At 37.4% G+C, this 144,179-nt stretch overlaps 3 protein-coding genes across 4 annotated transcripts; 1 reads left to right on the top strand and 2 right to left on the bottom strand.

Annotated features, from left to right (window-relative positions):
* Positions 1 to 29,149: 29,149 nt before the first annotated feature.
* Positions 29,150 to 71,643, top strand: ITGA4 (integrin subunit alpha 4). Of its 2 annotated transcripts, XM_067298978.1 has the most exons (28): positions 29,150 to 29,383; positions 29,720 to 29,841; positions 36,672 to 36,778; positions 36,876 to 37,005; positions 38,358 to 38,425; positions 39,088 to 39,217; positions 42,796 to 42,881; positions 43,219 to 43,278; positions 43,371 to 43,508; positions 44,632 to 44,743; positions 49,928 to 50,022; positions 50,389 to 50,479; positions 51,853 to 51,898; positions 52,276 to 52,430; positions 52,897 to 53,051; positions 56,249 to 56,398; positions 57,805 to 57,881; positions 60,813 to 60,963; positions 61,754 to 61,852; positions 62,268 to 62,347; positions 62,721 to 62,807; positions 64,055 to 64,145; positions 64,852 to 64,959; positions 65,736 to 65,855; positions 67,296 to 67,415; positions 68,567 to 68,665; positions 68,860 to 68,979; positions 69,886 to 71,643. In XM_067298978.1, the coding sequence occupies exons 1-28, from the start codon at positions 29,190 to 29,192 to the stop codon at positions 69,976 to 69,978; spliced, it is 3,084 nt and encodes a 1,027-aa protein (XP_067155079.1). In that variant the 5' UTR covers positions 29,150 to 29,189; the 3' UTR covers positions 69,979 to 71,643. The 2 variants fall into 2 exon arrangements, with proteins under 2 accessions (XP_067155079.1, XP_067155080.1); XM_067298979.1 differs by lacking the exons at positions 39,088 to 39,217; positions 42,796 to 42,881.
* A 361-nt stretch (positions 71,644 to 72,004) lies between these two features.
* Positions 72,005 to 132,834, bottom strand: CERKL (ceramide kinase like; the record flags this gene model as incomplete). Its single annotated transcript, XM_067298980.1, has 13 exons — positions 72,005 to 73,467; positions 74,256 to 74,431; positions 75,598 to 75,694; positions 78,585 to 78,693; positions 78,774 to 78,802; positions 79,142 to 79,210; positions 79,470 to 79,647; positions 81,151 to 81,225; positions 87,139 to 87,281; positions 89,563 to 89,626; positions 96,551 to 96,682; positions 106,450 to 106,689; positions 132,669 to 132,834. Coding segments are annotated over 13 exons (1,560 nt in total), but the record flags the coding sequence as incomplete, so codon positions are not given.
* Positions 132,835 to 142,766: 9,932 nt separating this feature from the next.
* Positions 142,767 to 143,852, bottom strand: NEUROD1 (neuronal differentiation 1). Its single transcript, XM_067298515.1, has one exon. It carries the CDS (start codon positions 143,850 to 143,852, stop codon positions 142,767 to 142,769), a length of 1,086 nt encoding a protein of 361 aa, XP_067154616.1.
* Positions 143,853 to 144,179: the final 327 nt, after the last annotated feature.

Raw genomic sequence — 144,179 nt, 5'->3', positions numbered from 1 at the left:
TAGACCTTTCAGCTGAGACAAGAATCAATTCGCCCGTCCTTTCTGTTGTGCACCTACTCAGGCGAGCCAGCCCCAGATGCCAACCTCGGGAAGGCTCTAGCAGCAACATCTGGCTGTGTGGCGAGTTCTGAAGGCAGTTGTGCTAACAAATCTGGAATAGCCTCTGGGTCTAGGCTTGCACTCTCTCTCTCCTAGGACGTATTTTGCTTCTGCTCACCTTTGTTTTGTCAAGTGTGTAGATTTTTCATTTATTACACACTATAGTAATATGAAAAGTCTTTGTACGTGGTCAGCAAGGATGCTTCCTATACGTACTGTACACTCTTATACTTCCCGTCAAATCCTTGTCTAATTAACTACAACCTATGCAAGTTAATGCCACTTGATTTTTGCCTGTTTCATTTTTACCAAAAACTCTTTTTGTAAGATCTGATTGCTGACTGGAAACATGTGACAAGAAATTTTCATTGTATTTTTATTCAAAAAAATGTGTCTTCCTTTCTAAAATCAGTTCACTAAAGCTGAAAAATAACAAGGAAACTAATATCTTCTGATCACACTTTTATTTATGGACATGTTAGAAGTAGAATTAAGCAAGACTGATCTAGAATTTGCTCTAATTGTTGCTGGTAGTAGAAAAATACAAAAAATATGGACATTAAAGCTATGAAAGTCACTACCAGATTTAAGAAATAAACCACTTCATACTATTCTTATGTCTTTAAGCTTTTTCTGTGCATTGCAGGTGCAACGTAAAACATATGCCAAGACAGATCCTTGCATCATTAAAACTGATGAAAAAGGTAAGGGCTTTTGAATTCATTGCAAACTTTGTTCCTGTAATTGCTTGAAACTTACACATATGATCGCTTTGAAAAACTGTTTGAGACCATGAATTCTGTTGCATCATGAACATTTGCATGCTTCCAAAAAATAAGATGTTTCTTTCTGTTCATTATTTTAAAACCAAAAAAAATAGGCAAAACATTTTAAAATAGTATCAGTTTAGTTTAAATCGATCACAACCTAGCAACTCACTGGGTAAGCTGAATACCATGTTGCAAACAGGACTCTAGCCTTTGGCCTTGAGCTAGCTGGAAACAAGTCATCACACATCTAACATTCACTAAGATTTAAGTAAAAAAATCTATGTACTGTATGCAATTTTTTTCCATAGGGAGAGCATGAAAAGAAAAATAACAGCATGGCATATGCTAGTCATAACATTTTGTGCACTGCTAAAAGGTGTTCAAAAAACTTCAATACCAGCTGATATTTCTTTTTATAATTCTCTGCAAAGCAAATTTTAAAAAGTATGGTAGAATAATAATACTTTAAGCATTCCAGGGGTTTACTGGCAAAAATTTATGTTTTCCTTTGGCTTTGTGGGGATGAAGTAACTTTGAACAGTCATAATTTTGCGGAACTAAGAAGAATCCAGTTCTTCAGGGAGTAAAGAAATCATTCAGGAAAGGGTAAATCCAGAAAATATAATCCAAGGGAATCAAAAAGCACATGCAGATTAATATGGAGAAAAATTAATTGGAGCATTAAATGTTAAAGAAAGCATGAAGTGAATAAAAAAAAAGAGATCTCTAATTTCATATCGCTTGGGGATTTATGTGTGGCTCCACTTAACTACAGGCCAATAGATGGGTCTACGATAGGTTTCTCTTGAGTTTAGGGTTAACGTTATGGCACATTTAAGAACCCATGCTAGGGTTACAGCAAATGTGATGTGTTAGAGAGACAACTGTAACAGTAGATTTCGACTGTGGATTTGGGAAGAGAGATGGTATAGTGATAACATTGCCATGAAATTAAACTGTATTTGAAACTGCCTTATGGAAACTGTGTTGACCATACCAAGTTCACTTACTCAGATTTGTGTTTGAGATAATTAAGAAACATGAGATTGGGTTATCACTAAAGCTAAATCCGGAAAGAGTGAAAAAGAGTTGGTGATATTCTGCAAACCGTATTTACACATGCAAATTAGGAAGATGCTTATTAATATCCAAGTTACTATGGACCCCCAACTATTGTTCCCTTGCATCACATGAAGGAATGTAGCCTGCTGTTCACAATCTCCTAGTACATCATATACTAAGCTTTTTTATTTTTTGCATGAATCTGTGTGTGGGTAGATGGCTGAGAGAACTCATTCCTCCTAAATTAATTCAAAATGACTGAAGTTAACTTCACAGTGAAATGAGCAGTGGAAAAGAATTTTGGCACCCAAAAAATGGTAAAATATGTCTGACAGATTTTTCTTTAATGTCCAAGCACAGCTGAACTATAATAGGGTGAGCAATTAACTATGATTAAGAAGTGATGTCATTAATTTTTTTAGCATATAGGAAAAAACACATTTACTCAAAGCAAAGGAATTTATGACTGACTGTTAGAGCCCTGCCTGTCCTCTTCTACAGAAAAAGCATTGAAATAACTCCAAAAGTGGAAGAATAATGATGAACGCTCTTCCCTGAAGGAGATTTCACACCATTGTCCCTTGATGAGAGAAGGCTTGCCCTCAAAATGTAGCTTGCTTCTCTTCCAGGAAAAACAATGAAAAGCACTGCCCTAATGCCTCTTCTGTGACAGTATTAAAAGAAGCCCTGCACAGGGCCCTCTCCCCAGAGGGCATGGGAGGCCAGTCCCAGGCAGACAAACAGAAGAGGCAGCCACTGCTCTCTGGGGACCAGCCAGGGCGTGGTTACAACCTGCCTCTTCTCATCTGCAACGGCTCATCTAGGAGCTGATAGGCAAGAACTTTATGAAATAGTACCTCCTCACTCTGCTCTCCATATTTCTGATCTTCATTTTGCTTTTTTAAGCAATATGCTCCAATGACAGGAATTTGTCCAAATCTCTTTGCAGAGCACTGCCTAGCTGATGGCTTTGCCACTAGTCCTGACAAAGCAAGCCGTAACGTTTTCTTTATAGCAAGCCAAAGCTCAAACTGATTGACATTAGCTTATCCATAGTTGCTCTCCTCCTTCCTCAGAGATGATGTACCTAACTCAGCTTGCACTCTGTGAGCGGAAAGAGTCTCATGCTCTTGAGAGATAAGTGCCACTGAACTTAATGGTGGAGGCACAGAACAAAGCTCTGTTTCAACTTTCAGTATTTCTGGATTGTTTAATTTCACCTTGGGAAAGCAAGAGACATAATAATGGATTTCCTAATCCTTGTTTAATATTATTCATACTCGTTCTGCTTTTCTCACTCCACTGCTATTATTCCAAACAGCAGAATGCAGCCTGATTTTTTTTTTTTTACAAGATGAATGAAGACACAAATAAGGCCTGTCCAGCTTTGCAAGCATGGATCCAGTATTTATAGCTTAGACAAGTTTCAGATCTATGTGGCTGGGGACCATAGGACCCCCTATGTGGGGGTCTCTGACAGGACTCCGATATGACTGCTCAGGTAGGTCACCTGAGAGCAGAATCCAGGCTACTTAGGAGAGACTTTCCCAGAAACTTTTTTCTTTCCTGGCCACGCATTTTCCTGAAAGATACAGGGATTTCAGATTTCTATCCTTCTGTCAGATTTAATAGATAAGTTTCTCCTAAAAAAGCTTCTCCTAAAAATTATTTACAGTAGCACACTTTTTTTTTTAATTAATGCATATTATGAATTAGTATAGTCCACTGACCGGCATGTACCTTTTGATAACATATCCCTATTTACAGTGTTGCCTCTGCTAACAAGAATGGCCTCATTGATGCAGCTGGCCCTTTATTATTGTTTTGTTACATGAGTATATTCAAACTGCAAATTACTATGGAATGTTACATCACGTTCTTCTTTTCTAAATTAACATCCTTCAGTATGGCTCTTTGGTTAATGCAAGGAAGGCATGGATTACAGTGTTTCCCATTGGGTATAACAAGGGGAATATGCTGTAATAAAACACCAGTCTGGAATGTATTTGGCAGATTTATGGCAATGACTTTGGAAAATGTTGTAGGTTTAGAAAATTCATTTCCAGCATTCTCTTCAATTCAAGGTACGTGGCTGCCCTTGGGAATTTCCTCTGGTTGGTACCAATCTTGACTACATGTACCATAGGGAACTTGGAGCAAATTCTTGGATGTGTAAAAATAAGCTTTCAAAAAGGCCATATAAAAGAAGCCGTCACTTTATGATTGTGAGTAATAGTATTAGATTTGCTATTTATTATGTTATATCCAGGGAAGCTTCACATAAAACATCTCGTGGAGGGATAAGAGCTGTAAGATGGCTTTGCTTTCTCATGACCCTGAGGCTGATTTACACAGGCCCTGTCCATGGCACAATTTATTCTAACTTGATAGCCAAGAACATCACTACTGTGGCAGCAACAACATGGATATCATTGCCAAATCCCTTTTTTCCTCAGGCATTCCAGCTTCGGTGGTTGAGGAAATTTAACAGAAATTTTGACTTGTTGACTTTGCAGCTTCTTGGGTCCAGGTCAGGAAGGGAAATGGTGTAGGAACAATTGAAATAATACTGCATCAGACAGTGACTCTCTTAAGCAGCAGCGGCCAGTTAAGCCTACCTTAGAGCTGTGTTGCAGAACCAAGAGAAGCAGAATATGCTGGAATATTTAAGAGGCTTCAAGCCTACCTGTTTATGATATATGATTGATACCTGAAATTGTTGTTGAATCATGCAAACCAAAACCATTCCACGGCTTGACTAAAACTGCTGGAAACTCAACCTTGTCCTTATCTGGAATTATTTAAATTAACCAAGTTGTTTCCTTAAAAAATATATATATTGTTTATAGAGGCTTTACTGGCACATCAGGTTATTCTTAAGTTTGAGAACATGCAGAGACTTACCACTGCAGTTCCATCTAGGGTTAATAGGAGCCTGCATGGTTAAATCTCACTCCTTGCTTTGACAATATATAATGCCCTTAATTCTTCACGCACAGATCAGATGTTGGTAGTGGAAAACATCTGTTTCTGCTCGTATATTACAGAAAAAAATGAAGATTAGAGATTGGTAGAAGAGTTGCAAAATTCTGTCTCAGAATTTAAACAACTGTAATGTAAGGGGGGCCCTCCTTCCCTGTGTTGCTTGTGCTTTGTATTTTTTTAATATTTTAATACTAATCTATTGTTTAACTCTCTTTTTAAAATAAGCAACAACTGTTATTCTTGCTAGTACTGAATAAAGTATATTTTGTAGTGAAACCATTTGAAGCTTTGAACAGGAAAGTAAGATATTTGATGGTCTATTCAGTTCGACTTAGGAGTATCAGTTTATTTCAGTCTGTCACAAGGGAGTTTAGGGTGGAGCAGTAGCAAGAACAGAACCATATCACTCAGTGACATAAAATCTCAAATTTATCTACTAAGCAAAGTGGGTATAGCAGGTAGACAGTCATTTCTATTGTAAGATTTCTATTCTATGGCGCACACACACACACACACACACACACACGCTCTGTGCAGAAATGCACAACAGCCAAGACTCCTGCCCCTCCAGGGTCCCCAGCACCACAGACTTGGGGAGTACAGTACTCACTTCGGTGAGTGAGTACTCTCACTCACTGAGTACTACACTCCAGTACTCAAAGCAGCCAGGTCCTTACTTCCATCAGCAGCAGTTCCACCTCTGGCTCAACTTACTGCACAATGTTGGACCTCTGTGGATGTGTTCCCCCAATGAGCTATTTTTTCTTTATTTGTTGCTTTCTAACTTAGATGGTCAGCATAAGCCACCAATGGCCTTGTTGGTCACATAGTCCCAGAACAATATTTTTGACTCTCTCCAAATCAAAAGCCAACTGGTGGCCGTCACCTGGATTACTATCACCCTCTGGGCTCCCACCCAAATGGTTTACAAGGATGTGAAGTTGTTAACAGTTCATCTCTGCTTCTTTGTTTCTTTTCCCTGCATACCTAAATGATTAGACCAATGCAAATGCAGTCCAGGCCCCATTTGGCAGTCACTGCTTTCAGGTAGGCCTCTCCCACAACAATCATCCGTGCTTCTTAGTTTTTCCAGCACATACCGGAATCACCTAATGAGTTAGAGCTGGGCAGATAGAGTCCAGGCCTCATTTCTTCTGAGTGGTGCTTTCAGGCAGGCACAGCCTCGTGGAACAGCCACTAAAAAGAACACACTGAAATAAGCAGAGCAGGGACCTGAGGACGAGGTAGGTCCCAGCGAGGTCTCTGGACTTAGCCTCTCCTTAGCACAAGTCACTGACCAGCTCTCTTTCTCCGCAGGCCATCCAGTGCTGCAGGGCCACCAGCTCTCAACTCAGAAAGGCAGCAGCTCTGACATGGCCAAAGCCCAAGGGCACATTTGCGCAGCTCTCTGGGAACCATGGAAGACACAGGATGAGCTCCCCAAGGGCTGAGCATCCTTGGCAGAGTGGGAGCCTTGGCCCCACAGACACTCAGCAGGTAGACCGACCCAAGGATTTGCAAGTCCAAGGAGCAAAATCTCTCATTTTGATTACCCCAGTGAAAATAATCATAAACACTAGATTTTTCAACCAGTTTGACTGAAACAAAACTGCTTGTTCCAGCAGAAAAGGATTCTGATGGAAAATTTCTGACCAGATCCAGTAAATTCTGCTTGCAACTGGGACAATTTTTCTTTTTAGCTTTTTCATGTGACTTCTGATTTCCTTTTCGTATTAGGTTCTTCCTTATATCACAGTAAAATTGTGCTCACAACAGCAGTAGTTTCATGTTACATTCCTTTCCACATGCATGTCATGGATACTGATATATTAAATTAAGATTTTTCAGCAATAGCCTAGTGTCTTTTGAAGTCAATGGGAAAACTCCAGGGTCTCACGTTCAACATTTACCTGGATTATGTAAACAATTTAAAACCATGTTATTACATAATACATGTTCTATTTATCATAAATGGTGGTAACAATTTAATACAGAAGCTATCCATTTTATTATTTATTATATGTTTCTATAAATATTTAACAAAATAACTTTCCAAAAATATTCATGCTGTTTGTTCTCATGAACGTTTCATTGTTATGAAATTATTTAACTTAATAAGACAATTGTTGCAGCAAGCAAGAAATTAAACATATTTAATTACAAATATCTTCTGAGTAAAGTATGTATTACCTTCTAGCTAATAATTTATTTGCAGATGAAAAACCTTCCTGTGTGTCCTTTATTCCTTTTTCCACCTAATGCTACTGTATTGTACTTATGGGAAGAGAAAATTGTTACAAATAATTGAGAAAATATAGGATCAGCCTCAATGTTTTCTGTTCTTTCTTTTCTTTGGCCAACTACTGTTCAGTGCTAGAGTCATATTTACAGCAGATGTCATCTGGACTTCTTTCATATAAGGCAGAAGTATGTAGATAACCCCAGCTAGATTTAATAATGCATATACCTCAAATTATTGCTTAAATAATGGCTCGTCTTCAGAGCGGAAATGGACTAGTATAGCCACCTGGGAATAGCTCTCAGATAAATAAGCTGCTTTCTTTTATCCTAGTTCAAAAACAAATGGCTCACATAGTTTTAAATTTATTCAGTATACCCATACATTTTGATTACATGCATTTTGGGGTCTGCTAGTACTAATAGCTTTACCTCAAAATACTTCCACCTAGGTGGAAGGTTCTGTTTCTAACACAGGAGTACATGAAATGTACAGACTTTTGTGTTAGAAAACACTTCCTGTCTTTTCAGACTATACCACTTCTGTTCTCTCTACACCCTTGTTCATCCTAATTTCTGTTGATAGCACCCATAATCATGTCTAATACCAACTTTGATGCAACTTGGTATCCTCTGAACAAAACAGAAGAAACATTTTATACCAGAGATCCAGAACGTCTCCCACACATTTTGTTTTGTCCTTCAGAAATCAGCCAGCTTTACCATTTACCTACAATAGTCTCTTTGTTCTTCACTGACTTCATTTAAAACTATTTTCTCTGTTTGGTATTATCTAAAGGATTTTAAATCTTCTTTTCCCCATAGTCAACAAGAATTAAATTTGGAACTGATTAAGAATTATTCTCAGTATCTTTATTTTCTTATCTAATACCAGCAAACAGAGTATTGATTACACTTTCTCTCTCTGAGATAAGAGAATAATCCTTCAGAAATGCTTGGTAGAACTTCCAAAAATATATGTTTTCACACTGTAAAAAGTTTTGCTAGCAAGTAAATCATACTAGAGACACAGCAAAGAGAGTATATTAAATTAAACACAGGATTTTCAGAAGTACTCAAGGGATATAAGGTTGTATCTCTAAAAAGATCACAGGAGTACAAATGTGGTTCAAAATGAGTTAGAAAGTTTCACCCTATTTAACTAGAAAGGATTTGTTCTGATGAGTTGGTAGATGATAGAAGACAGCAGAATTCTTCTAGTCATACAAAATAAAACAAATATTAATAATAAACCATCATTGTTCTGCTAAAATCCCCTAATCCTTTCAAAGAGCTTCCTTTGACTGTCACGACCAACCATGCCTTTAAAATGGAGCCTCTCACAAAGCTCTTCCCCATTTAGCCTTTGTTTACTTCAAGCTTCCGGTTACCAGAATTTCTGCAGAGAGGTCTTGTTGTGCAAAGCATTGCTGTCGGAATGTGAAAGAGAATTCTGCTACTGTGTTAAACTGATACCGAAAACAAATATAAGTGGAAAAAAGTAAAGGGGAAAGAAGTATATCTTGGATTTACCTACTAACACGGACTAGATCTTATAATGAAAATATTCTTGCGAATCCAATAAAAGAATTCAACTAAAATAAGGTATGCTAGTAGATTTTTTACACTTCTCAGCTCCTAGGCTCATTTGGAGTTTATGTTCCTGAGAATATCAAACTAAAATTAAAATTTAGTGAATTTATTTACTCCTTAACAAACCATCCACATTTATTCCTGTTTCATATAACCAAAGCCTCTAGAGCTCTCAGTCACCTTCAGGTTCCTTCAGAAAATTTTATCTCATTCCCAAGGCGTACAGGAATGAAAATGCTAGCAGTCTCATTCCTCCAAATCTCTCAGGACTTGTGGAAGAGAGGAATGATATCTTTTTCCCTGGATCTTTTTAAGAAGTACTCAACTACACATACTATAGGGCAGCATGGTTTAGATTCTCCCAGGTCATAGTTTGAGCCAGAAGACAGTAGGTAGAACCAACAACTAATAAGCAAGGAGATGCACTGGTAAAACTAATCTGAAAAAGTATATTCCATCTCTTCTATCCCTTTCCCCTAGAAAATGTCAATAAAAATGGAAAAAAATTCTCTTAACTTCCTTTTAATTAAAACCGTGTAAAGGAGATGGAAAACTATGTTGTATTGCTTGAAAACAGCAATATTCCTGTTGCAGAAATATTGCTATGCTCCGTAGAGGAGTTTAAGTTCAGATGCTTCACAAATCCCCTGAACTGTACAGGCTGAACTGTGATTTGACTGCATCTTCCTTAGCAGAAAGAAGAATATCTGAATAGAAATAGTTCATTTCAACTGCTGAGAATTCATTTGTCCTCTCATTTCCTTCTGAGATGGCTTAAGCATTGGCAAATCCACTTTACAAAAAGGTGAATTAACAAGGAATTAGCCCCAGAATATAAAATCCTAACAGTGAACAAGTTTTATTTTTTCACAAGTCACACAGAAAAATCACTCTTGCTCTTAAAAATTTTCAGTAAGACCATAAGAAGCATGAATATTTGGGGATTGTCCTGCAGATTGATCAGGTTTTCTTAAAGTTTACGAATCAAACTTAATTCCATAAGTGCATAACCTTGGATCTGTGCTTTTAAATATATTCTGCACAATAACAGAGGAGCAAATTAGTGTAAGGAACTAAACAGAAGGTACAAGTTCTTCCTTCCTTCTTCTGAGTCATCAAACTGTAGAAGCCTGAGCTAAGATAGTAAGTCGTTCCATATCTTCCACATGCGTAAAAGTTATTTATCATTGTAGTTAATAAAAATATCCAAAATGCCTTACCTTCCTGGTGTTATATTATGTAGTATGAGCCTGAGTGTAATTACAATGTATTTCATTTAGTAGGGAAAAAACATAAATCTGCAGTGAAATGAAAAATGTGCATCATGAAATACAATACAGAGGAAACCTACTTTGTCTTCTGTTTCACTCTGTACTTTCAGATCAAGTATTTCCTGCTATAGATTGAAAGAAGATGACAAAGCTGAGGACTGCTTTAATACAGATGAATAACTTAAAAAAACACTTACTAGAAGAAGTGGTGCTTTTGCTTTCAGAGGATTTTTCCCAAATCCATTAGGCTTAAAACTCGTATCAGGTGCACCAGGGTATAAAAATCGGTATTAAAAAATGTGTTCTGATAACTCTGCACTGATACACAACAATGTGGAGTACACCTCCTCCACTGGAGAACAGGGGAAATACCATTTCTATGGGCTTGCAGTTGATAGTTTTTAGAGTTGGAAGCTGTGCCTATGGGAAAAAAAACTGATTGCATAGATACTGGAGCATGCTTAACCTTGGCAGGTCATTCAGGAACGGGATCCTCAGAATGGAGCAGATAAAGATGCCTACTGTCTCATGCCTACTGTCTCCTATTTCTCTAAAGCAAGATGATGATAAAGGATTTAGCAAAGTTTTGTCATGCTACCAACCTTCAAGTCAAGGATGGCTGAAGAAGAGCTGTGTTCTACTCAAAAGATGAAGGGACAGACTTGTGAAATATGGAGGATACTGCGGTTTCTTCCATACTTTTTCCCACTGTATAGCTGATCATTCTGCTTGCTTGAACAAAATTACCAGCTATTGGCTGAAAGTTGCATTCAGGTACCCGTAATAATTAAACAGTGTTTTCGAAACAGTTCATGCTGCAGTACACCTCACAGATGCTAAGATTTTCATTCTAAATTCCCAAAATCTCAGAAGGATGCTGCTTAAAGAATGTCAGGTATTTTGGAGTACTCTCCAGTCTACCTTGCTTGTGAAAAGAAAAACTTTTGGGAAAAGAAAACTGAAGCCATTTGAAAATGACGAGAAAAGCCAGCAGGAAAATATTATGCTTTTTGTTTGGTTTGTTTTGTTTTGGGGGGGGGGATTAATGCTGTCACCAGAGAGTGTTTCAGTGTACACAAAGCTAGAGCTGCTCATGTTGTAAGAGAATGCACTTCTGACTTGCTATTCATGAGTTATTTGCAATACATAAAGGAGCTGCTAAAAATGAGAATAAAAACCTTGCCATCTTTTCCCCAAGAAGCTTTTTAATAAAATTGGATAAACCATTCAAAATTAACACTCTGTTTACTACATGTTATCCTCCCTGTTACAACTGAACCACAAACCAATAATGATCTTGCAGAGTTTGCTTGTTATTCATCACTGTTCAGTGACACTTGTCCAAACAAATTACTACCTCTGGATTATCTGAAATGTAAGGCTAATATTTGCACATAATTATATGCGATAGATCACTCGAGTCACATGTTATTTAGACATTAATTTAGGCATTACAATTTCTGAGCATACCTGAAAATTATTTACATTTAGAATCTCTAAGTGAGTAGACAGAGATCAAATTCCAGGATTTTTTTTTTTTTTCTTCTGTGACAGAGGAAATCTGGCCAACTAGAGGCATCTTCCTTGGCATTATATGTAGACCTCAGATTTCAAAGCTCATTCTATTTTGAGTGAGCTGCAGAACAAAATTTTCATTTCCTTTTCCTTGACATACTGATCTCAAGTAATAGGTGAGACATGAATTTGTTGATGCTGTTCATGTACGCTGTCCACAGAGCCAGATCTCACTTTGATTGCTCACATGTCTATGGAGGAATTACTATATCCTTCCTCAATAGCATGCTATTTTAGACACCTGTTTCATGCCTGGCCTGAAGCCACTTGCCTTTGTATTAACTTGAAGAGTTATACCTAATGCTGTTGACACATTCTTAATTTTGCTCATTTCCCATCTCACTGCACATGTCCTGCCATAAAAGGCCCATACACAGGGGTTACTAGTACAGGATCTTCAAATGGCTGGAGCCGAGAGCCCTGCTGGAGCCCTGGGAATCACAGGCAAGAGCTGCCTCTCATCTTACCAGTCAAAACTTCAGGACAGAGAAAGGGGGAAACCTAGATAACTGTTAGTCTTAAGATTCTCTCTGAAACAAAATATCCCAAAACATTGTTTTACTAATGAATGGCTAAAGTCTTTTCAGTGCCTAATCATTTCTTCTTTCTGGCAGTCACCTTAGAGATGGGATTTAAATTGGCATATTGAAACTCAGCAGTGCTGCATGGATCTGAAAGGGTTACACATGATTTGCACTTGGGTTCCTTACAGTTATGGGATGTTAAATTTATTTTAAAGTTAATGTAAGTGGTCTGTTTCATCAGGCATTTCATCCTGCGCTCTCTGACTTTGATCTACTCATGCAAAACATTCACTACAGTCAATGGCACTTTTGTGGAAGAACTAGAAGTATGAGCCCAACATGTGGCTTGAAGAAGTTAGATTTCCTTCCAATATGTTACAGTGGTGTAGCTATACTGCAGACATAGAGGAAACACAGTTGTCTTTCTTCTTGATATGAAGAAAATAGAAGCAACTTTAAGTTCCTTAACATAAAACAATGAGGGCCAAATCCTGGTACTCATTTAAGTGAATGTCATTTACATCTTTTATGCAGAGGGTTGATGCAATATTCAAAATCTTTCCAACATGATTAAATTTAAAACTATCCTGCCACTAATGATTTCAATATATTTCTTTAAGTATTCTCCATCTCTAAATAACATTCCTTCTTTGCTAAATAAAAGATTCAACGGCTGCATGCTGTGGGCATTTACTCTGATTTTTCAGTGTCATTTCTAATGCTATATGATTATTATATTTATATGGGATAGTGATTGTAGCAGGAGAGTTTATTGAAAGACAATTATTTTTAGACTTTAGGGAGTTGTACATTGTTCCTGACTGCATCTGTTAAGATCCTGTAAAAACTGAGCCAGATGCTGTATGGTATGCAAACACTCTAAATTGTAGAGATCATATGTGCAAAGACTGCAGAAATACTCTCTATAAAATAACTGTGATTATGATCAACATGATAGGCAGCTAAGATCGAATTCTGTCCATTTAAATTGCATAATCCACACAAGTTTATGGGAAAACGTCAGCTGTCACTGAAATTGGCCATCTCTCTGACACAATTGCTCTCAAATATTTAATGTCAGCAACTACTGCCAAACAGAAGAAAGTGCAGAGGAAAATATGTTAGAAAGATAAAAATACATATCTTCTGCACAATGAGCGCTCATAAATAATTCACCATACCAGGTTCTCAGCTAGTGTAAAAATCAGCCTAACTCAACTGACCTCTTCTCCCCCACCATCCCACAGGCATATACTATTTAGCTTTGAAACATGGAATAAAAGTCTACAGTCTGCCTAACTGTATTTCTACATCTTAAAGTTTTTCATATATGATCTGCATGACTTACTATGGTATATTTCTCTGCAAGTCACAGCTCATTATAAGCTTTGTTAGCCATTACAGCCGAAGGCGGCAACCAGTTAGTTACTCCTTCATACACATAGATCTGTTGAAGTCAGACCCTGTGCTCACCAGAAGTTCAGAACTGATTAGATCCAGAGCTGCAATTTTGATCCTAATGCCAGACACTTCCTTTGCACTCATGAATCTGCCCTTCTGATATCATTACAGACATAAACTGGAGTTTCCCCACTCTTAAATAGCGCTGCACTTCTTGCATTCTCTCTTTTCAGTGGCTATAGCTCTTCTTGAAATATGCATATATGTTGTGGAATTTAAAAAGATACATAGGCACTGCTTTAAATCCTTTTAAGACCTCACTGAACTCGAGAGACAGTGTTCGCTGTCTCGTGCATGTATGTGCATATAGACATTAAAGCATTCATTACAGTAAGCAATCCCAACTATAATGATTGTAAGCGACATGTTTTTGCTTCTAGATGACATCAGTTTGATTGCTCTAAAATTTTAATGCTAATACTTCTCTTTGCCTTATCTTTTGCATAAATGAATGATAAAATGAGGGAAAAGCCACATCCTTTGCAAATAATTACCAGTTGCTTATACTAAATGGTTAGCAGGCATAAATTAAGATTAATAGAAAAAAATGAAAAGTTCATCCCAGAAAACACTTTCTAGAAGAAAAAAAACTCCAACAAAATGAGTTTCAGAGAACACTAACATTTGCACTGATGTTTCCATCAGTCAGTTTGATCCTTTAAACACAGAGATAGGTATTTGAAAAGATGCATTTTTTTTTCTCTGTTCCCATTAACTTTGGGGATTGTTCTGTTCTTCTCTATTCATCTACCCTCAGTCTGAAGTCCAACAGTTGCTGTAGTCTCCTAATGATTTCAGAAGCACTGGATGATCCCTTTTGTGGAAAAGTCTCACTGAGATTTCTCCAAAAATATATTTGGCATTTTAGGATATATCAACTTGAACAACCATGAACACTGGTCCCATGTATCCTTTTTTGGAGTAGAACTGTACTACTAGTCTCACACATCTGGCTTCCTTCCAGACTCTTTCACCAAAAAATACACACAGGCCTCCCAGCAATACATAAAACTAAAGCCATTTGATTTCAGAGTCTTCATAAACTGCATTTAATGACATTTGCAAGACCTAAACTGTGAACAGTAACCCAGCAGCCAACAAAATGTGAATGTTCAAGAAGTTTCTGAGAAGGAAATGCCACAGGTTTAGGTTTGGGATTTTTGATTTCAAGAATGTAGCTATTACTGGCCTTGAAAACTAAAAGTAAATATAAGGCTGGATCTAGTCAAGAAGAAGAAAGATGGAAAAGCAATGCAATGTTCTTTGCACAACAACCCTATCTGGGTTCAGAAGATTGTAACTGCATTCATGCAGAGATATACCCAACTCACAAGCTTTCCAATGTTTAAAAATCTGGTCAATCGTCAGGTTTGCCTATGTAAGCCTTACTTACAATTTCAGGTAAGCTATAACTTTGAAAATGATTAACTCACAAAATGGCCGAAATGATCTGGAATAGATAAAATTACTGCAAGCAAATTCCTCTTTTAGTTTCATTTTTTAAACTGATGTCTGCCAATTTAACTTTTCATACTTTTTATGTTTTTAAAAATCTTTACTTTAGACTTTGAAAGTTTTGCTGTCAGCACATGGTTACTAATCACTGGGAGAGGAGGAGGGCTGTTCACTGACTCACTCCTTATAGTAACTGCTATATGTTTATAGCAGAAACAAAGTGTGTCCACGAAAAGATGTACAATATTAAACTTATTTCCACTTAAAGAGAAGAACAAAATGTAACTTTTGTTCATAAAACAGAAGGTTGATAACACCAATACAATACAGTAAAGACATTACAACACAGTTTCAGAATAGAAAAATCCTGGGAAAGTCATTTAAATAGATCATCTATTTTTTCATTCAGTGTGCCAAGGATTTATGCAATCATATTTTAAGTTAATATGCCAGAATTTCTGTGTGTATTTTAATTAGATTATCAATTTTCATTAGACAGAAAACCTATAAAAAATTACAGTGAAGTATATTAATCTGATTCTATCTAATGATTATGCTTCAGTCTTCACACAGTCCCAGACAAATACACAGATATCCAAAACGGTGGTCCAATTGAAATCAGTACAAAAACTCAACTAGCTATTAACTGAGCTAGAACTTCATACTGAGTCTAATCTTAAATCATGAATAGTAGGGGCAATTCTCTCTGCATTACAAACTGAAATGCCAAACAGTTTTTATGGTTACTGAGTGTTACAGAGATGTGGCCCATTGCTGATGATCAGTATTTGGTAACTTTGGATCTAAATGTGGTTTTCTGAGAAACATACAATTTTGTCTTAACTACACAAAACACATATTCAACATCTTATTCTTACCCGTCTGTGATGACTCTTCAATTCTGTTTTACTTTTCCCTTAACTACCTTTTGTAATCTCAGTAAGCAGAAAAAAATTTTTTTAGATAAGCAACAGCATCATTTTTCAAAACAGAAATTATGTCTTATTACCCCACAGGCATGTCTATAATGCATACAGCATGCTCATTTATAGCTAGTTTGTGTACACGAAATAGTCTTGACTGTGAGAATGAAAAGGTGGTTCAGCTATGTCATAAGAAAGAAGATGGCTCAGTTGTTTTTATTTCCTTCTTATGCAGTAGTTTAGCACCCCTATCGCTTTTTATGTATAATTTTAAGTGCTATTGCATAAGGCTTGTATTGATGTTTAAATATAAGTGGGGTTTTTTTATTAGTACATATTTTCACTTATTCTAATATCATGACAGACCACAAAAAGAAAACTGTTCTCTGCCCAAAATAAGAAAATCCATTTGTTCTTAAAATTATGATGCATTTTCATATCCCTATTCATTTTGTAATAAATACATGCTGTGGTTCTGGTATTCAGTAGACTCTTCACTCACACTATCTAAAATTGATGCAAATTCACACATTTAGGACAAGACCCTTGGACCCTTTTTTGAACTCTTCTGCACCATATAAAAGCTCTCTGTCCAGTCCAGGGAAGATTCGTATAGGGTCGACATGGTAGGGACACTTGAGTAGTGTTCTGGGGTGAAGTGTTATCTGAGGTGAGATCACAAGATACAATGCTGAGCTTGTAACAGCTGTAAAACCCAGCTTGGAAAATACCTCTGTCACGAAGGTCAGAAAATACCTCTGTCAAGAAGGTCAGAAAACCTCTTTCAATTTTGACAGGGTGCCAAAGCAGGAATGGCAGGGAGAGATGGAAAGGAAGGCAGGGAATATTTAAGAAAAGAAAAAAGATACTCTCAACAAGCAGCAAGTTCTGCGCTCCTGGATACATACAATACAAACATGAAAGCTAGGAATTTCCATCCATAGTAAGCTACTGAATGAACAAATCTCAAATTTTCAAAGCACTTGGGATTCCTGTTGAATTAATTTAGATTTGTCGAAGATCATCACCAGTTGATTAATAAGAACATGATCTTAGTCAACCACTTCTAAAGACTGGGCAGAACTTTCAAGACAAAAAAGAGACAATCATTCTATGCATACCTTTATGAAACCAGAGTTAAATTTGTGTGAAATATGCTCAACATGAACATGATTCTCAACTTCTCCATTAACGTTCTATGCTGTTTCAAAAGTGAGTGCAAGTAATTTAAACAAACTTTAAGTTATCTTAAAATATCAGGGCATAGGGAGATATTTGTGTAAACAAGAACTGGGACCTTTATTTACATACAGTATGAGAAATACCACTTCCTTTTAAATTCTGGTAGAAGCAAATAATGTGTACTTTCTTACCTCTCAGCATTCAAGAATGGTCTTGACTGTTCTGCAGGTGCTAGACCTTGGTGAAGCCTCCTTTCACCACGACTCTCACAGTAAGCTGCACCCAAAAAGTCAAAAAAAAAAAAAAAAGCCAAATCAAATGTTAGGAAAGAAAAAGGGTAAAGTAGAAATATTTTCATGCTATTGTATAAATCCATGGTTCACTTATATCTTGAATATTGCATATAGCACTAGTTCCCTTATATCAAAAGTGGTATTGCAGAATTGCCAAAGGTTCAGAGAAGATCAGCAAGCATTCATTAAAGGTATTGAATGGCTTCCATAAAATGAATTACTAAATAGTGTAGCCCTCTTCAGTCTGGGAAGGAGACCAGGGAGCAGAGCATGGAGAACACGGATAGGAATTGGTTATTCCTTGATTCTTCTGGTACAAGAACTTGGGGAGAAAAAATAAAGCTAGTGGGAGACAGTTTCAAAAGAAATATTAGAACATAGCTTTTCATGCCAATCAGGAAAATCCCTGACTGGGAAATAGTTGGAGACTGGGAGAATATTAGTGGGGGGACCATATAAGCTTTTTCTGTCCTGGCTCCAATTAAGCATCTGCTCTGGTAACCCTTGGAGACATAGTACTGGGTTAGATAGACCCCTGGTCTTAACAAGTACAGCCATTCTTAAGTTCTTAAATCACTATTTTATGCATTAAACATAACAATGTTCCTACATATACCTAAAGCCAATGAAGTTAGGATTCCCCCCAAATCTGAATAACCTAGTTCATATTTTAATTATTTATTAAACTGTTTTTCTCCATTTAATACAAGGCAAGAAAAATACAGAAATTATTTAGTTTTCATGCATGCTAAGCTGATTTGAATGAACTAGATTACAAGTTTCATTGCACCTCTTTAGAACTTAAAATCTCTGCAATATTTTTTAGGAATTAAAAAGGAATACATTTCAGTTCATAAATTAGTCAATATTCTCAGTATTTCCTGTGAAATTCTCTATACAAAAGGAATTCAGTCAATGAGTTTCTATCCAGGAAGTTCAATAAATATGAGCTGAAATTTAAGTTCACTGAAATTCAAGACTGTGCTGTAGCTGAACACGTGCTTGCACGGTCTTCCAGGACACGAATGATCTTCTGAATCTTCAGTGTTGCTTGAGTTATTAAATAATCATTTTCACTGTTTATTCTACTCCTATATAAACCTTCATGCATTTGGCATAAGATAACTGATATGTATGTCTTCACAGTCCTCTCCCACAAAGAGAAAGATTAGAATGTTTAGATGGAGGCAAACCACAAGCATGTGAGAGACAGACATATGGCCTTTCCTTGGCTTTTGGAAGCACTGTCTCATTGAAAGGGGAAAAAAAAACATGGTAGATGTTATTTCTTCTAAGAAAATCACTGATGTTTTAGAACTGTAATATAATACAATAAAATATTGTATTCATAAGAAGGCCCTTTGTCAAAGCTTTTCTTTGTTTAAGCATCTTGCTTATTGTGTTGCTTTAATGCACAAGTATTTTGGAAATTATGTGTTTTAGCAACAAAGAGTGTTGGACAGCAAGGAGTTATGAATGTTACAGGTCCCCTTTGCAACAGAAGACATATCGTTGGGAATATGAGATTGAAATAAGTACATACATAGCTCATAGACGTATATTGGGTGTTGAGTCTGTAAAATTTTCAGGTGCACAAAAGGTTACATATATTTTAAATAAATCAAGCTTTGATTACAACCTTTCAGAAAGAAATTCAGAATTCGGACATATCTAAATCAAAGCCTAAAACAGAAACATTCAAACATGTAGTAATCCAAAGATAACTCAAAGAAATATCTTTAAGTATAACAGCAGCTGACTGTTTCATTTCATTATGCTTTTTATAGTAACAATTTGTAATCGATTGATTATGGTGCCTGCTAAGCGGATCACTATAGAAAAAGACAGGTAAATGGTCATAGTCCACTTTAGCAGGAACTGGGACAAGTTTACCTGTTAGTGGATGAAGTCTTAGCAGTATACTCTCTGTATACTCTGTTTTCTGCCTAGTCTGAATATTTCCATGTTTTCCTTAAACATGTATCTGCAACTTTACAAAAACCTCTCTTGAGGACTACATGAAGACGATGCTCAGATTTGTCTTGTCCTGCAAGCCCTCTGTGTACTTAAATCAAAAGAAATTCTGAAAATTTTAAAAGTGAGGGTCTGAACTTTTATCAGACCTGATTACTAGGAAATCATAGATACAAAACTAGCAAATAATTAATTATGAAGGTTATGCTAGTACTAAAGACATTTTATGTCAACATTTTAATAACTAGAGCTATGAGAGCTTGCCAAAAAGTTGTGTTTCCCAAATTTGTTATGCAACCTAGTAAATCCATGAAGCTGTATTACATGGAATGAACATTTTTTTACTCATGCTAAGATCATCCATGGAAGGAGTGCTAGAACAATTTTAACAGGTACCTAGAAAGCCAGAAAGTCTTATTTTTTACCCTTTGAAAAAGTCCAAAGTGTCACTGCACATGGCTATACAAAATCACTGAATTTTCACTGCCTTCTACCTTAATTCCTTCTTATCATAATACTGCCCTGGTCTTTGTTGTGGCTTGTCTTTGGCTTGTCTCTGAAACTCTGTTGAAATCACAGGGTTGGCTCCTGGTTGGAGATGTCTGCCTTCATCCTCAGGTAGACTCAGAGTTTGTGAAGTAATCATTTTTGCACATATCTAGGATTCCATGATAGCGTCAAAGACATTATCCAATTTCTCATGAAAAGATGAGAAATATTTCTAATATAGTCTCTCAGGAAGCAGAATCAGATATAACTATTGTAGTTCTTTATAAAGATGACCTGGAATCCATATTCAGGGTATGATTTCATTGTGATGTTGTCTGATGAAGCACACTATAACATCCTGGAAGATGTAAGTTATGGTATCCTGAAGACAAGATTGAAATTGAAGTAGCATTTCCTCCAGGTGTTTCCTTTCAACAGTTGTCTTCCAACAACTGATTTTTTTTAGAAAGAAGGGGGTCTTAGGAGTTTGTTTCCTACCTGAAACATAGCTGCGGCCACTGCTGAAAGAACACTCTCAGATTGATGATAGGCACACCATGAGAACCTTCATAATTTCTGGCTTGTTTTCACAGCATTCACATTTCCTATGGAGCCAAAGGCTTTCAGCTTTTATGGTATCTTTTGACCCACAGTCTCGTAGCTATTAATTTGCCAACTGTTCCCAATCATTTACCATGCCTATTTCTTGTCACAAAACAAAAGAAAAGAAAGACCAAAAAACTCCTTCACTCCCCTCAAAATCTTCAGTCATTTGAGTATCACTGAATGGACATCACTGGAAAATACCAACTGTTAAAGCAGTCCTGTATAACAACATTGTTTCATTGTATTGACATATGCACATATTCAAAGGCTGATACAAACGGAAAATACGATATGTGGTAGAGATGATAAATGCTGTATAAATTAATATCTGAGCATCTGTAATGGGATTCCAAAAGACAGAGCTACTGTGTAAGCATAGTGTCAGTAAGGCTCATAAAACCAAGAAATAAATGTAGTGGTGTTTGCAGTACAATTGATACTTGTTGCAGGCAAAACTAGTATCTACTTTGGCTAAAGAACCAAAGCTTGTGCCTTTAGTATTCTCTGATTTGTCTTGCCTAGCAGAAGTAACAGACCAGTGTTTAATTTAAAGTTGCTTTGTCTCTAAGAAACAAATCTTGACAAAGTTCCTATTGATACTATTCTGTTCCCATTGCATCTGATCTCTTCATCAGACACATGGAAGCTACAGAAGAATAGAAATATGAAAAACGGGGAAATCGCAATATCAAATGATGGTGAGGAATTTTTCTTCAGAGAGATCAATATGTTGAAATGGAATTATTTGCAGAAAAGGGTTGAACAAAGAAATTACTCATTTTTGAAAAAACAAGAACTAAATAATATTCTATTTTCAAATTCTCTGAACATAAATATTTGCTTTTCATTTCAAAATAGCTGTTTGTGTCAAACATAAAACATTTGTTTTAAAAAGTGCAAAAAATACTATAACTGCACTAATCTAGACTTTTGCAATGGAAGATGTAGAGACAGCACAGGAAAATACTCTTTGTGTGTATTTGAGATGGGAAAGTTGCAAAAGCTCAGCAATTCCTTTGGGATGGGAAAAGAGTTTTCCGCCCAGCCCTATTCAAAAATAATTATTTATGGTTGGGCCTGATCTTGCAGCTCAAAAATCCTACACAAAATTCTAAAGAAGAAAGAGGATATCTATGCAGTTACCTCATATACACATGTAATGATTAATTTCCAGTCCTCCTCTCGCGTATCTTATCATCATAAATCAGAATGCAGTCACTAGTTAGACCTGTTCTTAACTATAATGATCTATTATTTGCTTCTGCTGGTCAGCATGCTATAGCCATTATCTGTATGACATCATCATAAATTTAAATATCAGAAAGTTATGTTGGAAAACCTTTCCTTCACTTCACCAATGCAAGCATTCAAGGGAATGAAAAACTTCCGGAAAACATCCCCTAAAAAGACATCATGTAAGTATAAAAATGTTACTTGTTTTAAAGAAAACATTATTTGTCAATTAATAGAAAAAGCTTCTTCCTCTTCAGCTGATTCTAACCAAAAATCAGATCTCTAAAGAGAACAAAAGCATAACAATAAAAAAATACTCTTGTTAATATTAGCTTCTTTTTAGTGCCTTGGACATCTGTGCCTAATTATACTTGTCAGTGGACAATATATTCTGTTCTTGCAAGCTCACACATATATTACTGCAGAGAGAAGATGATGTTCCTTGAAGAGAATCTTAGGGATAAATGTAACAGTATATTTTCCTTCTATAATTTCTCAGATGACAGCATATGAGTAAAAGACTGCCATTACTGGGGAAAAAAACTTACAGAAAAACAAGAAACACTTCTGGTCAGACCAAACCCCTAAATTTCCCACATTTCAGTGGATCACAAAGGCTTAGAAAATTTCAGTTTGAAATACCAATATTTAGGTATTTAGACAGTTTCAAAATGAAACTTTTCAACCTTTTCTAATTGGAACTGGAAATCACCTGGTGATCATTTTGATTTCGAATTGAGAATAGGTCTGTAGACACTCTTTTGTAAACAGACACAGACTTTCATTACACCAAGGAGAACAAGGACCGACACAGCTGGAAGCAAGCACATTCATGAAGATTTTTAGGAATGCATGCCTTCCCTTATATTTGCAACAGGGTGAAAACATTAATGTGATCTGTTACTAAGTTACACAGGACCTTGATTTAAGGAACAGGCCTTCCAAATCAGGCAATTGAAAAGGGAGTAGTACAGGTTATGTAAAAAAAAAAGCAAATGCAAGACATTCACAACTATGTTCTTCCTACAGTGACTTCCCTTCCCTTCCCCTGAAGGCTCCCCCAGAACCATTGCTTTCCCCAGATTAAACAGCCCAGGGGAAGGCAAAGTTTGTTTTCTCAGTGACCTCCTTTCCTACCCCCTCCAAACTCAATGACATCTAACAAATGAAAATCTCAGCAGTTGTCCTAATCTTGATACTCCTCTCCTGTCTTAGTTCCAAAGTCAGGAGAAGCACTTGTGTCCTCTTAGAACAAAGGAAATGAGAATATATTCATCTGGAAAAATGAAAGCCTCTCCATATTTTCTGATGAGACATAAATGCACATCAACAGAAATCTCCTATTGGAGGTTTATTAATTCTCTCTCCAGCACACACAGCCCCCCAAATGTGCCTGATCTCTGGCTGATCAGGTGCTGATCGTGCCCCAGACTCTGCTTCAGAAGGGTTGCCTGCCTCAGGTGAGGCCTCATGTGCTGATTCCTAGGGTTCATGCTTCAAAACTTCCACAGCAGCTACTCTGTGGAATAACAACTTCCAAGTTGCCAAATGGTTCTGCAAAAACCATTACAGATTTAAAAACATTTCATTTTAAGGAATCTGTATTTGCATTAACATATATATTAATTAAAAAAAAAAATCAAACAACTGTACTTCAGGTATTTCTTAAATCAGAAGAACTTTAATACCTAAACACACTGTAAGACTACTGGAAATGGAAGTTATTGACTTATGCATAGAACACCACAGATCACAGTGTATCTCTCCTCCCCAACTGAGTCAAAAAGGCTGTTCTATCTATCCATTTGAAACTGGATTCAGATCAGTATCTCTTCAATCAAGCCACAAAACCTATCAACTACCGCAATTTTCAGGCAGTAATAGTCTTGTCTCAGATGTATTAGCTACTGGCATGCAAAACGCTCCACATACTATTAGCAACTTAACATATCTTCTAGCCATCTCCTATAATATAACTTTATTATGATGGATATTTGTTTTTCATGGACAGTACAAATGTAACTGTGTGGTTCAGAAATAGCAACATAAAGTGGCCATTTCCTGGCAGCTAAAAGCATACTGGAGACAGAAGCAAAGCACAATATTCACATGAACCTAACTCCTACTTTTGTTTGATGCTGAGGCTGTCCAGCTAGTTAAATTATGAAAAACCCTCAACTTTTTAACTGATTTCTCTCTACATAACTTAATTTGCCATTAATGTGTCATCAGGAATTGCCTGTGTTACTACCAAAGAAATTACAATGTGACTTCATATTTAAATAGGAGAGACAACTATACCTCAGCTATAAATAAATAAAGGTATCTAAGCTAGAGAAACCACTCTATCAAAAACTCCACATTTTTAATACTTGATGCAACAGGGTACTAAGTCAGAAACAAAGAGTAAACATGCAAGAAAGGAAAAGGTAAAAGATAGGCAAAACAGCATCAGAATAACTGTAAAAACAGAATCACGGGACTTGTAGCCTTATCTGTAATTGATTATATGAATTGACATGAGGGTCCTGAACTATGTTAGGGAAGCAGAACTCTTGGTAATCCAGTTTTAATGACTTCTTTTGCAAAGCCAAGCCAAAACACTGCATTCATAGTCTGATGAAGGAAAGAGAAGAATACTACTAGTAGCTAATGCTGTGCTGAACAATACCTTCTGGAGAAAGGCAAGCAGCTGAGACAGGTTGGTGATTAGATAGTTATCATTAAGGGGGCTTCTCACAACTAACACCTTTAGTGTACGATTTCTTATATTCTGTTTTACTTGCTGTAATGCATTCATATTCCTATCAAAAAGACTTTCTTTTCACAGACTTAGGCATTAAAGCCTTAATGACCTCGAGTTACTCTATCTTTAACACTATTCTGAGTCTGTGATTCTGTGATTATTATAGTAATAGTGTATCCTGATAGTCAAAGGACTTTGGGAAGACAAGGTTTACAGGTCAAGAAATTGCAAAGTTGAAAAAATGCAAAGTTTAATAAATATCAGATCTAGGAGAAAGATAGCTGGCACCTGTGGATTAGAAGAGATCTTAGTATACAGGAGAGATAAAATGGGTTACCTGTTGAAAGCTGGACTGTTATTTACAGCCTGTGGAACCTGGGAGATTGGCCAATCAGATTTTGAATGTATTTTTCAAGTTTGTCTTCCAAAAGTGTTCTATAGGTCTCCCTTGAGATTCAGGGTTAAGAGCCCAGAGTACCTGTTGCATGAAAAGGGTTCCCAAACAGTAACCTTGCTTTTGTCCTCTAGTGTCTGAGCAAATTCATTCTGTTGTGTAGTAGTTGTTTAGTTTCACCCAGGTAATTTTACAGGGGCATTTGATGTACTTGTTCAGTTATCTTACCTTTGTGAAGTGCATGTATACAATCCATGGATTTTGACAGTTCTGTTCATGGCAATTTGTTCTGGTTTGCATCAGCAAACTTTAAATACTTTTTTTATATTTATATTTTTCTAAATCTAACTGATATATATAATTCAGTTGTCACAGTATGACAGAGATTGTATTTGCCCATTCTGGTTATGCCTACATCCTTTGGGCTTTGCATAAACCTCTCTAGAAAATATCCAGTATTCATAATTGGATTTGGAATATTAAATCTTGAAGGATCATATATGATTCGATATATAATCTTATGGTCACCTTGTTCACACTGTGTTGTATGTTGGTATTTATGGCATCAGTAAATCCGGTCTACTCTAATATAGCTCTCCCGGCTGGGACCCTCAGGGACACTGGCTAAAGAGCATTTGGCCTAAGATCCCTGAGCTTCAGCAGGAAATCAATGCTGGGGAAATGGATTTCTGCTTCCATTTTGAGGTTAATGTGTAGGCTTTACCTCTTCAGACTCCTGTCACTTCCTTTTTGCAGGAAGTTAAGACTGTAGTCTGTGAAACCTCTTAAAGCAGTAGTGCTGACTTAAACCACACCACTAACACAACCAATACAACTGTCTAGCCACACAACATACACATTGCAAAACTGATCCAGGTTTGGGGCTTTTGCTGAGTTATTTTTAACCCAGCTCACTTCTGTGATCTGGTTCACTGCTCAGACACATAACAGTACCAGCATAACAAAGACAGCAGTGTGATTCAGAATGAGCAGCAAGAGATGAGGACAGTCAGATTAAGTGTGCATATCCGCTATAAAAAATGCTTGTCCGACTGCAGCCCAATACACTTTCTCACTTAACAAGCCGTCCCAATAGTTTCTTTGAAATAGACTTGGATGGTGAACACATACCAATACCAAGTGGAAGAGCAAGAGCAAGTCACCGTAACAGTTTTCTTCTAGACTTATTAACTCAAAGTTGCCATTCTGCAGTCACAGAGGACAAGGGGAGATACTCTGTCTAGATCACATTGTAGCATGATACTTTGGGAAGGATTTCTCTTTATCATTTCAGAAGAACTTTAGTACTCATAGTTATATGGAAAATATATATTCTTTATATTTATAAATAAAGTATAAATATATATAATGTATATATTATATACATTTATATTTTCTTTATAAATACTGCTACCTAGCTTTCTGCATTGGTTCCACCTTTTCTAAAAGTTCTCTTAATCTCCAGTAAAACTCAAACTCTCTATTACATTATTTTGTCAATTCTGCATTGAGATTTTGCTCTCTGCCTGGCCTTGCCCCTGACCACTACCCAAAACCTCAACTATTTCTCAAAATACTGGTTTCTCACATTTCAGTACTGATTTCTCTTCCATCCAGTTCACATCTGCATCATGTAAGCAGCTATTTATGCGCCAGCTTTACAATCTTTCCTGTCAGCTAAGATCCCTGATGGCAGCTCGATGCCTTCTTTCTCTTTAGCAGTCCAGGGGCCATTAAACTGGAGGCAAGACTTTCTACAAAGTCCCTAAAAAGTTTCAGCTATGTGTGTCTCTTTCCCCAAGTTCTCCCAGCTATACTGGTCTCAAGAGACTGCAATTTGTCTCTCAGTACCATAAGCAGCTTGCACACTTGCACCCTTGCCTATATGACACTCATTGATAAAACGCAGAGTGAGGAACAAGTCATCTAATCAAGAACTAGGGTGGGGGTCCTCCAAAAATGGCTACCAATACAGCCCAAAATGTTTGCTTGTTTGCAGTCATATATGGCTGCTGCATCAGATATTTGCAAAATGATAAACAAGAATGGTCTTGAGAGAGAGTAGAAAGAACAGCAATGTTTAGGATATAAGACTGCTGGGGAAAAGCAGGCTTGGAAACTGTCAGTAGGGAAATACTCTTTGCTCCCCCTGCATTCAAGGGAACAGAACTTTGTGAATAAGAAGTGAACCCAAGAACAGCGTCAACCTCCCAGAGAAAAGCCTAACAGTCCCCCAAAACTGGCCAAGTGTTTAGGACAGGGGCAAAACAGTGTTATGACTTCCCACCAATTAAACCATAATTTAGAATTTCAGTTTTGAATCATGCTTGTTTTGCTGCTTTCAGAATGACAGAGACAACTCTGACTGGTAGAAAAGGCAGATTCTCAGCTGCTGTTGATTGTCATAACTCCTTTGATGTCAGTAGTTCAAGGAAGATGAACAGCACCTGAGGAGCTGTTTAACTTGTTTTCCTTTATGCAGTACAGTCACTGCTCCAGATCAGTGTTATCTGGGGGAGCACTCTGATGGCTCTAGAGGTGAGTACTTTAAAAAGATATACTGCTGACAAACTGTGTGATCTTGCAATGTGCTGATCTCATTCCAGGAGCTGCACATCTGAATGCACTTAGGACAAAACAAGATGTATTGCTTCTGCATTGCCTTAGTATCCCATTCTGGTAGTTGCTCAGCATTTTGCATAAGTGTTAAATTTTCCACTGACATCAACTGAATGGATATGAAAGGGCATTTTGTCTGAGAAGCTTGAAATGCTATGTTATAAATTTCCATAAGGGGAAGGTACTCTACCATCTCACACTTATTTCTAATGCATATAATTTTTAGCACTTGAAGTGATACCCATTTTGTCTCCCAGATTCAGTAATTTTTTGTAACAAAATTTCATTTTGAGGAAGTTCTTGGGTTCTTGTTCCTTAGACTCAAAATATCATTATACATAGCTATGTTAATGGATCATTATTATAGCAGTAGGGAAACCCTGAAAGTCAATGGACCTTGATGAGGCAAGGTTTGTGGGCAGAAGTAGCAGTCTCGATTTCAATATGCACATAATTAAGTAGGAGCTAAATCAAGACTCGATGACTGACTTCAGAAAATGCACACAGCAAAGCTCCTTAATATGATCGGGGAGACTTTATAAGGCCTGCTAACCATCAGATCTCTTGCATGATACTGAAGTTTTTCTTTACTCCCATGCTGTCTGATCCAGCGGATAATAATTTTGTCTGCAACTCAGGAAACTGGACAGGAATGTGAAAAGGTTATTGTAAAATGTAGGAAAAAATGATGGGGGGGGGTTATGACTTCTTCCTGTGTAGAAGGAAGAAGTCAGCGGCAGTTAGCAGTTTTGGGCAATATGGGTAGGCCTGGGACTCAGAAGGACCATTCATCACTCTCACCATCCAACAGTCCACAGCCCCATATCTGCCCCAGGTTTTATCCTGCCCAACACCTACCTAAACCCAGGCATGAACTATCTTAACAAATACTTCCTGTCCTCTGCTGTTAAGAAACAGGTTTTAGGACTCAAATACAACCTCACCACCAAAAGGAAAAGGCAAGAAAGATCCCCCCAATACAATGGCAATGCAGGAAGGCTTGCAACAGGGGGACGCTGGGATCTTTTTAAATTTTTAAGGAGAATGCAAACCTGACCATGCAGTTCCCCTCAGAGAAGATGAGCCTCAGCTTTGGCTAGTGTTTCCATGCTGGTACTCAGGGGAGATGGCTTTCAGGGAACAGGAAATTAAAGTAAATGGGCTCGGTTATTTCAAGGGCAGCTGGGGTGGGAAAGTCAGGTATAGCATTTTAGGGAAAGCCTGCTCTACCTCCCCTGTCCCCGCAACCACCACCACCACAACACTCACTCATCTCCTCAAGGCCTGCGTGGCCTCCAGGTCCGGCCCGGGGAACCGCACAGGGGCGGATCTGCCCAGCGGTCCCCGGGGCTGGCGGGGAAGGGGCCGCGCCCCGCCACAGGGGAGGTCCGGGACGGCCCCGCGCTCCCCGGGACACGAGGGACCTCTGTGCGCCGGCGGGGCGAGGGGAAAGCCGGCCCCGGGCGCCTGGGGAAGCGGGAGAAGGGGCGGCGCGGGCCAGTCCCTCCCGGCCCGACAGGGGCGCCCCCGCCCCCAGCCCTGCCCCGCGCCCGCCTCGCCGCCAGCGGTCGCGGCGCAGGGCGCGGGCTGCCGCCGTCCCGGGGCGGGGGCTGGGCGCTGCCCTCTCGCCGAGCGCGGAGAGGAGGCAGCGGCGGGAAGGCAGCGCCGGGCGCCCGTCTCCCGGCCGGCCGGCAGCCATGCGGAGCGGGAGCGGGGGCGCGGCGCGGGGGGCTGCCCGCTGGGCCGCCCCGCTGCTGCTGCTGCTCTGGCACTGCCTGCCCGCGGCGCGACCCTACAACCTGGACACGCAGCACCCGCTGCTCTTCCAGGGCGGCAACGGGACCCTCTTCGGGTACTCGGTCCTCCTGCACCGCCACGGCGAGGACAGCTGGTGAGTCCCGCGCCCCCCGCCAGGCTGCCCCGGCGGCGAGGGGTGGCCGGGCCGGCGACGGGCGCGGAGCCGGCTGAAGGCGCGGGGCCGCGGCGGACGCCCCCCGCTCGGCCGCGCAGGGGCATTTGACGCTTCTCTCGCTGCGGGTCCCTAGAGCCAGGCGGCCTCGTGGTGGGAAACCGGGCGGCTCCGGCCGGGGGAGCGTTGGGGGCGTTTTTTCGTTGTGTCGCGTTTCCCCCCCCACACACACACTCTGGGACGCGCAGAAGTTTGCGCGGCCGCGACGGCCCGGTGCTCCGGGCCGCGCCCCCTCACGCCGCCGTTTTTGACCTCCAGGCTCGTCGCGGGCGCCCCCCGAGCGAACTGGCCCGCCAACAGCTCCGTGGCCAACCCCGGTGCCATTTTCCGCTGCCGGATCGGGAGGAACCCCCGCGGGCGGTGCGAGCAGCTCCAGCTGGGTGAGTGGCCGCGCGCGCGGAGCGGCGGGGTCGCCCCTCCCCGCGCGCCCGTTTCTAACGGCCGTTTCTAACGGCCGCGCGGGCGCGAGCCGAGCCGGGCGGCCCGACCTGGTCCCGCCGCGCGCCCGCGGTCTTCACCGTCTTGGGATGTTTCTCGTGTGTCATTTTGAGATTAAAGCAGCGTTTGCCTTTCGCTGAGGGCAAGACCAGTGCTTTTATCAAGTGATAGTGAAGGTGGCATCTTTTTCCACAGAGAGAAACGCAACAAAACTTGATTTAGGGAAACGAGCCTAATGTGACAGCTCCCATTCCCGTACTGTTTTCTTTTGCATGTTTCAGCACCTGATTCAAAGCCCTCGTAAGAGTTTCAGTTCTCTCTCTCTCTCTCTCTCATGCTTTTCTTCAGAAAGCTAATTCAGCTTTCTGAAAAGAGTGCAAATGTAGCTAACTCAGGGAGGGGAGTGGAAATCATCATTTCTCTTCAAAGCATTCCTTTGCAGAAGCCACCCTAAAGCAACAGCGAAACACAACTGCCTTGCTGGTAGGTTCTTACCACCTGTGAATGTGCTGATAAATTGAATTTCGGGGGACCAAAACTATTCATGACTGAGTCAAATTTGCTGGCTCCTGCATTTGACCTAATCTCTCTACCTCCCCTGTCCTTGTGCTTGGGAAGTACAGCCATCTTCCAAGTGTTTGATACTTGCTCAAAATAAGACTGCTCTGCAACTGGTTGCTCTGAATACATTGCTTTGGGCTCTGTTCTTGTCCTCCTCGAATACAGTGCCATTCAAACTCTATCCCTATGTTATGCACAAAAAGTTTCCTGAACTTTCTCTCCTGCTTTAACCGAAACAGTCACTGGATCCGTTAAAACTATGAACTTGCCGCCCAGTAAGGATAAGAAGCGCGGGAAAAGGTTTTCAAAACAGTTGAAACCAACAAAAGTGATAAAACACCATGGGCTGATGTATTTTCAGGCCAGAATACGAGACTTTACGACAAAAACATTAAGTCAAAATAGTAATTTCGTTATGCAGCTGGACATAGCATTTAGAATTGACAGGTTCCATTCAGTTTTTACTGCAGCTGGAAATAAGAGTTATTTTTCATACCTAAGCTACAAAAAGCTAGGATACTTCAGTGGTGCTTTCTTTGTAAATGATAGCAGTTGCTTGTAGAAAGAACTACAATTAAACACATTCCAGACCAAGTGGTTCTCTTTTTGAGTAACTAGCATATGCTAAAGGGCATTAAATTCCTGCCTCTGGATCCGGGTAAAAATAGTCTTTGACTACGTGGAGGAAGAAAAGGAGGGGAAAAAGGTGCTAAGGTTTTGGCTTCTTTGAAAACTACTGTAGCGCTGCAGTATTTCTTGATTTATTAAATTAGCCAGTGGAGAAACAAAAGCTCTAACAAAGTAACTTGATGGCTTTTTCTCAACAGTTTTCAGTTGAAAAAGCTTTTGTGGTACTAAAGGCTTGGTTTAGTGAGTCTTCCATCCCCATATTTAGAGGCTGCAGGTACACAGTGATGTTTACTGTCTTGTTCTGCCCGCTTAAAAATGGTGACACCACAAAGAGAAACAGAAATTTTATGAAGTGTTTATTCCCTTAGGGCTAGGTGACTTCTTCATAACACCAAGGTAGTTCTGTGGTATTTCTGAAGTTAAATAGATACTTTAAAGAAGTGTTATACTATAGAGCAAGAAGTGAGATCAATAAAAAAAACAAACCATGCTGCGGTGCATGGGATGTAAATTAAGGAGAGTAGTGTCAGGGTTTGGTTAAGCCTCTGTCAGCCTGCTGAGCAGTCACAGAAATACACACAGGAACTTTGAATTGCAAAGTTAAACTTAATTATCTCTTATCCAACTCATTCAGATTGTCAGCAACTTTTGGACATAATGGTTTTATCTACACTGTCTTTCAGTCGGTGACCTCCTTCTTCTTCTGCTTGGATTTTTGCCATTGACAAGCTTGGGTTCTGATCTCTTAGAAGAAAGCAATTTCCTCTGAAAAATGGGCAGGGATATATTATGTTGCTAGGACAGGGGAATTCAGAGATAGCCAATTTTATCTTTCTCTTCAATACCTGAATTCACATCTTTTTTTTTAATGTAAGAATCTCTGAGGTAATAAGTTTCTAGTTATGAGTCACAGAAATGTAAAGGTGATAGCAGGCAATAGAAGTAATTTTTTCCTAATGTCAGACCTCTGTAATAAACAGAGGCATAGAAATATTAAATTATCTTGCTGCCATTTTTCACTAAAGTAGCCTTAAAACTGACTTAACTAATTAACAAAGGTTTCATGCCCAATTGTGCAAGAAGTCTCTGATCAAACAAAACTGCTATTATTTGGGGGGGGAGGGGGGAGGTGGCAGTTGTTGTTGGGTGTGGTTTTGCGGTTGTTTTTTTTTTGATCACACAGTCCTATCCAGCTCCTCAATAGAGAAAGATTTGCTGGAAACAGTCCTATGTTGCAGTCGTCCCAGCTGTAACTCATACAGGTGTAATTTAGAGAATTTTAATGTTGTTCAAGGTGTTAGGGACCTGGGCTGATTTAAGAACCAAGAGAAGTCGTGAGAGGCACTAGCAAATTTTTGTTTTCCCAGCCCGTCACTTGCACTGTAAATCTCTCTGATTGCTGAAGAGGCATAAAGTGTTGAGAGTCTCTTTTCTAGTTCTAGTACTTTGTTTTGTCAGTGGTGTCAAATATTCTAAACTATTGATTTATTTGTAGTTGGACTCTCTGATTTGAAACTGAGTGTGATTTATTTGCTAATAACATAGAATACGATTTGTAAAATTTGCCATCCGGGCTAACAAGAAAAAAAAGTTTCAACTACAAATTTTACAGTAAATTCTCTTGCGCGTTCTTTAAAATGAGGTCAAAAAGTGTTGCCCCACAGTATCGCTCTTAAGTCCTTCATAAATTTAACCTGTGAACAAATTGCCCTCTAGCTCCCCCAGCTGAATCGTTACTGTGGAAAAGAAGTGAACAGTTAACAGCTTTCCCCCAAAGGCTAACTTGCATTTGTTTGGCTTTGATTACAGTATGCTTTTTGCCTTTGGAAGTTTGGCTTTTTGATCTCACCTGTCTTGTTCATATCCTGCCAGTGATTTAGTTTGAAATAGCCTTACTATTCCAAGGAAAGACAGGACCTCCTTGACCTAGATCTGTTATAGAGTTATGGAAACAGCTCTCACCTAAATAAGATATGTTTTGGGTGAAGATGGTTGAGCAATAAGACCTATCAAATCCCTGAAGAGAGAAAAGATATGGCCCTGGGTGAATGAAAGAATCTTGTGAGGCTCTGACATCTAAGAGTAGGATCTCAGGAGGGTTGTCATCTGTGCAGTAGGCTTCACAGTTTTAATCAGCTAGCAATAGGATCGGAGGAGTTCTGGGAGGATAAAAAGGATCATGAGAGGCTGTTGAGTATAGCGAGCACTGGAGCAAGTTATATAAAACTGGCTTCTCAGATGATATGGCAAACATCTGTATAGAGTCCTTGAGGCCAAAGCTAGAAGTGGCTTTTTAAGTTGTGATCTTATTTATATGCAGCTGTGTTGTTTCCGTGGATGGGTACAGCAGGAATAATAACAGAAGTGTTTCTTCCAGATGTGTAATGTACACAGACTGGGCAATTACTTATCTTTGGGTGACTTTGTGGCAACGCATGCTCCTTTTCCCTGAGGCAATCAAGCTGCCATGTCCTCTCAAGCTTGTGCAGTGCTATTCTGTTGCTTGTGCAGACAACAGCATTTTCTCTTCTCTTTGGATAAAACCTTGATAATGTCTTACCCCTGCTTATCATTGTGCCCATTGTGTTTCTCTTGCCCACAAAGATCTATCATTTTAAAGGTGCTTGAATACTTGCCAGTCAGAGAAGAGAAGGTCAGTAGGTCAGCAGAGGGCCAAAGAGAATGTGAATCAAGAATGTATGCTAGAGCCAAGGAAAAAGGGAATACAGTCCAATGAAGACGAATGAATGGAAGTCTTTTTTCTCATTATGGACCTCTGAAATAGACACAAGAAAAAAGTGCTAAAACGAGCAAAATTTCCTCTGGTCTCTAACAACACCATTACCTGGTCTTGCTTGACTTACTAACAGAAAATCTCAGAAAACCTCTTTAAGATCTAAATTTATGACACTGGTCTCCTCCACTTTTATTTCTTACAAATCCACATACAGTATAAAGCATGTCCAACATAAGTCATTGTCATAAGAGGACAAAAAATATTACTGGAATGGAGTTACTAGAAGCAGCTTTTGTGACTTTATTAAGTATTAGTTCCTAAGCATGGGAATGAATAGAATGTTGTTTCTGAGAGGACTTGAATCAGATCAACATGCTTTGTAATTCATGCAAACCATGGAAATATCTTCTTGAGGTAGTGAGGTGTTCTACATGACATAACTAAATTCCAAACTTGTGTCTGAAAATTGTTGCAGGGTGGGAGGGCAGAGGTATGTTCAATATATGGAGAATCATGTCACTGGCATTAGCCAATTCAGAAGCTTCTCACTTAGACTGTAGTAGCTGACAGCCTACAGAAAATTCAGCTTTTTAGTAGATGTTTAAAGTAACACGTTTTATTTCATGCTTGTCATGGAGTAAAAGCATACACAGAGTTAGTTACCGTACCTCAGGTGACCTACAGAGGTTTATTAAATTGCAATGACATTATAGGTTCTCTTGGACCAAAGAGAACTGAAGGTGATGTTACTGTGAGTTCTAAGGTCAGTTCCTATTTACTTGGATTTGCTCATACTTATTTCCGTGATGTCATGGGGAAAGGTGCATGGGGGAAGAAGGAGTAAAGAAGAGAGATGAAGGAGATGCCTCTTGACTCTATGAAGGATGTTACTTTTAGGAAGAAATAAACCACATTTGCAGTAGGCAGGGAGCATTGTCCTCTCTGCAGTTCTATGAAGAAGTTCTACCTGCACTACCCTAGTCTTTTCATCAGAGGAGGTAGAAAATGCTATGTTTGGAAAAAGCAGTGGAGAGATAGTAAGGAAGTAAAAGAATTCGAGGTCACAACGGTTTCTTCAGACAATTGTCAAATGCTAGGCCTGTAACAGAACAGTAGGGAATGAGCTCTGGAATAAGGATGACTTGGATTTTTCCTACAGGTGCTTTCCCTGAAGTTTTTTACCATGCAAAAAATAATTATCTTGATTCTATTAATCTAATATTTTCCCTCAAAAAGACTCTGATGTCCTAGGTAAAAAATCATTTTAAACACTGTTAGTTATGAGAAGGTATGTAATAAAGCCCACAGCAATTCATCATTCTCCTGGTTACTGAATAGACTAGATACATCCCCTTACTTTGTGTTCATACTTAATCGGGTGCTTGTCTGTCCTCTGAAGGGAATTCAACAAACCTATTAGGGTTGAATTAGGACTGTATTTCTTTAAACTCTCAGATTCATTGATTAGTAATAAATTTCAGCTCTCATGCAAGCACAGTTTGGATGTGGGGTTGGTTTTTCTTCTTGGACGTCACCTTTATCATTGTAGTCTATGATCCATATTGGCGCCCTCTTCTGGGTAGCTAAAAACACTTAAACTTCAAAAGTTGTGGGTTCATCAGTGACTGTGCTGAATCTGGGAAAGTATTAAAATTATCCAAAAGAACTTGTTTATTTTGCAAGCAGTTTTTTCCTCAAACTGTGTCATGTGGATACTGTACTTTAAAAAAATACTGGCTCAATATTTTGGTTAATGTTTGTTCACACAAACGTACAACAGATACTTTCATAAATTAAAAGCTTGCTTCATATAACTTAAAATCTCTTTGAATGTGTAGCTTCTCCTTGCCACAGATACTACCACTACTTTCTATGAGGAAGCAAATATTTGCTAACTGGACAGTACTGTAGCCATTTGGGGAGTTTGAAGAAACTTCACTATATTCTCTAAGGTTTTAAAATTAACTCTTCTTAAGAAAAAAAGGAAAAAAAAAAACACTTCTAAATAAATAGTGGTGCAGGAAGTACACAGGACATGCATCCATCATGATTTCACATCCCCAGCAGAAATTGCTGTTATGCACCCTTTATTTGATATGAGTTTGCAGTAGAGGCCATTTTAAGACCTGCTACCAGTAGGGATATAGCTAAGAAAAAAGTAGAAGAGATATTTGCTTTAGGCTAGAGTTTGGGTACTGGAGACCCTACTTGTTTTCAGCCTAAAAATTCATAAGAAACACTTGCAAAACCCAACCCTATGATAGCTTGGGGCTCCTGAAGGTCAAATTCCAGGAAAGAGAATTCAGGCTGGCAATATAAGCCCACTACTATATAAATCTTTATATTCTTGCTTAATTTGGTTTCAGATATTGGCTTCAGATTTCTTAGAGTATCAGTCAAGAATCTTTGAATTTGGTCCGTTTAGCAATATAAACTTATTAGCATTACTGAAGGAAAATCTCTCATAGTGATATGATATATCATAGTGATATGGCATAAGCCATGAAATAGATGCTACTTAAAAAATATATATACATGCTATATTAAATTGAGTGTAAAGTCACTTTCTATCTTAGTTTTCATAGTGACAGAGAAACCAACACTCACTGCCAAATCAGTCATGTTCAGAAACAGCATGTTCTCGTTGACTACATGCAGTCTTACCTTTGTTCAAGAGGAATGTGAAACATTTACATGGAAAAGCCTACATAAAACATACAGGCATAAGGTCCATCAAACTTGCATTACTGAAGTCTTTCAATAGAATTCTCTAGTGTTTCAGTCATGTGCCACAAGTCACTTTGATCTGTCCATCTGTTCAAAGTATTGGTCTTTGTGTCCTAGGCAACCCAACTGGAGAGCGCTGTGGAAAGACTTGTTTGGAAGAGCGTGATAATCAGTGGTTGGGTGTCAGCTTATCAAGGCAGCCAAAAGAAAATGGATCTATCGTTGTATGTATTATCTTTGGAACTGTGTGTCCATTTGTTAGACTGCCTTCACCATTCTTTTGCTTCTGTGTCAGACATGATGTTTGTTTTTTATTCATAGGCTTGTGGACATAGATGGAAAAATATCTTTTACATAAAAAATGAACACAAACTCCCTTATGGTATTTGTTTTGCCATCTCTTCTGATTTTCGAACTGATCTGAGTAGAAGAATATGCCCGTGCTATATAGGTAAGCAGAATGCTTGCGTCATTTCTAGGAAAGAATAAGATGTAAAATCAAATGATTCAGAGAGTGTGAAGAACCTGTGTTGTTCTAGACAGGCTTTCTGCAGCCAAAGGCTCAAAGACTAAGTGCTGATATAAGCCCAACCTGTAATATAAATCTGTGAGCAAGACATTTGTCACTTTGAAGTTGCTTTCAACAGGCAAAAAATAGTTTAAATAAGGCATCAAAGCACTTGCTCATTGGACTGGACCCCTGAAGGATGTATGCTCCTCAAAAATAGGCCAGTACAGGAGCTCCTTCATTCCTTTGCTCTGTCATTTGCTCACTCTGCTCAGCATAGTGCTCACAGTGGAATACAAGTAACATCTTCAAGAGGTTGTTGCTGCTTAGCGTTCTCTATAAAACTGGCTTGGCTCCTCAAAGCAGCCCCTGCAGCCTCATGTTCTGCTGGTGTGTCCCTGCTCTGAACTTGGTTCCTGCCAAGCCTGTGCCTGCAGTGTGAGATCTTCTGCAGGTCTTCTCCTCAGAAGACTGCAGGTGACAGAATAAGAATCAAGATCTGAAACTATCAAACAGATTGAATCCCTGGCTTTTCCTCTGATACCTTCCTGTCACGTAGGAGAACTGCCTAGTGACCCTGCCCCTTGTAAAAGCAAGGAAGAGCTGACAATCTGGCTTTTCCACACGGACCGATAAGAGTAACACCTTCACACATCCTTCTGCTGGCTTCAGAGGCTGTTACAAGCATTGGTGAAATAATCCTTTTATCTTCCATGATTATTAAGTGAATAACTCTAGGGATGAAATGAAGGGAAGCCTGATGGGAGGCAGTTAGCAAGGAAAAGCAGGAAAATAGAGCTGGGAGAGTTGAATATAAAGACAATTGCTAAGGGTGGTAGATACCATATTTTTAAGATATCCGCAACATAAACCCTTCAAAGCCTGAATGGAGCATCAGGGCAACTCCTATGAAGATAAGTGTGCTTGTCAATCAAATTATGCCTGAACTGTACACAGAGTATGAAGAAAAGAGTTAAGCATATCCATCTGTGCTGTTCAAACTATTTATACTGTTTCATTTGGCATATTTCTTTCATGGAATAATTTAAAGAGAAAAGTAACTTTTACAGGCACAAGACTTCAAAGGCAGCTGTGATCAAGTGGTACATATTGCTTTGAATTTGTTACACTACTATTTTTGAAGCTAAAGGCTATACAGTGGAAACTGTTTTTAGTTTTATTACAGAACTGAAAATCAAATTTTTTTTTGTCTCAACTTGTGTTGGAAACCTGCTAAAAAAAAATCTGAAATTACATGTTTCTCATTTTTTTTAATATTTCTTGCCAATATCCAGATCACGTGCGAAAGTTTGGAGAAAACCATGGGTCATGCCAGGCTGGAATGTCTAGTTTTTACATTGAGGTATGTATTAAAGATACGAAACTGACCTCCCCCTCTGTACACATATATAAAAGTACATACATGAATGAACACAGACACACACAGGTGCGTGCGCACACACACACGCTCCATCTTTTTCATTGGAAGGAAAAATCAGACTTGTTTCCTTTCTTTTTAATTCAATCTTAATAAGACTTGCATGATAATTCACAATTAACTAGGAATACTTTTACACCTTACTCCAAATCCAAAATTACTTTTCATGCAGAAAAAGAGCATGAATATAACAGAATATGAAGTTTTATTATTCTCTTTAATCTATTCAATGCAACATTAATATGAATAAGGCTTTTCTTCTTGCTTTAGAGGGTAATGTTCCATATTGTTTAATCTACATTCACCATAAGACTATGATTTCTAAAACATTCTTTTGAGAAGACACTATCTTGTTTGTTGGTTTCTTTTAAGTGATTGGCAGTTCAAAGTTTTAATAACCATATTCTTATAAAGTCTGAAAAATGTTGTCTGTGATCTTGTGGTAATCCCCAAATACTGAGCCAGATGCATCTCCATTAGTGTTTTGTTGAGTTCACAGGAGACCTAAAGAAAAGCAGTTGACTTGCTTGCTATCTTCATGAATATTTAAACATATATAACATAGCTTTGTTTTATTTTTCTTTTAGGACTTAATTATAATGGGAGCCCCGGGATCGTTTTATTGGACTGGTTCTGTTTTTGTATACAATACAACTGCAAATACAATCCATGCTTATACAGATTCAAATAACCAAGTGAAATTTGGCAGTTATCTAGGTATTTTAAAAAATTTAATACTTTATATAAATCAAAGAATTAGCTAAATAATTGGTCTTGAAGTGCACGGTGTTTATCAGTGCTTTCTTTTATTCCAGGAGCAACAATTCTAAAGATGTGTTCTGATTTTGTTAAATATTACTCAAATATGAGGTTTCTTCTCTGTTCTTTTCACTTGAAAGCTTCTCAAACATTATCTTTCTGTTTTTATCATCACTCCACTGAGTTTGTATCATTTCTTGATTCCGAAGGGAGAGATATGCTTCAGATTACCACTAGTTTGCACTTCACTGTTAAATCTGAAATGCTGGCAAGGGTTTTCATAGCAAAGGACATGCTGACTTTGCATACAACAGAAATATGAAAAGTTCATAAAAGTGAAAGTTGCAAGAAAATAAGTCTCAATTGTAGTGTCCATAAGGGAAGGTATGCTATGATCTTAAGACACAGACTTGCCTCCAGTCATGTTTTTGTGTTTCTTTTTTTTTTATATTCCAATCATATCTTGTTTCTGGATGCATGGGAATGCAAACTTTATCTACAAATGTCTGCACTGAAAGCCACGCAACTCTTACCCCTGTACCAACATCCAAGTAGTTATCTGCATTTAGCACTAGAATTTATAGGGTTTTGTGCCAGAACAACTTCAGTTTTCTCAGTACACACTAAGAAAAGCTCGTCTGTCCTTCCTGAATTGGTGTGCAAGAATGCTTTTGTCTGTGACCTTTGGTTTTGGCATTTTCCCACCCATAGATTCAGTACACGTGGATAAACAGTTCCTGTTTGTGATTTCCCTCTTTTGACAATAGGAAGGAGACATAAGTTATGAAATAACTATTATGCAATGTGAAATGGATAACACTTCAGAATTCACTACTAAGCCTTTGAAAGGTTGCAGTCCAGATCTGAGGGGAAATTATGCAAGAGATGGCTTATGGTAAAAGATGATCAGCTACCAGATCAATATGCTTAATCAGTAATGTAACCTTAGAGAGCACTGTAAAACCTTGCTGCAGCTTTCCAACAACAATCAAGCAGCAAAACATTGTACCTGTCCAGAAAAGGCACATCCTGTATTTCTATTCTTATGCTCTATAGGGTGTAAGAGTGGGAATTTCTGTAATGAATGAGTCAAGTCATTGATAGCTGAAAGTCAGGTATAGGCAAATGGGTAAAAGCCCCCATAAGAACTATGATAGGAGAGGGGCAGTGAAAGAATTTCTTCACGCATAGAGTCTCTCTTTGCTCTCTTGCCCTTCCAGGAACTGAGATATACTGGATTTTCCTTCATGAGCACTTCTCCAGTGTCCAGGTGCGACCATACCAGCCAGCATACTGGCAAGGCAGAACTGCCTGTCCCTCTCAATTCTGCCCTTTCTAGAGGAAAGTGAAGAAGAAAGGGATAACTAGCTCATCTGTGTCTCCGTGCAGTACTACCTGAGATGAACCTTAAATTTCCCTTTTGTTACGTGCTACTTAAACCTCTGTTTGGTCTCTTCATAGCAATACTGTAGTTGAAAGAAAGTGAAGGTACCTTCCCTTGCCCTCCCTCAGCTTCTGTTCTGTCCCATCTCTTGCATTGTCTTAGGCTGAAATCTATTCGTGGCTAATTCTGTTATCAAAGAATTTTTACAGATGAGTGTGTTTATACCTTAAATGATGAACAAAAATATCTTTACCAAATGGTCAAAATATATTGTGACTGGACTGTAATTCAAGGCACATGACTACACATAATTATATACTTTTACTATTCCTTTCTTCTGGCAGAGACGATCAGTTGGCTGCTTTATTTACATTTTTTTTAAAAACAGTCAGAGTAATACGTAACAAATTAGAGTTTTGCAGGAAGAGAGTACAAAAAATATCATAACATTTTCTGTAAGTTGGAAGAAATGAAGATGTTTAGGTATGAGACAAAAGCAAAAAGCAAGTTTAGAAAGAGAAGCTGGGAATGCATAATATTTGGTAGATTTTCTCGACTTCTTCAGAATACAAATGCCTTTGAGATGAATAGCAGTCATCTTTAAAGGGGTTAGATAAGTAAGTCAGTCTTTCAAATCAGCTGGGCCTGATGAAAGAGTAACCTTAGGTACTTAAAGATCTGTCTTAAAGAAATCACAAAGTAATAGTTTATTTTAGGAACCTGAGAAGGGCAAATGATGTTTCAGAAAGCTGGAAAGTCATTATAACACCTGTCATTAAAACAGGAGAATATGAAAAGCCAGTGTATTTTAAGGCAGTCAGCCAATGTTCAGTAAAGAGGAGATAATTCTGGGGTTGGAAATACAATTGGATTTGGTTATGTAGGGCCTTTAATGTAAAGGGTTAATTACGTGATTCGTCCCCACCCCTACCCCCAACCTTCTTTTACCACAATGAAAGTCTGGACTCTCTGGTTACTATAGTTTCTTTCGGTGATTTTTTTAAAACAAGTTCAATAGGAACATTAATGTTTACACTTCAGCAAAACCAAAATTACTAGAAAATAAAGGTCAGAGGAGGTAAATTAAGGCTTATCCACTTAAGCTTAATTTTTTGCTGAATAAGTAAAAACTGGGTGTTGACCTTTAAATGATAAATTGTCTTGTTCACCTCTGTTAGCTTAAAACATGAAAAGAAAATGCTGGCATAATGAGAACTTGAATGCCAGACAGTTTTCTTCACAGATGAAGGATATAAGGCTTATTCTCATCTGATACAAGCTGATTTTTCCATTTTCTCTACATGCTGTGAAAATTGTCAGAAATTCTGTAAATGCAAGAGTAGCAAAATACGTTTACTGTCGTCCCTGTTTCAACTTAGCCATAATGAACTTCAGAAAAAGTGAGGATGACTCGTAGCTAGATTTAGGCCTCAGCCTTCCATTTGCAATTCTGTGGTTGGACTTTGCACCAAAATATGGTCCTATTTGTCAAGAGCTGTTTCCACTTATAGTACTTTGTTGTGTAGATTCATTTACAAAAACTCATGAAGTATTTTCTTATTACCCAATCAAACTTCAGCTCCAAAGTGTTCCTGAGTTCTTCATATGTGTGTGTATAAAATACAATGTTTGTATATGAATGTATATCTAAAACAATATAAACAATATATATGTACACACACATATAAGTAGTGCTACATTTCATTTTTCTGCAGTCCAGTTAAAACAATAGTTAAATTACAGAGTGGTGACAATTGAATAAAATGCTTCCACATTGCACTAAATGAACGGTTGATACTTTTTATTTGTATTACGATACAGACCCACTGAACACTTACAGAACATGCATTAACAGAAAATGTTTGCAATTTTTTAAACTGACTTTTAAAATATGACAGATAATTGAGACCTTGGGAAGAAATTAGTGTTTCTGACCCACAATAGCTCTGAGGTTGCTGGAACTTGCTGTTTTTATTGACCTTTTACTTATTTCAAAATTTTTTCTTTCTATAGTGTTTACATTGGTAGCTTGCTTGATGTCTGTATGTCAAACTCACAGTAATTTGTGGTATTGACAGCTTTTATACATCATGCTCCCTTTTCTTCTTTATGTGATATTAGAAATGTTGAGTAGTGCATTTCTAATTTACAGGATACTCTGTTGGAGCTGGGCATTTTTTGACGTCAGCTAGTACAGAAGTAATTGGAGGGGCTCCCCAACAGGAGCAGACTGGTAAAGTAAGAGATTGTTCATACTATTGGTTTGAAGAGGATTTCCTCCTGCCCCTCTACCTGTGATTTTCCAGTTTAGGTTAATGTAATAAAGACAAGTGTTAGATAATACAATTTCTCATGGGGAAAAAGGGCCAAGAAGGAATGAGGGAAAATAATCTAGATAACAGTGCTGTGAACGATGGTATTAATGAAAGGTGTGGATAAGAAATAGAGAATAGTTGTACCCTGTGATGTTGTGCGTTGCCTTGCTGATTCTCTAGCCCACACTGTAGAAAAAGCACAAAACAGTATTTCAGATTACTGCTCGCTGAACAGCACTTTTATTTTCTCTTCATTTTAGGCATACATTTTTAGCATTGAGAAGCAACTAAATATTCTATTTGAACTAAAGGGTAAAAAGGTAAGTCTTTCATGCAGCTATTCTGCGCCTTAGAACTTCCAGCATGTCTTCATAAAAATTTGAAGATAATGGGATTTCTTGTTTGCACACAGCTTGGTTCTTACTTTGGAGCTGCAGTTTGTGCTGTGGACCTGACTTCAGATGGCCTCTCAGACTTGCTAGTTGGTGCTCCAATGCAAAGTACCATTAGAGAAGAAGGAAGAGTTTTCGTTTACATCAATTCAGGTTCTGTAAGTATTTTCTCTTTGAAAACATGTAGTAATCATTCCAGTATAACAACCTAAAGAGATTTTCTATTTCTTATTGTAAGGTAGTTAAAGGTGTAGGCAAAACAACTTTAGTACCAGTATGACAATCCTATATCAACTGGTAGTGCCAAGTATTATCTGTAAAACAAACTGACTTTCTAGCAAGAGCAGAATGTGTGGAAAAACAGCAGCAGGACTCTGTAGCATATGTACACGTCAAATGCTAGCTGTATAAGCTTTAACACATTATTTACACTAGTGTTGAAACTGAAGACAGTCTGGTTGTGTTTCATAGTAACTTGTGATAGTTACAGCCTGCTACTGCTTGCTACAGCAAGCTATCTTCCATTGCCATGCTTACTGCTAAACTGGCATGTTAAGAGCAACTTATTTAGCACTTCCAAAGCAAACAGGGAATGAAAAATTTGTGTGCAATTAGTAGTAGAAGTAAGGAAGAGCACTGGTAGATCTGTTAATATTTCCCAGTTTGGCAAATAAATAAGCTGGACAGACCATGTATTAGAATCAGCTTCCTTTTATTCTTTGTAGGTATCAGAAGTGAAAGTATAATCACTCTATTTTTTGTCTGCTTTTGAATTTATTTGGCGTTGTTAATTTTATCTTCATATCTATTTTCCATCCCTCCTCCCCACACTGATACACATTCATTATTTTATAGTTGTAGTTAACATTTTCTTACCAGGAATGTGTTCCTCACAGAGAATTAAGTCACTCTAGGACACCTTCAAATTACCAAAGCAAACACTGTAGCTCTGAAGCAGCTACTAGTTACTACCTTTTTAGCGCACACATGTGCATACACACACGCGTGCACACACTGTTTTCTCAGTGCTATAAGTACCTGCACTCTGATATAAGCTTGCTGTTGCTTAGAGGCGTTTACTATGGCAACACATTGCTGTTCTCTTTCTTAAAGAACAACTAAATATTGGTGAATATCTTTGATAATTCTGGCTTGTGCACCAAGGAGATCAGTATGATTTTCTCTTACCATCCAAAAGCAGTTTAACATTTTGAGTAATCATCCAAGTCATCTGGAACACCCTTTGTTAATGTACTGTTCAATGATTATGTTTTCCTTCAGGAGGCAAAGATGGTAGAACTAGACATAGAGCTCAGTGGGAGTGACTCATATGCAGCCAGGTTTGGAGAGTCCATAGCCAATCTAGGAGACATTGATAATGATGGTTTTGAAGGTAAGTATCAAAAAAAAAAACTGGTTTTAATTCTCACTGAGCAGTGGGCTGCCAGAATAAACAGGAGGATTATGAAAGGGTGAGAAGACTTTAAAGCCTTTCATTTCTAGGTCATTGATTTGAAATGCAGCTGATTCATAGTCATTAATGTGTAATACCAACAGGTTAGTTTCTGTTGGTTTAGTAAAGGACATAAGCATAAGGTGATACCATAGCCTATAACTTTGAGTGCTGGACGTCTAGAGTGGAATCCCTAATCCTGTTTTAAGCATCTGAAACAATGGTTGGGGAAGAATTTGGCAATGTTATAACATTGTAAAAAAAAATTATTCATTGAGTCAAGAGCTGCTTCTGTGTTGCCAGTAGGAAATACTGAGTACGTGAGGATAACTACAATAACCTGCAAGATGGGAGACTATCATGAGGCTGGCTACCCATTTAAGTCCCTCAGGTCACTAGTACAGGATCCCAGTGGGGCTAAGCTGGAGAACACAGGCAAGAACATCAATGGCCATGCACAGATACTGAATTCAAAATGTAATGGAGCTCTGAGGGAGCTCGCTCTTCCCATTTTTCCTATACAGGGGGATCTGTTTTAGGCACATAGAAGCTGAGTGTACACCCTTTCCCCCAGGCTGAAACACCCTGTCTAAATGTGGTAAGGTGTGGTCTGAAATTTCTATTGATATTGTTTAGGTGGAACTCGCTCAGAGGGCGGAGAGAGTCAGTTACCAGACTTCTGCATCTAACTTCTGTAATGAGTACAGGGAAAAGTATAAAAAGGATAGACACTAAAAAGGAAGCACAATTTGAAAGTTATAGATTAAAGTTATTTTATTTATAGAAAACAGATGAAAAAATAGAAGATCTGTATTAATATCTAGAATGACGGCCATGGCCTTTTACTTCCTTTCTGCTTACATTCAGGCTTTCTAAAATGTAACTGCTACAGAAATCTCCATGATCTACTGCTCCCAGCTTCTTCCCTTCTTGAGACCATGGCTGTATAGGTAGCTTGCAAAAATGCAGTTGACTAGGGGGCCTTCAGCTAGACTGAAGGCAAGCAGCAGGGAACTGGCCCAGTGCTTGCATTCATCTTGTCATGTTTTCAAACAGATAGGAATGGTCAGTGTTCCTGTTTGAAAAATTTGTATGTACTTCCCTTCAGCAGAGAGGCCGTCACAATAGGCTGTTTAGAGAGAGGATAAAAATACAGCAGGAGCTTTCTACTCTTCCAAAATTCAGGCACGGCTTAGATTTCTGTCAAAAATTGGTCTCTGTGCAGGGAGTTAACATCCTTTGTGCAAAAACTGCCAGACTTTACTGGGCTGTATCTTTATAAAGTCTCTGTTTGTCTTCATGCTTTTGAATTTCTCTTATTTGCATTTATCAACCAGTGTTCTCTTGTCACTGTTCCCTTTATCTCATGTTCTTGGTCCTGTTCTGTAACCCGCAATGCTTGGAACAGTCATTTGCTTCTTTTACAGTCTCCTCTTCCTTAAAATAGTCTTTTTTCTTCTTTGGTACCAGTTCCTTTAACTCTTCCTAGATTTCATTTGTCCTGCTTTGTATTACCTGTGCTGCTGTGCAAATTCTCCAAACGAGAGAACATTTCTTACTCGTTTACAAAGTCTTACCCGTTATTACCTACTCATTATTAAGTCAAAACGTACTATGCATTTTGCACACAACCTTCTGGTTTTGCCCCAAAGCATTTGTAAACTGCAAAGGAAAACAATATCCAAATATAGGGCTGAGGAACAGAGAAGTAAAATCAAATTAATAGCAGCGTAGCAAAATAGGTATATGACACAATATAACATACAATGGGCATCACAAAACTGCAGGGGAAGGCGTAGTAAACTTTTGAAGGGAGCTGAAAAAGATGGAGGAGATATTTAGTGACAGTAGGAAAAGAGATTTTTCTTGTAAGAAAAACAGCTGGAAGCAAAATATGAAGAGAAATTGGGTGATAGGGACCATTTGTCTGTAGTAAGTAATAAAAAAGCACAGCAGAGCCAACTTTTTCAATGATATAAACCTTTAGTATCAGCCCTGTGAAGATAATGGCACGCGTGTTGGTGTAGAACCTAACCCCACCCCCCCCAAACATATGTTTTGCTTTAATTAGACAGCATAACTTGGCTGTCCTATTTTCATCTCACCAGTAGAGAGACATAACATGTTTTGCGTATCTTAGTCACTGAAGTATGGATTCAGTCAGTATGGATTCAATCAGAGAACCATTCAGCTAAGCCAAGTCATCAGAACTTTGCTTTTCTTGTGTTTTTGGTGTGGTGCAACATACCATCTTTCAAATTTGCAGATAGTTCAGTTATGTTTCATTTGTGAATGAAATTTCACAATTACTAATTTATACTGGTGAATTTTAAGATACTGTAATTCATTCTCCTTTTCCCCCCTCTTTTTTGGTAAATGTCCTCTGGCTATTTGAACCAGGGGGTTTTTTGGTAATGTTTTGGTAAGGGCTGTTAAGGGTTTGTTTGTTTGTGTTAGCACACCCATCTGGGATTAAATCATCTAGGCATAAAACATATTCCTTTGTTTAAACCAGCTACCTTCATTTCCATGCTGAATGCCCATTCAAGCCTATCAGCTGTTAAGAACATTTCAGAGGAAAATAAATCGTTCATTTTAGTCAATGTAAAGAGTACTTGTGCTTCAGTGATTTAACCCATGTGGGAATAGCAGAGTGCGGGAAAAATCATCATAGTTTCAGAAATGCAAGGCAATTTTTTTTTTAAAGGCCATGATCATTTTGGCTACTCTGCATGAAAGCCTCTTAGGGGCCAAATTCAGTATTGTTAGAAAACAGATTTTGGACTGAAAAAAATTAATGCCTGTGGTTGGCCCTTGTTTTCCAGAACCATAGTGCTTCAGGCATAATGATGTTAGTGTCCTGGTCTGTATTATTCTATTTGCCTTAATTTTTAGCACTTGCTTCTGAATTCAGTCATATCAATTTGGTCAGGCATAACATGCATCATGATTTGGCTTTCTTTAACTTTTCTTTGTACATGAGCTGAATAAAAGTAATATTCAGCCCATTAAAGACTAAAAAGTGATGCTATACTTACAGTTTCCTAAGAATGTAGTGCATTGCTTTTTCCTCTTAACTCAATTTTAATGATTTTTTTGCTTTATTCTGTGATTACATCTGTGTGCAAATCAAAATTTGATTGCATGAAGTAATAATGCTGCATTTTGGGAGCACCTTCTTTCTTTTCATCTCTATCAAGTGACATTAATTTTATTTTCTAATTTAAAGTGAATGTATCTTGCTATTGTTGAAACGGTCTGCTTTTCTGTATTTTTATTTTATAAGCACTTTACATTGCTATATGTTCTTTGAGGCTCTGCTGTGTTGTGTAATGTTTGTAAAATGCCTTGTATGAAGAGGTTTTGGTGTCAGTTCAGGAGTTAAGATGTAGCTGAAATATACAATTTAAAAAAAAAATCAGTTTTGACTGTTTTCACAGCAGTGTTGAATTCTGTGGTAACAAAGTTTCATGCCTAAGTTGACATATGTATTTTATTCTGTGTCATGTTTCCATCTTGGGTAGGTGGAGTGGTGGTAGCAAGTCTTAGTAGACATGTATTTCAGACCTGGAGGGAAATGAGAAGTAAAAACAGAAATGTAGAGGATTGTCTAAGTAAAAATATTTTACAAAACAACTGTGAAAGGTATCTTACTGAAGTGGCAGAAAAATTGTCATTTCCATTACGTACCTTTGGGTATTTTAAAATGTCCTTTTGTCAGAAGGTATTATGAAGGTATTATATAGAATAACATGATTCAGGCTTTTTCTGTAGAGTCATGGATGCCCCACCAAAGTGTTTGGAATAGAAAGTTGTTGGGTTTTTTTTCCATAATACCTATGTTTGTATGTAAGAGAACATTTTTGTCGGTACGTCTAATTTTGCTTTTTACTACAGTATGGACAACCCATATACGTGTTTCTAACTCTTTAGGTTTTAATTTTTAAAATTTCAGAAAACCCATATTTTTTTTCCACCTACCTGTTTGTGGAAATAAGTATGAGTTAAAGGTATTGTTCTTTCATCCCATGCTTAGTATATTTATGCTGCATGAGGGATCCTGGATTTGGGTCATCTTGGTCAGGCTAGTTTGTTTTTTACACTTACTGAATACAGAAACAGTATTGAGAGCAAGTACCAGGACCAAGACTCCCTGCTCACAGCTAAGTTAATCTATGCAGCAGTTACATAGGCAAGGTCTTTCTTCTGCAACACGTGTCATGTTTGCTCAGTGCCACACATTTCACAAGATAGCAAATGCTTTGTCTTGATGCGGGAGAGATGGGTTTGAATTTCCATAGGCTGAGGACTGCATGTAGTCCAAGTCTCATTTCTGGGATAAGTTTTCTAATCGCTAGACTATTAAATACAGAGTGCTACTCAATGGTCCCTTATAAAAGAAAGCAGAATTTTGAGAGTGAGAGCTCTAGTGTCTGTATCTGTTAGATCTATTCAAAGCATATATACCAAACTGGGGCCTGGGGATGATCCAGACTATATTTTGCAGCCCGGTTATTTTTGTGTAGAAGATTAGACACCTGCCTACTCAAGGTCGGATACTTTCAGAAGCAGAGCTGATGGTGCCTGGGAAACTCTCAGGTGAAGGCAAGATGCAAGTTGTGAATTTAGCCACTGCCAGGATCATGAAGGTGCTGGGCAAGACTTTTGTGAACTGTCCTTGGGATGTCTGAGCGCCACCTGAGCTCCATCTGCAGCATGAGTATGAAAGAGGACAGAAACTATACAGCCATTTTCTTCATATCATGAGTCCCTTTTCCAAACTGGGTAGTTCCAGGAGCCCTTCCGCTTCCTCCAAGAGGCAAAATGAGCTGTCACTCTGAAGCTGTTATGAAAACAACTGTGGTCAAAATCAGATGTATACAAATTGCACAGCTGTACAGCATCCACTTCTCAGATTACCAGATCAGATCTCTGCTTTCAAGTGGTGTACACCTATATTTGTTATAAATGCATCTACATTTGTCATAGGGATGGTACAGTCTGCCGATTTCTCTTGCTGAAAAGGTTATAAAAATCTGCAGACATTCTACAAATAATATAATATGCATGTAACATAAAGACTTAAAAATTATTACTATCTCTCATTAAACTGTTTTTCTACAGATGTAGCAATTGGGGCTCCACAGGAAGATAATCTAAAAGGAGTTATTTATATATACAATGGCAGGGAAGATGGAATAACTCCATCCTTTTCACAGGTATGCTTTTTCTATTATAAAAAAAAAAAAAATCAATCCAGAAAAGCCTTGAGTTCAAATTTGAGCCTGTTTTCTGTAATTTAACCTTCAGAACAGCTGAATTACTTTAAAACAAATGAATTTCAGAATATTTTTACATAGCCTGTGATTTCTAGTCATAATATATAACCCGTAACAAAAAAAAGTTTTAGAGGCTTCAGACAGGATTTCTGGGGGTATAATATTTGCAGCAATGGAGGAATATTACTTTCAAAGGTATACGTTCACAGGCAAGTAGCTGCCTTCAGAGGCAGGACGATTGTGCTAACATACTCAAAGATTAGCTTTCCAAGAATAATCTTCTTTTATTTTTCCCCTCTCCTTCAGAGAATACAAGGACATCATGTCAGTAATGCTTTAAGCATGTTTGGACAATCCATATCAAGCGGCATTGATGCAGATAACAATGGTTATCAAGGTGAATTAAACAATTTTGTTTATTTTTGTTTATGTGACAGTAGAAATGAATAGGGAACAACCCAACCATGCTCCTTGTTACTCCTTCCAAGAGCAAAATCTGTTATTAAGATGACATGTCATATCTTGCATTTGGGAAAGAAAAAAAAATGATGGGGTAAAACTGAGGGCAAGCAGTCAGTTTTTTACGGTCATCTAACTATTATCGAAGGGCTCAGAAAGATGTGATAGTGCATAGTACAGAGGAGGAAGAAAAACATGATTTTTGGTTTTATGGCAACCACTTCCTCTGCAAATGTCACAGTGAGCTAGGTTGGTCACCAAAAGTATGTCTACTCTTCAGGTTAGTGTGCTAACCTGAAAATCTTATATGTCTTTACGTAGTCTGGATCTTGTCATGACTTGTTTAGCTCAGTGACTCTCAGGCTGTTCATCAGCAATTAATTTCCATGGCCTCGGGGTTCAGAGCACTGGATTAAGAATGTTGTGGAATTCTTGTGGGTGTGACACAGAAGCGCTAATTTGGTATAAAACAATTTGGCTGGTTTCAAATATATACTCATTGTTTCAAACATATTGCCAAAATATTTTGACATTGTACAGATAGGTGTTATGTCAGATCAGGTACTGTCTGTCCTGCCCCTATGGGTATAAAAGCATAAAGTTATCATAAACTTAATTTTGTGTGCTCTGACTATTTCCACAGAAATGTGAATTTGTAATACTGGGTTAACAGGAAGTGAACAGGTAGTCTGTGCTTTCAGGCCATCTGCTGTTGCTTTTTAGGGAGCTGTGCTCTCATCATCTGAAAAGTTTACTCTTGTTTTCTCACTTGAGAAATTGTACTGTGTATATTTCTTCCCTTATCACATGAATAGTTTTCTGTTAATTTGGAATAAAATAACAAATCTATACTTTTTTATATCTGTCTATTTATAGTTTTTATATATAAATATATATAAACACACTTCATACATATATAAAAATTCAATTTTACTATATCTATGTATGTGTATATATACAGCAAAACTAAATATTTGAGTTACAAAGGAGGCAAGGACCTCCTGTTCAGCTGAATTGTGCTTCATTGTCAGCCCCTTAAACTTGGCATGGAAATCAAATCATCACATTACCAATATCTGCAAGTCCAGACAAATTAGTATGCAGCTTTAAGGGACAGGGAGCAAGTGTTTGAGGAATCATTTTCTGTACAGATAAGTACATCTTTGAATATTAACATAACCCTTATAATAAATAATGGGCAAAGAGTGTTTTAATGCTATCCAAAAACGAGTGTACTACAAAATGCTTGTACCTGAGAAGTAATTCTTGTTGAGTAAAGATGCTTATTATTTTTTTTGTTTATTTCTACAGATGTAGCAGTTGGTGCATTTCTCTCCAATTCTGCTGTGCTGCTGAGGTGAGGTTGTTGCGTTTCAATTCTTAAAGATCATGCAATTTAATTGTAAATTTTTAGATGTAATTAAAAAAAAATAGTAGGATGTTTTGGCTTCATGCTGCTCTTTGTGGTGTTTTGAATTTCAGTCATTAAGCTCTAGAATGCTCTATAACTGGTATGTTTAACTAAACATCTTGGAGAAAAAGAAAATATTATTCTTAAACTCCTTGAGGCAATAAAAATTTCACATACAGACAGCTATTTGGATTCTTAAGAATGCATAATTTAAGAAGATACCTTAAAAATGATAATTTTAAAATATAAAAAATAGATTCTGAAGAGATTCTGTAAGTTGATTCTGAAGCATTTTCTGAACGTTAACTCTTTTGTATTCTTAGAACAAAACCAGTGATAATTGTTGAAGCTTCTTTAAAACACCCTGATTCAATAAATCGAACTAATTTAAACTGCATGGAAAATGACCAGCCTGCCATCTGTATGAATTTAAAGATATGCTTTACGTATACAGGACGAGAGGTACCTGGCTATATTGGTAAGCTGCTTGGAAAAAAAAAATCCAGTTAATGTATTCATTTGAATAAGAAATGAACCTATTTAGAAAATAATAATATTGGTATTTAATAATCCACTAATCTGAGCTCAGTATAAAATGAAAAATTAAAAGCTTGGGGCAAAGTCAGCCCCGTAAGTAACTGAAGCAAGTTTTCTTTAAACAGATTCTGGTGGAAAAATATAAATAGAACTTGCTAAAACGAGTTTCATTTAAAGCATGCATCTGGGATCAATCACTATGCAATCAATTCTCAGAGGGCTAGAAGCTTTCATTAGCGGTGGATTTGTCTCAGGGAATTTGTAAAGGGAGCATTTTGAGGTTGATATTATGGAACATTCTCAAGAGAATATGAGTCAGAAGATATAATTTTTATCATAAATTCATGAAAATTATTATGCCTAAAAAGTTTTTGTAACTTTTATTTTCCCTGATTTTAATTTTGTAGTTTTGTTTTATAATCTGAGTGTGGACGTGAACAGAAAAGCAGATACACAAGCGAGATTTTATTTTTCTTCCAATGGAACATCTGATACAACCTCTGGAAATATAAAGATTTATAGCAAGAACATTGCCTGCAAAGATCATCCAGCATTTATGAGGGTAATGTAATCTTCGATGTGTATTGTACTGTAAATCCTTTGCTGTCCTTTAAAAGGACATCTGCTGCAAAATAACTTGTATTTTATTTACAGCTCCATTACATAATTAGAAAAGTACAATATTTCTGTTGATAACTTCCACAATTAAGACCTTTTAGTTCTGGTGCTTTTTCAGTGTTTATGGGAAAGTCAATGGGCCTGTCATCTCTTATGTCAGCAAGAATGTGCATAATAATTATCACAGTGATGAAGGATATAAGCATTTCTTGCCTTTTTTTCCACCCTATTTTATAGAAAGCAGATCACAGATTGATGCCAATTTTGTATCAACTAAGAAACATGATATAGCATACGTTTTCTACTGAATGATTCTGACAGAACTTTAATATCTACCTTGTTTGTTAATGCAAACCCTTTAAACTGATAATTACACAGAGAATGTTTATTATGTAATTTTTAACCATTTCAAAGAACATATCTAAGGTCTTGCACTCCTTCTTACTGTGAGTGGAAGAGGTAGACTCACCTGATAAGAAAGGAACCCATTCCTGATCCATAGGAGGTGAAATGAATCGATTGCTAGAAGTGAGTCTGCAGCTGGAGGTTTATAGTGTAGTCCGTTTTGTGAATTTGTTGCAAGGAGCCAAAGGCCTGCTTGCAGGGCATGAACAAGAAGACCTGTTTGGAATTCTTCAGTTTCTCCCTGCAAGGGAGGCAGCACTCATCTAGGGAAATACTTGGTTAGAGAATCAGATGTGGAAAAGGGGAGGAAGAGCAGCCCATGGGAGTTTCATGAATGAATTTAGGGCTGAACAATTCTGATAAAGAACATGCACTGTGCCAACAACTGACCTCTATTCTACTCTTATAAGCAAAGGCTGCACAGATACATATCCTTCTCCTGGACATCTCAGCCTGAATCCTGGACTGCATTCGTAGTGAACGTGGTTACAGTTCTCTATTTGTGAAGGTGAAGATGTAGAAAAGACCTTTGTCACAGAAGAAACCTGCTAGTAGAATTGCTTAGGAAGAGAAGCTGCAGAGGTAGAAGCTCTGCAAGAGGAATGCGTATTCAGCAGGATGCTGTTGGAAACATGCAAGATAAGATGCCAGCCAGATAGGAAGGCCTGTACCAACACCATTAATAGACATGATATTAGCTACTCTGCAGGAGGAAGTTGGCCATTTGGTATCCTCGAAAGCTGATGATCCATCCAGCAGCAGCTATCCTTTGAGATTAAGGATGGTATCGACTTGGAAACAAATTAATAAGAATCTAGTCAGTGAGATTCTAACCCCCAATAGTCTCAAGGTCACTGCTGCCCTAGAGGAAATGATATTCATGTTTGATTAATGCCTCTGAAGCGTGAATGGGGGATCTATCTTGAAAGGACAAACAATCACAATCTGAACAAGGCTTAGAACATTCATAAGGCCATTGGTTGGACAAGAAAAAAATAAAATGAATCCATCTGCCAAACATTTTAGAAGCTTGTCTACTCCAACAAAAAAAATTGGAAAATAAATGGGAAGAACTTGAAGTCCTAGTACACAGTGAAACAATCAGAACAGTGGACACAGAGGAACTGTGTTGTATTAAACTCAGAAGTAATAGACTTATCTCCTGTAAGATGTTATCAAAGCGAAAAAGAATTCTTTAAAGAAATATTAAGGACAGGGAATATTTAGATGGAGGTGGGGGAAAGCATAATAAAATAATGAACTAGCTTGTCTAGCCTTTTCTTTAAAATCTTTAAGGTAGTAGTTCCATGACCTTTTGAAACCAGCATCTATCAGGGTGACTGGTGCGGTTTTCCAGCCTCTGTGCAGGATCAACAGACTTAATATTCTACAATTACATAAAACCTGCACAGAAAAAGACTCCCATGTATTTTTCTTCTTCCTTCCTTTTATTTATGTTTTGTTTATGACATCATTAAAAGCCAATTCTTCAAGATAAAGCTTCAGGGTGGAAAGGAAGCCTCTGTTATCTACTGGAAAATTGCCCAGATGCATCTCAACTGGTAGCTGCACCTAAGTGAATGTTACTTAAAGGAGCAGTGGCAAATTGCCCACTTACAAGAGTTTTGTATGCTAAGAGGGATCTGACTGACAGCTGACCTTGTATAGATTGCTTTACCAGCATCAGCAAGTATTTGTGTAGGAGGAAGAACATGATGTGGCTTGTCATTCCTATAGTCTACCATTAGAATTTTCCCTCCGTATAAATCAATTTTCTTAAAAATTCCTAATTGCAGCATTATGTAACTCACCTTCCCCTCACTGAGGTTTCTGCACTTGTATGAAGCTACTAAAGTTAAGTAAGTGTGAATGTCTGTCAAGTACAATCCTTGCAAGAGACCATGTACATTTTACATTTTTGGGTAAAGAGTAATTAATAGCTAATTAGTATAATGAAAGTAATATAAAGTAGATGCAGAGAAGACCTTGTGGAAAATTATTATGAATTAGATAACATGCGATTTGGTTAAAGCAAGCTTGTAGATAAGAATTAAAGTAGTGGCCATGTGGAGGGACAATCAGTGGCTGTCTATCTCATACACTTAGGGAATAATTTAATCAGGTTTGCTATTGTAGTACTCAGTGCTTCAAGCTGTTCAGTTTTCACAAGTAGATAATTTGGGCTCTGATTTGCAACATTCCTACACAGTCAAGGTTTCATGTCAAAATGGTCATTTACTGAGGAGTTTAATCTTCTTAGTGTGAAGTAGGAAATATAAAGGAAGAAAAATAAAATGCAGTTGTGAACTGATTTAGTAGTAATGTGGGAGAACTCCTTTTGACTTCATACAGAAATATCCATTCTGTTTGTCTGGAATTTTTGCCTATTTTTGTAATTGGGCAGTACAGCATTCCATAGGTATGTAAAGAAGTATTGTTGACTGAAGTAAGGTAGGTTGCTATTCAGTCAAACATCTTTTATTAAAAGAATCTTCAGTTCTGAAATGCCTGATGCTGTCATTGAATGTATTATGCTTTTCTGTATTTCTGATTACTTTTTTAAGTGACAAAGATGTCTGGAAAAATACATGAGCAGTATGGCTTAAGAAATTATTTTACATGTAAAAAATAAGTGTTCCTCTTTAGGTTAGTTCTAGGGATTTTTATAATCTTTAAAACATATGCATACATGTTTTGTCTTATATGATTAACTCATTAGGTTTCCAATTTTCATAGAAAGATGTAAGGGATATCTTGACTCCTATACATGTTGAAGCAAGTTATCATCTGGGGCATCACATTCTACAAAAAAGAAGCAATGAAGAATTTTCACCACTTCAACCAGTTCTTCAAAGGAGAAAAGAAAAAGATGTTATAAAAAGCAAGGTTAGTATATGATTTTTTTTCAAATGCAATAAATAAATATTCATGTTTTAGTCTTTAGATAAAAGAAACTTCACATAGTAATAGCATGTGAAGGAATGTATTTTCCAGACCAGCACCTAGTGCCTGGATCTTATTTAATAAACTGGTATGATTTAAAAAAAAAAAAAAAAAAAAAAGCTTAATTTTGGTTAAATGATTTTGTTTGCAGAACCTGTATCTAATTTATATTATGATTAAAAAAAAAGTGTGCAGAGAACTTTTAAGAATATATAATATTATATATATATAAAATATACATGTATGTGTAAATATATACATGTATGTGTGTATATATATATAATATACAATTTATATATACACGCACATATACGTACACACACATCTTGGAGCACACGGGTATGTAATTCATCCTTTAAAATATATTTCTGGAATTTTTTTTTATAACTTCTTCAGCTACACAGGATGAGTCACTTTCCAGTATAAAATTGTCCTTTAAAATGAATTCTGTGTTAAATATCTAATATCGTGTTTGTTTTAAACTGTTTCAACAATGTTGCTGAAATATTAATTCTGTGACAGTATTCCAGGTTTTCAAAAGCAGTTGGGGGGGAACAGCATATTCTGTATCCTTAAATGAATATGAAATTGACTTTTTTTTTCCCCCAGACCTAAGAGACTTTTACTCTGACTTAAGCAAAAGACAGGATGCTCTGAATTTTTAATGACCAGATGGTCATAGAAATATTATGACTTCTCACAAACAGTAAGCTTCACATAATTCAGATATAGTTGACAATCAGAACTTCAAGATGTCTGAAAGCTCCTTTTAAATGGCATTTTTTTCCCTTTGGTCTTCATCCAGTATTTTGTTTTAGGAACTACACAGTCTGAGAGAGAGACAGGCTCTTGTTGAATATAGGGACATAATTGTGCTCTGTAGAATACTGACAACCAAGGCACTGACACAACCAGCCCATGGTATCTCTAGGCTCATCAAATCTACAATACGATAAGTAAAGTTTGTGTAATAAAACTCTCTTGCAAGACTTACTGTTCCATATCATTAGGAGAGATTGCAGAGGCCTCTGTTCTGGATCCATTAAAACACTCTGCCCTTTTTATGTACTGCTTTTAAAGTTGGCTGACACCAAGCCACTGGTTTAACTGTGAGAGACTGAGAACTGGTATAGAATGTTGTTATTCTAGATACACAGAATGTGTTTGGAAAATGGCAAATCATAGCCTGAAAGAGTTGTTTTTATGAGCAAGGACTATTAGCGAATTCCGGATACTAGGTAACAAGGTGATAGATTTCTTTTTTTTTTTTTTTTGAAAATACTTTTACTCAGTATAATCTACATAGTATACTAAAATGCTTTTTTTTTTTTTTTTTTGGTCTTTTATAGTTTGTTTTTGCAAGGCTTTGCTCCCAAGAAAATTGTTCTGCTGACCTGAGAGTTTCTGGAAAAGTTGCTTTTCCGAAGTAAGTATAATGTAGCTTTCATTTGCAGAAAGTGACTCAATAAGATTTTATCTAAATTGTTTCTTAATCTTTTGTACATAAAGAAAACTAATTTGCAAAAGTAGACTATGGAATCCCTAGAAAAAATACAAGGAATAATGTTGAAGAATATTTCTAAATTATAAATCTTCCAGGAAATGTAACAGAAATGTATATAATTGAACTATTCTTGCCTAATCAGAAGATTTTACAGCCTATAAAGCATAACTGCTTGACAAAAAGATAAATTTGTAGTTCTACATTTCACACATAAATTTGCTAAGGTAGAGAGCTCAATGTACATTCAATAGGTAGACCCCATAACTACTGTTAAATTGACAAACTATCAACTACTTCTGCTACTCTTATGGAGATATTAAGATACTATACTTGCACTGTACAAAAGAAGATACTTCAGTTTTGTACTAAAAGATTGTTATATTTAGTATTTCAATTATAAAATAATTAAGTGATTCTTTTTCCTTATTCACTTAAGAATATTATATCTTCAGTTTTATGCTGCTGATTGAGACACCAGTTGGTTGGGTATTTTGTGAGGTTTAGAGTCTTTTTCCTTAGGTGAACTAGCTTGCATTTTCCAAAACTAATTTTGTTTTGCATTTTTTTTCATTTACATCCCTATTTTTTTAGATCCCTTTCAGTATGTTTCAGTTTTTCTTATTCCTTCCAATTATGTATCTTGTTTAAATTCTATTATCATGCAAGATCATTAATACACTGTCGAAGTATTTAAATATAATTCAAATTAGAGTTGCAGAATCTGTACTATACTAAAAAATCCTCTGTGAGATATTCATCATCATCTTTCCAAAGTTTTAAACCATGTACCATTATTTCTACTCAAGATAATTTTTAATTATTTGATTTTAATATCTTATCATCCCAACCTTTTTTCTTTATTCAATATTATGCTTAGAAGCAGGAATGAGGGGCTATTGGTGTGCAAAAACAGGGAAGCTGTACTTGTGAATCTCAGCTAGTTAGGTATTTTGCGTGTGACCTGGGCTTTCCTGTGTAATTTGTCACTTTTAAAGTTGATTCTATTTTAATCGAAATACTAAGTTTATCTTGTAGAACAACCTAGAATGACACACAAAGGTGATGACAGTCAACGTAATACTGATTAATCACACCTGTGTGATTCTGAGCACAAACAATTTCATCTTCATAGCTCCCAGAATAAGGCCTATACCGTAAGTCCTCAGCCCTTCCTTTTCCTGAGGCTTTAAGATTTATTTCGTTCGAATAATTTTGAGCTTTTCAGGGAAAAAATGTGCAGCATTTTCATCTGTGATATTAGCAATGCAGTTTTTTAAGTACTTCAAAGCTCTAAGAAAGGAAAACAGATCACAACATATCTGTTTGGCATTAGGTACTGGAGAACAATAGCAGCTTTTCAGTGTAAATAAATAGGCTAAATATCTTAATAAAGTGTGAAGTATCACCCTATATTACATTGTGCCTCCAGTATCTCGATTAAAAACTAGTTAGTTGTGAAGGATTCATTTATTTTGTCTAGACAGAATGCATTCATTATCCATGAACAGCAAAGCAAACAGTTTTAGTTTGAAAAGAATGACATCAAGTAGGGGTGTCACTGTAATGCCTTAGTTACTGAGTTATGAGTCTTCATGTATACACTTTCATGTTCTCTTTAAATTGCTTAGATTCTGGCCTGCTCTGTGGTTTTCTAGTCTGCATCATGCATTTTTTAATGATCTATGATTACCAGGGAAATGCTGTAGTTAAGCTTTGTTGTAGTCCCAGATGCGTACCTGGTGCTTCTGTGTACTTGTGTATTAAACTGGTGGGCATCTTTGTGACGGTGTTAACAAATTCAGTGGTAATGTATAAAAGAAAGTTGAATGGTAAATAGATAACTAATAAAATAGCTTTAAAATTTAAACTAAACTAAAGTCAAGCTACTCAAATATTAACATTGTATTTTGCTTTAATTTGCTTTTGTCTTGGAACCTATCTGCTTATGCAGTGCTTTTACCTTCTGTTACTTGTCTAAGTGCCAACTCCTTTCCCAAAGGTGTTCAGTGACTAATGTTTTGGTTTCAAGCCAGAATATCTGATAAATGTCTATTTCTAGGCAGCCCTTCTACAAGTCTTAATTAAACTTTAATGTCAAGCTGAAGTTTACTTTTAGACCCTCATAGGGTATCTCTACTTGTAACATGATTACTGAACATTACATAGAACCTAAGACAGACATGTTCATTTACCCTCCTTGTGACCTGTTCCATATTAACTCAATCCTATACCTTGACTAAAGAGAGCTGAGGACTGTGACCAGAGAGATCAAATAATAATACTGTAATATGAAAGAACTTAAATTACTATCTCTCTTTTTTTTTTTTAATAAATTACATATTTATGTTCATGTAATATATTGGATCAGAACTGTAACATCTGAGACATAGCTTATACATATTTTTAGTATTCTTTAATGCACTAAGTACTCACATCAGGAGCCAGAGACTTCATGGTACCTCTCTGCAAAGGACTGAATTTTGAAATAATATCTGAAAATACTGTAGCAGTAGCACATTGCTATCCTTTTCTGTAAAGGAAGGGACCTGTAAAAGGCAGAACCTGATTGGTTTGATAACACCCTTCTTGCTCTCACATTAATAACCTTAGGGCTTAAAAGGTACAATATTGGAGTAGACCATCATCTAACTGTTGTGGTACCTTCAGTTAAAGGAATGAGTAAATACCTTCCTCATAATCTCCAGCTGAGTTTTTTTCAGATACTAGAGCAAAATGAAGTTAACTAAAGGAGCAGTGGAGGTTATTTTTCTGCATATAAGCTCTATATTGTTTTTCACATTGTGTTGTTCTTCACATTGTTTTTCACTTATATTCTGATCATTATTTTTATAGGCCTAATGATAAGAAAATGTATCTTGCTGTTGGAAGTACGAAGACATTGTTGTTGAATATTTCTCTGCTCAATATTGGAGATGATGCATATGAAACTGTCCTCCACATTCAAATCCCTAAAGGTCTTTATTTCATCAGAGTTTTAGAACTGGTAAGAACAAAAAAATCTCTGAAATAATAATCCTTTGATATTTGTATTTCTCAGCCAGACCTTTGCAAAATTATGGATTATGTATTGTTCAGTTTCTTTAAATATTGACAATTAAAACATCAAAAAAAAAAAAGCTGAAAAAACTCAAGTTTTGAAGTTCTTAGACTTCTAGCTGCCTAAACCACAGAATAGATGCAATTTGAACAATTTAGGTTGCTTTTAAATAATTTTAATAATAAGATATGGTGGTAACAACTGAATGAAAACAGGTGGTTTCTAAACGTACTTCAGGATGTTACTGCTACTTTTTGTCTGACATGATCACATGGGCCCGTTCTCAGTAATCACAATGATCTTGTTGAAGCTGATCTTTCACAGATTCTGAAGGCTATGTATAGTCTTATGAAGAAGTCGCAAATCAAATTATTCTCTCTTTCCCCCTTTTTAAGATAACTGATCTCACAGGTGTTTGTGTAGAATTCCCTCCCCCCCACTTCAGCAGTCGGTTTTAAACTTGAGTGGGCCTGATGCATACATCTTAGCTTCATTATTAGCAAAAAGAATGTAAAGTAATAGTATAAATTAGTCAATATAAGGATATGTTAGAGTAGTCATGAATAGGAGTAGAATATATTTGCATCAGTGAAATAACAAACACCTAGTTCAGTGAAATAAAAAACACCTAGTTTTATTGTGTGCATATTTGAAAAGTCTTAAAATGTCTTAAATCAAAATCTTAAAATGTCTGAAAAATAATTTTGAATCATTAATAATTTGTCCTTTATTTTAGGAAGAAAAACAGATACATTGTGATGTATTAGATAAAGAAATTCATGCAGTGAAACTTGAGTGCAGCGTTGGCTATTTATACGTAGATCAAAAATCAAAGGTAAACTATGTATGAGGTTCCCAGCTTTCAAAACGTTCTAAATATTTTAATAGGATTTGGAGGTGGGCACTTGTTTTTCAAAATCTCTCCCTCTTTCCCAACTAATGTCATCTTTTATCATCCTACTATCTGAATCTCTCTGCTCCTTTTAAAGTTAGTTGCTTAAACATTCTCTGGAATAGTTCATTAAGGGACTACATTGCAGTGGTTGATTGCACATGGCTTCCTAGACAATTAAGTTGACTAAAATTATGAACAAATGTGGTAGGTCAAATAGAAAGACAGTAGAAGTCTTTTCTTTCTAAAAGACTTTGGAACTAAGGAAATTATAAATGATCTTAATAAAACATTTTCATTAAAACTGTGTTAAGATACACTATCATTTGATATAAAGAAAATTTCATTTGTTCTACAGCTGGATTTTAGTTTCCTCTTGGATGCAAGCTCATTTACCAGAGCAGAAGATGACCTCAACATCATCATTAATGCTACCTGGTAAAGTCTGATTAAAAATTGCTCTGTTCAATGAAAAATATTCCTAGCTTTGGAAAACAGAATAGGGAACACTGGAAAGACTTAGTAAAGCACAATTGCAAGAAAGGACATCTATTGCAAAATCTATAGAGAAATTGAAATTACAAAAAAAAAAACCAGATAATAGCTATTTAAACAATCAGCAGATTTCTGCCAGTATAAAATGTTCTTTTTTAACGCCTAACATGTAGTTACTAATGAAATGCTTTTGTTTTAATAATCTGGAAGATACGTGTTTAATATTTGTTCATAGAAATGTATATGTAATATATGTAAATGTGTATAGCATATGACACTGCATTCTAAACTCATTTTTCTTTTTGTTTTTTTATAGTAAAAATGAAGATGTGAACACGTTGCTAGATAACACTCTAACTTTAGTTGTACCTCTAAAATATGAGATTGAATTAAATGCTCATGGGTAAGTCAGCTATTGCTATATATGCACATCCATAGAACTGTTGTCCTGTTAATCTTAGAAATTCCCAAAGTTTTTAAGAAGAAGCACAAGGTAGCTGAAAATCCTGAGAATGAGATGGCACAGCTATTTTAGGCTCTGCTATATACTTTTTTTTTTCTATTACTGTGAGGTGAGACCAATAATATGGTACTTTGAACCTGTCTCTTAACTGATTAGTCTTTCAAAAGACTGCAGGTTTTTTTGATAGAAGGAGGTATTGAGTAAGAGCACAAAAGCAGTACTTCATTTTGTTTTCCTTCAAGTTTATTTCAAACCTAAAAAAGGACTATGAGGGATATTTACATCAGGGTTTTTACAAAAAAAAATCTGAAATATATTATGAATGAAGCATTGATACCAGAATCCTGACTCTTTAAAAAAAAAAAAAAAATGCTGTATTTACTTATGTGAAAAAACACACTGAAGGACTTAATCACACACACAAAATTACGACTGAATTTTGAAAACCTGCACAATCGAGGTCTTACACACTGAATGTGATAAATGAATGCTAATCTAAGAACCAAAATAGATAGTCTATCAGTTATTCCAGTAACAGATGGCATCAGTTATTACTAGCACAGTGAGTTTTGCAGCTGTATTTTATTTGGCTGTCCAATTAAATGTTTCAAGAACAAAACGTAAAGGTATATCAGACTTCTATAGCAACTTTCTGTTGATGGCTTGCTTTCTTGAAATTGTCTTGAACAAACAGTCTAAGTTCTTGAAAAAGCAAATGAATCTTGAAAACTTAAGTTGGAGATGAAGACAGAGAGGACTGAAATCCCACTACTAAGGAACCAAAAGATACCTCAGCTGGAGGTAGAAGAGATGAACAACCATTTCTCATCACAGGGCTCACTTTGCTCCATAGAAGCCTTTTCAATGTAAAATTAGACCATGATTTTGTGTCCCCTTGATACTCAGATTCCTTGCTTAACATTGACCATATTCTGGGCTTGCTGTGGGGCATTCATGGAGCATAGTTTTTTGGTGGGAGGGGTTCTGACTTTTCTGATTCTTCTGCCTTTTTAAGAGGAAACAGTACAAAGGTAGAGAACTTCTACTCAATGTTCCTGCATTTACTTAAACGCAAATTCAGGCATATCTTCTCTTAGGATCAGTATTACTGGAGATGATATGGACCAGAATGCTATACTAATGGTATATACTATTTCTATTAATTAACAATTTCTAAACTGTTGTAGATTTGTTACACCAGCTTCATTTGTTTATGGAACAAATGAGAAAGATTCACCAGTTACTTGCATGAAGGAGAGCATCAACTTCACTTTCCATGTAAGAATTTTACTTTGTAAAACCTGTTATGCATGTTTTGAATGTGAAGGCTTAGATTTTCAGTGTCTCTAAAGACTGTCTGTATGCTCAGTAAGGGAAACTTCTAAAAGTACAGGGTTGCCAACTCCCACTTCTTAGTTATAGGAAGTGGGTGTTAATCCCTCTTTGAACACTTCTTTTGTCCTGAACAATCTTCCACTGAATGGTCAGAGAAAAAAATACTTATGCAAGCAGGATTGAAAGTGGTCTGACTTGCCCCTTTTTCCAGTCAAGAAACACTTTCAAAGGAATTATCATATGGATATCATATAGAACTGGGAATTACTCATAAGTGTATCTACAGTTATCAGTTCAGATTTGTCTCAGCTGGATTAAAAGCAGGAGTTGGACGTGAAGCTCTCCTAGTTCCTTTTGCACGTTCTACTGGAAGGCAGTCTGTATGACTTCAGGGCAGTCATAGCAGACAAGCACCACTTACTCATTGGGTTCAGAGAAGTGAAGGGTTCAATAAGCCTCCAGAATGAATTCGACAACTCATCTCTTGAAATATTACAGTTCCTAGTAGAATCGTTTCATGACAACATAACAGTGCATGCACTACCTGAACCTGTGAAATTTTTGTATTTATACTTTCTATACATGTATTTGTTAACTGAACAGCTACCATGAATTAAAGCTTCAAACATGTAACACTCTTCCCTACAAGGTTATCAGTGCAGGACCAAGCATGGCTCCAAATATAAACTTGGAGATAATGGTACCTAATGCCTTTCCACCCAACAATTTCAAATTATTCAACTTGCTGGATATCAAGGTAAGCACAGGTTACTTCATATAGTTTTAACTATATGAATTATATGAAGAAGAGAAGCAGAGCATAGCAGGAGTAGGTACTACATATGTATTCAGTTTTTATCCCTTTTTTCCAAATGTGTAATACTTCAAATTCTTACTAGAGTCCCACTGAATGCAATAAATCCATCTGTGCAAAGCTTGATCCTAGACATGCATCTGTGTATTGTGTTTGTCAGTTCTTTCCTGCTGTGGCACTGAACACTTTGTAAATAGTAGGCTACAGTGTATTTAAAAAAGAATCAGAAAACTTCTACATTGAATAATCTTTTACAATATTTTAAAGACTCTAATCCATTAAGCCTAATTATGTCACATGAAACAGAACATTTGTGGTTATGCAGAACATGTAATACACACCCTTCCTTTTTAGAGTCTTAATATTCTTTAAGAATTAGCTAAAATAGGGTGCAACAGATGCCCTATGTCTACTGTATGTCTGTATACATGCCTACAGTCAATGAATCAAACACAAATTACCTCAAGCCCCTCTCTAGCTTATTATATCCCCTTCCCAAATTGTTCTGTGTAATTAAGTGCAACAGGGAAGCATAAAAGTTAAATTTGGTGATGATGAGGCAGAATGGGCAGGAAGGGTCATCATCAGCCCCATGTATTTTAGAATTTTTGAAAGTACAAGTTACGTTCCTTTTGAGCTTCTTGCTTTTCAGAAATCTGCCTGTAATCACTATCTGATGTTTAAAAACTAAGCACTGATTTTGTTATTTTTATTTCCAGACAACTATTGGACAATGTTCCTATAATAAATATCCTAGAAATTGTAACGCAGCAGAGAAAAATGAAAACATATTAAAGGATCTTGTCACTTTCTTTTCAAAGCCTGATAAGAGACAAATGGTAAGGTCTATCTTTTGGCAGCAGTGGGAAATCAATGATTACTCAGTGTGAATGAGCCTTAAGCCAATGGTGTATTTTATATAATGAGGTCACTAGAGCAGTCTTCCACAGATTTGTGCTGGGACCTGTGATGTTCCACATAGTCATAAGTGACTAAGTAAAAGAGGTGAGAACTGAGATGAAAAAGTTGATTAATGACACTGAAGTCAATGACAATCACCTACGAAGACTGTAGAAGAATTATTTAACTAAATGAGTGGGCAATAGAATGGCAGATAAAATTCAATAACAAATTGAAAATGATGTATGTGGGAAGAAACAATCTTAATGTCAATTTTAGGAAGTATACAGTTCAAATATTTATTGCCTTTTCCATATCAACAAAATGCCATCAAATGTAACTAATAGGAACCAGATTCAAAAAAAGCAAAAGTATTCCTCCCTTTTACTGACAGATGTTGTGAATGCTAAAAATAAGGAGATTGCAAGGGAGATTAGACAAGTTAACAGGAGTAAAAGTCAAGAAGAATTACTAAACGTACTGAAATTATTCTTGGCTCAGGAAGTTCCTAATGAAAATACGTGGCAGGCTAGGAGAATATCATACATACCTGGCCTGTTCTTATTCATCCTTCAGTATCTGCTTATGGACCCTGCTGGAGACCAGATACTGGACTAGGTAGTCCAAATCAGAATTGCTATTCTAGTGTTATATTCTCCAGGATTTATTCTAGTAAAAATCCCTATGGACTAGAATGCATTTAATAAACTACAATTTTAATACTTTCATTGTAAAAAAAAATAATAATAATAATAATAATTTTTGGCTCTTAAGCAAGCAAGTTACAGAAACATCCACCACTGCTAGAGAGAGAGACTATGCACTAGAATATCAGCCGTATTTTTTTCAAGTCAGAACTTGGGCATTGCAGTCTTGCAATACAAACTTACTTATTTTTTCTTCCTCAAAGCTCTGTGAAATGGCACTGTCAACCTATGAGTGCCCTCTCACACTGTAGTAGTTAAGGACCCATCAATTATACTGGGTATACTGTTTATACTGGGTATCACATAATCACTCCTGATAAATATCATTCCTGATAAATAAATTAATTTGAATTAACAGTTAAAAACTAACATACTTATAACCAAGTTATCACAATTGTTATTTTTCTTAGTCTGAAAACACTTTAAATTTTTTTAGAATTATGACCTGTTGTCTTGTATCACTGTTAGATGGTTTCTTTGTACTGTTTCTTTAGCACCTATGATGAACAGTTCATGGATTGACAGTGATGGATGATGTTATGCCTACCCTTACATCCTGACCTGTCAAGCCCAAACACAGAGCTTTTTGTTTTACTCAGTTCCTGAATGTCTCTAGTTATTAACAAGAAATAGTTGATGAAGTTGAGTTTTATTCTTTCCCCCCCTCTACAGTACTGCATGAAAAATGACAGTCTTTGTTTACAAATATACTGCAAGCTTGGAAACATGGAAAGTGGAAAAGAAGCAACTGTTCAGTTGCATCTGGAGGCCACTCCTTCACTTTTAGAAATGGTAACGCATTTTTAATATTCAAGTGGACAATTTCAAGGCATATTTGTAATATTCTTTGCAGACTTCTTGTTAAACTATGATTAAATCCAAATAATGTTAATATCTAGAAATGATATGCAAAGTGTTACACATTTTGTTACGTTTTAAATGCTAAGTTTCAAAGCAATTTGTGAAAATGCCAGCCACCAGAATAAATGTATTTCAGATTACCGTTTTACTTTATAGCATGTATTGCTTTGCCTATTCTGGCTGGATTATGTAGTACAGCACAGTAATTGGAAATGAGGTCATGATCTGCATATAAGAAACTGAGCAACTATTGAAAAATAGTTAGTCGAGAGTATATATTAGAGTTTATTTAGTTTTCATCTGAGGAAGAGGAAGGATTCTTGACTAGAGGAAACAGTGGTCTATCCCTTCATGACACTTATTATAAAGGCAGTATTTCCTGGCCTTGCATACTGTAAATTGTTTGAAGTGTTAAGTTTATTCTAGTTTATTCTGAATAATCTAATGCTGCTCTGCCAACTGCTGTTCTATTATTTCAAGCATATTATAAAGTAGCATCCTTTTGTTAAGGTCAAAATAAATTTAAGCTTTTCAAAATGTTAAGAAGTGCCATTTAAAGACAATAAAATTAAAATGTATTTCCATAGAAAATCAGAACAGCCAGATCTAAGTTCTGAACACAGTTCTACTTTAATATTGAAGAAAACTTTTGCAGTGCACCAACTTAAGTGCCAGGGTCTTACCTTCTCTCTTGGATGAGGAGATCAATCAGTGCAGGGGGATTGTTCTGCTGTTTTGAGCTGCTTTAAGTATCATTAACAGAGAAGCTCCCAGATAAAGGAACACAGAGGAAAAAAACATCTCAAAATAGAAACTAGAATTCTGTTAACCATGTCTGTCCCCCAGACAGTGCATCTGTCATTAACTCAATTAGGATTTAATTCTAGCTCATAACTGGACTTCTCTGAAAAAAGCAGTATGGATCTGGAGTTAGGTAAAACCCCAACTGAGCTTTGTTATTGCTTTTGGTACTACTTTGTTTAGTGATTGGAAAAAGGCATAAAAGTCATTGTATGTTTGTGTGAGTGTGTGTTTCAATGTGTTGAAGTTGTTTTAAAAAGGTATGATTTTCTTTTAATCAGGATGATGCATCAGCATTGAAGTTTGAAGTAAGAGCAACAGTATCAGCAGAAAAAAATGGAAAAGTTATTGAACTACACAAGGACAAGCAAGCTGCATATGTAAGAAGTCCTTAAGTAGTGAATTTGTGATAGACTAGTTAAAATAGAAAAACCAGCAGCAATTCATATGGTGGGATTCTATACATATTTATATGCAGCCAATGAATATATTATTAATTAGTCAAGTATGTAGTTCATTTTCTTAGTTTGTTTTAGAATCAGCTAACACTAAACTTATTTTCCTCTCTCTATAGGTATACTTAGAAGGAGTGCACCACCAAAAGCCAAAATACCGTGTTACTGTCCTGATTATTGGGACAGGCTTAATAGTTGGCGTTATCTTGTTTTTGCTTCTTTCATTTATATTATGGAAGGTAGGTTTTCAGTAGTTCTCACATATTCTCAAGTCAGGAATTTACATTGTTGATGGATCTTTGAATCCATTTAGATTCATTACTGAAGTTTAAGGGATAAATAATATTTTATTATGATCTATCCTTTCTAAAGAAAAATAACTCCATGTGTAAGTTGCTTTTTCCAAAAATATTTGTTTTCCTTATTGTATCTTCTGCATATTCTACATCTTATGTTATTCAACAACACAAACCTCTTCCCATATTTTATATTGTATCTAAAGTTTATAAAATTAGATCAAAAGGAACATTTTTGTGGGCTGCTGCTCCACATTTAATGTCCTTTTTTAACACCTGATCAGTAATTGTTTACAACATAGCTGGTCAGAATAAAATGTTTTAGATTTTAAGCTGCTATATAAATGCTAACAAATCCTACGCATAAGTAGCAAAAGGAAAGGTTGAATGAAGCAGCTACTCTGACAAGTGATTAAGCAATTGTAAGCTTTACTGACACACAGACTTTCTCCATTTGTCATTTTTCCAGGAAAGTGTAGAAATGAAAGATTTAAATCGTGTTTTAATACCATTGCACATTTTAAAAATACTGGAGTCTGTGGACTATCACAGTTCACAGCCCACTTGTTCTTACTCCTTGCAGGAGGAGAGTATTGGCCTCCCAATTTTCAGAGAGGTTTTCCTCCTTCTGTATTAAGTACAAATTAGAAAAAGTAAAAGAAAAACCAAACCTACTTTTTTGATTAATGAGTAACACTGATTACTTAGTATGACAAAGTAATGGCAAATACCATCCATTCACAAGCACCATAGACACACATTTCATTTTAGTTCATGTTATATTGTTTAGCTCTGATAACAAAAGGTTTACTGACATATGCCAACAGATTCCAAAATTATGTATTTCAGATTGGCTTCTTCAAAAGGCAATACAAACCAATCCCTCAGGACCAGAACAGAAGAGACAGCTGGAGTTTTACAAGTGGGAATAAAGATGACTAAGATGGCAAATAAAAGCTCTTTTCAAATGAAGAATTTAAGGTTCAGGTTAATTCACATGAGGAACATCAATGTCAAGAAAACTGGTCATGAGCATACTTGCTCTTAGAAAATACATTCTATTTCCCTGACCTGTGTGGAAGACTACACTTAATGTACAGTTATTTTTCTAACATGAAAATCGTAAAACAGTTTTTGCATTGAAGTCTTACAGTAGTATTTGAAATGCCATGTGTCATCTCTGGTTTCAGACAGACAGAAGAACACTAAAGATAAAGAGAAGAATAATTACTTACCAGAAAGAAGAATTCTTGCAAAGCAGTAAAGCTTGGCCAATCCTGGACGATGAGATCTCAACCATATTAGCACAAGTAATTCTATTAGTTTTCAAGTTGCAATAATGTTTTTATTAGACATTCAAGAAGAAATCCTCCCTCATCTTGCTTTGGCCATTTAACAAGAGTAAAAATGGCTTAAACTGAGAGGGAGACCGTATGTAGAGTGCGCACATTTAGAAGACTGCTATCAGAAGCTCTCTTGGGCTCATCATATCACAAGCTTTGGTTTCACAGGCACAACCATGACAATGCAGAGATTTAGACACCCAGGCAATCCAAAGCCAGTAAGGTCAAAGGTGGATTTAAAGCAGGGAATTCTGTGTTGTAGCTCGGAGATGCAGCACAGAATCCTACCTCAAATGTAGAAAAAGTAACTTATTGGAGAGCATAATTTTTAGTCATCTTTAGCATAGTATGTGCAAAAGTGACAGAATTAGTTGTTTCTTCCTTTCCTCAAATATCAGTGCCATGATGTTTTGGACTTCTGTAGTGAAAGACTTCCCTGTGAGTTTTTTTTAAAGCAAATATTTATTTTTATTTATTTGAAGATTTTTTTATAATGTTTAGGGTGGTAGTATTTAGTACTGTTATTCTTCCAGAACCTGAATTACTGGGCCAAATTTTATCTTTAGATGTGCCACATGCTACCTGAAAGTATTTAAGTCATTTGGAGAGCTATCTTGGGTTCTTTGTGAGTAAGTGTTTTCAAATAAATACCATCCAAACTGGCAGCCACAGCAGCCACTCAGTGGAAAGGCAAAGGATTGAATAGAAACATGGTCCAAACCACTGCTCTGCTATTACAGGAAGTTTCTTCAGCTAGATAAGTTTGCACTGCCACCTAGCTTTGGTGAAACAATACAAGTAACAGGAAAAAAATGGATTTGTTCCCCAGTACAACTGGAGAATGTACAGCTTCATCAATAACAGAATTCATTGCAACAGCAGTGTGACATATGGCCTTTCTTGCCTTACCTTTGATGTCTTTCTGAATTCTGCAGAGAAATGAATGTAATATGTGCGTGCATTTTGAAGCTGCATCATCATATGGGAATTAGCCTGTGACTCAAAAGCAATACAGAGTGCCTTCAACAAGCAATTCTGCTAATAGAGTATATCTGGTGCCATAAAAGCCACATTGTCCAAAGATTCTAGGTATTGGGGACCATTTTTCTATGTAAGCTGAGCACTTACAATTTTTTTCACCTCATTTGACACCAAAGATGTGGCTCACTAAAATAGCTTTTTCTTCTTCTGCAATGTAAGGACAAATGAATGTGCATATATTAAAAAAAAAAAAATCAGAATAAAGTGTGTGAAGAATAAAACATTTTCTTGCAATTCTATGAGATATATACAGAAAAGTTTATTTTCCAAATGGCTTTAGTGAATTATTGCACTTTAACCAAAATATCTTTGGTAAGAAATTAGTTTGATATGATAGCATATTGTGAAAAATATACCTCAGATACTGGAAAAAGCATTATAATTCCTTTAAATACAAACAATGCAAAGAAATGAAACTAAAACATTTTATTTGTCTTTGAAACAGTTTTACCTAAGTCAATAAATACAATAATGTTGACTTGGAAATTGTATATTTTCTATTCAGATTTTATTATTAACATATAAATGTTGGTTGACTATTCTTAGGGCATGAAACAAAATTCAGTTTTTATAAGTAAGGTTGACATGAAAATAAATGTATAGCCCTGATGATAGCAAGGTTAAAGTATCACTCAGTTTCACTTTACTAAAAAAGACCCCACAAATTAAGCACATGAATGCTGTCTCTTCTGCAAGTTCTTATTATCCTGTTAATTTTCAATTTTGTAATAAAAACAGTTTAGTCCATTACACATAGCTGGAATAGTCTTAGCCTTAGGAAGTTTAGTTTGAGTTGCCTTAAATATGTCAAAATATTTGATGTGATACAGAATCATAGTATCAGTTATAACAGTTTAACTGAAGACTGCTCAATACTATTTAGATAACAGGTGTAAGTTAACCAAGAGGTTCCAGCTGGACGTAAAGAGCTTTTTCCGCAGAAGGACACTGACATTGGAATGGATTTTAATATTATACTCAACTGTTTACTGAACTAAGGCTTTAAAGCAACTTGTGTTAGTCATGAGACAACGCAGCTTTCATAATATTACTTGTTAGCCTTCTTTTGAGCAATAATTCAAAGACAAGTAAATAAAAGAACTACATTCATTGACAAGACTGTCAGTCTACAGGACCAGAGGGATAATTTACTACATTTCCATCTCAGAGAAAGCCTGTTTCCAGAAAAACTAGAGTGTTAAGCTGTACAGGTATCTCAAATAATTAAGAAATTACCCAAAAATCACTTATAAAAATGAAGTTTATGTCCTGTAAGACAGTTACAAAAACTGAGTTGATCATACTTAGCACAACTTTATTCTTAGCAACAACAGAAACTATGCTGAATATCACTTGAGTTCTAGGATACATTAAATACTTTGAAACACATTCGAAAGACTACTGTTTGTACAAAATATTTTAAAGAAAAACAGTAGAAGACATCAGCATATATATTTATTACTGTTTGACTAGAAGTGGGCTGAAAGTAAATATATTAACACAGCGTAAAAAATGATACTTGGAAATCGAAGTACCTGATCAAAAATATAAGTATTTTGCCACTAGTTGCCTTTTTAGTTTCCGTTAACTAGTTCTGTTTATTTAAACTGAGTTACCTGATAACATGGATAGCAACAGCAGACTAAGTATCTTGTATTTATTGCAGTAGGTAAAATAATTTTTAATAAAAAAATATTTTATTCTGAGGCACACTTTTAGAACCCCAAATTCATAAAATAGAGACCAATATATTTTTTCTTGTTATACCTAGACAGCTTCTTTACAGTTAAATATAACCTGATAAAAATATTTAAAACCAGAAGTATTACAAACATCCCAATTAAGTTTCTGCTACAACCACTGAATTTGGTGAGTGAAGGACCGGGACCTTGAAAAGATGTGCCTATAGATGAAAAAAGGTTTGTTTAATGCAGAACCTGCAGCATAAAAAGCTGTGTATTCCTTCTATATACAATTACATGTTGCTTTGGAACCCTCCAGTTCATCAGTGTTCACTCCATAGAGATCGATAAGCTGAGGATGTACCCTGTGAGGGAGGAAGTCAAATTTCATTAACTCTTGCAGTGTGTGTCACTTTTTTTTTTTTTTTTTGGAGAACAAATCTATATGAACTGCTACATGGAATAAAATCAGCTGAATACATTCGTGACAACTCCTGTAAGGTCATCTTTAAAAGTATGTACTAATTTCTCACCCATGCCATAGCATGATCCCCCTTTCATTTTACAAACCAGACCATGTTTCAGCGAGCTCTGTGCCGCCCGCTGATGCTCTGTGCGCTGCAGCAGAACGAGCCACCTCCCTATTCTGTTCTACTGATCATCTTCCTTCCGTGTGCACTGATCTCATTCTGTGATTCTAGATATGCAGACTGTTCTCAAGCAGCGCTGAATTTCCCACTGTTGAACAACTGCATTTTTGTTGGAGCTACAGTCAGGGCTTTTCTGAGCAGGAATCCTTATCCCAAAGCAAGCTCCTCCCAGGACTCAGACCCTTGCATACCAGCTGTTCTCCAAGGAACAGAAGGGTGAAGTTACAGGCAGAAAGAAGAGAAGTGGAGCTGGAATTTGATGATGTGCCAGAAAGGAAAGGCCATACAGGTCATAAACCTTTTCAAAGATGGGCATAAGGGAACTGGGTAGAGGCCCACACAACTGCGACAGGACCAGACTGCAGTGCACAACAGGACACATAAGTACTATTATTATGGCATTTACAACCCTCAGTTAGGTGTCATTTGTATTATATACACTTAAGATTGCAATACCGATATACTGTTGGTATACTCTCTGTAAGTATAATACTTAGCCTTACCGAACATGAACTTCAGATGCTTCTTCCATTAAGTCTCCATCTATATTCCAAGGGTAAGTTCCTTCTGCAGAAGTGGTATTCAGATATATATCTTCTTTGGTATCAAACACATTTTTAAGTCTTGGTTGTACTTTTACTTCTTCAACGGTGTAGGTCTCAACAAAGGGAAAATTGAACTAAACCAAGCACAGATGTATATTAAAGATATAGATGATAGCTTAGTAACAGACTGAACTTCTTAGAAAGAGCAAGCTTTTTAATTTAAGTAAATGAGAACACTTAACTCTAGCTTTGACCACATGAAATATATTCTGGTTAGTATTTATAGATTAACGTGCTATTTTTATCCTAGATAGTGCCTCAGAAGAAACGGTGTTATTCAATTTGTGTTTCTATATCAGGCTTGCTCAATTTACAGGTGAGATGGTATATTTTCACACTCCAAACTGCACATGCTTTCAGAATACATGAAAGTCAAAACATTTTTCCTATAGTCTGTTCATCACTACCAGTAATCCCATCCTAAATGAGGCTATTATATATCCAGTAAGTGGTCATTTTAGGTTTAAAGGAGGGTCCACATCCCCTTCTCTAATTTCTAATGATAAAGAGGGAGAGGAAAAAAAATATCAGAGCCTTCCTCCAAAAACATAGCAATGACAAAATTAGCATAAACTATTTCCTAAACTCAAGTGTTAGTGCTATTATATGCAACCAGCACCCACCTCTTCCCAAAATTCTCTAAATGTTGAATGTTTATCTAATCCAAATCTAAACCTTCCTGTAAAAATTATTTCATATAACACAAACTGGTGTGAAAGACTACAAGGATGTGTTTAGGCTATGCACTGGGTAGTTAGGACAAACGTAAGCCACTGTGTTTAGATGCTTCATTTTCATTCATAACTAGATGGAACATATACTATCTGCTAAAATCAGTGGTAACAATCCGCTGCTACCAGTGTAGCATGCAATAATTGCCAAAATTATGGACTTTTCCTACTCCTTACAGAGCTGTATGATGCCCCCCCAGGCTGTGTTCTCTGTACTGTACAAAATTTAAACACAGTACATATTTCCTCTTTTTTGGTGCAAGGGCTTTACACTCATAAAACTATGGTACAACACAACTACAACTTAAATCACAACAGATGGGCTGAAATAGGCTAATCGGTATTAGTCTGGTGATTTAAAAAGAAAAAAAAAGTCAGATAAAGGAGGCTAATGTATTCTGACAGGAAGCTAAGTCTCCTTATGAGGTTGCTAACATTAACTCTTACAGTATGTCTATCTTCATGATTAACTGTTCTTTTTATAATTACCAGAAAGAAGTTAACAGTACCTGATTTTTCACACCGGCATATCTTTTCAGGTGTTTAATAAACTCTGAACGAGAAGTATTTTGTACAACAATAAGAGCCATGCTTCCATTATTCAACCTGAAAAGCAGACAGACTTAGTCCCTAAAAGTAAATTTATAATTTGAAAGTTTAAGAGGCTCTTCAAGCCTAGGAGCAAAAGTAAATTAATAGGAAAAAAAGTCTCATTTTTTTTAATCCGTTTGCCAAAAGAAATTTTCTATAAATGAATATAAATTATGCAACTGAGGTTATTTGGCATCTACATAATAAACATTGTAATAATTAATGTGTATTCCCTCATCATTATCTATAAACCACTGAACATAATATATGTTAATAAAAAAAATTCTGCATTTTTACTTAACAGATGATTTTTAAACATCAGTGATCACAAACTTATTTTTACACTTTTCTTTCCAACAAAGCGTTATGATTACCATAGATGCCAAGAGTCAGAGATTTCCCAGGAAGCCATTCCCATGACGCATGCAAGTGCAGCCCCATCACGTGACCCAGTGCAGATGGGTTCATTCACCTCCTCCACTCACACTCAGGCTGCTCTAACAAAGATCCTGATTTTTTATTTTTTTAAAGAAATTCTCAGTAGAACTGTAGTTACACTTCGCACATAGAACATAAGAGTTAAGAACTGAAGGAATTTTATACTTTGTATATATATCAAAAGGTCATAGGTGAGAGATTAATCAAGACGACACTGCAGTTCAGATACTCGGTGCTACTAGGAATCCAGTTGCAATTGATATTTTAGCATCTTCAAGAATTTGGGTCATGACTCTCAGCTAGTATTAATTCACAGATTTCTTAACGCAACTAGACCTTGTCACAAAAGCTAACAACCTAAGGCTTAACACAATCATCCCTAAGGCCCATTTCAGTTATGGAGACAAACCAGTCTTCAAAAAAAAGTATCTGATGAACATCACAGTGACTGCAGAGATTGTATTTTATATATAGATTACATATTTTATATATTCTGAATATACATGTATATATTTATTCAAAATGTATGCTTTGAAAGTTACATTTTAAGATTTTTTTTAATATATATTTCTAGCCTAACACCACAAATCTTTCCATACTCATAGTTCCCTGGCTACTTAACTGTTGCATCTGTAATATTCTCAGACCACGACAGAGTACCATCGAGAAAGATATAGTTTTTAAATAACTACTGAACAAGTCACCTAGCGTAGCATTTCCAAGCTAGAAAACCGTGATGGTGAAATTGAAACAGTTGCATCTTTACCACATTTCCTACCATAAAAGGGCTTAACACATTACTAGGCAATGCGTTCTGCATTATGTCCTTATATTTTCAGCGATGACAAAGAATTCTCATTCATTCCTTTGAAAGTCCAATAAAGTGTGATACCTACACTGTGAGACACAACAAACTTGCATGTCTCACAGTGTAGACAGTTAAACAAATCTTTACCTGTCTTTGCAAATTTAGGCTAGTATAAAACTAGAGTTACATGCAATGGTCAAAACATTCATTCTTACATTGCAAAAAGCTTTTGGGGAAAACAGGATGAAGTGAAAACACATTCGAGTTTAGCCGATGCTTCCATAGCGGGTCCTGTATCTGCAACAATTAGCGCAACATTTATATTTCCTACTTTGAACAGGCTTGCAGCCAAGATGTGCTTCACTCTCAGAAATGAAGCACGTTTCTGAAGTGCCTACTCTTCCTACCAGAGGACTGCACTCCCAAGATTATACAAATAACTAGTATTTCCTTATATGAAGAGATAGCGGGGTCTACTGAGCAACTGAGTTGTAGGAGAAACACGCTCCATTTTATACAAACCTGCAATAATTGCATGGAGTTGTCATAAAATTCCCTATCATGAAAAACAGGTGCCAGAACAGGTGGAAAGAGAAAGCAAAGCTAAAAAAGACATTTCTTCAATTCTTGCCAGAGTTTTTCTGCTGACTGGAATACAACAGAGTAAAAATATTGAACAAAGCAAGTTTCTAGGAGGGGGACAGCATTGGGGCACTATCTGGAAGTATGAGGCTTACCAGGACTCCTGTAACATAGAAATCTTCTCAGCAAGAGCTTCATCAAAAACATCTGTTTCTACATTCTGTTTCTGACAAGTCAAATTCTACCAGAGCAGCAAGTACAACATTAAAATTCCTGATCAATTCTAAGGTACATATATTTGCACATAATGATAACTAAATGAAAGAACAGATTCATTCCATAATCTTTTATAAGAGTAGTTTAATTTAAAAGAGTTTTGAGGTCTTATTTGCAGGACTGGTGTTGTATTTCATGTACAGACTCTGGAGTCTGTACTTGCTGTTCTACTTAACCTTCGACTGCATACAGCAAGCACAAATATTTATCATCTGACAGCTATTTTGATCACTACAAAGCATGCTCTCAACAATAACCTAAAGACAAAATGAGTCAGCATCCACAAACAGATTACATATATGGTTTCAGGACACATCTGAGTCTACGTAGAAGTTGTATTTTTTAAGTTTGGCAAAAAAGACAAAATAGAGTGTGAATTTCAGTTCTTCATGATAGCAGAAAAAGATTCATACTTCCCTTTTCCTGTCTGTAAAGAGAAAGACGAAGGGCACCTTTATAGTTAAAAAAAAAAAAAAAAAAATCCAACAATGAAGTTTCTACATAGATCTGAAGCCTATGACAGGCTGCTTGATGACTACTAGTTAAGTCAGACTTGCCAACTAATTTAGTCACAGCAATTATCCATTCATTATTCCAGTTAGACTGCTTGACCTTATTTGCCTGATCTAAAAACTGATTACAATTCCTAGGATTATCGAGTCTGCTGCAGTCCATTCTCCCTCCCCCTTGTCAGAGGGTCTAGACTGCCTAAACACAGGCTAGTACTCTCAGAAAAGCCAAGGTCTTAAGGTAAGATGTCAGAATTTATAGACATGACTAATTCCCTAAACCCCTACTGACCTCGTATTAGGTGCCAAGCCTCTTGGTGCCATTGAGCACAGACAAGGAATTGCCATAATGCTCACACTCAGGAAGTGACCCTGGATCTTGTGCCATTGATCCTTGCTGCCTAAATATAACAGAGTAATTCTATATTACTTCAGTTTAAGCAGCCACAGTTCACTTTTAAATAATTAAGTTGAAACTCACCAATTTTTTTAATTGTCCCTTTCTTCCTTCTAGAAGGGTGAAAATATGTAGGTAAAATAATTGAAAGTAATTTTAGCACATTTAAACAACATCTACTTAAGAAAAAGGTAATATTTCAATGGAAAAAGGATTAATGAAACTGAACAAAACAGTAATACTAAGTGAAAGACTGCTTGGTAACAAATCCTCTATAATCTTGTAAGTAGAAAGGGGACATTTTACAAAGCGTGCATGTTAGCAATTGTCAAAATAAATCTTTAAGATCTTTTTGCCTGATGATCAAATTGGAACAAAATTAAGATTTAGTACAATTGCATCTTCAAAGATACAGGTTTTTGTAGGTTTGGGATTAACTCAGTTTTACTTACCTGTCATTCTCATGAGAATCTTCTTGTGAAATCTGTAGAGGTAGAAATGATAGTTCGCATTCCTCTGGCCTAGAAAAGCATTGATATTTATTATCACAAACTAATACTCTGACTGTTAGACAGGCTTTTATCAAAGTTAAAATGATTCTAAGAAGATGCTGAATACAGAAAAATTATCTCCTCTTTAAATTGTAAGAAGGACATACATCACATGGATCTGGCTGCAATTAAGTCGTCAAGTTATGTCTATATTTTGCCACATCTCAATTATTGCACTTTCCTCAAGCAAATGAAAAATATTGGAAAAAATACAGCAGTCATTGCATACCTGAGATTTGCCAGTGTTTTGATAAAAGCAAAATCCTTCCGCTGATTAGGGGGCATCCAACGGTGCTTTTCAGCCAAAGCTAGAGTCCTTGCACCAAAGCCAAACATAGCTGAGAACCCAAAACGTAAAAGCTTGCTTGGAGTACTAAAAGTGCAGACATCAACTGGTTGAACATGGCCTAAAATTTCAGAGATAAACATCAGAAATTATAAACATCTGTTTTTCAAACTGAATATAACTTACAATCTCCTTTCTATCTAATTTAACTGATAAAGGCCCAGACTCTTTAGGAAGTCAAGTTTCACCAAAGAAAACTGGAAAGAATTTAGATACAATTTAGACTCTAAAAAATAATAATTCTGAAGAACAATGTTCAGATGCTTCAAAATGTTAAAGTTAAAATTTCTAAGACCAAAATTCAGCTACTGTGTCACACCAGATGTGGTCTGACTTTTAATTACTGCTCAGATTTTCAAAAAACAGTATCAGAGAAAATGTATTATTGCTACATAAATATTTGCAAAATTTCCACCAAATATGTGTAAGGGCTAAACTTTGTACTGATTGTACTTTCAGCAACAGCACACTTTACATATTTTACTGGAGGAGTTGCAGGGACTCTTAAATATAAGCTTCAAATGTATTTATTTTTACAATTACAGAATTAACATCTAATTCTGTTCAAGATGGCATATATAAAATTGAATAAAAATTCTATTTAATAGAACCTCTGGTTTCCATTAGATTGAGTGTCTCCAATTAAAAAAGACACAGTTTTAGATTTTGCATGTAAAAGCATCTGTATTCCTATCTAAGAAACAGAGCAATGACTCTTCCATTGCTGACTGTCAAGTCTAGAAAGTAGATACTCAAGATGAAACTACCTTCCCCATTATCCTCTTTTCATTAAGAATACATATCCCAAACAAAAATTGCTTTAAGAGGAATATTAACATTGCTAAGCTAAGTATTTGCTATTTCCTAAGTACTGAAGGAAAGGTTTGCACCGGCAACCTAGTTTTTCTGCTTTTAGCATAATTACGTTTTCCCATTCAAAAACCTATTTGTTGCGCAGACTGAATGGCAAGTGATACAATTTTTCTGCTAATAAAGATTCCCAATGGAATTTGTTGGTATTTGAAAGAAATGTGCATGGAGATAAAGAAGTAAGCAATACCTGCTCAGAAATATGTCAATATTTCCCTGAAGAGTCCAAACCTAAACACTTTCTCAAGCAGATAGTATTGCATATTTTCCTGTTGCTACCTGCAGGCGCATTCAATTTAAACAGTCAGATGATTATGCAACAACCACTGCATAATAAAAGCGTAACACTGTTCACACCACCAAGTCTGGAAAAGGTTACTTTTTGTATTAAAGGAACATCAAATCAAAGGGCTTTAATGCAAAAACCAGACACCATTCCATGGCAGATTTTTGGTATCAGAAGATGAAGTTCACAATCTTTGTTTCTAAACTATGCTTGAAGAATCATAATCTTTCAGATACACTATAACTCAGGATTAGAATCATTTGGATTTCAACATCCTACAATATACAATTTACCATGATAAAGCATAATGTTATGTGTTTATTAAACAACTGGTTATCTATTTTTAGGGCAAACTTTTAAATGCTGCTTCATTGTTTAAAACTTGATAGTGCACGTAAAAATACTTACCCATTACAATGTGCAATGCTGCAGTCACTGGGTGCTTAATACCATAGAGCGTGTGGGCCAAAATATTAGTAGTACCTGTAAAAGTCAACACAAACTACTGTAAAAATAAGAATGGCACAGAATAGCAACAAGAATGAAAATAGAAAAAATATATTTCAAAGCTTTGGATGAAGGATCTGAGACATTTACCGCATTTTCAAAAGAAAAAAAGCAGCACGAATTATTTAGTCTTGGTAACAGAAGAAATGCTGAATAGTACAAATTAAAACCATTAAAACATCCATACGTATACCAAATCCCCTCTGCAAATTCATTAAAAACAAATGCCATAAACCAATAAAATTCTACTTGATCCAGTCAAAGGTAGCTGTTTCGCCTCAAGCGGACTACATTTTGTTTTCTTAGAAACTAATTCTTAGAACTAATTCTTAGAAACTAAAGTGAATAAAATCAGTTGATTGTTATACATCAGTTTTACATACAAGAACTAGCTAATGATTGAGGGGGAAAAAAAAGATAACGTGGAATTTGATTGGCCCACAAATTACTGGCTTCCATTCAACACATACCCACTGGATAGAGATTAATTTTAAAACAAGGGTAGGAAGGGAGCTGGAAGAGAGAATGGAAAATTAACCGTCCGTAGGCTAAGAAAAAAGAGCATGGTTCTGAAGACCCACGTTTGGTGGCGCTTGACTGATATGCAAGTCACTTTTCCTGTGCAAGAAACATGGGTATATGTGTAAGTTTTGCCCACCTACTCTAATTTATAGGCCATAAAATACTGTGTATCATCAGCTGAATTTTAGATATTGCCTTATTTTAAAAATCCTGGCCTGCAGATCAATGGACAAGGGATGGTTTTCTCTTTCCTAAATGGGTATAGTTTTTAAACAGAATTTCAAGTTGAATTCTGTCATTGGTAAGAAAAGCCAGAGATGTGATCAAAGTAGCAGGGCCACAGAATTGATTCACTTTCGTAGAAGTAAAGAGCCGGGGTCTGTCACCAAGAAAGCAGAACATTCGGAGCTGCTTTGTATCACTGAGTAAGGCATGACACATTCGCTAACAGATTAATTAAAAAGATAACAATTGCCAATGAGAAAGTTTGAACTCACTCCTTTATGGGACGTTAGGGTCTCTTACTCAGATTTTCAAAGCATTTTCTTAATGCTTGAATTACTTAATGTTACAGCAGCAACAGACAACTCTGTACACCAAATTTGCCTTGAATTTTATAGAAGCATTTAACTTGGCTATCAAAAGGTGAGGGGGGAGGGTCCATCACATTTCAAACAAGAAGCACTCAATATTTAAATAAGCAGTTTAAAAGCATCATATACTATAATAAAAAGTTACATTCATCACAAAACTCTGCTACATTTGATGTCATATTAGTGGTAGAAAAATACTAAAGACAACGACTAGTGTCCACAGTTCTAAAGGCATCTTGTCATTCTTATTCAGCCATGTGTGCTTTGATTTTTGCAATAACTTCTCTGAGCAAGATTTTGGAAAATAACTGGGAGTTGTATCTTGGTATCTTGCAGAGTGCCTGCTACCTCCTTAGATCACCTTAGCCTTTGAAAGTAGTTCAAAATACTGGCACCTCACGGAAGGCCTCCAAAACGTCAAAGAGAGGAGCTAGGAGTAAGGACCTCAGGCTTCCTACCATGTGGAGGAAATAAGAGAGGTACATGCACTAGGATAACAGACATAAAACCCACTTTCAAGTTTTTGTCTTCACTGGTACATGTAAGGAATCAGGTTATGCACATACAGAAGTTAAATACAGATTATCATCAACTCACAGAGTCCATTTTTATTTTTTTGAACAATTCAAGAAGAAATGTAATCTAATTAATGTAATCTATTTCTCAAAATTTTATAGATGACTTTACTATTAATATCTTTCTCTCTTTTTTTCTTTTTTTTTTTTTTAAGAAAAAATGCTTGAGTAAACCCAGCAAATTGGGATTATGAAGTACTTTGAGAGAAACAGAAGTGGTAGGTTCAAAGGCAAAACACAAGTCTTTTCTTTTTTCCCCAGAAGTCTCTCTAAATGGAGAATGCTAACAGGAAGAGCAGTTTATTAAGAATACTATAGTTTCAATAATTTATATCCAACAACTCTGCTAAAAATATTTTTTCCATATTCTTTGAATTTTCCTTTCTGTACAATAAGCATAAAAATGCAAGTCATAATTCTAATTCCAGATGTTATTTAATATGCAAACAGGTAAGCTTTTCAATTCAGTGACTATAAAATACAGTTCTATACAGAAAATGCTGGGACAAAAGAACCTGAACAATTTAGCTTTGATCTAAAAAGCAGTTCTTTACAAACTAATTGAAATACATGCCCAACACCCCTTTCATGGTTAAAAGACTTATGACATTTAACCTCTAGATTCAACTAATTTTGCTTAGCCAGAGAAATAGTTTGGATCATATTTTTGCAACTCTAATTGATTTTTATAGGAATTTCAATTTTTAAAAAACAAAGTGAGAATGTTTTGGAGTTGGAATAAAAAAAACCTCTCTTCAAAAACATAGCAAAAGGAAAACACACAGTCACAAACAACTCAGATCACTGGAAGTCAGGCAAATTGCGTTTACTTCCTGCAAATGGACAGTAGGGAAGCTGCTATTCTGAAGGGAAAAAAAAAAATCTATGTCACTAAAGATCAAGCTAATAAAAGAGCACAGGGTGAAAAATACTTCTGAAGATCAGGCTCAGGATGTCTTAAAACTGGGATTCCTCATTTAAGCAACAGCAGTTTATCAATACAGATGGCAAAGAGGAAACAAATGACCAGGCTGAAGTCAATACCAGTCTTCATACTGACTTTAATGAGAATTAAATCCTATGCCTGCTAAATGGAATAGGCACAAGTAATTGCAGCCTTAAGTCTGTAGAGCTCATTAACACGTGCAGAAGTAAACAAGACAAAGACCCATCCTTTCCCGACTCCTGAGAAAACAAAACGAGTTCCCCTCTGTGTTTGAAAACCTAAGTACTGCATTCAGAAAGAGCCTTTCCCAGGCTGCGAATCTCGAAGGAGCGCAGCTGTGCTGCAGCAGCACCCTCACCTTCTCTCAGAAAGCCCTCACATGCGTACGATAAGGCCGAAGCAGCACTCTCGCCCCAAGAATGACCCGGTAACGTGTTAGAGTCTCGTTACCTAGGTCCTGTACACATAGGAAGCCACAAAAAAGCTTACAAACAGACTCAAAACAGTGAAAGTTAACATACAGAAGATAATGCTGGAATGCAAAACTTTGCAGATTTGTTTTTTTTTTTTTAAACATTGTGCATTTTCCCAAGTCACCTAAACTTTTTTTCTCCTCTACGTAAACCTGGGATATTGTTTACCAGCAACAAGACGGTTCCCCTGAACACTATCATATTATTATGGCGACTAATAGGCATTTTTTGAAGCTCATGCATGTGCTCGCACCGTAAAATAGTATAAAACCGTTTCAACCATACAACTCCAACATCTCTGTCACCAGTAAATATTTTAACAGAAAAAAAGACTTTATTATTCCAATAATATAATTCCGCTTGAAAAATTAACCCATTAACCTATTTTCCTGACACTGCAAACAACTTCCTGCAATCTCCTTCCTATGGAACGTGCAAAAGCATCACAGTAAGGACCAAGTCCCAGCAGGCCAGCAACAGCAGGACTGAGGAAGGCACCCAGCAGAAACTGGGGGGGAGGCAGGGAAGGGAAGGGAAGGGATGTCCTTGGAAGTGCAAGCACTTCTGCGGTACAATTAACTTAATTAACCAGACAACATGAATATTCATTAGACTGTTAATGTCTCCCCCATCCAAACAGATAAATGTGATGTAATGACTTCCTAGTCAAGCATATCTAAAATTCTGATGAAAACTGCACCAACATTTTGGTTCTTTGCCTGAAATATCACAGAAATTAACAGTCCCTCAGTAATACTTTGTTTTGGAATTAATTGGAAATCATGAATTTATTTAAATGAACCATTTAGGACAAAAAGGTTCACAGCCATCAGATATAGATTGTCTCTTGTTCTGTAAGGACTGGATAGCTTTTTTAATGTCCTGCCAGGTCCCCCCTCCCCTTTATCCGATTCCCCCTCCGTACAGTGCCTTAGCAGTAGTTCCCATAGCAACAACCACTACTGCTAATGGCCAGCAGTACAACTGCAGGCTTCCCCACATCTGATCCATTTGATTTTGACCGTAATAAGGCAGCTTGGTCTGCTAGCTCAATAGAGTACTCCAGTAAAAACACGCTCCCCTCCGGACCTTTCTCTTCAGGAGGCAAACTGCTTCCAAAGCAACTCCTTCTGATCAAGCAGGCTGAAACTTCAAAATGCTGTTTTAACTACTTAGAGAGGCCAAAACCCAGATTTTAATCCATTCAAATAATGCAATCCTATAATGTAGCTTCTATTCTTACTCAACTAGAAAATCTTAGTATTTGGTATAATGGATTTCTGAAGAAAAAAAGATTAATTGACATTTAAGTTACATCTTTTTCATATACACAAATATCATACTTACCTACTTCTACATGACCACTTTTGGTTAATTAGTGTGTAACATAATATTGAATTAAAATAAGCTTAAAGTTTGCTGCATCTGTTAAGAAGTTTCTCACACTATTATATAAATTGGTCTCGTCATCTTGTAATGAAGACTGCTTCCAAATGCATGATATATGGCATTATTTTTGGTGTACATATCTTTTTTGATCATGACATATTTTAGCATTAACCTTAAGGGTATAAGTAGTAATGAAGAGGAGCAGTGACCTAAGCACACCCAAAGAGCACGGAGACAGGGCTGGAGAGATTCCAGGTCACACCACCACCGAGACATTCACAGCAACTGAACTGACAAGTTAAAGCCAAACCGCTGGCCTAAAATTCATTTGCTTCATGTTTTTGAGATTACTACACTGAATCATTTTCCATGCTTAACTTGAAAAAGGTAGTGTAATTTCACATTTTACAATTACTGCTCGTTTTAACACTGCTTTTAGAAGTGCTTCATTGTCGTGCGCAATCTGTAAAGCAAAGCAAGTCAGGGCACCTAGAAAACTGCAACTGCTTGCCAAATTCAGAGTGACTTGCTTAATTTTTTTGCAGGAAACTGAAAAGAATGATTTGCTGTTCACCTGGCTGCAGGGATTTTTTCCTTACTAGTTGAAAACATCTTAAAAAATACAAAATAATCACATCAATATCTACACCAGAGGGGACTGTCCATGCAGAAATACCCCTCCTCTTTTAGGAAAGCAATTGAGGCATCAGTGCAGAATTATCCCTGCCTGTATCTATTCTAGATAAGCTTCTCTGTCCAGCCCAAATCATACTCGGAGAAGGGCAAGAAAAAAAAAAGAGGAAAACAAAACAGAAAACAAGATACAAGTTAATGAAATCAGGCAATATAATGAGAAAGGAGGGAAAAGATTTTTCAAAAAAAGAGATGCTTTTTCAGACCTGTGGAATGCAGCTTTGTGTGCACAATACTTTTTCCTATATAATCCACAAAAGACATTCCCGGGACACCATTTATAAATAGACCCTAAACATGAATCCAGCTGAGAACCTGCCAAGAAAACCGGAGGGAGAAGAGAAAACAAGGGCTTATATGAAGGAAATTCTACAAAATATGAAATTTGCATTTAGTATGATTTCTGCCAGCACAAAAGGGCAAAACTTGCTGCTCTCCACATAGATCAGCTGAAGAGAATTCTAGTTTTCTTCTTCCAAAGCTTCTTTCTTTAGGTAAAGAACTCATCTGTGCCATTAATATAATTTATTCTAATGATTTAAAATCTAGTCATTTGTAATCAATCTAAATCACTGATTTAGGGGATTTATTCAATAGCTCCCCTGAGTAACTGAATCTTCAGTAGCCAAAACTACAAAACATGCCAGAGGGATTTAAAACAGATGATTAACAAACTGTAATGGTATTTTTTGCCTCACCTGCTGGTATTACTCCAAGAGGAAGCGGCGCTCTGACAGGCCTGAGTACGTAGTCTGTGTCTTTTCCAGCATCTATCTGGGCTTTAAGTAGCAGACCATGAGCAATTTCGCTGACAGATCCATCTCCACCAACACAAACTATCCTATTACAAAACAAAGATGCTAAGCAGTGCAAGATAAATTGTTTCACAGCTCATCAAACAAATGAAAGGTAGCTGTCACATATCATCTACATAATGATATTTCAAATAGCTAAAAACCATTCTGCTCTTTAAAAATGTTAGGGCTTCACTATCAGATCAGTAAACATTAATGAACAAAACAAGCATCCTTATTTCTCCTTTCTTCTGAGTAGAAATAAGTATATTTAACAACTTACCTGTATCACATGTTATATAAAACATATGCAAGAGCACTGAACACTGGAGCCAAAGAACTAATCAGATGGTAGAGTTAAGCATCTACTCAAGTGCTTAAGTGGAAAAGTTCTTTAAATCTTACAATACTGACCCATAAAGGCTTTCCATGGTTTTTAACTGCCATTCTAATAACAACTCAAATATTACAACAAAACTAAATACGCTTTAAATACAGCTAATCCCACACGCTACGCAGGCAGTTGAGGGATTTAGCAAGGTATAAAAGCCTAGTACCAGCCATCCTGTGCATGAAGGTACTTAATCATTGCTTCTGGAGCGTGTAATTAAACTCCCACCTGCTATGGCTATACAGAGGAATGCATTTGTCTGTAAAAGCTCTGTTACAACCAGTGTCTTTTTTTCTGTTGTTATCTATTTGTTTTAAGCAACTATTAAGTGATTCTCTAGATCACTATGTATGAAAGTTAATGGTTTTTCTACGGTTAAAGGTTTTTCTAAATAAGTCAGGTTTACTTTAGACGACACTTACTTAAAATCTCATAAATCTGAATGTGGTTGTGAAACTATGTCCAATAATTCAGACAGATAAAACTGGTAAGCTCTTTGTAAGAAAATATTCATGATGTTATTACATTGGATTATCTCAGCTTCTGTAATATTTTTCTTCAGTTCCTATTATTATATCCTAATTACTTCTTCATTTCTAAATTTTCAGGAGTATTGCCTCTTCTTTCTAGCTAAACACAGTCCATGTCAAAAAGGGTAAGACTATACAACAAAGGTTTGGAGCACATCCTCTTCCTGCTTGTTAACAGTAATCTGCTGTTGTTTCTCTCATTTTTGTTTAGTTATAGTTTGACACCTAAGTTTAAAAGTCCGTGGCACTGCAGCAAACCCAGGAATCTTTGTAAGTTGATAAACTGTCCACCTAAAGGGACATTTTTGAAAACGGATATGTTTTATTCTGATTTGGGGAGGTTGTGCTTGTTGTTGTTGAAAACAGATGCAGAGTCAGAGGAATAACAACAACAACAACAATGATGCTCACTTTAATTTTTAATAATTTAACATTAACCTTGCCTTTTGGCCAGAATCAGAGATGTGCAAGGGATTGGGGACTCCACAGCTTATCAGCACCAACCTGTTGTACATAAACAGTTGAAAGTCTTGAGCAGACAGACTTGACCAAGACCTTCAAGACAGTTCCTTAGGGGAACAAACACCTGCCTAACCATCAGATGACAAATTTTTTAATCAACTGTGCACTAGAGTCTGTCTAACCTGAGATAATCCTTTAAAGAAATCCAGAATAGCTCAGGTTCCTGATTAGGGAGGAAATGCATTCATGTATTTTGCATATTTCTGTCACAGTGCAAACTAGCAAATGTAGCTACAACAGCAGCATCGCAAACACACTCTCCTTATTCGCCACCAAGGTGTGGCACTGCAGTGGCCTATGATCTTGCAAAACTTAGTGGGAGCTGGAGAAATTGGAGAAATCAAATAGAAACCAGCCAGCAATAGCACTGACAATATTTACAATAAATTAAAAAATTAAAACATAGCAGTATGACTTACACTGAGCATGCAGTTCCATTCTTGATTTCAAGTAAGTTTGAATGTTTCTTTTGATTTTTTTTTAGTTTTTTGTGGGTTTTTTTTTTTTACGACATTCAAGTTACTTTTAGATAAAACATTCTCTTTAAGAGCCATTTGCATGGATGGAGTGAAATACAGAGCGTTTCTGTCATTCTTGAGGTATGCAGGCTGCAGCCTTCATGAAATGTATTGAAGAAAGTTTTATATTTATTAATGTAAATGTAATGTAATGTTTTTCAAGAATCAGACATACATACCTATTTGTCAGTAAGTGAAAATTATAAAAAACAAACCCACAATGTCTAATGGGAACTACTTTTCTCAGGCTTAATATACATCTGAAACAGTAACTCATGAAACATCTACTGGCATAGTTTTGGATGGAATACAAACAAAAACTGATGCTATGGGATCTATTACCATTCATTACCACAAGCCAACTTACCCGTCAAATGCCCAGAGTTCACATTCTTTAAGTACTGAAAGAGCATGTCCTTCATATTCAGTTACTGTGGAAAGTAACATTATTTAAATATCAGAAAAATAGGTAACTTAAGAGCTTTTATTTTTGTCCTTCTAACATAAGGAACATGCATTACATCAGTTCAGAATTTATTTTCAATCATTAAATATGTTGAAAGTATAAGAAGGTGTGCATATCTTATTCTTACATTAAGAAAAGACATGATATTAATACTTAGCTGACACAAAACATATGGCTATTTGGTGCATTTAAATTCAGAGAATTAAAGAAAATGTTTGTTGCTTCAAAATAGAAGTTTTAGCATTGACAGTTCTTAAACTTCAGAAAAATGTATGCCTATCCTCAGTTAAGACTGAAATATTTCAGTATCAATCAAATTTAATTGCCTTTGTGTTAGGATATGCAAATTGCTAAATCAAAAAATATAAGGAGTTAAACACAGAAATATGAAATCAAGCCAAATACCAGTGACAACAGAATATAACACACAGAGGAAGGTGGCACAAGCGTACACCAGAGTTCATAGCCTCTGGAGGAAATGAATCTGTCACTCCACATTGATGTCTCTGTGTTTGTTGATACCCTATGTAGTACTGTAAATGCCAGTGAAGACAGGATAAACTGGCATACTACAGATGGCACAAAGCATCATAACTACATTTAGCATTTTCTAGGCCAGCTTTGCCAGAAGAGACAGCCCAGCTGCATCCACCCATCAAAGATTTTTGCTGACTGACATGACACTTGCAGATGGATTTTTTGTGTAAGAATGTGCATCATTATATGCAAAATTACATTAATCTTTCATGCTTGTCTGTCCCTGGTGCTAGCATATTTGAAGCCTTTTCTCCAGTGTTTCTAAATATTGTTAAAATTATTAGCCTTGGTGTCTAAAACAATCATGCCGTATCTGTACCTGTACCCATTAAAATGCAGTATTTCTACCAACTACTCAAATGCTGCTTACAAGAATGGAAAAAATTTAACACTTATTCATTTCCTGTGTGCGCGCGCACGTATGTGTGTGTGTTAAGTGTATATATAGAACATTCTTCAACATCAATGATTTTCTTTAAAATATACATTATAAATAAAAGTGATATAATTTGCTACACTTTTCCAGAGTATACAACTGTGCATCAGCAGACAACTTTAAAATCTCCCAAACTCCATTAACAAAGTTGTAGTGTTTGGTATTCTGGAAACTCTTAAGTAAAAATTAGAGTTATTTTGATATCAAAGTTAGAGAATTTCATTTTGCAAAAGAAACACCTATCAGTAAAACAGCTTTCAGGAATTATTTACAGAATTATTTTCATGCAGGACCTCTTCTGAAAGATAGGACAGTATTTAAGGTATCACAGCATTCTGCTTTGCTTTTAAAGATGGGAACTAACCCTTTAGCTGTATCTGTAGCATGTGAAAAAAAGTGACTGATAAAACTTTATAGTGTGCGTTTGTAGTCTGTTAATTCAGAAAGGTTCAAACATCTTACCATTACATTACTGTGAAAGAAAATCCTCCCATGAAAACATATAGTTGGTAACCACATTACACTGTGCTCATAACTAAATGTCATTATGTTCATTTAAAAAGAAACAATTAAAATGATATAGTAAATTTTTTATTTTGTAAAAGAAAACATGCTCAGAGGCAAGTTATGCCACAAAAATATTTCTTAAGGCTTTCTTCCAGCCATTTATAATGCCAAATTTAATTGAAAAGCACATATGAAGTCTCAAATAATAACAAACTGAAAGAAGGGCACTGACGGTGCCCGAACAAAGCATCACGTAATCCAAAACGTTATAACACCTTATTTCATGCAGCCAGTAAAAAGCTAAAAATTTAGTCCCTACATAAAGATAGAGAAAAGCAACATGTAATTAGTTCGACCCTTCAAAATATGGGACAGTTCCATATGACATGTATGAATACTGGCACTCTGCTCATAGACTAATGTCAATAGGATTAAAACCACTAATAAGAACAACAGCTTAACTGGTGTTAACACTTGCAGGAAAAAAAAAAGTGTATAGCAAGTTTAAACTGATGTTGTTGGCCCAAATTCTGAATTATTCTCTTTTCTTTAGTGACTCTGTCTTAAAAATAGGGGAGGAAGAGGGAGGAAGGTGGCTATTGCTTTTGCCTAGACCTCCAGCTTGTTGTTGTACATAAATGGTAGCAGAAGACTCAAAATGAGGAAGAGAAGTGAGACAGCTTCTTTTGACAGCTAGGAGACGGTTGAAGTTACCTTATTTATTTCTCTTAAGTTCATGTTGAGATTTAGCAAGACTATCATATATAAAATATATATAAATATAAAATACATAAAAATAATATATATAAAATACTGGCCCCAATTATCAGTATTTGTCTATACTTTTAGGCACCTCAAATTTAGAGCAAGTTTTTGTTGAACTTGATTTTCAGAATAGTTCACTATTCTTCTCCTAAAAGCTATACCCCAGCTGCAGTGCTCAAAATTGCCAAATTCTTAAAAGACTGTATAAATATCAGTTTTTAAAAGTTGCTTAGTCCCTTAACCACTGTTAACGTACTGTAATTATTTCACAGACTTAAATTTGTTAATTCCCATTTTCTATTGCATTGAGTACTTCAGGGATATGGTTTTTTTCCAAGTAACTTAAAACCTGTGGTTAATTTAACTACTATGACTAAAAGTCAATACATCTGGAGTGTGCAAAATAATTTGGCAAAAAAAAAAAGATAATTAGGGAAGGTAAATACTATTTCAAAACTCACTTATTAACTTATATGCTTATTTTGACTGCTGTATATTCTTGTGTAAGAAGGAACATCACTACACCAAATCTGTAAAAACATTTTATTTCAACAAAAGTTGAAATGAAAAATAAGCTCTGGCAAGCTTTATCATGTAGGAACTAAAAATATTAAATAGTAATATCAACAGTCAGATACCAAAATACAAGACTGGATGAAGAGAGTTCTGTATTTCAGCACTCCATTGTCTAAGAGGGTTTTTTTAGTAGCCTTTAAGTCTTGCCTTGTGTATGTGCTTGAAGTCACTTCAGAGATTCAAATTTGCATTATGATTTTTGCATACAGAGAGGTTGAAGCTTTAAAGATGTACATGTGTAAAGTCTAAAAGTAAAAAGAATCTTTAGCGTAAACACTGTAGAGTGAAAGCCTTCAATTTTTAATACCTCATACACCTTTGTACAGCACTCTGTATGTAAATACTGGCAATCTTTCAGAAAGTTAGTAATAATGACACTCCACAAACAAAATCCCAAACAATTGAGGAAAAAAAAACACTTTCAATTTACTTAATAAAAAACCAAAGTGACCCATTTCAAGTAGTTCATAATTAGGTATTTCTCTATGAGCACTTAAAACTAATGTAGTTTTCTCATTTTGCCTGTAGGAGGAGTGTTAGGCAGCTAATAATGCTTTTAAAGCTTTAAACTGTTTTTATTCAGTTACAAAAAGCAGTTTTAAAATGAATGATATTCTTAGTTTATATTAAATTGTATAAATCAATCTATATAACTATTACTACAAATTTGGCTTATTATTCCAGCTTTAAGATTCCAGTTGAAATTACACAGCTGAAATGCTAACTTCATATATGTTGATAAGAATGCTGCCTTTAAAAAAGTTTAACAAACCAGGTTATGTCCACAGTAAAAACAATAAAAAACCACTAACCAGTAGGGGGGAAATAAAAGATGGATAATTTTAAAATAGTTACTTCAAATAAAATAGCTAATTTAAAAATATGACATATTCTGAGTTAGTCATCTCTTACTCAGGTTTGCACCACTAAAAAACTGTGATCAGACAAGGCTACATTCAATTTCTAAGAAGGCAGAATTATTATTAATCTGCTTACACCATCCTCTGCGTCTTGCAGGAGAAATATATGTCTATGCGACATTTAAAACTTAAAGCTGCTGACATTGCCTTGTCTCCTCTCTCTCTCTCTCTCTCAAAAAAAAAAAAAAGAGAGAGAGAGAGAGATTAAGAAATCTGCAGTTAAGAAATTATCACGGTAATTGTAACAGAGATTGAATTCTTTTTCATGCTCGTTCTTGTGTGTTAATCTTTAATCTTCAATTGATTTTACATTAAATTATGGGCTGAATAATTCTAAAATACACATATACAGATACTAAAATTAGCAAGGTAAGTTTCATATACAAACACTTACGGCTTTATCACCTTTTCATACCTAAATCAAATTTGCCCACAACAATTTTTGGCCTGTTAACTCAGCAAGTCATGATTTCACAAGAAGTTTAAGGGACAACTATAGGATTACCCACCTGATTTATACTTTGTCTAAGCTGGAACTAATGATTTTTCAAACCAATTACAACAGACATAGGAAAAAGCCTTTTTGGTTAAAACATCTTACACCAAAGAGTTTACACTTCACATAGATATGAAATACATAACCTAAGAATAGCAGCAGTGTATTAAAGGGAACTACAATATTATGAATGTAAAATTATTTGTAGAATACTATATACCACTTCCCTGTAGACTTGGTGGGTTTTGTGACCAAATTTGATGCAGCACAAGTTTCAGTCTCTTCACAGAAGGGGACAGAAGTAATAATCAGATCATTAACATTTTACTGCTTTAAGAAAAAAAAAAATTGTTTCCCTGTTATATTTCTTACAAGAAGTTAATCAAACAAGACAGCCAAGGGGCAAATTCAATGAAAGACGAAGCAGACCTTAGGCAGAAATTGGGGCCTTAAATCCAAAACTGCTATCTGGAAACCATTGCTGATCAGAGGGTAACATCACTAGAGCACTGAACCTATACGGTAGTGTTCTCCCGACACCAAGCTGTGCCACTGTGCCTCAGGAGAACTGTCCTTGTCATCACAGGGCTTAATCAGCCGGGCTTCTAGGCTATCCCTGAAACTCAGCCAGAATCTGGAAATAACATATTCTTCAGATAAGCCCCTCTTATGCTGTTAGACCAATAGATACTCTCAGAAGAGAAGTAATATACACTTAGAGACCATGGTTGATTACAAAATACAGCTGCATCATGACTTCTCTTAAAAAGGGTCTGCCCAAGTAAGAACAAGTAGAACTGTCCCCTTTACACAACAGCCTCCTGGCCATTTCAGTCGCCAGCAGAGTCAATGATACCAGCTAAACCCCCTTTTCTGCCACATTGCTTACCCCTCAGAAAAGAGCCACAGCCATGAAGCTATGGCTACATGCCTTCTCCTTCCTCCATCCACTTTCCAACTTGCAATTCAGATTATTAGGTCCAGAGAAAAGAAAATGTTCATAAACATGAAAGCGTTCTACAGCCTGAAAGAGCACGCTAAGTGGGATATGCAGATCCATATCTTCCAGGAGTTAAAAGACTGGTCTCCAGCCCTTTACCCACTTCTGCAGACAGAGCCCTAAATACTAAGAAAGGCCCTGAACACATAAAGAAAGGACCTAGCCATAACTCCTCCTCTCTTCCCTTGCCATAGTTTTCAAAGAAGCAGGTCTTCTTTTCTCCATAATTAGCACTACTTGTTCACTATGGTTACTCATCTTATATAAGAAACCAAGGTACTTTTTCAAAGTTGTATCATTTTGGGCTAAGTTAGTACAAGATGTCAGTCACTAACTTGTAAGGAAAGCAAGACAGACTTTCAGAAGGAGCTGAGCAACAGATCCCAGTTGTACACAGGACTAAAAAGACATACTTCCACACTTGTCCCACTGAAGAGACAAGGGTGGGCTAAAGGCCCACCCTTGGCTACTTCTAGGCGCAGCATACCAACACGAGGCAATTTGAGTCAGGGCTGTGGAGCTCTCCCATGTACAATATAGAGATAAAAGTGCCTAATACAGGAGTTTGTATTTCATTCTATTGGCAAAATACTTTAAAGTTATCAGACTTGGCCCTATGCTGTTCTTAAATGGAAGTCTTTGTATTATCTGATTATTTGTAAAAGCATTGTCTAGACCAAACAGGATTAAGGTTTGCCTTTTCCTGCCAAGGCCTGCAATAGCTCTTTTTAGAGCTGTATTCTAGGATACTGCTGTAAAGAAAGGAGGAGCAGAAGAGATGAATGACTTCTTGTTGTCCCTTCTCCTTTTCTTCAGAGTCGTAAGAATGAGTCTAGGTACTCCCAAGTAAACTGAGTTTAAAGAATTGTTCAGAATAAGAGATGGATATGGTAAAGAAGAAACCAGAAAGCTAACCAAGATGCCCTGAAGCTCAACGTTGAAGGGCCCAAGGACCTAAACAAATCTATAAAGTTTTTGAGAATCTAAATGTTGGCAAAGAATCACCACAAAAGGACCTAGAGACAGTCTGGATCCCTTAATTATTATTTGAATAGAAGCAATAAATATTCCACTGTTCCCAATTGATCTTCAATACATTAAAAAAAATTATGCTTACATGATTTGGGAAAAACATCTAGTCAAAGTGTGAGTGTTTTGAGGAAAATGATTAAATTTAAAAAAAAAATCCCCAAAATGTTGCTGGAAAACAAATCAACACTTTTATTACACTGAAGCAACTGGCTTGTATAATGCTTGGAGAGAAGTCCAGAGGAATCTGTCCTAATATACAACTAGCCTTCTGAAAAGGCACACTTCGTAATTTGTCAGAACTCTGGAACAACTCATAAGCAAATATACACAAGACCGTCGGAGATTAGATGTCCCTCCTCTTTTTATATGATGCTTGCTTTAAAAGCACAAATGATATTATATTACTTGTACTGATATCCATAGAGGGAAGTTATTTAATGAATAACGGAATTACTAAAACCTTTTTACTGAAACAAAAATATACTGCATTGTATTAACCACAGTTACAAATACACTACTTGCAGACAAAGCCAATAAGGATTAGCAGTAAATTCAAATTGTCTTGCATGCTTAAGTACTAGTTTCAAGAAGGATTAAATTGTGCTTTTGAAGCAACTTACCTGTGACATCCGTTTTGATGTCTGCAAGCTTAAAAAGAGGTGCAACTTGTTCATAATAAACATGAGTGGCTTCTCTTTTGTGGCTGCTTGGATTAACAAACACTTTTAAGGATTTTGGTCTATTTTGAAAACCTAAAAAGAAAACACAAAACATTTAAGAATATACACAACCCAGCCATTTCTACAGCTTAATTGAATTTTTAATATTAGGAGCATTATTAGGACTTTAGGAAGATATAAATTAGTCTAAAAAAGTCTCAACCTCTTATTGGAAGTGTGCTATTTATCTTAAAGTTACAGTATGGTGCCCAAAGTTCTGATTACTTGCATTACTTGCTAACAAACAGTAAAAATGAATCATATTAACCAAGACATTATGAGAATAAGAAAAAAAACAAAACGTATGTCATACCCTAGCTTAACGCTCATACAGTAACAGAATGAATGTGGAGAAGTCACAAGATAGAGTAACAAAAAAAAGAGTCACGTTTTTGGAATTAAATGCAAAATATTTTCCAGCAGGCAAATGTCAATAACACCCAACAGAACTGATTCTACAAATCCAATACTTTTATTTTTCTTAGATTACAAATTATACAATGCAAAGGAAATTTCCTCATCTTAAAAGAGGTCAGAAGAAATACATAGAAATAAGAAACTTGGCAATATAATTCAAAAGTCTAGCAATTATTATTCATTTTATTAAAAAAAAAAAGTTGCATTTAATTCTTGCAAGTAATGTGAATTCTGGACAAGCAACATTAAGAAATATTGCCATACAAGCAGTACTATGTCTTGCATGTTGATCCAATGATATTTCTTCTGTGAAAGTAATTTTAGTATTTGGAACATGCTTTTTTTGTTGAACAGTAAGTAATTCATACAAAACAGTAATAACAGTACTTTTCAAGTGCTCTTTCCTAGAATTCTTGCAATTGTCATGATTCAGCAAGATTGACTTTGACCTATAAAAGGCAAGTGTTTGCATGCAATGCTACTGTTTCTTTGACAGTTATTTAAAAATATGATTTGAACAATTTTGTATTCAATGAATTCATGTATAAATTCTAATTTTGCCTTTAGTATCAGATTATACTATCAGTTTTAGTCAAATGAAAACCGTATCTGTTGAGTATGATGCTTTCAACATTCAAAAAAAGTTAGTCATAGCCCACAACTCCAAAAGGAACCAAAAGTGAAAACACAGTTTCCTGTCCTGTATAAAATATTACTTCAATTTTTACAGCCACATCACCTTCCAAGTGTTGCCTGGAACTTTATAAACCTATTTCTCACTCTACCTCAACACCTGGAAAGCAACAATTCCTTGGGGAAATTATAGCAAAATACTATTGCAGCATCAAAGGGAACATATTCCTTAAGATCAAAATAAAATGAATATAAAAGCCGCATAGATTATTTTTTCAGTCATTTAAACATATCAAAGAAGCTGGAAAGGAAAATTAGCACTTCTGTCCAGCTGGTGTTGGTAAATCCTGGAAGATTTCTTAAAGATACTGAAGGAAGTTTTCTGGACCAGTTTGCCACTACTATAACCTGAAAGCACATATAAAACCAAGATTTCTAATCATTTTGATGGCAATATTTTATACACAGTGCCATGTCACTGCATGGCAAATTAATCCTAATAAATTTGGAGTATCTTTAGTAATAGTCCTTAGTACCTACATAAAAATGTATATCCTCAGGAAGTAAGCCACACAAGCACACGAAAAAAGCACTTAAGTAGAAACATATTCCCTATTTATGCCAAGCTAAAGAATTTGTCAAACAGTTTCAACATTAAGAGCTTGTTGATGTTAGTCCCTGATTTTCAGTTTGAAGTCACTGTCCTGCTTTATCTTTGAGAATGATTAAAAAAAACCACGATAAAGAAAATGATAAAGCTAAAGTTCTCAAGCTCACTAGTCATATGAACTATGCCCCCCCCCCCCCCAAAATTTAGATACCAGAAGTAAAAAACACAGACAGTTTAGGAGCAAGGCAAACACTTTTCTTTAATAATGTTATGCTGAGGAGCTCTCTGTGATGTACCACCTTCTGTACTTTCCAGTGCTAACTCGGAAAAAAACTAAGAGGAAAAAGTTTAATCTTTGAACTACTGTTTATAAGTGTTTTATAGATACCACTTCATATCCTGGACGTGATTCTTAAAGTTATTGTACCACCAAGGCAACAAAGAAGCACTAGACAAAAAACAGAGCACAACCACGAAATGACATTAGTAACCAAGATGCATTCCAAAGAATCTTGATGGAAGAACTGATTCTGTGCTTTTTTCTTCCCCCCTCCCCTCTGGAAAGCAGATCTAAGCTCTTGATACTCATTTTAGGAAAAAAAAAAATAGTGATACATGCCAAGCAAGAAGAATGCTTACCTAGTAATTCTACTCAAGAACAGCCGTTTTTCATGAGTCAGAAAACAGTAAGTCATTTTCTGGTAACTAATATATAGAGAATTGCTACAATTCAAGAATACTTTATCATCTTTAGTGATTCTATTCAGTGTAAAATATAACAGATATTAGCCACTGATGCTAGCCCGCTTTGAAACAACAGCAAAATATTCTTCGGAGACTCAGACAACGGGCAGAATGCACCACCACCAAGGCCCCAGAGACAGGGAATTGTGAGAGCGCACTGGAGGACAGCGCTGCCATTCACAAGGACCTCACTTAGCTGGGGTTTGACAAAAGCCTCATGAAATCCAACTAAGACAAATGCAAAGTCCAGCAACTGGCCTGGACTAACCCCAACAGGGATTGACCGGCTACGTAGCACCTCTTCAGAGAGCACCCTGAAGGTCCTGATGGACAAGAGTAAGCAATGTGCTATTGACACCATGAAGGCCAACTGCATATTGGGCTGCATTAACAAGAGCATAGCCAGCAGATCAAGGGAACTGATTACACCCTAGTATTCAGCATTTTTTGAGACCAAATCTCAAATACTGTCCACTTTTGGGTCCCCCAGCACAAGACTGATAAAGTGGAGTAAGTCCAATGGAGCACTTCAAGGATGGTTGGAGGGCTGGAGCAAACAACTTACATGGAGAGGCTGAGGTAGCTGGTAGTTGTATAGCCTCAAAAAGAAGATCTAATTGCTGTCCTTAAATATCTAAAGTGGGGATAACAGAGAAGACCAAGTCAGGCTTCTTGCAGGCACACAGCAAAAGGACAAAAAGGCAACAGACAAGTTGCAGCAAGCAAAATTCCAATCTGAAATAAGAGAAAATAAAAATCTTTACAACAAGGGTGGTTAAGCCATGGATCACACCGCCCAGAAAAGCTGTGGAATGTCCATCCTTCGAGATTTGCAAAACTTATCTGGACAAGGCATTAGCAATCTGATCTTATTTTGAAGCTCACCTGCTCTGAGCAGGAGGCTGGAAAAGATCATCTACGGAGACACTTTTCAACCCAAATTATCCCAGGATTCTATGAAAACAGAAAAGTAAGTACTGCAGGTATGTAATACAGTGTTCTTCCTAATCATAGTGGCTACAACACAAGTAAGGAAGGCTACCTAGAACACAAAAAGTCCTAAAGACTATTAAAATATACAATCATCTTCATTAAGACTGTAAATTCAAGACATTTACTAGAAGTCTGCCAAAGTAATACTACAGTCTTTCAGAAGATGTAAAACTACACTTATATTAAGAAAAAATAATTTCTGTGAATTGATATTTTGCCTAAACTGCTAGGAGAAATTGAATGCAAAACTACAAGGATAAGGGCTCCTGATTTAATGAAGGAGTGATTTAGCCACATTCATACGTGTGCTCTGATGTTTCTCACCTTCTCTACAAGAATGCGTGCTCAACTGGCCCTAAACTTTCAACTCCCTCCAACACCATTTGCCATAAAACTAGTTTTATGTAAAAACTGATTAGACAGTCTAAGATTTGCAAGTAAAACATACTTTTAAACATAAATATACACAAATATATCTTACAATACACAAAGCAGAGGGGAAAGAATAGGAGAGTATAGAGTTTGTATAAGCAGGCAATGCTGTGAAACTAATGAATCCTGTTACTAGATTGCACGAGTTACAATTAGCTTTCCGTTACTACAAAACAACCATTAGGTGAAAGCTGACGAGAAAAAAGTAAAATTTAAGTGAGGTACTGATGTTTAACACGTGAAATTTAGAACTATTTTTGAGGCCCAAGTGGCAAAACAAAGTTTTAAAAGAACATGAGCAGGCAAAGAAACAGGATTTTTTTCTCCTAATTGAAAAGTCTGTAGATTTTTGAGGAAACTTAATTGGATTTTTCTGTTTCACTCTTTTACCAGACATTCATTCAATAAAATTCAAGAACAGCAAATGATTATATATATTAAGCTATTACTGAAAAATAGATTAGAGTTAATATATAAATTCCAGTGAGATTTTTCAAGAACCAAATGAATTCACAGGCTAAAAGTGTTATAATAGTCTCTTTATGACTTGAATTACTCTTTAAATAATGCTTTTCAATTTTTTAAGAAGGAACCATTATTTATAGAAACAGGTATCACAAACAAGGCATTCAACTAATATCTTTGAGAGCAGAAATATGGTACGCTACTGATGTAGTTTTGTTTGTGCCAATAGACACGAATGATCATGACAAAAATTATCTACCATTCCCAGTGTGTACTGGATGTGTTACAACACACCAAACAGCCAGATTTAATGAAAGAATCTACAAGATTAGTCAAAGATGAATTTTTTGCACAATCATATTGAAATATCTTTAAAGTTTTTTAAATTAATGTTTTATCTATTTTTTTTTTTTTAAAAAAAAAACACTTATCTATATGAATGAAGCAATCTTCTTTACTACAGCCTGTAACTGATGTCAGTCTGCCAGCCTTTTGGTGCTCTCCTATCTCGCATTCTGTTATTGTTTTCTGTAGCTGCTCCGCTTGAAACGAAGCAGCAATCTAAAGCAGGAAGGCCAACTGTTCCTCTAGTACTAACAAATGTGCTAATATGCACTAGTTTAAACTTGATCTATCAAGTGAATCAGTGAACCATGAAGGGTGGTGGGTCAATCAGGGTGTTCTGAAAACAAAGGCTCATAGGGCAGCAGAGACGCTATGCTCAGACATACATCTGTGCTGTTTTCAGCTCTTAGTTCTATGGAAATGGGTTTATGTTACAAAAGTTAAGAGCCTGGAATCATGTCATTATTACATACATTTATAAATAGTTTATACAACAATAAGAATATTATACCCGAGGAAAACTAATAACACGAAACAGATTTTGTTAGCGTAACTATGGAGACACTGCTGTTAATATTAACTAACAAAAGTTAATGTTTAACATTAATGGTTTTAATTAAAACTTCATGCGTGAAGTTTGAGACATTCATATCAAATCCCACTGTGAGACAAGGTACTACAGAACAGTACATAAAAATAAAATGGACTTATTTTGTACCTACTTTATCATTTATTCTCAACTGTATTTATTGTCCTTGTTAATTTACACACACAGTTTTTAAAGTAAAATACTTTCAAATCAAATGTTAACAAGTATAAGTCCTACCATAGCTAATTTTTTTTCAAACAAGAAAATGGGCAAGCATTGCTGGTTATCTATTTTCCCTTATTTCCAGGTCTGTGTTAACCCTATAAGCAACCGCGGGCACTTGCATGCACAGAGGATTCCAAATCAAACAGCAAGTCTCACTTGTGCAGTATGTTCACTGCAAATGCCCATAAGTGCAATACATAAGAGGTAACATACCCATGGAAATCATGGATTCAGGTGCACCACAGGTCTGACATGAGCTCAACAGCATACTAGAAACTGTTAAAGCTGCTGTTTAGGGACTCCAAGCCACCAGTCCAGAACCTCGGCTCCACAGGTGCATGCTTTAAGATGGCAATGGTTATTTTAAATCAGTTTAATATGCGCTGTACAAAAGACAGTAATTCTTCTGAATGCCACATCATTGAGCAAGTTCTTCATACCTTGCAGGCATGCATTTTAACAAAAGCAAAGTTATGCAGAAGAGAGGATTTTATTTAAAACTGGGAGGATGGCAGCATGTGTCACGGTGACATAAAAAAGCATAAGGACAGCCACTGTAACATAATTCTAACTATGTCTAGGTGCTCACTTATATGATGACATGCTCCATAAAAGATCACAACCTAGACAGACTTTAAACTGAAGTTCTCAGAACATGAATTCAAGGCAACAGAGGATACCCCTTATAAAAAGGGTAAGAATGAACAGGAAAAAGCATATAAGAAACATTCCTGTCAGACACACAAAACACAGTAAAAGGGAAATTTTGTATACAGCATTTCAGGAGAAAGTTGAAGTCCTCACTAGAACAAATCTCCAAATGCAACTCTAGATCATATCATCCCTGATAAACTTGCTATTGTTGTTCATTAATGTATAAGCATAAAAAAACTCAAATTCAGTTAAAGAGAGAGATAAACAAATAGATATTACATTTACTTTCGGTTACTAGAGACACACCTTTTAGTAATATTTAGCCATTATGGCAAATAGAAGTCCATGTTTATTGACAGCCGTAGCCAAACATGCATACACACTACTTTGGTAAATCACCTGCTTTTAATTTGTTCCACCCTAGGAGTACTAAGAACCTCCAGCTAAAATGCAGCAGTTAATCAGAAAACTCACCTACTTAGCAGATTCAATACAAAAAAAGGTACACACAAAATTTGAGCATCTTAGAAAGATCAAATTTTAACTTTATATTGCAGATCATAAGCAAACAGAAAAAGGAGTCAGTTTGTGAATTCATCGATGAAGATGTGACCAGCACTATTCTGAAAACAAGCTGTGGGAAAAGCTATGAGAATTCATCACTGTTTCAAGAAGAGACATATCAAGGTACCTACTATGACTTTAATTACTGAAGAATCAACAGAACTTATTTGCATTTTAAACTTTTAGTCCACACTTGTATCCCACTGGGAACTTCCTGCCAAAGTTTCAAACATTTTTAAATCAGAAGAATATTTTTTGTGAATTATAATGTCACTATACTATGGCTGTTTGAATTGCTGATGTGTGTCCACCATATTGAATGTGAAAATAATGCTGAGGATTTGCTGTTTTTCTGGATAGAAAGGCAGTTTAAATACCTATTCAGGCTTGAACATTTAACAGTGCAGAAAACTACTTTCTATTGTAGTTACAGAACTTTAAAAAAATGCATTTTACTAAATTATATGGGAGGAAGGGGTTGCTGTTCTGATCCCTGATGACTCCTGAAGTAAAAAGGAAAGGAGGAAAAAAATGCACTGTTTAGAGATCAAGAAAAATCTGCACAAGGTTTGACTCTTTGAGAAGGATAAAGCTGAAGGAAGAGCTAGAAACAGCAACACCGCACAGAATGTTTTTTTCAGGTTCAGGTGGATTTCAATTAGAAAGCAATGAAAGAGAGCCTGCACCTTGACGTCAAGGCAACCTGAGCAGGAGATACTGCAGCTTTTTTTCTGTGAACATATGGTATCACTGCTCCTGATGGATGGAGGGTAATCTGGGAACAAAACAGACATTTGCTCCTTATGCAAATGTCCTTGCCTTTATGGGTAGCTGGAGATCTGCAAGAATCTTGGCACTTCTGCAGATTTAGATATTTAGAGATAAAGCCTTTCAAGAGGGGTGAGGGAAGGCACTTTTTTTAAATACACATTTTAGTTGGAAAATCCAAAATAAATCGTAAGCAAACAATATAATCACGCACCATTAATATGCACGTTATTTTATTTTCTCTAATATCCGCTTTTGACAAAGTAAATTAAATGGAAGTAGTAGTACAGTATAAATCACTATTGAAAATTTTGTTGCTTTACATTACAGATGTGCAAGATTTGTATTCTGTAATCTTGCTTATATTAACAATTCAGCTGGAGTTTTAATAGTCTATTGCAAGAGGGATTGTTTTTCTTCTGTAGTAAACAAACTCATTTATTATAGTCTGCAACAGAGAGACATTCTGGAGATATATCAGACTGTTTTGGTTTTTGTTTTAAAATCACTAATGCACCATATTCTGTGTCTTTCCAAAACTGGTGGCATCAAGTTACAGTGAAGAGTTTAGGTGGGATTTTTTTTTTTTTTTTAAATGAAACTTACTTTCTTAAATTTCATACAACTTCTATGAGGGGGGAACTATTGTGGTTAATACAGCACCCTGAAACTAACATTAACCTAGGCAAAAACAGAAAGATTTTTTTTTTTTAATAATGTATTACCCCTCATCACTAGCTAGTATCAATATACTTGATATCAAGTTATACTTTTTTTTCCCATGATTCTAACACGGAAGAAAAATTAATTAGCAAAGATAATGTGTATTTTTGGGAATAGAAATATGCAACCTTTGTCCTCCAAAGATATCATACAGAGAGTACAAAAAGTACACACGAAAACATTATTGCCTTCTTTTTACTGTTAGTGTACATCATGATAAATCTAATGGGTTTATATGCTTGGATGATTTACCACATCTCTGACGTCCTTCCATCAATGTGTTTCAGCATACACTCACTACATGTCTAATAACCTGTTTTTAACACCTACAGAAAAGTTCGAGCAGTCAAAGTCTTGAACAGATCAATATTGAAGCTACAACAGTAGTTAATAAAAATTAAATTGTGTTACTGTTGTTCTAATGAGATATCAAGTCAGTAACAACTATTACTTTAGAGAAAAGTACTAATTCCTTCACCTCATCCCCAAGGCTGCTTCCCACTAATGACATTTTTCCAGCAGACCCTTAAAGAATTCTCGGGACAAATTCTTTCCGGGAAGGACAGCCCCGGCCTACCGACGGCAACACAGCTCTGCGTATGCAAGCTTGCTGCTAGAACCTCTCTACAGCAAAAGCAATTAGCATAGTGATAACGTTGCAGTGATAATGATAATAAAATTCTTACTGATCTCCTAATGGCCTAGGGAACTATTGACCAAAGTAACTTCGCAGTAACCATGGTCCCTCAAGCATACTTTCCACAGAGATCCCATGTTCTGGAGTCTTGTAATTCAATTATTTTTACCAAGAGCATTTTGAGTCTCTTGTACTTCTCTGCTTTTCCCATATCCTCACCCTCAGAAGGGCAAGTATGCATTGACCACCCTCATTCCTTCCCTCAGTAGGGAATTTTAAAAGAGCTGGCATAACAGAAGTGAAGAAAATGTTTACAAACATATTTTAAGAAATGACAGTTCCAGTTCTTTTTTTCCCCACTGATTGTGATTACTATCTGCTTTTCCCTTCACGTACCTTCTGTGCGGAGTCTGCTTTAGGTGACTGACATAGCTGTCTACCTGCTTAGTTGAGAGAGACTGTAAGAGTCCTACAGAGCCCAAAGAGCATTTTCACCTGTGAACCTAGGGAAGAGGAAAGCCTCTCCCATTAGTCTCTTAAAGAATCAGCGTGGCTATTGAGTGGGAGCTCCTGAAGAGTCACTGAAGAGTCCCAAAGACTAACTGCAGTATCATTAAATGTACTATAATTCTGAGCAAAGAGATCAATATATTTTATTTCTTTAAGAAACAGATTTCTCAGAAGACTCTTCAATTGGAATATAGTAAGCTATTTATTTTTTACAGAGTTTGAGCAATTCCAAGACATACATTAACTTGTTTAACTTTTACAAATGCATTTGTCAATTTACTATTGTCACCCTCCTAAATTTTACAGTTTACCACATAGAACTTTACTACTAAAGAACGCTTCCCAGCAATAACATTTACATCTTTAGTACCATATCTGTGGGGGGGTTTTCCAGGCAAAATGCTTTTATAAGCTTCATTCAACCCTATGTATAGCCAATAGAAACAAGTCTGAAATTGTAATAATTAAATCAACCCCAACTGAGTACTTACCACTCAAAATTTCCTTCAGACATCTAAACCATGAATGGCAGTGATCTTCACTAAAGTTATGCAAATGGATAGTACAGTCTGTCAGTTTATTTTCTTTATTCAAGCATTTAAAAATTGTGATACCCAACAAAGTGCCACCTTTTTTCTGTCCTACGAAACGACGACGTTTCAGTTTTACTGAAAAAACATCTTTCATTTCAATAATTTCCTCTTTAACCTGTAAGCCTGTAACAGAATCACCTGTTGGGAGGAAAAAAAAAAAAAGTGTTATCAACATGATTAGGAGTAATATTGTAAGAGAATATTGTTATTTTAATGCTTCATCTGTAGCTTCACTCATTGCATCTACTCATATCTACGTTGCAGTTTATTGAACATCACTGGCATCAATCACTAGTCTTGTATTTTACCAATTTTCTATTATTTAGATTTTGAATCCAGCTACACAAACATGATTTCAAAGAAAATATTTATCCCCTTTTCTGATATTCAAATAACTAAGTAAAATCATATGCACTAAGAGCAGTGAACCACTTTTTTGTTTTTAAAAATCAAGTTCTTCACTCTATTCTCCTAAATCACAGCTCTGAGATCAGAAAGCATGCTATGACCCTTGCTGACTATATGCCAAATTTATTTTTTAATTGGTATAACTTGTCTTCTGCAATAAGAATGGATATTACAAAATAGCTTATCAAATATTAAAAAAGTTAAACCAGAAGTGCGTCACCCATCTTATTTTTCATTTGCATTTTCAAGTAATAACTTTACTTTAGGGAAAAAAAAGTAAAACAGCCTCAAGTTCTTGTGACAGTTTAAGACCCTCAACCCAGGGGAGGGCAGAAGAGTTGTGTTAGGCTGGAACATTAAATGAAGGTTACAGACGGCTTTTTGTTTTGGGGAAGATTTTTTGTTATGTTTTGTTTTAAAATCTTGGGACACACACACACACACACACACACACACACACACACACCCCCTAGCTGCTAACACTATCACTTTAATGACACCGGTCCTGCACGCCTCTTGGAGACATACCGATTGAACCTTTGTGGTACAGGCTTCTCCTTTTCTGCTCCCTTAAGCTGCAAGGGACTTGATTCCTCTAAAGCAAATAAAATCAGACAGCCACAGCAAAGGACAGAAGTCGTTATTCCTGTAAGTACCAGATGTTCTCTTGGACACCAAGAGAAAAGCTCCTCTGCTTTCTATGCAGCTACAGCAGATCCAACATGCTAGACCAATAAAGAAAGGTCTCTTTGCAGCCCAAGGCAAGAAAAGGCAGAAACCTTTTTCAAATCTAAGAACGGCTCAGCCAATGCTTTCTCAATAGCAAAAGCCATAACAGATTCTGTTTGATGAATATTTACTACAGGCTGCATTGAAGTTCCAGGGAGAAGCTGCAAAAGATTTTAAGTTCTTCCTGGAGAAGACAGACAGTACTGTGCACATAAGGCTGCAAAATACAACATTGCCTTTTTCAGTACACTAAGTTTCAGGCTTCAGAAAGATCTATCTTTTCTGAGCAGGCAAAGAAACCTGCATCGATTCTCGTAAGAGTTTGACACCAGCAGTTCTCAACCTCCTTTCCTGAGCCAGGACTAGGCAGTGATGGTGCTCCGACCAGGAGCTCCTGGGGCAGCACAGCTCAGCAGCACTAACGAAGCTACAGCCCAGGCCATGTTGCCTCTCCCAGCAACCCCTGACCAACCCTTTAGGGTATTTTTCCTATTTCATCCCAAAAAAACGACTGCAGGTAGAAGCATGACATTACTGCATTTCCCACATATTCTTCCAAATCTGTTACATTTTACCATCTTAATTTTTCCATATCTCAGCTACTAAGGTATAACCTTTGGCAAAAAATAATCCATACCTAATGGGAATACTGTGACAAGTAAATATTTGTGGAGCACCGAGCTAATACAGAGATACCATAACCAAAGCACATGTGAAATTGTCTTTAGAGCAGATTTTCAAAAGTGCATAGCAAATAAACAGGAGGCAACCCACAAAACAGTAAAGAAAAAGATCCCAAAACAAAGCTTAAAGTACTGTAATTAATGGTATAAAAGTATTTTCTACAAGCTACAGTGAATGAAACCAGCAGACCAAGGGAAAAAAATTAAGATAGAATGATTACATTTAAACTATCATTTTGTAAGGTTCAAAGGGTGAATGGACATTGTACAGGCAATCTTAATACTAACATTTACCAAATCTGAGATCTTGATTTTTTTTTTTTTTCAAACTTTTTCCCTATTTCTATTCTAGAAGTATTTGGGAGTAAATAGTCTTTGTATACCTTAAATGAAAAGCTGAAAGATATCCTTTATCAGTTATCTAGGACTATATATGTAGTTTAATATCTTGAAGACCTGTTTTAATTTTAAAAACAGCATTTTCAAGAAGGTCTGCTTATCTTTTTCCAGAAATAACCACACATACAGAACATGAAAAATATCAGCAGGCAAACCGAACATTTTAGGAACTTGGGTAAATGCAAAAACACAATTGAAATATAATGAAAACTCTTCTACAGAAGCAACCAGATCTGCAGCATTTATTCCCCATTTATTCCCCTAATACAAATGTTAACTGTGTTTGCTTTTTAAATATTTTAAAATAAACACTGTTTTGGATTAATCTATTAGCTTTGCTGTGTACCTCACAAACTCTGTTATGCTACTGTTATGCGTAAGAATCACAAAAAGATTACAAACACTAGCCATTTTGTTCTGTATAAATCAAGTAAAATGAAGGACTTAAAATATTCTGTACCCCCTCCCAACTAGTTTCCATAAAGTGACATTTAATCATACGTCAGGCAAGGCTTGTCTTTTCTTCAATGCTGTGATTTTACTTGCTTTTAAACCTACCTTTTACGCTGTATTTGTCAAATTCTTTTATTGTTCACATGCAAATCAAAATTTTTGCAAATTAAAACAAAACACTTTCTAGTAAGTACTATACTTTCAAAATAGTAATCAACTCTCGTTTTACTGGCGTAGGTATTTTCAGATACAACTGGAGAAAGCACAAACTGTAGGAATACTGAATCATACAAAAGCTTCATCCTCAAGTTTTAAATTGTACGGGAAATATTGAACTAGCTAGTAGATCAGGACAGCCAATTCTTACTAAAGTTGAACCCAACATACAGATCTCTTATGTATTTTTATCTTTTATTTTTACTAAGAAAGATCATCACAAATGCAATAAAATTGTATAAAAATTCACATTAAGAAACTAAGTCATTGGCTATATCTATAAAATATTTCTGATACATAATAACCTATTTTACTTTAAAATAAAGCATATAGTGGATTAGACACTTTTTTAAACTTCAAAAAACCTATTGGTTCATTAGTATCATATTGGTTATTGCTAGCTGTTTCAGGACATTAACTGTCCTCTCACATTACTTAGAAAGATACTGGGTACCATCTGTTCTTGCCAGAGATTTAAGTATACATCTATTAGATATCATGCTATTTATTTAATTCAGTACCCACTTCCCATTGTTGTATCTTCTGAAAAAAAGTCAATTTAATTACAAGGAATAAAGATAATCTCTTCTGCCAGGCTGCCCTGTCATCATGAGAGCAGAGCAGGAACCTGCATAAAGTAGGTTACAGGCGTTAGGAAGAGTAAAACTAACAGCACTTAACATTTAACAAAGATCTAACAAAAACAGAATATATGGCACTTAAAAAAAAATTACTACAAGCCAAGGGCTTGTCTAAATCAATCTCAGCACATCTGTCTGATGTAGAGCGTAAACAGGATTAGAGCTGGATTAGCTTGACGCTAATTGTACTCACAGTTTCTGCACATGTCCACTTTTTTTCCAAATATAGCATGAAAAATAAGCCTGCCTGATACATGAATTTCTAACAAGTTTTATGCACCTATTTATCCTATCATTGATTTCAAGTAATGAGACTATCCTACTACTTCTTCCCCAGCTATTTAGGGTAGTCAAATCTCTTATTTAATAAAAAAAAATTCTATCTAAATATACCACACACTGAGCTGAATCAAAAGCACTCAAATACAGTTTAATTATAAATAGAAAACTAAATTTTAATTAGTTAAACTAGCTTTTAAACAAACAGATTATCTCATGTTTACAGTAAAATCAAAACATACACAAAGAAAAAAGCAGTCCTACTGAAATATAGAACAATTTGTAAAGAGAAATTTAGTTTTAAAATACAGAGGCCAGAACTTCAACAATACAAAACATCTACTGGACTGTTTTCCTACAATAGATGCCCAACATCTAAAAATGATATTTAACAGCTTAATTTCTGTAACAAATATCTGAAGTACTTGGAAAAATATGGGGGGGGGGGAAGGAAAAGTTGGCTGTCTAGTTAAAGCACAAGATTTGGACATGAGCAAAAAATGGTTTATGTTCCCTTGGTCACAAATTCTTCTTAAGACCTTTGGCAAGTCATCTAACCACACTTAAATTTATCTATAAAACATAGCTATTACATGTTTTGTCCCATGAGGCGCTCTCAAAAAATTTATGCCCTTAATAGTTCAATACTATATCTGATTGCAGTGTAACATAATAGAAATAACTATAAATAAAAAACATCATGACTGTACCAAAGAAAATACAGTGAAGAACAATATTATAGAACTGATTACACATCTACTTACACAGCATGAACAGTATTTTCAAAATAACCACTGAGGATATACAATAAAATATAACCACATATAAAATGAAAATGAAATAAATAGAATTAATATGGCAGTTAATATGGCAATTAATCATTGGCAATGCGTCTGTAAGTTTAGACTCAGTAATATTTAAAGTTAATATGACAATATCTAACTAATACATATAAAACAGATATTACTACAAGCCAATTATTCCTGTACTGCAGTCTGCAAAGCATGGTAAGTAGCATGCAGCTGATTCCCAAAACCACTGCAGGGTTTTTGGTTACAACTTTGAATAAGGAGGACTGTCAATGAGAAACAAAGGAGTAAGAATGATCATTCGTGCAAAAACAGCTGAGAACCACTTAGAGATTACCTAAAGCTATTCAATATTAATTTAAATACTCTAAACATAAGACAGAAAAGCTATTTTCACAACTTCCGAATTTTCAAGCTTTTTCTATTCCAAAAAGACAATTCAGCTACAGTACCTCAGGTGAAATTTGATAGTATGCCTCTTCTGAAAGCAGGAAAAGCAAAACTGCACTTCCTGCTTGCCAAGAGTATGCCACATTAAGCTGGGGAGAAGAAGGTAGGGCAAGGGCCAGGTTGGGGTGGGAGGGTCTTTCTATTTTTTCTTTAAAGATCACCTTTGCACTACTCTAGTCCTCATAAATGGTGTAAAAAAAGACAAGGCCCTAGTCTAGAAAAAATACATCTCAGACTGGTGTAATGATCTCTTAGGGAACTGCAAGAAGTTTGAGTAGTACTACAAAGTCCTGACAAGAAGCAGCTCAGGTCCTCCAGAGCGGGAACGCCAGACCAGGGCACTAAATTCAATTATTTATCCCCGCTACGTAGCTGCAGCCAGAGTTTTATTCCCCCAGGAATTTAGCTTAAAAACACCTGACAGGAATACAACCAATTCTCATTCTCTGACTCTAGATAACCTGAGGGTGAAGTGACACATTTTGCCAAGCCAATCCAATACGCCACACCACTAGTCCCTCTTCCAATACGTGCACCTGCCCACGCTCACCGGTCATGACTGCATGGTCCAACCTTCTCTCTCTGCATTATGTCTGGCACTTGGCAAAAACAATTTGAGTCCATTCAACTTCCTAAAGTAACACAGATCATCCACTCTTTTTTTCTTCGTTTTTCTAGGTTAGTTTTCTGACTGTTTGGTTAATAAAATCAATTCAACCCAAGTCTTAAACACCACAGATGGTTCAAAGTGATAAGAAAATATGCAGCAGGGAAGAAGGCAGGCCCAGGGCTGTCCCCTTTCATCAGCAGGAAGTCAGTATGACTTAAGCCAATCTACTGTGCATCTTCGCTCTACATCGCTAACAGCTCAAAGATCACAAAATGACAGATGAACAAGAGTGAGCAAGAACTGGGGAAGAGGCACCTGGCACCACACTGGTTTCCCCAAAGTTCTTAAAATTCTATTTACATCTTAACAATTCAAAAGCCTTATAAAACTCACAGAATAAAAATCCACTTTATAAACTAACATTAAGTTTAGTGTATAACTACTTATCCAGCAAAACTATGTTAATACAGCAGCAAAAGGCCTCTTGACAATTATTTGCCATTCCTGCTTAGAAAAGAAATAAATAAGACAAAGTAAATTGTCTTTTATTAAACTACTATCATAGATAGATATCTCTAAAAATAAGATTATAGAAAGAATTTATATTCCAGAAATGTTCTTGAACAAATCTGTGCTTCAGGCTCCAATTATGCAGCCTCAGTACAACTTAACAACAACAAAAAAATCTCCAAAGTGAATCCCAGTTGTAGAATCAAGGCTTATATTAGACAACAGAAATTATATTGATCTATTTTTCTGCTCAATAATTCTTCCAAAAAAAAGATGTGATAAATACAACAATATTGAAAATGGCTTTATGATATTGTGTAAGTCTAAACACATTCTACAAAAAGCAGAAGAACATCCCATTCTTTGCTAAGGGTATTTCTTTACAATTTCTCTATATTCATAGGCCAAGCGTAAGCAATGGACTTAAGTGGACATTAAGTAGATACACCTAAAATTGCTACCTAAACACCCACCACTCAGCAGCCACTGGACACCTACCATTATTAGAAAGGTCTCTTATTAGATAGGTCTCTCATTTTCCTGCTTATTCCATAACTGCCACAAACTACACAGCTAGACCTCTGTCCTGTCTGCAAGCTGGGACCCAGAAATAATAATTAGTTATACTTAAATTCCTATCTGCTCAGACCATATATAGTAGACAGTATACATTTTTGCACCTTTTAAACAAAAAGCAAGCAAAAAATAAAAAAAGGAAACATGACTGAAATACAGGGTAATAACACGGCCAACCACCTCTATAAAACAGTTTATTTACGTATTTATCCAGGAAGCAAGAGACTTGAGCCCTATACTGTTTTTGGCCTCAGGTAGTTAAAACTGTATCAGCCGCTTTCGAGCAAAATATTTTAACTACCAAGCAGATATAGGTAGGAACAGGCTGAAGTGGCTCTTTGCCCTTCCTGTTGAAATTGCCCTCCTGGTTAGAAGGGAATGCAGGAATAATGATCGTAGAAAGAAAAAGCTTACAAGGGAGTATCATTTTCATAAGTGCATTATTAGGATACTCACCTCAAAAGCATTTCACTCTACTTTCACATGTACCTTCAGTGGTATTTTTAATGCAATTAGTTTAACATAAAATGGTCTGAGAAGTAGAGGCCAGAATCTCAGCCTTCTTTCCTTGACTCAGAGTAAAAAATTGATTGCTTCTTCCTACATTTTATTCTCCCCTCTCACCTCTCTCTGTTCCCAGTTACTCTTTCCCCCAAAACTCCTTGCCCAGTTGATTCCAATCTCTGTTCTACCAGATCTTTTAAAACTAATCCTTGTTCTTCTGAACATCCTCATCAAACCTAGGTGGCTGTTGCATATGTGTGCCTGCCCAGCATCACCTCACCACAGCAACTGAGGGGAACGTTTAAGCTTAGTCCTTGAAGTGCTGGGTTGGAGCATCCTCAGGGATTTAAAATATGGGCAAGTTTCACTATACCTTTAATAGAATGGTAATAAGCAAATTCCTGACAAAAAACAACCGCCAAATTGCCCAGTTCTGGTTGAAATGAAAAGAAAGATGAGGCTAAATCAAGTGACTGTTCAACTAATGCCATGCTGTAAGGGCAGAGCTTAGTACAGTTCAGCTTAGTGCAGTCTTCCTTGCTGGGACTGACGCCACTTGGACAGCAGCCAGATGTGCAGACTTCCCGTGAGAGCACAAATGAGTCCCAGGACTTGGGATTCCACCCAACATTCTGCCTCCAGGTGATGCCTGGCAGGGAAAGGGCAAGACATTTCTTCTTAGGGTGAAGCTCATTAGACATCTAACCCTAAAGTTTTCATTAATGACTTGTTCCATCTGCTTCTGAGCAGTGAAATACCTTGCTGCTTATGAATTACAGGTCCACTGCAGAACTTTGTCAAACAAACATACCAAAGCTGATGGAGTTTGCAAAGGAGCCCAATAACTTGTTGAAGAACTACCTCCTCAGGAAAAGCATGACTAAGTCTTAACACAAGACCTAACAAGACAAGAAAGTCCACCTTAAGGAAGGGAGCAAATTTTCCCCTTCATTCTCTAACAAAGAATTTGAGGAAGATAATCAAATGAAAAATGAGAAGATCCCTAATGAGATGATCTACTATGAATAATACTGTTTAGAACAATGTTATCCAAGAGGAAGCTAGGTAGACAGTGAATGATTCCGAGTCTGAACGGTTTGAGAGGATGCATGCAGTAAAGATTTTGCTTTTTAATAGTTACGTCTTCTCATTAATATCACACTAAGTAAGAAGTCATTGAAGATATATCTACCATAGACAGCTCTATATTTTAGACTTATAGCATGGCCTAATTTCATAATATGATTCGAAAAGTACCAGCAAACCTTTTATTAAGTGCCTGAAACTTTGGGGCTTTTCATGCAATAAATGAAAGGAGCTGTCAGTGTAACAAACATCAGTGATTTTGGCCATTTTGTAAAGTGCCTGAAACCATGGGCATCAGCTAAAATGACTGGTTTTTACACAGAACAATAATACCACCATTACATAATAAAATTAAAAGAGGAAGAGAGAGAAGGAGATTTAGGAAATAAAACAGAAGAGTGGAATTTAAGGACTTATGTGATTTAATACAATAGGCTGGAACAGCTGAAAGATACTAAAGAATCCCCAGAAAGGAAACATGAGCTTAATTTTATGTTCCTATGAAAACTCTTACACATAAACATTGTTTTGTAGCTGCTAATTTGTGGCATAATCATGACATTTACTTTTGTCATTTGAGAAAATAATGGGAGAAAATAAATCAAAATCATCCCCCATGGCCATATGACATCCTTGCGTTTGATTACCTCAAGTTAACGATTAGTTCTGACTTGGACTCTTATAGGCAAGAGATCTGCTTCAGCCACAAATACAGATTTACAAACCATCCATACCACTGAATACCCTATTCAGGGAACTCAATATGCCCCATCCAAACGTTGGCCTGTTCTGAAAAGGGTTTTCAAGCCAACCTTCTCTGCAGGAAAAAAAAGGACAGACATTTCCCATTCTAAACACAGGACAATTTCCTTCCTTAAACTACTGGAAATTCACGGAGGTTAGCAATTCATGTTTCTAGGTACCTAAAGGGAAGCACAGCTAACAACTGCTAGACAAACTCATCTAAGCACTTCTCACTGACTAACAGATACATATTTGGTTTTATCCCCATTGATCTTGAGCTTATTTTTCTAGGAGCTTTCTTCACATCCCCAGTCATCCTTTGCATCATCCTGTCTGCGCCTTCTACAGCAGGAGACAGCAATAGCACCCTCAAAATCATCCGACAAGCCCCAAACCCCCGCGCCCCAACAGGCTGCAGCACACTTGCCACACAGGAACACTCCACCATTTTCCCTGCAGGGATGAATGAATCCCATTTTTTCATCTATACCACACCATTAGCAAACTTAAAAAACAAACAAACGAAAAAACAAAAAAGAACAGATTTTTGTTACATTATAATATACATGTTTTTTCCACTTACTCTTAAGGATGCTATTCATATTTTTCTAATGAGCTTTGTAAAATATTTTTGGCATATTAATACTCTATACCTCACGATACATGTGTAGTACAAATAAATAATTACAAGTTACTTAGAACACAATGCAAAATTTAAGGTATACTTAGTTTTGACTGGCATACAATGTAGCCCTTGGTATAAATAGAAGGCTTACAAAATGCAAGTACTTTAAGAGCTTTCCATTATTATCGTATACAATTGACTACATTTACAGTGATGTATAATCCTGCAACTGAGAAATTTGCATCCTCAGACCTTGATCAATTTTTAAATTTTGTTTGTAGCTTAACACTAAGACAAAGCTTTTACAAAAAATTTGATACCAATGTGATGTGACACAACTGAACCAAATCTTAATTTCACTCACAGTAAGAAACCACAGGATTAAGTAACACTGTGCAGTCTTTTAGAAAAGTTTATTGCTTCCAGATGGATGCAAGTTTCCTTTCAGCACTGATTGTATCTTCTGTACACAGGGTGCCAATGTTACTATAAATATAGGCAAAATGCAGTTATAAAGATAAATTTTTAAGCTATTAACATAAACAGGCTTACACTAAACTACCTCTCTCCACAAAGGGAGGACAACTACATTAGTGATGTATAGTATCACAAATGTTCAATATAAAAATCACATACACCCTTTTTAAAAATCACAGTCCACATATGAACAAGCACAAATTTACAAGGTACCCATAAAATGACTTCTAATTCAAACTGTGTGCTCTTTGCCCCATGTTGTGTAGTGCCATGTGTTTCACTGCATGGTGCTTACTACCAAGATGTCCACCTGTGCCCATACAGCTGTGCAGCAAGCTAAGTATATGCTTACTTCATTTAGCAGTACAACCATTGAATATATACTGCAATACAACAGTTGATATAAAACTCTAAATAATAAATTTCTCTCAGCTAACTTAAATTTCAATGCCTGTGCATACAATACTGCCAAAGCAATATCAACAGCTCTACAGAATGTTTTAATGAATAGAATTATTTTGAGGTATACCTGATTAGACAATTTTTCTTAAGAAAAAATTATAATGCTATTTTGGAAATCAAACTACACAAACATAATTGGGGAAGGCAGGTACTTTGAGTTGGTTCAATACTTTAATGTTTTTATACAATTTAGGAGTAATAATAATAGGTAATGAGTAATTTAAAGGCACGTTTTTTGATCTTAATGCAAGACTTTCTCAAAAAAATGAAAGTCTCAGTCTTTCAGATTTGTATAACCACCACTAAGTAAAATAAGTTAATGCATTTTAAAATAACATGCAGAAACCAGAAAATGCTAAAATTTTATGTAGCATTAAATTATGCCACTTATCATGACGCAAAATTCAAAATTAACCATCAGTATAAAAATGACTTGCGCTTTTACACCAAACTGCATTACTATACTTAGTTATACACAGAAACCTATGCATTTTCTGACAGGCATACCAACTGATAAAAAAAAAATTTTTTTTTCCATGATTTAGATTTTGCATCCTTGCAGATACTAGTGATCTCACACAAGAAATCTTCCATCTTTCTTGAGCAAGTTGCTTGACATTTCTTGTCTACTCCTTTTAACTACAGCACTGTAGCTACATACCACATTTAGCTATCTGCTACTAACTGAGGTCTTTCAAGGTGTCAGTGAAGGGTAGCAGAGTGCAGAATGTGTTTATGAACACCTGAAGGCCAGGTTGGTTCCCAAAGCAAAGCTCCTCACCAATTTCCTCAGGCGAAAAGAACAATTACCATCCGAGACATTCAAGCCCTTTTCCTCCTCCTGAGAGGGGAAGCAAGACGGAGAAATGTTCCATCAACAAACAGAAATACATTTGGGGAGAACAGCAACATCATACAGAGAACTGTCTAGACACAGCTAGGATGACGAAGCAGCATAGAGAACACCAAGAAGTACTAGAATCAAATGGAAAGACTAACGATCTAGTTATCAAAAAAAAAAAAAAAAAGCTGTGTTTTCATGCTGGAGAAATGTGTGTCAGACGATATGGATAAATTTCAAGCCTGTGATAATACATATGAATTTTTAAATCCACAAGCTTTTAAATGCTAGCATTACATCTGATGGGGAGACACACACGCGCACGCACACACACACACACATCCCACCACTATGAGGCTGAAGTAAACATCTCACTTGTGGACCTCAAGAATTTCACTCACAGGCATAAAGAGCCTCCATACAATCACCAGATCAGAGATGGATTCATACTTGAAGTACCTATACAGCAATACCTAGCTATTCTTTTTCAGAATCCAACTTCCTTTCTCCACAAGGAAAAATTCTCAATTCTTATATATAAACATATATGAGCAATGTTTCCAAGGCACTTATGGCTAAGAAACAGAATTCCTATCCAGCCTGTTACTGTATTGTAATTTTCTTAAAATTAAGCTATCGAGAATTTGTTAGACATAAAATAGACATTCTATAAAATACATCTATCAATAAAAATAAGTCTTTTCCCTAAAAGAACATTAACCCATGGGCATATATGAAACCCCATCTGAGTTTGACAAGCATAATTTTTTTTTTAATTTTTTTTTTTTTTTTAAGTCATAGACTGGATTCAGCAGCAGCTTGGTTAATCCATGCAGTTATTCCTTCATATGATGCATTACTTCAGAAACAGGTTAGCTAGTTACCTCCACTATTAAAATCAAGATACTCTACAATGAGATTAAGAAAACTCAAATAGTTATGCCTTTGACATGATCTTAGATAACATAATAAGTATAACTTACTCCTGTCCTCTTTGCAGGAAGCCTACTTTCATAGCCAACAAAGCCAAATGAAGAGTTTCTTAGAGCTCTTTTTACAGAAAAGCCATCAAAATTGTTACACAACTCAGTAAGAAGCAAGTGGAACTCAGGAAGAAGCAAACAGGAGGGGAACAAAACATCTACAGCTGAAAATAATCAAATATTGAATGACAAGTCATGAAGCGATTAACACTGCATTGGGGAAACATTCAAAAACCTGGGGAAGCTTTCCTTCCAGTGTTCAGAGCAACGTTCACAATGTCACTTCCTCACGCCCCTCTTAAAATAGAGCAAGTAGTCATTAGTAAGGATGGAAAAGCTCAGATTCTGAGGTGGCTGATGCAGAAAAAAAGCCCCCATTATGGGCAAGTACATTGCAAATGGAAGGCTTGGCAAACACTGAAGTTCAAATTCTACTAAAGAAAAATGTTCTTAATAGTGCAGATATAGGCAGAGATGCAGACGAGTAATATGCGTGTTTTTATGTAAAATATAATTTTAAACATAATTTAACTGGTTTCTGGTACTTTAAACTGGTAATACTGGGTCAGAGCAAAAACCCATCCAGCTCAGTATCATGTGTTAAACAGTCACCATAAGGACACGCTAAGAGAAGACCAGGAATAGAGCAAGCATTTGTAATATTTCCTCTTAATACTTTTCCAGTCTCCACCTGTTTTCATATGGGACATCCTGAACCACTGTGATTTCTAGGTATTTAACTGCCCTCAAATGAGGCCTTCAGTTTCCAGCTGGATCCACCAAAACTTTTAGCATCCACAATATCCTTTGGCAGGAAGTTTCACAGTTCTTTTCTTCATTATGCGAGTATTCCTTTTGTTTTGAGCCTGGTTACTTTTAGCTTCAGTTGATGCCCCTTACTTCTTATTTTGGAAGTGAGAGAAAGCAGTTGCCACCTGCTGTCTCCAGGTCTCGGATCCGTCCCCTCCTCCGCTGCTCTTGCAGCCCCAGAAGCGCAAGCCCATGCCAGTGCTCTCGCACAGGAGCTGCTCCACACCTGCACTGTCACGCTCCAAACTTCCTCCAGTTCTACGACAGCTTTATTGAGAAGGCCAGCACCGCACACAGCGTTCAAGCTGTGGTTGAACATCTGTATGCTCTATAAACCAACAGCTATCTGCTTTTTTCCTCCATTTATCTACTAATAATTCTTAACATAATAATTCTAACAACTATTTAGGTGATACATGATATTTTCTCCATAAGCAGTCCATGAGCATATACATAAGGAAAGGTCTAGCTATAGTTCCTGATATTGATCCCAAGCAGATGACATTTAAATAAAGAAAAAAGATTGATACATTACATTATGCTTAAGTACATCAACTCTTGATACACTGTCCCATTGCCTAGTCAAATCTGTAAAATGGACATCTCTGAAGTTTTCTTGTAGGATAGAACCAACGATCTTTAAATGCGTTTCTGTTTCTATTTTAACCAAACACATAAATTCAGAATTTCTGTCTTTCTATCTTTACTCCTTGTCAGTTTTTCTCTCTTCCATACTCCTTTCAGACCATACTGTTAATACCAAAGATGCTATGAACTATTCAGGCAGCCTTCAGTCCATGAAACAGACACAAAGAAAACACATTAGAAACATGAAACAAAGAGAAACATATTTAACAAGAGCTATCTTTTTACTATAAGTTCATTTTCAAGTCTGTTTCTGTGTGCAAATGAATATTTCTAATGTGGAACTTTTATACTGGCATATGTAAAAAAAACAAAACAAAAACACAGTAGCTCCTTTAAGCAAGACAAACAACAAGCAACTATATGTATAAATCATACGGTAAGTTCAGCAGGAAATTTCTGTGTACATTCCACAAACAGCTTCTGTAAAACAAGCAAGACCTAGGGACCAAATTTCCAAAAACAACACCTGTTTGTTTCCACCATATTTTAAATAATTAACTCCCCAACAAATGTAAATGCAAATAAAAGCCTGTTTATTTCATTTTTGTTTGTATTACAGTAAAATAAACACAAACATTTAGCAAATATTCTTTTCCTCTGTTAAGCACAGTTCTCTAAAGCAACTCTAGCTATTACTATTCCTCCATTACAAAAGGTCTGTGGAACTGAAAAATGGTCTGAAGGATCTTAGCTTAATCACGGCCTAGTTTAATGACTGCGTTGCAGTGAAGTGACCAAAAATCATTACCATTTCACATTTTTGCCATCTCTGTAATATTCAGAAGCTTTTTTTCTTCCTTTTATAAAAGCAATACTGCACCCTGCAAGGGGCGGCTGTTCGGGTGGCTCCTGGAGGGCGAGGATCTGCGGGAACGCTCGGGAAGGCCCCGTGGCAGGCAGCGCCCCACGGAGAGCACGCACAGGCCCAAGCTCCTCTCAAACCACCTTCACAACCACCAACAGAACAGCTAGGCAAAAATGTGCTGTTTGCACACAAAATATCACTAAGTTAGCTTGCAATTTTTTTTCCTATTTACTTTCAGCAATTTATTCATAAGAATTGTCATTTATGTTAATAACACAAGCTCTCTCGAAAAGCCATTTTCCTACAGCTTTATTTTTAAATATGTCCAAAAAAATTTTAATAAAACAGTATGCATTTTTTAACTACTCAGAACAGTATCTGCCAAACAGCAGCAAATTTAGTTAGAGGTACTTACTGCTGTTCCTCTTAGCTTGATCATTTGTATGTCAAATTTTGTTTTTCCAAGACTCCGTCTGCACTGTGTAAAGATTTGTTTCCAGGATACGAATAATTGTGCAGTACACAACATCTGTTGCTCTGCATTTTCTGAGCTTTGCAAAGCATACTTTCCTATATTCACTTAAGTATATGAACTGACAGAAGAGATATATGGTCACAGTTCAAATAAACTGACACCAGCAACAACTCTGTACAGAAAAGCATCTAAGTAAAGCCTCTTACGTAGCCTAAACAGACAAAAGCCAGGAAACTCAGAGCCCTGCACTGAATTCTGTTCATGAATTGGCCGCTCGTTTAAAATTGCAACACACGGGGAAGAAATGGCCACAGCTATGTTAGAGAACTATGTGGCAAACAAAGTTACTATAGTGTTTTTGTTTGTTTTTAAAACAGAGATTTAACATATTCTTACACCTACTACTAAACAAGAAGCCAGGGAAGGGGGGAGCTGTGCCAGATCTTTACCATCAGTAGAATTTTCTTTTCCATCCAGTACCTTACAAAAGGGATACATCAAAGTTCACAAGAAAATTCAGATCTAGAATTCTTCAAAGCCTTTTCTCATTACCTATTTAAACATAAACATATTTCTCAAATTTGTGTCTGTTGCCACTGGCAGATCATGAGAGAAAACAGAAGCTTCGTACTATTAGAAAGGAGAACTAATGCTTCCTTATAAAAAGGCCAGTGATGGGCCCAGAACAGAATTTTTAATATGTATACAAGTTATTTGGGAATCATTTGAATAATTTCTATGATCCACTCTGGTTTCTGGCTCTAATTTTACAAAAACTAAATACTCTGCCATATAATCATTCTAAATGCTCTGGCTTACAATCATATTTAAAAAACCTTCAGATTAAGTATAGTTTGAAGCATGCTTGAGCAACTTGAGGGCTTATGTATTCATTATTTCAATCTCAAAGTAGAGCCATGTCCTCATAGATAGATACACACAGAGCTCAAGTTCTGTTCTTGTTATCTTTAATTTCTAACATTTGTAAATAATATCTAATATGTGCCATTTGCAGTACACACCACACTGAAACATTTAGCAATATTCAGCTAGGATGACAAATGTAATTTGCAAGTGTCATTGCGATTCACCTGCAATCTGCGCCTCTAAAAATCACGCAGAAGAATTCTGTGGGCCACTTTATTCTCGCTGTGTTCTCAGCATGTTTAAATATTGCAGCATGTTCATGCTACAGATGTGTACACACGTGAGAGATCATCTCCAAGAGACAACACACTGAATTCCACTGAACATAATCTGCGTACCTGGAATCCTTAGGATATCCACAAAATAGCTATGGGTTTTAGCTGTGGGCTGTGATACTCGTATCTCCTTTTAAGCTACTTCAACTCCAGCATCTAATTCCTTAATGAAAACAAACTACCTTGACAAAAAGTTTAAAGGATGGAGTCAAAAAACCCAGCGTGGCTCAGGACGATCTTTTTTACAACTAGAATTCTCTTCCACAGCGATGTACAAATCACCAATTATTTATTCTTGGTAATGTCAGCACTGATTTAGATAACAGCTCTTTCAGGACTTCTTTCAGTTGAGCACATGTACATGCTTAAGAGCCAGAATGTGACTCTTGTACCTGCAGCATCCATCTCTCCCAGCACATGCCAGAAGACAGTTTCCTTCCAGAAAGACAATGGCAAAATGTTTCAACAGAGGTTCAGAAATACAGTAAGTATAAGGTCATGGCTTTACCTTTCTTGCTTTAAATCCATAGTGTGCGGTTTATTCAATCAGAAAAGTAAAGATCACAAAATTCTGCCTTAGTCGGGGGGGGGGGGGGGGGGGGAAGCAGGGGAGAACACAAGGGGACAACACATGCCCACGGTAGAGTAAGTTGAAGATATTCTTTAACCTTAAAAAGGAACAAACTGAAAACTTGGGGCAGGAATAAAAAACAGAGGCACCCTGCCAACCTCTACATAAACAGTTTTAAACACTCCAGTTACCATCATGACAAAGATTCAAATATAGCTCACAACTTCAAACAAACATGTTTGTCTCAGGGCACCAAACTCATTCCCAAAAAATAAGCTTAGCTAATACTATTCTACACCATAAATGAGCCACTGTTGATAACAGTAACTAAATAATGGGGATTGGGGTGTCGCATGAAAGAAAACTCAGTGATTCTTCCCCAGAAAGAACTGATAATTCCAGTACTGCCACCTCCAGCTGTGCAAGACATTTCCTGTTGCTCTACTAGACTTGCTACCTTTTTTGATCGCTCCACCAGAAAACACAATAGGAGAGCAGTTATCTTGAGACATTACAGGAAGAAAAGTGTTTTCTTTCAGTAGAAGCAGTACATTTTAATCTGCATACTTTGATAATAACAGAATTCCAAACAAACGTTCATAAAGAAATTTAGGTTCAATCGAAAAAAAAGACAAAAACATTTTAGATGAGTTACCTAGTGGTTTTTTTCCCTTAAGTAGCATTGTCACTGAAAAGTATAAACGTGAAGTCAGTTACTTTTAACTTCATGAACACTTTTGGAATTAAGACAGTTGTCATTAAAGAGGTATAACTATATGACAATGCATATCAATAAATGAAGACAAAGAAATATCAGAAGCCTAATTATTTTTCAAAATATTAAACAAGAGGATACCAAGTCTCATGCATACCTAAATACACATTTAACTTTTAAAACCATGAACAGTATTATGTGAAAGTAACAACTATCTTTATACATACGTACATTGTACATTGGGAACAAAATAATCAACCTCTTTTCCAAATAATGAAAAATCACACTACATTTCTTGCAGAGGTCCACAGCAAACACTTTGATAGTAAAATTTCAAGTCCTACACAATGCAGGAGACAGGCAATACTGATGTCTTCAGCTCCTAATCATAATCTAAGTAAAATCCAGTTATTCAGATAGCATCCGCATGTATAGAATTCTACCATGAATGAGAGACTATAACGCAGCACAGTTACTCATACAAAAGCAGCAGTTTCCAACCTGCTAACAACGCATTTTTGGCTGCATTTACAGGCTTGTGACTTCCTCCAATCGCAGTGTCACATGCACAACTCAATTTTGATTGTACTTGCAATTGCACATATTCAGCTACGCTTGAAGACATGCTCCTAAACCAGGAGAGAGGAGTTTTTGATTTCAAATAAGGGGGAAAGGGTTCCTCAACTGCCAGAGGGGCATTCCAAAACCTCTTCCCTAGTGAAACAGCAATAGGTTTAAAGGTGGTATTTCTCAAACTACTTAGTCTACAAACAAAAGTATTTTTGTGACTCCTAAACAGTTGAAAAGGGGATGTTCTAGTCATTTATTTCAAGTTAGCAGTGTAAAATACATACTTGTTATATATATATATATATATAATATATAAAGGTTAATTTATCAACTTTACAGTTGCACTCAACTCCTTAGTATGTCAGAGCATGGTGAAACCCAATTAACTCACAAAACTGACAGTTAATATCTATGACACAGGAATCAATTTAGAAAAAGATCCTCGTATAATGTAATTGCGGAGGAGCCCCAGTAGTAATTGACAAAAAGGTCAAATTTTAAAAGGAAACAGCAGATACCACCACAAAACTAGCAGATGTTCGTAAAGGATCATCTGTACGAAAACATAAGCATATGTGAAAGAAATCCAACACTATCATGAAATCAGCTGGTGTCTAAAATAATAGCAGCTCCTTATGGCAATATGGTAATAGACGTATCAGATACTCAACACATTATGGCTTTTTGTCTGCACATAGTGTTACAACATACGTTGTAGAAACCAGGACCACTGATTTCCTTAAAGGGGAGACAGTGGTTACCTGATACGCCAATGTTAAGGTACACAAAGAATATTAAATTCTTCAGGTTTACGAATCTGACGCTTTCAGCTATTTAGGCTTTTTTGTAAATTCTCTAAAAAGGATAAAAATATTTTTAAAGTACTGCACACACTGAAATAAAAACTTGCTTCTAAAGATAGTGCATTATATAGTTGGATATACATAAATGAAACAAAACAAAATAGGATTTCTTCTGTCTACTAATTATTTGCTGTTTGTTTTTCGGCACAAAAGCAACAACAGCTATTAGTTACCTGCTGCTCTTGTAATATATACAGTTAACAATAAGACATGTCTAGAATGAGAGGAAAATCGCTTTCTGAAGTTCTGTTTACTTTGACAAGAGCAGATGACAGACTTTCCTACTTTCTTTTTATTTTGGTTTTGTAACAGTAAAATAAAGACAGAAATGTATTAATCTCAGCATGTTTTTGTTAAGAAACAAAATTAAAAGAAAATATACCAGAATATCACATTCTCAGTTCTACCCCATTTATTGCCATGAACAGTTCCAACTACGGCAGCAGGCTGGCAGGGATTTGCCGTACAAGAAGACTCCCTTAGGCATCACGACATCCCCACGACTATCTCATGCAAGGTACCATATAACCACCAACAGTCCAAGGCAAGAAACACCTGCAGACAAAGAGACCGTAAATGCAGGCAGCAATCTCAGACTTTGAGCAAACAAAATATTAATCAGATTTTGGCTTTGTTTCCTGTAGGCATTGCTTTAAAAATATATATATATATGTAGGTGTAGGGTAGTGTTTCAAGAATAATACAGCTTCTTGGATGTTTACAGAGCACTCCTCACGTAGTGTGGGACTATGTGAAAGAAAGAACACACTTTTCGCACGCTTGGGAAAGAGTGGCTGGTACCGCAGGCAAACCTGAGTGGCCTGAGGAGAGAATTGGCAACGTGGGTAAAATAAGGAAACTACGCTTGAAAGTCAAGATAAGCTGCTCACATTGGTTATAACAGAAAAGATGCGAAAGTGCACAGTAAAGGGACACAAACCGGGGAACGATATGGTAAAATGACAATTAAGAAAAGATTACAGCATTATCTAGAATATAAAAGAGTGGGACAAAACACTGTTTCACAAAGCTGAAGAACAGAACGATTCACTAACTGAGATGCAAGATTAGTGCTTAGATAAGGGACCTGACTGCATACTGTTGTTTAATGACTTCTGAGGAATATTAATTTACAAGGAACAAGAGACATTTAGCCCTACACCTCTAGCATGGACATCAAAGATTAGTTGTCTTACTAATGTATCATGATGGAAAGAATCCAAAAGTGTACATTAAAAATTCTGTTGATACATAAACCAGTTTACTCTCACACTCTGTTGCACAGAAAGCATAGAAAAAAAAGAGTTAACAATTATTCCATAAACTAAAATTACAGAACAGAAGTGGGCAGGGGGGAACCTTTAGACAAGCCTAAACTTTGTGATTTTATGGCCTATAAGAGTTTTAAGATAACAAAACCACAGCATCAACAATAGAAACACTCTTGCATTAAGAAAGATCTTAAGAGTTATTACTTTGTCTGAAAGCTAAATAACACCAGAATCCTATTATATGAAACTCAAGTAGTGCCAGAATTCAAGTTCAATGTACACTAACCCGCATGTGCAATTAAGACACATGTAATCCCAAATAAACACAAATACAACTTGCAAGATCTAGCGAAGAAACTTATTTTCTAGAACAAATGTTTTAATATCTTCTCTCTCTCACATTCTCTGTATGGAATTAAAGTATATACAAAAAACACTATTACATAAATTTTCCCACAAACACCTAGCTATGAACTCTCCCAGACTGATCGGGAGCAGAGGCGGGAGGGGGACAAGACACACAGAATCAAGAAATGTCTAAAAGTAACCTGAAATAAAGAAAAAATTCTTGTGCAATCCTTTACCTTAAACATATTTAATTTCTTCAGAAAGATGTAAATCAATAAATTCTTTAGCACTATTACAGAGCATTTAGATAAAAGATATGCAATATTTTATGGACTTCACTGAAAAAGATTTAAGTTTCTTACAAGATTAAAGACCATGGGATTGTTTAACATTGCATGATTTCTTTATTAATATATAGCTTTAAGATGTAAATGGAATGCTATACATATATATCACACTCTTAGTAACACTTCAAATTATTTTTTTTTATGGCCCTTCCTTAAAAAAAAAAATTTTCCTATTTTACCTGGACAATAGATAAGTCACTTGAAGAAATTATATTCGCTACACACCAGAAGTCAAATCAAAAGCTTTCAATTTGACCAACTAATAACTTCAATAATTCATATTTTGTAACAGCCAGTTCCCATTTCCATTATTTTTACTGACCGATAGACTAACAGATGTCTTACTTTAGAGATCCCAAACAGACTATTGGTATCTATTTCACCCACATCTGTTCCTAAATAGCCTTGGCAGCAGGCCACTATGCACTCAGAATTAATTCCAAGTCCTTTATTGCTAACTCTTTCACTGTTTTGATATTTCAGTGATTTCTCCTTATTGTTGCACTTAAAGAACTATTTTATCTAAAACTACATATATACATATATGTACATATATAAATGTACATTTTAAATAACAAGAAGATATTATGTATACTGTAACTACATATTGATCTTTTTTACTTCATTATAAAAATATATATTGAATAGTTTATTAACCTCTGGGTTGCTGCAGATATCTTACTTCCTTGTTAGTAAATGAATTTAAAATATTATGTTCAATTACTCATATAAAAAGGCAAGTTTTACTTGAAAGGCCTTTTATCCAAATACTCAGTCCAGCCTACAAAATAGGTGCCTGAGGGAACAGCTTCATATACCCTTTAGTCAAGTATGCCACACACAAAAAATTACATTTAAAAGATGTTTTTCAGAACGATCCAAAGCCTCCAGACTTTGCACACCAGTAAAATACTGGGTCAAATGCCAGTTTAGTTCCATTTCCTATCTGATAGAAATCTGCTGAGAAACTGCAGTTATTGGCAATTGGAAATGCTGTGGTGATCTCCAAAAAGATGCAGACAGCTTGAATGAAGGCTTTACTTCTGATATTTCTTTAAACAGCGAAAAGCAAGCCATATTGGAAGGACAGCTTAAAGAACATTGAACTAATGCTATCTTCACTGAAACTGTTCTAAAATACAAATGATTCCTATGTCCACTACTGCTAATCCCCTACAATTCATTAGCTTTTAAGCTTTAGCCATACTGACAAAAGATTCCACTCTATCTGTTCTTAAATGTAAGTGATTGTTTCTTCCATCACTTGGAAAAGTTTCCATCGCTTATATCAATGCTTATTATCTTTTGGGAACTCAAAAATCTCACATAATATTCAAACCTGTATTTCAGATAGCTTTCTCTTCTGCGTTTTTGAAGCAGTGTGCAGAAATGAATTGCTCTACAGTTTGGAGCTGTATTATTAACATACAGATAGAAGGAGTTTTTTTGATTTCAGGAATTACTTTTATAGTGTAGAAAAGCCATACAGAAAGGAGTTAGAAACAAAACTAGTAACTACAGACTCTGAGCTGAACTTTTCATTGCAACATCCACTGTGTTGTTGAAAGCAAGCAACCAGATATCTGTCAGAGGGTACCTGGCTTCTGTGAGAAGAACCGACTCAGGTGAGCTGCACACCTGGGCTCCAATTGCAGCATTTTTGATAGTGCTGCCAAGCCATGCATCTTACTACCCGCTTTTCCCACTTGACACCTCCTCTCCCTTAGGCTCCACACTTAGCTATCTGCCCAGGCCCTACTTCTGCTTGAAGCTTTATCATAATAGAGCACCCAAAATTCATAATGGATCATGCTTATTTGACAGGGGAGGGGAGAAGAGACTGCTGGAGAACTTACTGAGAGACTTTGAGAGTGAACAAGAAAGGAAGCCATCAGAAATGGCTGCAGCGACTGCCATACAAGAAAGATCTTTTCTTAAAGCAGGAAGGAAAAGTACATAGAAGTCCAAGCAGAAAATATTTAGCATCAAAGTTCAGGCCATCTGGTAAAGTGTGCGTTCCCTTTCAGAGCCTAAGATAAATTATTTTAAGAAGGCTTTGGTTTGGAGAAAGTGTACTTAAGTCAAATCTAGGGGAATAGGACCTACCTACACACACCATTACCCAAACCAGCCACCTATGAGCCAAATCAGCCCAGAGAACACTTCAACAGGGCTCACTTGGAGCAACAAGTGCCATCCAGACAGTCACCAACCATCTCCTGTACCTATTCACAGCTCAGCCCAAGCACCGTGCTGCTGTTAAATGAAATGAGAAAGTAGCAGAGGTGGCTCCTCCCAGCACCAGTACAGCTCCCACACTCTGAGTACTCCTTGGCAATTGCAGCTGGGCTACGAGACAGCTAGAGAGAAAAAACATCCAAGCTTCAAAATATGTGTTTGACCTCTGCAGCTGCAGAGGTGCAACCATCCTGATGAGAATATCTGAGAAAGAAGGAAAAACAGACAAGCGTCTCACTGGAGTCATCCCCAATGTTGCAAGGACAACAATCCCTCCGTGGAGGAAGCTTCAGCTCCTTCTCAGGGCATCTACAGACACGGGCAGAGGCACACAGAGCCAAGCTGCCCTGAAGAAAGGAGTCACAAGTATTGTTTGGAAGGACATGTTTTGGACATACCTTTTGAATGCTGTTTAAGGAGACTTATGTTCTCCTTGCAATGTGAAAAATGACCAGAAGGACAGATGGGTCTCAGAAACACCCCACCGGTTTTCTTTTTAAGATGTTTTCATTCTCAAGGAATGGAACGGCCTGGAACATCTCCCTCGAACAGCCACATACGACACAGTGGCTGGCATCCATGCTGGTAGAGGACAATCCTTTTATCTTCAATGTATTTGATATCTAAGAGTTTGGAAATCCTATGGTAAAAGTTCATAGACTGCCACCGACTTTAAAAAAAAAATCTAGCACTTAGAAGACAACACTGGCTTTTCCACCGAAACTAATAAGGGAATCAGACATTAAGAGCTTCTTAGAAACCAAAATATTCAACAGCTGAATATTACATAGTACTTCATTGTCTCTGAAAATTCATTTTGTATCGGCATCTTAATACATGAGCAGTAAAAGCCCAGATTCTGATATAACTGATGCCAGTTTGTTAGTGCTGCTTTCCACAACTTTCCTGAAGTTCTGCTATCTGCAATATGACTAACTTTAAGCACAGCGTACTTTGCTGCCTCACAGAAGCCAAGAAAGAAGAGCTTGCAACTTCTGAAAGCTCAGGATGAAGAGATCTTCCACAGAGTAGCAATCTCTGGATTTTCCTAGAAAAAAACAGGAATATATTCCCATCTATGGAAGCATGAAGCAACATCTATTGAAATCCATTCTTCCTATCTGTACCTTTAAAGCCTTCACTGGTCCCAATTAAAGACAACCAAGGACCCTAGTTTCTGAGATATGGCAATTCAAACTACATTATAGTAGCCAAAATATAAAATGGCAAATTGGAGCACTGCACACAAAACTAAATAGTTCATAAATTACATTTCAGATCACGTACATAGAGAGCTGTAGATAATTCCAAAAGGGTACAGTGTTACGTAACAGCATTACTTAGACGCTCCTACTAGCTCTGCAAGAGGAAGGTCCATGACTATGTCAGCGCAGACTTCATCAGAACTCAACAGTCCTTCCAAAATGCAGACATTCACGTCTGAGCACAACATCGCATTAACATGGTTATAGTACTTCAGGATGAAAGCTAGTAGTTGTGCATGTGCGCCACATTAGTTTGATCTGAGTAGCTCTGGTATCCCTACATGGTTACATGAAATGAAAACTAACGACTTCAGCTTTGAGCATCCGAGTGTTTCTCTGAAGCAGCAGCAGCACTGGAATCTCGGCCTCCCACAACACTCCTGAAGCTCAGCAGCGTACAGACCACGTTGAAACAGAACATATTACCGTAACATAGAAAAAAAGGTATTTGGAAGCAACCTTGTTCCTCTGTATATGGAGTTTACAGCTAACAGTTGAATCTCAGCCATACTAAGTGCCTTCAAAAATTATACTAAAATAGAATCTGTATTTAGGCCTGGACAAGTTAACCCTGCCGTAACAGACTGCAGCTGTGCTGTCTAGAAACTCTGCATTCCTGAAATGCAACTTTGATTTATCCATGGCATAAGCACTATGAAGTCATACTGCAGTAAACAGACACCTTCAAGAGAATGCAAATAGTTTTGAAAGTAAGATTATGTTTCCACATTTTGGGGGGGGGAGCAGATGATTGGGATAAATTTGAGGCATGATCCTTTTCTTCTAAAATTTTTGTGTAGAATTTTGTTTTACTTGATCAAATCCTTTAAAATAGTATTTTCGCACAGCACATGGCTTTATTGGAAGAGTTTCCAAGTCAGATTCTTCTAAAAACTTCTTTCAAGGTTGACCTTAATAGCAAGAATGATAATAAACAATAACAAAACAGAGTCTCAAAGGAAGGCTACGAGGCCAAGCTCTACCCGCTCTACTCCATCAGCGGTGTGGAGTGAGGACAGTCGGACACAGAAGCCTCATCACAAAACTCCGGCACCTCTCAGATAGCCGTACCCACCTCTGCACCCTAGTTACGTAGCTGTCAAGGAGACTAACACGAGGAAGACTGATGCAGCAGAAAGAAATCAAATCCTCTTACTATGCTGCCTGGGGCTAAGAAGATGTAAAAACACAGTCCTCCACGTTTCGCACTTTTAATATCACGTATAAAGGAGTACAGGCTCTTTCCAGGAACAGCCGGAAGACCGATCCGAGGTACTCGTGGCGTTATAAACCGCTTCTTTTCTATCACCAGCGTAATCTTGAAGAGAAGCGACATGCCAGAAATCACCTGCTTTAGCTAGCTGACTGCAAACCCGGTGTATGGAGACTGTCCATCCCCCTCCCCCTGACCGGCACCGGCCCCGGCTCCGGCCCCGGCCGGGAGGCGCCGCCGCAGCCGCCCGGCGCGGCCCCGCTCCCGGCCCCGCTCCCGGCCCCGTCCCACCTGCGGGGCTCTCGGGCAGGATGGGGCTCCAGCGCAGCCGCCGGGCGCTCAGCACCACGTCGCAGCTCCTCCGGCCGATCTCGAAGATGCCCCTGAGGAGCAGCGGCTCCTCCCCCGCCCCGGCCCCTGCCGGCGCGGCGGCCCTGCCCGGCGGGGCCACCCGCCGCCGCCGCCTGCGCTCCTCGGGCCCCGCCGCCGCGGAGGAGGAGGAGGAGGAGGAGGAGGGCGGCGCGGGGGCGGCCGGCCGGGCGCCCCCCCGCCCGGGGCGGCCGCCGGCAGGGCCCACCGACCGCTCGGGCCGGGCGCGCAGCAAGGGGCCCCTGGCGCCCAGCATGGCGGCGCGACCGCCCGCCGCCGCCGCGCGGGGTTGCGGCCGGCGCTCGCCGCGTCCCGGCGGCTGCCAAGGCAGCGCCCGCCCCGCCCCGCCCCGCCCCAGGGGCGGCCCCGCCCGCGGCCGGTCGCCCGGGAAACGGCGGGCCGGGAGCGGGGCCGGGAGCGGGGCCGGGAGCGGGGCCGGGAGCGGGGCCGGGAGCGGGGCCGGGAGCGGGGGCGCGGCCGCGGCGCCCTGCCGAGTAGCGCGGGGAAGAACAGCTGCCAGCCCGGGCACCGGCTCCTGGAGCTGCTCTAGGAACCAGGGTGAGCCGAGGCCGCCTTCCGCTTTACACGGTGCCTTGGGGACACGGCCACAGCCGCCCAGAGGCTGCGGCGTTCCACGGCCGGGTTCTCCCCAGCGCCCTTTGCTGCCCCGAGGAGAGTGGTGAGGGGGTTTAGCTACCAAAGTTGACGTTGTGTTTTGTTAGAATCCCCTAAGACGCTTTTATAGTGACTTCTGCTTTTCATTATCATCAGTAATATTATTTAGCTTCAGAAAACTATCATACAACAAAAGTGATAATAGCCCTTTCGTACTAGAAGAGTCAAGCCGTTCACAAGCTTCGCCAATGGCTCAGTATTAAGATACATGTTGTGCTGAGTTTCATATTGCAAAATTGAATATTATCATATACCTAAACAGAAGTATCATAATTATGATGTGCACTCATAACAGTTATGAGAAATATTTAAGCCAGAGTCAGAATCTAATGTAAGCTCAAACAGCATTAAGTGCTGTCACAAATGGGCCAGTGCAGAAGATATCCCTGGAAGGCTGCAGAGACTCATCCCTCATCTGCCTTGCTTAAATGCAGAGGAGGGAGACGTGCTTTACTCACGTGCTGTTAGTGGGAGATGTTACTGTTTGCAGGTCTGACAGCTTTGCTCAGATATCGTAAGATTCACTGATGACGATTGTGTTAGAGCTCCAGTGTCAACTCCAATTTATAAGGTGCTTCTGAGCCTGTAAGGACTTAACTTGTGGAAAAAAGAAAAAAAAACAGTGGGGGGTTTAGTTCTGAGTTGTATGGTTTCATGGTGAATTATTACTGCGTGGAAAAGACATTTTTAGGCGATAAAATTACTGAACTGTTTATTCGTATGTATTTATAATAAGATAAACATATTATGTCCCTCTAAGAAATAAAGTAATAAAATAAAAATATATTGCCTTTCATGGATCATGAGTAACATGAATTGCAATTCAAACTTAAATGCGAAAATTTCCAAGACTTTCTGTAATGTTTGTGATGTTAGATATATGAGAAAATCTGACCATCTGTAATTAAGCCAGCTGAAGTCCACAAAATGATACACTATGTAATGACTATGAAGTGGCCTTCCTTGATCATTCCATAAAAATTTGTACCAAGTTGCTAATTGCATAGCTGAGAAGACAGTTTTAAGAAACTTAAAAAGACACTATGGTACAGCCTTTTAATACTCAAGTTGCTTAGACCCATTTATTACTTTGCAGAGTTTCAAGTATGCTCTGAATATCTGGGAAATAAACAAACTTTAAGTGCTTTTGAATTTACATCAAATTATTGATTCAACATTAAGTGAGATGTAGTTCTGACAAATTTGCCTCTTCTCCCCCTTCCCCCAGTGACTGTTCAAAAATCTAATATTTATTGTAATGGAAAAAACATTGAGAGTGAAAGTACTCTCTATTTGATTTGTAATTACTTATCTTTTGTGGAGAATTTTTCCCCTCTTTCATACTCCTTGAGAGGTTCACACCAATGACAACTGTTGCCATTATAAGATTGTTCTCAGTCTTTACAGGGTTATAAAAAATATTCCTAGAAAATTAACATGAAATGGATAAAATATTATGTTAACTAAAAAAGGACTGCTTAAAGTAGGTTTTATTAACAAGGGAAAACAGTGCTTCTGAATTATAACATCATCACAATGTTTCTGCTCCCTTAAAACTGTTAATGATCTTCTGACTTTTTTTTTTTTTTTTAATTGTGCTAATTTTTTTTGTCCCATAGATACTCTTTGCTGGAAGGTAAATATCTTGACTGCAGAATAATCAGACAAAGTGTAAACAATTGAAATTATGTACAAAATATGGAAGTTTTGTGCTAAATAAGTTTTTTCACCTAAAGAGAAATGAGTGACAAGGCAGGAAAAAAATAAGCCAAACATACTTGCCTCACCAGTTTAATATTCTGACAACTACAACAGTAGATGAACCAATCAAGCTTGTATCAGTTTTTTGACATCAGTGAGCTTTAATGTGTTTTCACTGATGTCATTCAAAAGGAAAGTTAAATCATTAACTAGAAGATAAAGTGCAATATTGAACAGAAAACGATTGAATCATCTTTGAAGCTCTATGCTCTTTACAAACCACTACCGCCTTTTTTATTTGTTTCTGAGACCATTTATTAGCCTACCCAATCTACATATATATTATATTGATACCAGATTATTTCTCATAAGGTAAAGGAAAGGATAAGCTAATAACTGTCTTAGAGACATAAAACAATACTGCTATCACTGCCATCATTGAAAGAATATTACAGTTCCCAGGAGACTTGTAATACCCTTCAACTGATGTCAGTAAAAGTTGTAATACCATTTTATTGATGTTACTTGAAGGGAATATTAAACCAATAACTGTCAAGATACAAAAATGTAGTAGACGAAAATATGAAGTAGTAATATCAAGGAAGTCTTATATAATAACAAAAAATCATTTCAGGGATATATGATTTTGTTCACTGTGGGTTTACTGCTGTTTACAACTACTCCATTATCACAATCATTTCTAAGAGACAGATACTTGTTTTCCTTGAAAACTACTACTCTATGCAAGGCTATCAGTTTTCAGTTTATCAGTTCCAGGGTTTGGGTTTTTTTTTAATTAATATCACATTTCACAGATTATGTCACACTGAATTGGAAGAAAATGCAGAATAGTCTAGCAGTAAAATATCCTAACCCTTTTCCAGACCGGTGTCTGGAGCCTCCACACACAGGACTTCCCTGGAAAAGGGGCTGCACGTGCCCCAGCTCTTCCCCACGGGGCAGGGAGCAAAACCCAGGCAGCAGGGCAGGGCAGGGCCCGTCCCACGGTACCTGGGCAGGGTGAGCAGCGCCAGGCTGGGCTGGGCTGGCAGCCGGGGCTGGCCGAGAGCCCCCACAGGGCTGCGGCGATGGGGCAAGCAGGCAGGTCAGAGTCCAGATCAGCAGGGCCTGTAGCAGGCAAGCCTAGAGCCCAGCACCACTACAGCACCCCTAGGGCTGATGGCCCCAGGCTGAGCTTAAATACAGCCCTGGGGCGCAGCAGGGGTGGGTGGGGGTCCCAGGTGGGGCTGCTCAGGGCTGTTAAGGCCCGTTAGGGCCCTGACAGCCAGGGAGGAGGGAGGAGAAGGGTCAAGGAGCTGCAAGGGCAGGCTGCCCCGAAAGTGGAGTTGAGCAGGAGCCGAGGAGGAGCACGAGGCCAGTGGGGCCCCAGGCAAGGGGCAGTCCCACCGTGGCTGAGCAAGGAGAGCAGGGCAGGGCCGGCGTGGTCACCACATCCAGTCAGGAGTCCCGATGGCCGGACAAATCCGTAGCGATGAGGCAGGTCCGAGGTCAAGCCGAGATGTCAAGTCAGTGGCCAGGGTGATGGCCAGGCGCAGGCATGGCTGTGGTGTCGCTAAGGCAAACACCAAGGGTGAGATCCTCAGCCTAAATGCAGCTTTGAGTGAAGGAGGAGAGATGTCCCCCCCACGGCTGCTTAGAGGTACTCCTCAGCAGAGGTGGAGGAGACCCTGCGGGGTGTCAGGGCGCTGACCTTGAGCAGCTGACCTTCCAGGAGAGGCGTGCCATGCCCTGGGCCCTGCGAGAAGTAGCAAGGACCTGGGGGACAATCTAACTTCTCCCAACTGCCCATATTCCTCGCCTGAGGAAGGAAGTGGTCCCTGGGTCTGTAGATGCCAGCAAGTAGCAGGACTCTCAGAAATCTGAGAGATTCAGAAACGTTCTAGGAGAACGTCTGAAGACCGAGAGGAACCAGGATAACCTCCTGGAAGGAAGAGGAAGCGAGAGAGGTGGAGCCAGTAGTTACTGGAGGAGAGCAAGGAGGTAAAGCATACTGTCAGAAAATAAATCCTCTCCTTCAAGAAATCAAATAGAAGAATGCCATTAGGTGAATAGTTGAGGAACTGGAAGGCCAGTCTTTGACCCATGGATAACAGAAGGCTGAAATTAGGGAATGGGAATTAAGACAAGACAAGACAATAGAGGATGCTGTGAGGAAAAAAACCTTTGACCAATCTGGAGGATGCAGCTGGACATTTCTGGTAGCCGGACTGTATCACAGGCTAATAGAAATTTACTTCTGGAGGGATCTGAATTTTGAAATTGGCAGCATATCCTTGGCTTGTCTGTTTTTCTGGCTACAGTGCCTGCTTATACAATAAAGGCTTAGTGTGTGGTCAGTTATGCTTCAGCTTTTCAGTCCCAAAATATTAGCCCTTCTAAGCATTTTTCCTTCTTTCATTGCTACTCCAGAGAAGAATCTATTATTTCTATAACTATCAATATTAATTCATCTTTGTTGTGTTCTTTTTCCTGGACTTAAAGAAGAGATATGAAGCAGAACACCAAGCTTTTTATGAAATGAGTGCAGCCATAAGCTAATTATTCTGAAGAAAAATGGCAGAAATAATATATAGAAGAGAGCATTATTATGATGATGATGATGATGATGATGATGAATAAATGTCTGAAAAGGAGAAGGAAAACATCAAAAAGAGCGAGAGAGGAAAGAGCAAAGAAGGAAAATAAAGCCTGAAGTTGTGGAGATGGACAAATATAGGTTTGAGAGAAATGTCTGCAAAAAGGAGAAGAAGAAGGAATGAAAGGATTATGCGGGGATAAGTAGGAAAAAAAAATGAAGTCTGAAACTCAAGGTTAAAGTTGTTCTTAAGAGAAATGGGAGCTGAAAGAGATCTTAATCAAAACAGAAGAGAAAAATGTGATAATGGAAAGGAATATAAAATGAGAATGTGTTGATGGGAGGATCATTTTATTTCTTCTTTGTGTTAAGGTTAACATGTTATCTTTTTAAGATAATAAAATTTATTATGACTCTTGTTTTCTATTGTTCTGTCACCAAAACATTGGTAAATAGCTTAGGTCATAATTGTTTCTATTTTGTTTCATATAAAATGCAGTTAACTCTGTGCTACCAGCTACTACAAGCTAGGAACTGAAAATCAGGACTGATATTCTATGTTTTACATACCCTGTAGGCAACCTAAATACTTAAGAGAATGCTTTGAGAGCATTGTCAGATTTAATTTTGTACTGCATAGCTTCTGACGGTTTGTTAAATACATATATGAATTATTTAAAAAACACTTATGTACATATTTAAAGAACAGTCTATTTGCAGGTCTTCAGCTCACTGATTCAATATGTATTAATGTACTGTGTTTTTCAAGACTTTGTAATATGGAATTTGCAGCTAAGGAATGAGTGTAGACCATTTGTAATTTCTGAAATAATTACTACGCAAGCCATCTTGGTGAATAAAAACAATGACCAATTTCTGCATATTTTCCCTGCTACTTCAGCAGGCAAAACTCCAAGTTTTGATTTCTGTGAGAGTTCTTTCCTGAACAGGAATGAGTAAGAACTGAGTGATTTTGACTTTAGACACTATATATATAAACAAGGAAGTGAAATTTAGCTCTCTAATTTTTAAAACAACTTGGCAGGTTCATCTTTGTGCAGGAATACTACCTTGTTAATAGTCTTTTCTTTTAAAAAAGGAGATACTTTATGTTTTGAAAATGTTAAAAACAACTGTTACGATAATACTGGATCCAATTTTGATCAGTTACAGTGTTGAAATAACTGAAAGATTTTTTAGCATTATGGATGATATAAAAGGCTTGTTTTATTTGCTCACAAAAAGTAGTTTGGAATTATTTATATTAATTCCTATTACCTCTGAGGTTATATGTTGCTTACTAGTATTAGTTTATTAAAATTCTGGAACACTAGCTTCTGGAGGAAGTAACTCTATGTTGTCTTCTGGTGACTTCTGATACCTCGAGCCTGCTTGAAGCTACTGACTGCCCTTATTCCCTCAGGGAGTACTACCGAAGGCACTGGGCCAAAGCCGCATGATATTCAGGCACATTTTTCATTCAGGTTAGGTAAAACCTGAGGTTTCAGTCTCTTGATGTCTGTGGCTATGCCCTGGTCTGTGCCATGGTTACAGACCTCTCTGCCCTCCATGCATCAATAACCTCCAGATCCTCTCCTGCTGCTTCGGAAAACCGAGAAGGGAAAAGCTTCCAGCCACGATGATTACTCATGTGCTGTTCCTGCAGGGATTTTACAGGTGTCTTCCCAAGCACACACCAGTGGCAGAATGATTTCTGCTCTCAGAGAAATACGCATGAAGAAGAAGAGAAAAGCTACTGGTTGCAAAGAGCCATAAAAAGAAAGTTCTAGGCCTCTTCTGGATTACCTAGCATATACGTGGGTATGACTCAACCCCACAGTCTCCTCCACATGAGAAAGTTAGATAATCCCACTATAGCCTAAGTTAATTAGTGATATGTTCATAGGAGAGGAACAGTGTGAGTAATTCTTTCCTTTGAAAGAGCCCTTGATAGACCTTCCTGTGGGAGTCGTGAGTACAGATTTCAGGATTTGGCCTGATATTATTAACAGTAAGAAAAAATAAATAGCACAGAGGCATAAGAAGCAGCAGCAAATAAAAAAAGAACTCCAATATATTATAAGGGGGGAAAAAACTAAACTAATTGAAATAGCAAAACTCACAAGTGATTTGTAAAATGGAGCCTCTAGTTACCAAAATGCCTAATTAATTTTCTTTATTATGTTGCTCATAACATTAAAATATTATTTCCTCTTAAGTATTGTGGTAGCAAACATTCAGAGAGCCTCGTTGGATCTTTTAGGTAAATTGCATTGGCTAGAGGAGTTGGATTTTGTTATTAACTGTGGAAAAGGAAAGGTAATTGAAAAGGTTTCTTGTGATTTGGAAATGCCTTCCAAATATTCATTAAACATTTAAGCGACTAAATTTGCAGAATATGTTCCTGACATTGGCACTGGTTCTGTGGTATTTCTCTCATCAGATGGAAGTACTGTGTGTTATGCAGAGTGCATTCATGCATAAACAATATCATTTTCATAAATTAAAACCTCCCCTGCAGAAGGAACATCTGTGCCTGCCTTTGAATAAAAGATGGTGGCATGCGAGTTGCCCCTTGACTGACTAGAAGAATCCTTATGTTTAAGAAGAAGGCGCATAACCAAAAGGCAAACAAGCCTGGGTCAGCTTTTTCAATCTTACCTTAAAAATTGTCACTCATGTCCCCTCCTTAGGTTACCTAAGGTATATTTAGCTATATTGGCACTGACTAGAAAGGGTTAATCAGGTGCTTGAAGAGTTGTCTTTTGCTCGCCTCCTTTCCAGATTCAGCAACAATTTTGGATTGCAGAGCTGCAGGCTCGGGCAAAATGAGAGCGAGCTGCTGCAAAATGAATCAGCCAGCCTCGCAATTAATTTTCGGCGTGTTCTTAGCACAAAAGACTGGCAGTAAGAACACTGCAAAACAAATACAGGTTTTCAGCACCATGGTGTTGGATTTCTGTAGCTATAAACACCTTTGGAAATAGCAGTTAATAGCTTGATTTCTCGTGAAAAATGCCCTCCTTCACAGGGGAGCCTGTTCACTTTCTGCTGAATTTGGGCAGTTTATGAAGTGCCTGCGGTCTGTGATTCGTGTACGATGTGTTTCAAGGGACGCGCGGAGCCCGCGCTGGTTTCCGTCCCTCCCCCCGGGGCAAAGACCTGTTGATCGCGCCCGGTGCCGCGGGGAACCGCGCTCCCGCGGGTCGCGGCTCCGCGCTTCTGCAGCCGCGGAGCAGCCGGGGAAGAGAGGGAACCGCGGGGTGCGGGTCTGGCGAGGAGGCAGGTCGCGAAGGGCGACCGGCACCGCGGGCAGCCGCCGCGGCGCGCTGGGGCCGCCCGGCGCCGCGCAACCCTGCGCGCAGCCGGGCAGAGCCGCCCTCCAGCCGCCGCCGCCTGGCGCGGAAGGGAGCGGCAGCAGAGCGGCCGGCGCGCACCGGGCGGCGCGCGTACCTTCCGCGCCGCGGCGGCTGCGGAGGACCAAATGGGTGCCGGAGCGCTGCTAAAGCCCAAACGCGCAACCGGCAGGGAAAACTCCGTTACGGCTTCCGCGGCTCCCACCCGCGCTGCCTTTCTGCTCCCCTTCTCCCCCTTCAGTGATGCGAAGCGCTAGGTCCGCTGTAAACAAACGAACAAAATACCCGCTCGTCCACCCCAAGATAAGCAAGGAAGCCGTGCCTTTATTTTTTTTAGTCCAAATTTTATTCTACAAATAGTAAGTGTCGCACCTTTCATGAGCTATCCGAATAAAACAATAATCCCATAGGAATTACTTACACTAAGGAAAAAAAAAATCACATTTAGGGAGAAATGCAACATTCGACCAAATGTTCAATACTATGTTGTTGCAAAAGAATAGATGTTTTCTAAAATCCCAGTGTGCATTACATCATAATATACAGGATTACAAACAAAATTACAGTACAGATTGATTCCAGTTGAACCAGCATTACATTTCAAACAGCACTTATTCTGGACTGCATTGTACATGCAATAGCTATTGTTCTAATTACGGATTAAATGGTTTGAATTTGTTTTAAGCTACCATACTAATCGACTACAATAGGTATATAGCCCAACTTTAACAACCTGATTAGTTTTAGGCTCCGATTTATAATATGAGTATATGACAACCACGGCTTGTGTGAATATGTATAAAATCATGCATTTATATTGTCTGGAAACATTAATATCTTCAAGATCTCTTCAAAAAAATCACGGAATGCAAAGGGGTTCAAAGACTTAAAAGAAACAGTGCAAATTGTATGTGATAGTCAAGCAGCTTTTGATTTAAAAAGGGTGTTGGCATTTGCTTATAATATTTATATACAAGTTTGTGCAAGTAATGTGTTGAACTGATATGTTTTAATAGAAAATAAGTCTCTCGTTCTTATATCTTCTCAAGACCTAGGGATCTGGTTCTTGTTGTAGGGGAAAAGGAAAAAAAGAGAGAGAAAGAGAGGAAAAAAAAAAAGACTTTCATGGGAAAGAAATTGCCCGGATTGTGCATTTTTTAACTATTTGAAAGGAAACAAGTGCTAAGGCAACATAACTTTTCTAAGCACTTTTCTGCTGGTTTAAATTATTTAAATTATTTTGTATAAATTAGATATAATTCTACCTTTCCAATATGTATAAAAATTGATGAAGCTGCATGGTTTAAAATAGGAAATTCACATTATAAAAAGTCATTAAAAATTCTGTACAAAATCACAACAAAATAATTCAGCATGGGAAAGGTAACAAGTAGTAAAACGTTGGTTGAAAAATATAGATTTCATATATATTTTGTAATTGGCCCATTGCGAGTTTAAAAATTGCATAGATCCTAATTATTGCTCGTGATTTTTGTTATCCCGATCAGAAGATTAACACGATCCGAACGCGCCTGCACCAGACTTGCAGGGCAGCCTCAGGGAGCTGTCGGGCGACACGACGGGGCGGGGAGCAGGGGCGGGCGCTCCCTGCGCCTCCCTCCTCAAGGCAGCGGCGGCGCGGCGCGGCGCGGCCCTCCGCAAGCGAGGCGGCGGCGGCGGCGGCGGCGGGGCTCAGTCGTGGAAGATGGCGTGGAGCGGGGCGCCGAGGCCGCGCTCGTGGTGCGGGTGCGGGTGGCCCTCGTAGGGCAGCAGCCCCTCGACGGGCAGGTCGCAGCGGGCGGCGCCGGCGGCGAAGACGGGCCCGTGGGCGGGCGCGGCGGCCAGGGCGGCGGCGGCGGCGGGGTAGTGCACGCTGAAGGCGAAGCCCTTGTCGAAGTCGCCGGCGGGCTCGTGCTTGAAGGCGAAGTTGCCGCTGACGCTGAGGGGCGGGCTGAGCGGGCCGTCGAAGGCGGGGCTGGCGCACTCGCCCAGGCCGCCCTCGAAGAAGGGCTCGAGGGCGGCGCCGAAGCCGGGCGGCGCCTTGGCGTGGAAGAGGTGGGAGCTGTCCATGGTGCCGTAGGGCGGGCTGGGCAGCCCCGGCGACTGGTAGGGGTACGGGTGCGCCGGGAAGGAGGCGCCCGCCGGCGGCAGGTGCGGCGCCACGTCGGGGCTCTGCTCGGGCAGGAACGTCCGCGGGTTGAGCTGCAGGCAGCCGGCCACCAGGTTGGTGGTGGGCTGCGACAGGCCCTTGCACAGGGTCTGCACGAAGGAGACCAGGTCGGGGCTCTTGCCGGAGCGCAGGATCTCGGAGAGCGCCCAGATGTAGTTCTTCGCCAGGCGCAGCGTCTCGATCTTGGACAGCTTCTGCGTCTTGGAGTAGCAGGGCACCACCTTGCGCAGGTTGTCCAGGGCCGCGTTCAGGCCGTGCATGCGGTTGCGCTCCCGCGCGTTGGCCTTCATGCGCCGCAGCTTGAACCGCTCCATGCGCGCCTTGGTCATCTTCTTCTTCTTGGGGCCTCGCCTCTTGGGCTTCTGGTCGTCGTCGTCCTCCTCTTCCTCTTCCTCCTCCTCTTCATCCAAGTCGTCCTCCTCGTCCTCCTCCTCGCCGTTTCGCAGCGAGTCCTCCTCGGCCTCGGCGTGCAGACCCTCGAGGTCCTCCTCCTTCTTGTCCGCCTCGTGCTCCTCGTCCTGGGAGCTGAGGCACTCGTCCGTCCAGCTCGGGGGCCCCTGCGGCTGGGGTTCGCCCATCAGCCCACTCTCGCTGTACGATTTGGTCATCGTGAGAGGCTAGCGCACAGGAGACAGAAAGGGGCCCGGTGAGCAGCCCGGCAGGCGGCCCCGGCCGCGGGCCCCCGCAGCGCAGGGACGAGCCGCCCCCCGCGCCCCGCCCGGCGCCCCCGAGGGCGGCCCCGAGGCGTCCCCGGTGCCGCCGCGAACTCCTAATTGTCTCCGCGGTCCTGCCTTATAATTACGTTGACATATGCTCAAATGCCATTATGCAACTTGCTGATATTAGCGGGGAATATAAGCAGATTACGTTTGCGGGAGGGAGCTGGAGTGCCACGACGCGAGTAGACGAAGCGCTTGTAAAAACGTCTGGGGAAC

The sequence above is a fragment of the Apteryx mantelli genome, chromosome 6 (assembly GCF_036417845.1).
Source record: "Apteryx mantelli isolate bAptMan1 chromosome 6, bAptMan1.hap1, whole genome shotgun sequence".
Classification (NCBI taxonomy): Eukaryota; Metazoa; Chordata; class Aves; order Apterygiformes; family Apterygidae; genus Apteryx; species Apteryx mantelli.
This window is presented reverse-complemented; position numbering and strand designations above follow the sequence as displayed.

Bases quoted from the DNA above. Each gene is read 5' to 3' on its own strand.
- NEUROD1 (XM_067298515.1), bottom strand. From the start codon at position 143,852: ATGACCAAATCGTACAGCGAGAGTGGGCTGATGGGCGAACCCCAGCCG.
- ITGA4 (XM_067298978.1), top strand. From the start codon at position 29,190: ATGCGGAGCGGGAGCGGGGGCGCGGCGCGGGGGGCTGCCCGCTGGGCC. The intron at 38,426-39,087 runs GTATGTATTAAA...TTTTTCTTTTAG, and splicing joins TGTCTAGTTTTTACATTGAG to GACTTAATTATAATGGGAGC. The intron at 68,666-68,859 runs GTAAGAAGTCCT...CTCTCTCTATAG, and splicing joins AGGACAAGCAAGCTGCATAT to GTATACTTAGAAGGAGTGCA.